At 42.8% G+C, this 144,179-nt stretch overlaps 4 long non-coding RNA genes across 4 annotated transcripts; 3 read left to right on the top strand and 1 right to left on the bottom strand.

Annotated features, from left to right (window-relative positions):
• Positions 1-354: 354 nt before the first annotated feature.
• LOC123606190 lies at positions 355-8,076 on the bottom strand. The gene is made up of 3 exons (XR_006716148.1): positions 7,890-8,076; positions 7,318-7,435; positions 355-1,623 (listed from the first exon to the last, which is right to left on the bottom strand). It is a non-coding gene; the product is annotated as an uncharacterized LOC123606190 (long non-coding RNA).
• Positions 8,077-8,171: 95 nt separating this feature from the next.
• Positions 8,172-38,507, top strand: LOC123606195. The gene is made up of 3 exons (XR_006716150.1): positions 8,172-8,310; positions 10,227-10,352; positions 37,958-38,507. It is a non-coding gene; the product is annotated as an uncharacterized LOC123606195 (long non-coding RNA).
• Positions 38,508-53,984: 15,477 nt separating this feature from the next.
• On the top strand, positions 53,985-109,470 carry LOC123606199. Its single transcript, XR_006716156.1, has 3 exons — positions 53,985-54,091; positions 101,705-101,865; positions 109,387-109,470. It is a non-coding gene; the product is annotated as an uncharacterized LOC123606199 (long non-coding RNA).
• Positions 109,471-126,937: 17,467 nt separating this feature from the next.
• Positions 126,938-135,685, top strand: LOC123602137. Its single transcript, XR_006714389.1, has 4 exons — positions 126,938-127,169; positions 127,762-127,880; positions 133,589-133,637; positions 135,346-135,685. It is a non-coding gene; the product is annotated as an uncharacterized LOC123602137 (long non-coding RNA).
• Positions 135,686-144,179: the final 8,494 nt, after the last annotated feature.

Here is a 144,179-nt window from a genome sequence, read left to right on the forward strand (position 1 = left end):
CCCTTCCTTCCTTCCTTCCTTCCTTCCTTCCTTCCTTCCTTCCTTCTCTTCCTTCTTTTCCTTCCTTCCCTCCCACCCTCCCTTCCTCTTCCCTCCCTTCCTTCCTCCCTTCCTTCCTTCCTTTCCTTCCTTCCATTCCCTCTTTCTCTTTCCCTCTTTCTTTCTTTCTTTCTTTCTTTCTTTCTTTCTTTCTTTCTTTCTTTCTTTCTTTCTTTCTTTCTTTCTTTCTTTCCAGGAGAAATTGTTTTGTTTTGGTTTCTGATCAGCAACAACTGTTTGGTTTTTAAGATCTAAGTCTACATGTGTGCACAAAATCCCAGCCCAGTAGGAAAAGGAAGGAATTTAAAGTCCTGCTTGGTGTGTAAATTATTTAATGCACAAGGACCTCAAGTGTTCAACCAGAAAACCAAAGTTCAGCATTCAGAATTCAACCTCAAAATGGCATGAACAATCCAATAGGTAAGCACAGATTTCTTCTTTATAGCCATAATCTCAGGATATTATGAAGCTTTTAGCCTTAAGAAAATTTCAGTCAGGATTTGTATTTAACATCAAGTTTATCTTTCCCTTGATTTTAAATGTATAGTAGGGATGGGGTAAGCTGCATAATAACAGATTCTGAATTCTAATATAAGGTTTGTCACTTTATCTCTTCTTCTCTGTCAATACATCGTTTGGCTAGTTCCCTACTGCATACTGTAACAGCTGTTTTTGGGCATCTTGAGCCAAAGCATACTGTTTAGAGTATCCATCCATCTCCATCTCTGGACTTCACTCAGGCCCTCCCCAAACTCTCTTTCAATTTCTCGGGCTATACACTCCAGTGAAGTGCAAACAAACAGATCATTTTCTTGATGGTGATAAGGCAGTAATAGACTTTACCTCATTGCCTAGTGCCCTTCAGATATGCTTTCTACAAAACTCCTCAGCAGAACAAATATAGTTACTGAATCTGGTTACTGGTACACAATGAAATAATAGCTAAATAACATAGTCACATGGTTATAATATAGTTAAATCATGCGGCAAGTTGCACACGATAAAAAATGTGGTTGGGCAGGGGAATGAAATTAAGGGTTAGAGGTAAAAGAGAGTGTGTATCTTTAGATGTGATCTGAAATGAAAAGCAGACACCCTGGAAAGGACATAGAAAGATGTCACCAGATGATGCCTGAGGAAGTGACTCCTCTTGTTAAGTAAGGCAAGACTTGGTAAGGATGTTGAGAAGGGCATGTTCAACTGGCTATATATATTATCTTATGTATCCTTTCCTTTCCCCTTCCAGAGCAGGTGTCCTATTTTAGTCCTTATTACCTCTTTCCTGGTCTTTACAGTTGTTAAATAGCTGATCTTCCAGTTCCCTTCTGATTTATCCCACAAAGCATTGCCGAGTCAATTGTCTTTTAACACCACTCTGGTTATATCATTCTTCGGTCTCACGTCCTCCAGAGCTGCTTATTACTCGCTGAAGTAGAGTGGGTACCAATTTCTTAGCCTGGTATTCAAAGCTTTGACATATTCTTTCTTCTAGGCCTGCTATCCAAAGTGTGTACCAGCATGTTAGCATCCTCTGGGAACTTAGAGAGGCAGCATCTCAGGTCCTACCTCAGAGTTAGTAGGAATCTGCATTTTAAAAAGATTCTTAGGTGATTCACACACACAGAACATTTGAGGAGCATTGCCCTACCTAGCCAAAACAAAATACCCACAAATATACTCCCTACTTTCCTATTTTGGGTTTTTGCATATGGAATTACCTCCATGTTTACTCCACCTTTGCCTGTCCTTTTACAGGATCCTTTTATGATCATCTCAAATGTAACCTCTTCCATGGAACCTTTCCCAGTTATCCCATGGACTGGGCAGATCAGCCTTTAGAATGCTTGCCAAGCCTTTTATTAATTAAACTGTCCTTGCTGAAGGGGAAGCTTTATTTGTACCCCCTCCCTGGGTGCTTTTGGCCATAGAGAATTGGCCTATGGTTGGGTAATGAGCATAGATTGGTGCATCTAGTGGCTGGCCAATAAACCCAGAGTGTGGCCACATGAAATCTGAGTAGAGGCAACTAAGTTCCCTCTCTGCTTTTTAGAAATTCAAATAAGACAGTTAGCAGTGCTTGCTAAAACTAAACACCAGGAGATAGAGTCAAGGTCGTGAGCAGTCATGTGCAAACCATAGTTATGGGGAAATAAAAACTTTGAGTAAGCCAAGTCAGTAGAGATAGGAGGACAGACCAGACCAGCAGACATGGTAGAGATGCCCTCAGACAAAGAGATAGAATAATGAGTACCCAGGCCTGTCCAAGTTCTTGATGACTTTTCCATGCAAGGTCTTGGGTTTTTAAAATAACACCTAACCCTCATGACTTGAGAAAACCTGCATAAATCTCTGTTCCTTGCAAATGAAATAGGCACTTTGAATCCCCCCAAATGGAGCTGTTGGCTCCATCCTTTGACTGCTCTTTAAGACTGTATATCTCACTCTTGTTGGCTCTTTCCCAGCCTTGCATTATAACACCCATGGTTCTTTATAAACATCAGCTATTATCAACTTGAAGATTGTGTCCTTCTCATTTTTGAGCATCTAGCAAGATGCATGCTAATAGTAGTGGTAGGATTGCCTCAAACTGAATTCCATGGAAGCAAAAACATTACAGTGAAGAGATCAGGGAAAGAAGGTGATAGGATCTGTTATTAATAAGGGCAACTGAACTAAAGAGTGGCCAGCGTTTACTTGAGGCCTTTGGTGCATTGTACCAACCAAGCCAAAGAGCCACGAGCCGATGTGTATTTTTAATACAAGCTGTTCAGTGTCATGGTAGCAAAATTAGTAATTCCCATCTCTTAGGAACCTGATCTCAGCTAACACTATTTTATCAGTAAAATAATTTCTTGTAGTGAGTTGAATGTAACAAACACATGTTTCCAGCTGGTCAGCAATCTTCCTTCTTAACCTTTCATCTACTCCAGGCTGTTCCTACAGATTACAGGACAAATGATATTTGGGGAATGATGGGTCCCAGCAAATTGAAGGAGGCAGCTTCATTGCTTATATTTAGACGGTTGTCTTCCACTGAGGGTCAGTGTGGGTCTGTTATGTTTGTGCATTATGGTATATGCAAGAGAGCTGTGCACACAGAGAAATGGTTCTGTGTGTGAGTGTATGTGTATGTGTGTGTGTGTGTGTGTGTGTGTGTGTGTGTGCACGCGCGTGCGCACACGTGTTTCTGTTAGTGTGGAAGCTCAAGTTGAATTTGAAAAGCGTCATTATCATTGTTTGGAAGGAAGGCAGAGAGGGGGCCCTAATTTTACAAGTAGATGGGGATTTCTTTTCCCTTTCTCAGCTCCCTCTAGGAGAACATCATGCTCCAAATCCGGAGGTTTCATCTGCTTTTAACCTGGAAGCTTCTTCTTTTATGGCTTCGTGACTCACAGGGCCCGGGTGGTGGTTGCTTTTTCTGTGTATAGAACTATAATCCTTCTCAATTATCAAAGACATAAATTACTATTATTTCCTTACCAGATCGAACATCTCCCTTAAATATGTGAAAGAAAAATTGTTGGTTGTCTGGTGAATTTTCCTCTTGGAAAAACTGCCTATTCTTAATCTACAAGTTCAATGAAAGTTCAAAAGTTTATCAGTGCAAACTCTATATTCTAATAATTCATCACCCAGCTTCTACATCCACATTAAAAGACTCTAGGCTGAGGTGTTTTGTCTTCTCTCCCATGTAAAAGTAATCAAACAGCACATTTCCCGGGCATATCGTGAATACCTATTGATCATAATCAGAGCACAGATGGTTTGAGAGAGCTTGGCTGCCATACAGGCCCTCGTGTCAATCACAGGGACAAATTGATTTTGACTACCCAGCCACAATTCTCCTACCCTAGCAGAATTCCATTCAGGGCTTCTGTTTGGAGAATTTTGAGCAGACAGCATTTCCGAAGGAGTGTCATAGTCCAACGTTATCGTAGAGGTAAACTTGACTACTGAGACAATGGTTACTTTAATGTACTTCATACTTACCTTTACCACAGGAAGGTCAATACCTTTCTCCAGTGTTGAAAGAGCTCTTATCAACTTAAACTTTATCCTGGATTTTGTCTGCTAATTAGGGAAAAGGAATATCCTGATTTGCATTTTTTTATGACAGTATGAAGTACCATTAATACTTTTCTGCAACTGGGATTTGTTTTCCTACTCACTTTTTTAATTAATAATTTCTATTGACAAAATTAAAGAGCCACTGCTTATACTATCAATCTTTCCCTTATGGTGTAGGTATGTGTACTGGAGAATAATCTGGGAGGAGAGGGCTGATACTCCCAATACTATTATAAGCATTAACATCCTCTATGAGAGCCAGGGAAGAAAGGCCCTTCTTTGATACTATCCATTACTGTCCATTACTTTGCTGCTTCATACATCAAGGCTGCCAGGGCAAGTTCAATAGGAAATGGGTCTGCCTCCATCAGGGAAGGGTTTGGGATATGCATGAATGGCTTGGGGACCAAGCTCTTCTGTCCTTATCCCAGTTCCCAGCTCTGGGCTGGCCTCTTTTCCACATGATCCTCCTTACTTGTTACTTAGCCTTCTTACACTTTTTCTCTTCACTGGCTCCCCACCTGTGCCCTTACTGATCGTAGGGGCAGGCTTCATAGGTGACTGTGCTTTTATGTTACTTTCTTATTAAACATCTGAACTGTTCTCCAGCCATACTCGATTGAACGAAGAGTAGCTATTTAACTCAAAGGGAGCCAATCCATAGACTAGTCTAAACTAACCAGAGACCCCTCCAAATTCAATTTCATAGATTAAACAGTCTGTAATCAGATATTGTTGGTTGGTTGGAATCAAAGGCCATGCAGGCCTCGAGCAGCCATTTTTGGTTTTGTGTTCTCTGTTGAGTCAGCAGGGAAAGCTCGACTGTGAAGACAAGCAAGAGATCAAAGCTGGCACAGAGATGAGAGACCTCAGACCACCACCAGGGACAGATAGGGTAATCCAGGCTCTCAGGTTTGTAGTGACCGACCTAGAAAATTTCTTGTGGCCCACCATCACTATCTCTTGTCCTGGGATGCTCTTATGCTTGCCTGAGGTGCTGAATAGTCCTTAAAGTGGCTTGAATGAGTTTCTCTTCTTCACAACCAAATATGCCCTGACCAGAAAGTATCCTGTTGGAGAGATTCAAGTGGGGAATATCAATTTCCTTTGCTCATCTAGTCCCAATGCCTGGGAACTCTAGAAAATCATGGTGCCCTCTTTTGTTTAGATGCATGTCATTCCACAAGAGAGGATATGCCAGGACGAAAAGGTGATATTATTTGAATGTTCAAATCTCTTACCTATAAAGCCCTCTGTACTCATTCTCCGCCTCTTGCTCTGACAATTGCTCCTGCTCTCTGGCATTGACCATTTACTTAAATCATTCTGCTTTATTATTACTTTCTGTTGTAAAGTTGGCTACAGATTTGTTGTAATTCTTGCCATTGAAAGATGAAGTCTAGGGGCTTCTGGGTGGCTCAGTCGGTTGAGTGTCTGACTTGGGCTCAGGTCATGATCTTGCGGTTGACGAGTTCGAGCACCGCGTCCGGCTCTGTGCTGACAGCTCAGAGCCTGGAGCCTGCTTCCGATTCTGTGTCTCCTTCTCTTTCTGCCTCTCCCCTACTCATGCCCTGTCTTTCTTTGTCTCAAAAATAATAAAGATAAACATTAAAAAAAGAATAGAAAGGTGAAGTCCAATCCCATTCTCTTCAATATGAACTGCTTTTGTGACCTGCTTGATCAATAGAATGTGGTAGAAGTGATGTCTGGATGTTCCAAGGTTAGGCCATAAGAAACCTTGGAACTTCTGGCTGTGCCCCTGGGAACACTCTCTTGGAACCCTGAGCTGCTGTTGTAAGAAATCCTATTACCCTAAGGATTGTCATGCTGTGAGGAGCCCAAGTTGAGGTGAGGGAGATGGTAGGGAGAGAGGCAGGCCAAGGACTCCAAGTACCAAACCTAAGAGTGCAGAAGCCATCTTGAAGATGGACCATCTAGCCCCAGTGGACACCATGTAGATCAGAGATAAACCAGGCAGCAGAGCTCTTCATGAATTATTGAGACACAACTATTATAAGTAAAATAGAAGGTTTGTTTTAGACTACTAAATTTTGGGATAGTTTGTTGCACAGCAACGGATAACCAGAATATTCTAAGTCATCTCAGGGCTACTTCAGCCTCCTCATCTTTCCTTGCATGATTCCCTAGCCCAAGGACACCTTCTTCCATCCCCTCCACCTCTGTTTTAGATATCAGGACAAGTATCTCCCTCTCTGAGGGAGTATATTTAGCCAAGGCCACTCTTGGAACCTTTTGCTTATGCAGTCCTGTGTGCCTCTTTGGTACGATTTTGCTGTCATGTCCTAACTTCCCAAGGGTGGAGTCTATTCCTTTTTTTCTTTTTTCTTTTTTTCTTGTCCTGCCCCTTAATAGAGTCCTGGGCAGCAGGGATTCAGCATATGTTGAGGCTCCTAAATGTTCTCATCTTGAGACGCAGTAGCCCTACTCACCTTAAACCAAATTTATATTGGTACTAATCAAAGGTTTGTCTTCAATTACACATTTCTGATTAGGCATTTCAATTTAGAGGTGCTTCCTATTTTTTATTCTCAAATTATGTGTAGAATGTAACTTTTGGGGTGGTTGGGAGAAAACCACAAGGAGCACAGAAGGAAGTCCCATGTAGCATAAATAATGAACAGAATCAAGTGACACCCTCTGAGTTTGTCTGCTTGTCAACAATGCCTGGATCATTTATGGGAGGTCAGGGTCAAATTCTGTTTATAGTTGTGTTCTAGCCAGGGTGAGTGAGTGGTTTTTAACCACATCACCTCTTTCTAAAACCCGTTTTGTTTGGACTTCTCCCAGCCCACCTCAATGAACTTTCACATGTTCCCAGGGCATTTATTTTTCATTTCCATGTACCTTTTGGTTTCCCCTTCACATGCAACATTCTTTTCTGCAGTGTTCAGAAAACTCATTAGCGTCCAACCTCCTCAATTAGGCAGAGTAAACACTTATTACTCCGAACTGGCCCCCTACTGCAGGAGAGATGGATAGAATTCAAGCAAAATGTTGGCCTAGTACCCAAGGATTTGACCACGACGTTTACTTCTCTTCAATCAAATTCAGGTCACATCTTCCTGTAGTTTTCTATATAAGTAATTAAGCTCTTATCTCCAATTTTCAAAGGATCACTGTTTCCTTTGCTACATGTATCCATTTCCTCTTTAATTCATGGTGTGTACTTATCTATTATTGTATGCATACCATTCATTTGTGGCATTATCTGCTGTTAGATTTTCCCATTTTTCTTAATCTGACAATCACAGAATCAGCAACATGATAGCAGGCGAACCAAATTGAGAGGCAGAGATCTTTTTTAATGCTGCAAAAGAAAAAGAAAGGGCACATTTTAAATGTTCTGCTTCTTAAAGAATTCTATTTAAAAAAAAAAAAACTGTGAAGTTATTGCACTTCTCCCTGGGAATCGCGACTGTATAAATTCTAACTTTTCCCAGTGTTCAGGCACATGGGATCCAGGGAAACATTAGCCACGTTCTATTCATGTTCATAGGTCGTGACTAAGATAAATAGATTTTGAAGAAACACTGATGTGGGTGTACTTCAAGTGGGAGGAATTTCATGTTCCAGTCTCCCTGCTGAACACCTAGAATATTAGAGACTTGGGAAGTTTGTGCTTGACTCCTTTTCAGAGAGAACGTGACTGAGGTCACAGCGTGATAAATCTCTGACACGACAGTGCGAGGGAACAGGCATCGGAACAGAGGGGAGCAAAACAAGCCGAAGTGAAAAGTTCAAATGCATGATGGTATTCTTACAAGCGAGGCAGCTGAGGGTTATTAAAGAGCAGCTTTCATAGAGGAGGTGGCTGATCATCCTCGTTTCAGACAGGAACGCTCTTGTGCTTTCTCTTCTCTCCGTTGTCAGTTATAATCCTGCACGTACGCGTGCACTCACACACACGCGCGCGCACACTGTGTATTTATACTCAATGTTCAATCTGTTGAAAAGTGTTTACTCTTCTTCATCAGAATGCTGAATTGTGACATGTATCTTCAGTTCCTTAGCAACAAACTGTCATGTCACCCTTGTGAAATCCTGGTCAGCTGAGAGGGAGGGGAACGCTGAATTGTGATGGAGAAAATCCTTATTTTAATCACAAATGTGTATAAGAACTGGAAAGACAATATGAAAAGGCAGGTCAAGGAAGCTGCGTTTGAACAAGTGTTTTTGATTAAGGTTTGTGTCGGCCCAGAAGTTCCTTTTTATTGAATAATTTCCCTTTGATCCTTGAGTAACTAAAAGAAAACCCAGTGCTTGACATTAACGTGGGACCAGAACCCTGTTGTAGGATTCCTTTGCCTGACTGCTGTCAGGGGCTCCACCGGACAGGAGCCTCAGCCAGCAGGGTGTGAGCACACTCCTTTCTACAGCAGGCACTCCCCATCCCATCTCCCCCTCGCAGCTTTTCCTTTCCCCTCTCCCCTGGGGGGCGGGGTGTGCAGGACACTGGGCTGCAGCCATCATTCTGTGTGTGCCTATTTCTTTGCTTGTCTTTGACTTCAAAGAGGCTTGACAGTAGGCACTGATGACGATGTAAGAAGCTGTTGATTAGCTCAGGAAATGGACCCTGGCAAAAGGGCAGAGGGACCAGACATTGGGAATGTTGATAATTCAATCTCATCTTCTTTCTTGTTCCATCTGTTAGGAGTGATGTAAAAATAATTTCTAGAGGCAAACAAATCATTGAGCGACACTAAAATTGGAGCAAATGGGAGCAAAATTAGAAGGAAACACTGCAGAATTCTTGAGAGAAAGAGGGAGAGAGAGAGAGGGAGAGAGAGAGAGAGAGAGAGACCCAAGAAAGCAAAGATTATTTAAACAACTCTGAGCAGGTTTTAAAAAACCGTATCTCTGCAATTTACCCCAATTCCCAGTTTCCATATTTAAATGTCTGATCAGTCATTCAGTTCCAATACAGACATGATGTTTGAAGGCCACTTTGTGATGGTTTTACCCTGGTTCAGATTATTTGCAATCCGGAGGGAAAATGTGCATTCTGTGCGAAAGCAAATAGAAAACATATCTGAGCACAAATCAAAAGAATGATTACCACACTCTACGCTCTGTACCCATTACTGGGTCCCCAAGGCTCTCGTTCTGTTTGTCTTGGCACTTTTTCTTTAGCTGCCTTTGGTTGGACAGGGTGGGAACAACAGCCACCAGCACCACCCACAAAACCCTGAGCAGAGAATGAGGGCAGCGGAAATGGACAGCCTGGAAAGATGTGACATCTTTCAGGGGCTTGTGCTCCACACTTCGCTGTTGGGGGAGCCGCCTGGGGAGAACTCCCAGGGCTCCCATGGAGGTCTTTGCTGACTATGTGTCAGGAAGCGCCTGACCATTGGCAGGAAGGGCAGCCCTGCTCTCATTTTGATCTCTAGCGAGCTCTTTCTCAGTGGATAATGAAAAATGACATTTGCACAAAGTGGAGAGAAAGAGCATTGTTTCTATAACACATTACGCTTTGCACTGCTCAGGAGACAACATTTCATATCCTATAAAAAGAATTATCTATATAACTTACTGTGCGTGGCAGAAAAGTTGCAGTGTGTCTTTAAAAGAGCTGTCTTCGCACGACAAGAAACACTTTGTCTCTCCCACTCCCCTGGCCCCGACAGAATAGCCTGTGTTTATAAGCAAATCCACTCAACCCCTTAATGATGACCTAGAGTAAACATCTGACATACACTAGCTTTCAAGCTCTCCTGTGTTTAGGCATGAATTGTTCATTTCTATGCCTTTTGTATTCAGTCTGAAGGAAAGACAAATGATACAAGGGATGATTTACATTATCAATGGAGGCAGAGGTTATGCCTGTGTTTATCTGATCCTCTCTTATCGTATAACAACCGGTGGGATAACCAGCCTGGTACACAATGACCGTTAAGCTTCAGCCACCCACCCACCTACCTCATTTCCAGGTTGACTTTAATTTTACAATATATTAAAAGGACGGGCCCTGGAATTGCTAGGCTCCTTTGGTTCAGGCGGGCCTGTAGGAAAAGGATGGGGCTCTCATTTAGTGTCAAGCTTCCTCTCCATCAAGCCTGCCAGGGTATTGCAACTGGGATGTTTCTCTGTAATTACCCTAGGAAGATTGGTACTCAACTTTGTAAGGATGCCATGGGTGCCCTTCTCAGCACAGCACTAGAGATTTGAAACAAATCACCTGAACAGGGGAAAGGACTACAAGGAGTGTGCATGAGCCTGAGGAAAAGGTAAGCTCATTTTTATTCTGAATAAGTTTATAAGAACAATTAAGTCATCTTATGAACCATCAGTCTGACCAGGAAGAGAACTTCATGAAATCAACCATAGGCAACCAGGACAACCTGAATGTGATGTTTGAATATGATGCCCCAAGATTTATAAGTCACTGAGGATCCCCTGTGGAATGAACTACTAATTCTCATGTAGTAGGAATTCATCTCTGAAGGAAGAAACGCTTCTTGGCTGCCCAGGGTGCGTCTGGTCCTGGATGTGTCAGTCATCCAAGTTGCCTTAACCTCCACTGCAGACAATCCCTGTGGAACCCAGAGAGACAGATGGTGGTCAAGGCAGTAATGCTACAAGAGAAGCCAGTGGAGTTGGAGCAGGGATGGGGGTAGAAGATATGATGGCCCCATATATGAGGTCCCGAATTCTCTCTGAATGAGCTCAAAGAACGTGGGAAAAGTTTCAGTCTGGATCAGATGGAAGAAACACACTCTACCTGCTCGTTCTGACCAACCACAACTGTAACCTGGACAGAATAGATGAAGACTCTGAAAACTAAATAGTAGCAAGTAGATTGGGGAAGAAGACCAGAAATTGGAGTACCATGGAAATCGTGGTGAGTTTACCATTTTTTCCCTCTGATTGCCCCCATCCTGAAGTCAATGCAGCCGGAAAACCAGAAGTGGCCTCCAGGGAACTGGCTGGGGAGAGCTCCAGGACAGCTCAAGGACTGGGGAAAGAGAGTCCTAATTCTCAGAGTGCAAAAAACCATCATTTCTTTTTTCTTTTCTCTGTTCCTCACACCCCAGTCCCCAAGCAATCCCTTAATGGCAGCAATGGGAGCAAAGGAAGCAATAAAGAGCAGAAATCAATGAAACTGAAAACAGAAAAACAATGGAGAAAATTGTAAAAAGCTAAAAGTTGGTTCTTTGCAAATATCATTAAATTTGATAGGCTTCTAGCAAGATCAAAGAGAGAGAGAGAGAGAGAGAGAGGAGAGGGAGAGAGAAGACATGAATTGTCAGTACGAAGAATGAAGGAAGATATTGTATAAATCCTACAGACGATAAAAAAAGATCATGAGGGAATACTACAAACAACTCTATGCACATAAATTCAACAACTTTGAAGAACTGTGTCATTTTCCTTGAAAAGCCCAAACCACCAAAACTCACCAAGATAAAATAGATAACCTGAATAGTTCTAGAGCTATTAAAGACACAGGATTTTGTGGTTTAAAATCTTCTGAAGAAGAAATCTCCAGGCTCACTGGTTATTTCTCTCCAACATTTAAAGAAATTAGACCAGTTCTATACAGTCTCTTCCAGAAAATGAAAGAGGATAGAATCCTTTCCAACTTAACTTAGGAGGCCAACATTAACCTGATACCAAACAGATCCTATCATTTCATTGATTTCTGTTCTCATTTTTATTACTCTCTTTTTTCTGCTTGCTTTAGGTGTATTTTGGTTCCCTTTTTCTTCTTCTTTAAGATGGAAGTTCAGATTATTGATTTGAATACGTTCTTCTTTTGTAGTATTATTCTAAGCATTTAATAATGCCACAAATTTCTCTCTAAACACTGCTTTAATCCGTATCTCACAAAGATGATACAAAAAAAGAAGGCTGCAGATCAATGTCCCTCATGAAGAGACACAAAAACTCTTAGCAAGTCCAATCCAACAATATATATTATAAAAGAATATTTTACCACGATCAAGTGCAATTCACCATATTAACAGTCTAAAGTTAAACACACTCTTACCACCATCCAGCAATCCCTGGGTATTTACCCTAGAGAGATGTAAATTATGTTCCTGCAAAAACCTATTCATGAATGTTTGTAGCATCGTTCTTCATACGTGGAAATAATCCAGATGTCCTTCAACAGGTGAATGGATAAACAAACTGGGGTGTGTCTATACAATGAAATACTTAGCAATAAAAAGCAACAACTTGGATGAACCTCAAAGGCATTTGAAAGGCATTCTGAGTGGAAGAATTAATTCTGAAAAGATTATATACTATATTATTCAATTTATGTGACAGTTTCAAAGAGACAAAACTATAGTAATGGAGAATAGAACTAATGGGTACGACGAGGGAATTTTTGGGGGCAAAAGAATTGTTCAGAGTTCTTATGGTAGTGTTTGTTATATGTATCATACAAGGGCCAAATTCCATAGGTTTATACACACATGCGCGCGCGCGCACACACACACACACACACACACACACACACACACACACACACACAGAGTCATTTTTACACACAGTAAAAACGTAGGGAGCAAAACTCTGAGGCGGTCCACCACAGATCTTTCCCAACCCCATCTCTTTAGGGTGCCCAAGGCCGCCTCTTCCTTTCCTTGCTCTCTGTTCCCAGTCTCATGGTGCCTGTCTGTCCTCCTCCATATCTCTGCTGTCCTTAGGCTGTGGCCCCTCACCCAGGCCTACCCCTGCCTGAGGCTACAGCTTCTATCTATGCTCTTCTTCTTCAAGGGCAAAATCCATTGGGTTTTGATTCACTTCATTCAACAAACCAAGAGAAAACAAAAGCAAGAGCTGTCTTGATTTCTTTTGTCCCCCCACCCCTGTGTCTAAGGCATTAGTGAGTGCTGCTTTTGAACTCAATCCAGAACCTAATCACAGCCATTGCTGTCCTAGGCTGAAACTACTGCAGCCATCTCTCATCCCACATCCTCACTTCTACCTTGTCCTTGCTATCATCTGTTCTCAACACAGCAGTCAAAGGAATCTTACTAAAACAAATATCATGCCATCTCTCTATTTGAAATCGTCAAAGTCTTTCCAGTGCATTTCGAATAGAAGGCCTTACTCTGGCCTCCAAGGGCCTCTGGAACTGGCCCTTGCCTGCTTCCCCAGCCTAATCTCACTCCATCCTTCCTCCCACACCAAGCCCCAGCCATGGTGACCCTCTTGCTCTTTCCAGAAGGTATCAAGCTTATTCCCACTTCGGTGCTATTTTCTCTGCCTGGAACCGGTTTCTCCCAGCAATCTGTATGGTTGCTGCTTCACATAGTTCAAGACTCAGTCCGAAAGTCACTTCCTCAGAGAGAACTTCTCTGACAAATTGTTTTAAATAGCTTCCCCAGCCTTCCAGTCTCTATCTCCTTAACCTGGTTTGTTTTTTCTCAGCACTTAACCACTCTGTGCAAGGCTTTATTATAGATGCAGACTTTCCACTGCAATACTGAATCCAAACTCCTTCCCGTGGCCTGGAAGACTCTGTGACCTGGTTCCTGCCTCCCTGTCTGACACCAGAACCCTCTACTCCCTAGGGACAATCTCCCCTTGCTGCCCCACTCACTGCTTGCTCACCTCTAGTTACACTGACTTCCCTATGTTCCTTGAACATGCTAAACATAATTCTACCTCAGGATCTTTGCCTTTGCCATACCATCTCCCTGGAGTGCTATTTCCTCATAAAACTTCCTAGTGTGCTGCCTGCTGAAATGTGACTTAATGAGAAGCCTTCTTTGGCCATTGTATACAAAGTGTCAAACCCCTCATCGTTTGGTATCTCCCTTATCTTATTTATTTTTCATAGCAATTATAACTACCTGGTTTGTGTATGTATATGCATTTCTTTTTGTATTAACTGTCTCTTATCACTAGACTGATTAAAGAGGGACTTTGTCTTGTTTATTGTTGTATTTGGGAATCTCAACTTTGTACCAATGCTACTTCGAGGATGTTGGGTGCGGGGAAGCAGTGGGAATATCAGGAGCCCCAGGATGGCTCCTGGCAGCTTGGCTGTTGTTTCTTGTCTGTCTCTCTCCCCTGGGTGTAAGCTCTATATGGACATTGGCCAGGGGGCACTTCCCAGTGCATTTGAGGTGCCTGGGAATAGCTGTAGAATGAATAATGGTAGAGGCCTTTGGTTACGTAAAAAGGATTTTCCATTTTCTCAGAGGAGAAACCCATATTCTAAGACCCAAATGCAGAGTAGTGGTATAAATTGAGGGTAGAAGAGTAACTACTTTAGAGGCTCTTTCTGACATCTTTGCATTTGCCCTTGACTGATAAACACATTTTGATGGGCTTCTGTTGTTCTTGTGATAATGATAATATGTCTTAACATGGCTCCTACCCTTTCCTCAGCCACACTCCCTCCTGAGCTCCCTCCCACTTGTCCTTAGCCACACAGCAATATTTTCAGTTCCTCTTCTATATATATTCCTTCCCTCCCCAGGACCTTTGCCCATGCTTCTTCCCCATGTCTGAACCACTCTTCGAGTTCTCCACCTTTCCCACAACTGCCTCCTCCACACCCTTCCACCCATCTTAACTCCAGCCTCACCTTCCCTCACACCCACACCAAGTCTGGCCCCAGGATGTGCTTTCCTGCATACCACTGATCACAGTTGTGACCTGTGTGTATGATTATATAGTGAGGACTCCCATGAAGGCAGAACAGTGGCTGCTTTTGCCCCACCACAGTATCTCTGGGAACCTGGCATGGAATTGACTTTTAATAAAGATTTGTTGGGATGCCTGGGTGGCTCAGTCGGTTGAGCATCAGACTTTGGCTCAGGTCACTATCTCACAGTTCATGAGTCCAAGCCCCACATCGGGCTCCGTGCTGACAGCCTGGAACCTGGAGCCTGCTTTGGATTCTGTGTTTTCCCCTCTCTCTGCCCTTCTCTCTGTCTCAAAAATAAAGAAACATTAAAAAGAACATTAAAAATTAATGAGTGAAAACAATTAATTAATGAAACAAAAGCTACTAACTTTTCTGCAGAGGTCCAACTTCAGGACAAGGCAGTGAAGGCACTTGTTAAAAGGCATAGTAACCCATTAAGCTCTTGTCAGAATAAGAAAGATGCCATTGTGTACAGGGGATGGGAGGTAGGACAGGTGAGTTTCTAGGGGTAGAGAGAGGAGAGATGAACTTCGGAACTACTAAGAACTGCCCCTCCGACCTGAACAGGTTTCCTCGTCGTTTGACAGTATGACAGGACCAAACTTTCAATCCAGTAATATGGTTGGTTCTCATATTTTTTTTTATAACATTATGTGGAATTCTCTTTTTGCCTTTCTACTGAAACTCAAAGGATAGGAATAAGAACATATCAATGAAATCAGTTCAACACAAGGTGACCTTCAAGCAGGCAGCTGTGTCCCACTGTGTGCTACCTGGCCTTGTGTATGGAGTGGGGGAGAAGACGTTTCCAGAGGCCAAGGCACCTCTCCTTGTCAGGGATGGTATGGAGTTGACTCAACCCTCAGGTAGGGGATGAGGGGTCCTCTTTTGGTGACCTTTAATGGGCCTTTCCACCTGGAAATGCTCAGAACCTATGCCCATGCTCTCTGTTCAGTCTTGTCCCTACCTGACCTTTGCAGGAAAGACTAAATCAGTGTTTGCCAATCCTGCAGTTCATTGGAATCACATGAGGAAGTTTAAACGTTCTGAGGTCTAGGTCCTGCCTGTGGCTAATTAAATTAGAATAGCTGGGGGTAGGGTCCAGGTGTCAGTAGTTTTTAGATGCTCCCTAGATAATTCTGGAGTGCAGCCAAGGTTCACGACCACTGTGAGACCTGTAACACAGTCGGCTGATTTCCTCCTTTCTTTCCTGTGGTTCATTCTGCTTCTCAGCAGATGGGCTAAATGATAATGGTGTGCATGGTAGCAGACTTCTGTGATGGCTACCGATGATCCTGCCTCCTGGTTGTCCTGCTTCTGTGTAACCCCTGCCCCTTGACTGTGGGCTGCACTTGAACTTGGATCAACCTAACCATGCAGAGGAACATAGCCACCACAGTCAGAAGGGTGGGGAAGGTGAAATGAAGAACGCTGCATTCAGGTGCTCCATCTGTGGTAATCAGTGACCTCTGCCACCTTGGGTCTCCCTCCTCTCTCTCCCTCTGTCTCTCCCCTCAGCCCAGTGGAGAGAGGGGCTCTCTGCCCCGTGGTGCTCCACGCATCTTGATAGAACCTTTCTTCAAGGCTTCTGGTTCTGCCCCCCTCCTCCTTTTCATTTTCTCCTTATCTCGGCCGTCTGCTCTGAACTGGAAGCTGGCATCACGGCCCTTCTCTCTCTCAGCTAGAGAAGCATCCTCCTCCCAGAGTGGAGCCAGTCGGAACAACACTCTGCACAGTGCAGCCGTGAGAAGCTGCTTATCTAGATCATTATTACACTCATTACTATGGTGTGAACTCAAGCACCAGGGCCAAGGTCTCGTGGATGCCTTGGCTCTGGCTGTGGGCTGCTCTGGCAGAGCCAGTGTGTGGTCTCTGAGAGGGGAGGTCAAATCAAGGTTTCCTGACCACTGGGGATCTTGGAATTTTGTTAGGGAAATTTGGATTGCCTGGCCAGTCGGTTCCTGCTCCCTTAAAATTTCCCCAAGCGTCGGAGGAGCTGCCGTGGGGACTCTATTTCCATGTCCCCAGTTCCCCCCACCTCAGAGGTGCCAGCAGTCCTTTTGTCGGTTTGGCTCTCCACTTAGATCATTGAAGTGATTTCAGGTCCAACTGGGCAACACTCAGCATTTCATTTATGTCTTGGCAAGGTTACCATGTTATTACTTAACTGTGCTGCTGCTACTCAATAAGTGGGAACTGATTGAAATAACCACAGGAGTTGCTGGATTCCCCTAATTTTAGCACAGAGTTAAAGCTCACTCCCACAGTTGGAAGTTAAAATAGGCTCCCAGCCCACAGAAATGCCCACCCACCACACTTAATTGTCACACCACTGATGCCTGTCATGGAAGGAGACATGGAAGGCTGCAGAACATTCTTAGAAGCAAGATTCTTTTCCTCGGCAGACGCCTGAGGTCATTTTGGCCAGGCCCAATTTCTTTCAGACCCTATGCCTGTGGAAATTTGCATGACTGCTTTAAATACTTCTGTTTTCTTCCCTGATTTGTTTAACAGGCGGTCCAAGTACACAGCACGCAATAGAGCAAGGGGAGAGAACAGAAACTTCTGTTTGGGGGTGCCTCTTTAAATGACTCATTCCTGGAGTCCAGATGTGTGGAGGGCTATGACCCTGAGCAATCAAGGCAATTTGGAAAGCAGAATAATGATATTTAATCCAAGCCAATGTGCTTTCTCTTGGTGTCACAGCAATCAGCCACAACCCAAATGCCACAACTTGAAGAGAAATTTGGAGTAAATGGCTTCTTGTGTAACTCCTTGCAACCCTGTCCAATTTTTTTTGTTTTCTTACTTTTCGAAACTGTGTTTTACTAGAATTTTGAAGAAATTCTCTGACAAGTTATTTCTTACAGTGTGCTCACTGCTCAATATTTCTCATCACTGTGCAATTTTGTTATCTTGCTCTTATTTTAAGTCATAATCTGCCCTTAACATTTTAAAGGTGTTCTCTTTCTTTCTTTCTTTCTTTCTTCCTTTCTTTCTTCTTTCGAGGGAGTGAACAGAGGAGGGGCAGAGAAAGAGGAGAGAGAGAATCCCAAGCAGGCTTCATTTGCACCTGCAGCGGCAGCAAGGCTCGAACCATGAACCGCGAGTTCATGACTTGAGCTGAAACCAAGAGTTGGACGCTTAACCAACTAAGCCACCCAGGCACCCCTACCCTTAACGTTTTAGCACAGCATAGCTGATCAGACCATTAAGGGCAAAGCAAAGGAATAGAATGGGGAGATTTTAGAGAAAGAGAAAGGCTTTTCTCATAACATATATACTGAGAGGACTGTGGGAAGCTCTGAGTTCTGTCAAGTCTTCTTGGCCAACCTTGATCATTCACTTCTACCCTCTCCATTGCCATGGCCACTGAATCCTCAGCCTCATGGCCCCTCAGCTGGAGTGCGTAGGAGCCTCTCGACCCCCATTTTGGTCATTAGTGTCACATGAATAGTCCTTAAAGATATCTGTCCCAATGCCATTCTCCTTTCTGTTGCCTGTAGAATCAGGTAGAACTCTCTTGGGCTTTCATTGAACCAACTGGTTCCTAAAGACATGCTGCCTTTAGGGGTGGGTGCCCCTTGGTGAAAACTTTTTCTGATCAGACTCACCACTTCCTTAGCACACCTGTTCAAACTTACCTTTTCAGCTCTGTCAAACTATGCTCCACAAATGCCATGTCTTCCCTTCTTTTGCCCACATCGCTTAGTCCCACATGACCTTCCTACCTGTCCAAGGCTCAGCTTGCCTCTGCTCTTCTAGGAGCCTTTCCTAATGGTTCCCAGAATGCAGTGGTCTTCCCACTTTTGGATTTCTCCAAGTACTTTGTGTGCTTTTATCATGCTAGGCTCCTAGAATGCCCTAACCATTGTAACTATTCGCTAACTGATTATTATTTCAGAATCAGTATATTGGGCACTGAAAATGGGTAGGAGGATATGCATCCCAGAAAAGACAAGGGAGACACAAACGAAGGAATGGATAATTTTATCTCCAACCTGATGCTTTCAGTGTTAGCTGAGTGCTCTCTAAAATCTTTCAGAGTTCCCACTTTGGGAATTGCTGTGTGACAGAGGTCTGCTGCTGTGGTGTTGGGGCCACATGCACATGGCATCAGCCCTTGCCTTTCAGGAACCGATCATGGTAAGAAAGAGACTTGGGCTAGTTCATTTTTTTTCCCCAAAGCTGCAAGGAAATCAACTCCATGACCATACTTATTCACACATTTAGTGAATCAGGCCAAGCTTAGAACTAAATGATGAAAATGAAAATTAATCAGGGACTCCCATGGGTCTCACATATGGCAGTTTTGAATCTTTTTTTTTTTTCACTATCATAATTGTTTTCTTACTCATTTTCTTTGGTTGAATACACAACCACAAAAAAAAAACAAAACAAAACAAAAAAAAAACAACCATGAGGCAGTAGTGGTGATGGAAATGAATAAACCCATGGAAACAGTGGAATATCTACAGAGATAAGATTAGGAAGGAAGGAAACAAAGGCAATTTCAGCGTCTCTGGAAGGCATGCACACCTTTCTTTGCCAAGACCCCTAGATCAGGTTGTGGGACCAGGTGGCAGGTGTTTCCTTGACTCACACAGAAAGCAAGCCATGAGCCTCTGCTACTGTTGAGGTGAGTTATATCTGGCACATTAAACACCATATCCTGATCCTCCTTTCTGCCCTTCCCAGAAGAGATAAAAATGAACAAGTAGTTGAGAAAACAGTCAGAGGGAAGGCTTTGTGCCCCCTCTTAATTCATGGGGATTTAAAATAAAAGCAGTTGATGGCATTATAAAATAGGGTTATGTCCCCTTTATTGGACTTTTGTGGAAAATGAAACCACAATAGAAAACAAGCAATCATATAGAATATCATGCCTGAGAACATCATTTACCTTCATAGAACATAACTGCTTTCATGAACTGAAACCTTTTCTTTTCACACTAGTTAACAAACAGCATTAAGCATGACGCAAGTCAGATTTTGAAAACTTGTCTGGTGCCTTTCATTAAGAATTGAAATCTGTGTAGGTCTCTTGCTCCAGGAAACTATGTTTGACATTTTAATAGTATTGCTTCAGCAAGAGCAGAGAACATCCACGAACTTAGATTTGTAGAAGGTAAATCAAGAATTCATCCAAAGTGGAATGCCTTCTTCTGAGTGACAGGGTGGTTTTTATGTGAGATGTCAATGTAGCTTCTCTACCTGACATAAAAGTTTCAATTAAAAAAAAAAAAAGCCAAACTACTGCTGATTTTTTTTTTTAATCATGCAGTTATCTAAAGTGGTTTTTTGGAAGAGACTATCAAGGAAGGACTGGAAAGTAGTTCTTATGACTAGTCAGCTCTAGGGGTTGGGGTAGCCAACATTTGCGGTGAGGGACCTCAGAGCCCCAGGGACCTCTCAGATGATTCACACTCCTTCGATTGTTTGACACGGTCCTCTGGAAGGGACACAGTGAGTTAACATGCACCAGAACAGATTGAATGTACAACCAGCTGGTAGTTTACTCTTGTACTGGAAGGCTGCTTTTTCTTATGCATGATTCTTTGTTGTGCTAAAGAGACATAAATGTATAAAAGCCTAAAAGTAAGCCTTCAGTTCTTTATGTCTGGCAAAACTTTCAGGACAATGTGCCTGGAGGATATCTCCACCATGCTTGCCTTGCAGGGCTGTTGTGATAGAATTAGATCATACTGTAATAGTCACCCCATACACGTTACAGCATATCAAGAACTTACTTATACATTTTCTCAGTTGAACCTCACAACATCAGTGGGAGGCAGTGAAGGCAGATATTATTATCTCTTGAGAGGTGGTGACCCTGCTGCTACAGCATAAGCGAGGCTTTTGCTGTAGGAAGACTGTTTATCGGTTGTATTTTCAAGTATTTTATATTGTATAAGGATGTTTATTGCAGCAGTGTTTATAATCAGGAAAAATTGGAACCTACCTGAATCTTTGTTAGCAGAGGGCTGATTAAACTATAGTAGTGGCCTACACGGGATACAGTACAGCCATTAGGGATTTTGCGTTAGAGGTTTTAGAAGTAAATTCATTAATGTTGAGGTATATTTATTGATGAAGAAAATTATTCATCGTATATTTAAGCCAGTAACCAATGCAAGATGATCTGTTTGCAATTAGGAGAAATGCACATGGTAAAACAGTGATTATCTTTGGGGGCTGAGAATACATGTGGTATTTGTTTTCTTTCTTATGCTCATCTATCATTTCTAAATTTTAATGTTAGTCAACATTAATGTTGCACTAGTCAACATTTACAATCAGATTAACTTTTAGAATAATAATTAATGGAACAGTACAGCCTCTGAGCTTCATGGGTAAAATGATCCCTTGACTTGTAAGTGTATCAGCCATGGTCCTAGCAGGGCCCTGAGTTCAACCAGACGGGGAAATGCAGAGCATGAATTAAGGCACAGTTTACAGTGGTGTGAAATGGGTAAGGGGTGTAAACAGAGGTGGGAGCACCCAGATACCAGAAACAGTGGGAAGCCACAGGCGCCCCAGGGCAAAGGGACAAGAGGAGGAAACAGTCACCAGAGCCCAGGGGCTGGTGCTGTGCAGGAGGGATACCCTCAGCGGAAGCTGGAGTGGAGAAGGGTCACGGGTCTTGTCAGACACCAGTGAAGCAGGGAGGAAATACTCTGATCCCTTTCCTCCTGCCTTTTTCTTTCCTGCTGGTGACTCCCATTGCTGACCAAGCCCAACAGGAAGCCCACCGGCAAGGGAATCAAGAACAGTTCACAGCACTTAGCCTGCTAGTGCACAGAACAGAGCAGAGAAGGCAGGAAATAGGTCTGACAATGGGGGACACACAGCAAACACAGGGAGCAGAACCCTGATGTCAGTCCCCTGGAGAAAAGGGTGTCTTCTAGTCAGAAAAACTAAAACAGAAAGGAAGAGCCTGTTGGGGCCATACGAGGTGAGTGATCTGGTTTTCCTGCTTGTGCTGGGAGCTTCAGAAGCATGGGGATGGGATCACAGGTCACCTGGCCCAAAGTGAGCACAGAGATTCTTTGTGGGCTGTTACACAGAGAGAGTTGTACATTCCTCCTCTTGCCTGGGTGGAAGGGGGAACTGCTAGGGAAAGGTAGACCCACATCACCCTGGCTCTCCCAGGCTGGTTACTGCTGTCCCATCTCTATGCCCATTCCCTCTTCGACTCCAGCATCCTCACCAGCAGCCCCAAATGAGAGCAGAACACGAGAGTAGAGGGAGCGCACATTTATTGAGCAGATGGCTGGCACTATGTGCTCTAAGCACTCCTCATGATTAACTCACTTCCATCTCTCAACATACCCTGTGAAGGAGGTGATGTTGTTTGCCACTTTATTGAGTGGCTAAGGGCATGAATAATGGAGCCAGATCATTGGGTTTGAATGCTGCCTCTGTCATTCCCCAGCTGTGTCACTCTGTTTTCTCATCTGCAAAATGGGGACAGTAATCCTGTCTAGTTCAGGGGATCATCATGAGGAATAAATGAATGAACTCTGAGTAAAGAGTTCTGAACTGGGGCTTGGCACATAGCAAACAGTCAATAAATGTTAGTTGCTATTGTCCTCAGCTCCCACATAAGGAAGATAAGGGATAGAGATGTTAAAGTAGTTGCTTCGAGTCACAGAGCTGATGAGCAACAGAGTTGGGACTCTGACCAAGAAGCGGGGTTCCAGTATTATACCAAAGAGCCACTCTTTCCCTCCCTGCTACTTTGAAGCAGAGGGAGTAGAATCACCTCCTCGGGTTTGAAGTGGATCCACACTCTGTGCCTGCCTGAGATGCAAAACAAGTTCCTCACATTTTGGGACACTCTTCCCACTGTGCAGGTGACAGTCTGCAGAAATCTCATTCACCCTTCAAACCTCACTTCCTCCTGGGTCACTTCCTGCAGGTGTGTAGACCCCAAGCATTATGCAACCAGCAGACAGGGGCAAGTGAGTGGCTGCTTCTCAGTTTCCTATTCCTTGAGCTAAGACAGAAAAGAAAGCAGGGTGGTGAGAATTTGGGGGCCCAGATCCACCAGGTGGGTCTTAAGTTTCCAAAATGTGCACCATGGAGAGCCATGGCAAATATGTGTTCCAGTTCAGCTGCCTGCTCTGGGGTGAAGGAGAGGATGTGGGCAGACTCCCTCCTTGCATGGAAGATGTCAAGTGCATTGCCATTATCACTGATCTGTTCACTTGAGAAGGATAAGGAATAACCCCTGGGGAAAGGTAATGAGGAAGAGCCAGCACCAAATGTGGAGGTAAATGAAAGAGCTCTAGCTGGAATTTACCAATTCTTTAAACCTGGGCCACAGTACCTTCCTTCCTGCTCCTTAGTTCATTTCTCGGAAACCATCTTACTGTGTCTCTTTCTTGGCTTCTTCTTAGAGGATCTATAACTAGATCTTTCATTAATTTCGTCTTTCATTTTACAGTGAAATATGATCAGTTACCACTTACAACAGAACACTCTCACAGCTGTGCCACCAGTGAGTGAAAAGGCCCCAATGTATTGTCCCTGGCTTGTTGGAAGCACAACAGTCAAATGGCCATTCAATGAATCTCTTTTATCCTGTTTTTGGCCTGGCATTCAATATACATTGAAATAATGAGAATGCACCACATGTACACAGTTTTCCAGACGTATAGTAACCAGAGTCACAAGAGATTGTTTAGTGTTCATAAAACCCAGAAGCTCCTTCAAAACAACACGCACAAGTGAAAAATGTATAATTTTAAGTTTGTGCCGTGTTGACTGGTGTTTCGTTTTCTTCCTTTACTCCTCCTCATTACGTTGCTTTCAGGAAAGGGGTCATTTAGTCAATGGCAGAAGTTCTTTACCAGAACATGAGCTGGCTCACAGACACTACCAAGCCATGCCCTGGCTGGAGCCTGACACCTGGCCTGGCGAGAGTAGCCGGCCATGCAGAAGTGGTTCTGGACTCGGTTTCCTCATCTGTCCATAGGAGGGGCTGGCCTAGCCTTAGATAATTTTGTTTTATTTGCAAAAACATGTTTTTCTCACTACTTCTGGACTGCTGAGCTTTGTTCTGAGTTTTTACTTAATTAAGAAAAATAATGCTCTTAGCTTTGAACCAAATGTGAGGCTCTCAAGAGCTAAACAGCACAGGTGGGAATGGGGTGGATGCTGCACTTTACTGGTCTATAGGATGATCTTCTGGTGTATAGGAAATGTGGCCTCCTTGCGTGGAGGTTCCTCTCAGTTACATGACTTAATGAGCCACCAGTTCCTTTTGGGAATTAGGAGCAGTCCACCCTTCCTCTGGGCAGATGCAGCCTGTGCCAGGACTCTGCCTAGTGAGTGAATACCCACCCACCCCCTAGACAAGGCCCCTGTGCAGTGCATCACCTGCACAGCCTACCTGCAGGCCAATGTGATGGGCGTTGCATCCACAAATAGAGGTTATCTATAATAGGCTTTCTATAATAACCTAAGCAGGAACCTGATATTTTGTGTTCTCCGATTTTTTTTCTTGCCTAAAAATAAGCAGGCAAGCAAACAAGCAAGCAAGAAAACAAACAAAAAAGCACCTTGGTGCCCACGTGAGTAGAGATTGCTTGAATTACAGCACATGGACCCCTCACTTCACAGAAAAATCATGTTTTGTGAAAAGGTCTGAGATAGCGTCTTAGCCTAGGTTCTCTCAGATAGCAAAACCTGAGAAAGGAGCATGATGGAGGTGGTTTATTTGGGAAACACTGGCACCAGGAATGAGGAAGTAAGAGATGTCAAACAAGATGGAGAGAAAGGAACCCAAGGTGCTTTATTGATCTGGTTCCTAGTGTGGTCAAATTGGCTCTGTTCTCCTTGGACCTTTGAGGACCATCCTCTTAAGGAGAGGAAGTGAGGATGGATCATTTCCTGGCTCCTGGTGCCAAGTGGTCAAGGGTTGCCTCTGGGGTAATAACTCCTCAAACATCTAGGTGTGCACATACATCAGAATGGTTAAGTGGATGGCGGTGTTGGCAGAGATGCTGGGTCAGGGAAGGCAAACCCACATCCATTTCCGGTAAGGCTGAGCCAATGCTCCCTCCAGGATAGAGGGTATCTGATGGAAAAGATCTACCTCCAAGTGACTGCTGGTTTCCTTAAGGAGTGTGTGCCATATGGAGGGTTCCTTGTCAGTCTCTCTGGTGACTGGTACAGCAGTTTCAGTGATTCAGTACAGTTGCTAGACCAGTCTTTGTGAGATGGCACACATACTGTTGGGAGCATGCAGACCCTCCATCTCTGCTCCATGTCCCCTCTGTCATGCAAGTCCTGGAGGGGTTAGGGAAAGAGGCTAGCTGGCATCCTCAAGACACCCTGTCCACCTAGTGGTTTGGTGCCACACTTGTAGGGGAGGTGCTCTGGTGCACCTGGATTTGAGACAGAGATCCGAGTGTTGTGTGCCCAGTAGCATAGGTCCATCTATAAGATTTTCTCCATGCTTTCTTTTTTGTCTCCAAACTTCAAGCCTTTGAGGTTTCTGACCTGATCAGGAAGCCATTCACCACCGCCCATGGGTCCAGATATACCTGTAACTCAGACTACTTCTCCCTACCCATAAACTGAAAGGAGCAAGTGGATTGTTCACAGCTCTGCTCATTGGAAGGAGTGACCTTCAGTATCCTTCAGGGCCACCCTGAACAGGGCTATAATTTGGTGGTGGTCCAATTATTGCTAGCACTAACTTGTTAAGACAACCCATCTAAGAACTAGGCCTAAGTTCTTTCTCACTTGTTGGTTTTAGGGAATCATAAGGCCTTGGGTGTGAACTGAGCAAGAGAGGTGGATAACACAGGAATATGAGGCAGATGGAAGTTCCTTCTGTCCTCCCGATCCCTTCTGGCCCAATCTCAAATGAACCATTTCCATTGTATGACGTATTACTGCTGTGCCTGTCCAACTTTGTCTAATACTACCTAGCTCATAATGGGCAGTTCTGGCTGCACAGTCACTTGATGTCCTGTGGTCAGGAGATCCATCTCTATCAGGGTCCAGGAGATGCTTTTCAAATGGTTTTTCATTTTCTGCTGCAGAAGGAAATTCTAGCTCTAGAACTCTAGGATCTGTGCCGCAACTCTTTTTATTGGGCTTGATGGAGACTACACTCATACAACATCTTTATTCACAGTAAATGGCACCACTAGATCTGCTGGTTGTGTGGCCTGAGTGGCAGGGCCATTTGTATTATGGCAAGATCTGCTATAGATTTTGCTCTGACACTCAAAACTGGCAGCCTTCCATGTCACCCAAGAAAGGAATCCAAGTGGTATTCCCAGGAGGAGTATATGCTGCCTCTAATTTCTGAAGATTTTTAGTAGTTTTTAAACACCTCAAAATTCTTTGACATTCCTGCCATCAAGAGACAAGGACCATGTCCCTTCTTCTGGAATGTGGGAAGGGTTTTTACTGCTTCAACTAGTAGAGGACGACAGAAGGTATTCTCTGTGACTTCTGAGGCTGGGTCATAAAAGGCTATGTAGCTTCTCCCTTGTCCATTGGGACACTTGCTCTTCCAACTACCCTGAAGCTGCCATTCTGTGAAGAAATCCAACCCACATGGTGAGGCCATATGTTGATGGTCCAGTTGACAGTCCTTACTGAGCTTAGCCTTCAAGTCTTCCAGCCCAGGCAGTAGAACTATAGGTGAAGACGACCTTGTAAGATTCTGGTCCAGTTTGAGTCACCCCCCCAACCATTTGAGTTCCCCACCTAAAGCTCCAGCCAGCCTTTCTCAACTGAGGTTCCTCATGTGAGCTAGAGAAGACAGAAAGTGATTTGAGTGACTATTTTCTGCCATTCTCCCAAGTACAGTACATAACTGGTACCATTCTAAATGCACAGGAGAGAAATTAGTTCACGACATACAAATGGATGCCTTAGGGCACCAGGGCTTAATTCTACCATGGAACCCCAGTTTAGAAAAGCTGGCAGAAATCCAGAAGTTGAAACAAAACATTCCTGGTGTCTTGTCCAAATTCCTGACCCTCAGAATCCATGAACATAATAACATGGTTGTTATTTTACATCACTAAGTTTTGTTGTGGTTTGTTGTGCTGCAATAGAAAATTGATAAGATACAAAATCTAACATCCTGTCCTTTACCTCAAAGATGGAAGATGATGTAGCAGCATACCTCACATCACTGGACTCCTAAAAATGTCACTGATGGGCCAGGTTGGGGAATCTTTGTGGGGTTTAATTTCCTGACACACAACTTGCTATTTCTATTTACCAGGTTAAATTTGCATGATGTCATCAGTATAGCATTCCACATATTAAAGCAATTAAGATCCCTTCAGACTACTTTGTCATTGCACAAGAGGCTTTACATAGCCTTAAGCAAGACTATGAATGTGTACTGATGTCCTTCTTACTTAATTGAGAACTGCTTTTGATCCTGGTTATTGATGATGGGTTGAAAAGAATATGTTCACCAGATCAATAGCAACATACGGAGTGCCAGAGGCTGTGTTGATCTGTTTCAGTAAAGATATCATTTATAGCTAAGCAGTTTAGATTGGGGCTACCAGTTGGTTAAGTTTATGGTGGTCTACTACCGTCATCAGTCATCAGTCATCATGATCTGTTAGTTTATGTTTTCAAGGGCCGTACAGGTACATTATACATGGACATGATGGAGAGTATCATACCTGTGTAGTTTGTCTTTGATGGTGGTATTAATTCTCCTTTAGGATGTAGTGTTGACTTGGGTTTGTTCTCTTGGCTGGTGGGGCTGGGGAAGGATAATTTCAGAGGCTTCACTTTGCCCTTCCTACCTAATAGCTCTTACGTTGTAGGTCGGGGAACCAGCGGGAGGATACTGACAGCTACTTTGTTTATCTATCCAAATCATGCACTTGTGGAATGGGGAAATAACTACAAGGTGTGTGTGTGGACCTATTGGATCTCCTTTGAGGTGTGCTTATGACAGCTCACAATTTTCTTTTTGCAGTTCTGCAAGTCAGGCACTATCTTAGTTGGCTGTTAATCTGTTTCCTCACTAGGAACACACTGGCCTTTTAGCCACTGCCACAGATGTCAGAGGGCCAAAGCATCTTCCAGCCTTTGTGCCCATATGGTAATCACATATACCTTCTACGTCACTTAAGAATTGCCACCTGACGTCTAACATTCCGGAGTTCTATCATCCTTATTGATGCTAAGGAGTTTAGATTATGGCACCATTTCCTTCTGCCAAGCCCAGTGTGCAGGGACAGCCACTATTGGAGTTACCAGGGCTTTTTTCATCACTGCATCTCTTATTGCTTTAGCCAGAGTAATGTACTTTGGGACTTTCTGGGGAATATAGACAGATGGAGACTTCTCTGATCTCACTAATAAATCCATTTTAACATTTCTAATCCCCCTTGGCTCTTCCTCGATAGTCTGCCAAATTCATTCTAACAACTCTATCTTATTTAATATAATCCATTGTTATATCCAAGCTTCAAAGAGTCATGCCAGCAGTGTGTTATGACTGGATCCTGATGTTTTTGCCAGGCTGTAAAATCCTGAGTCAAGGAAGAATGCTCCCATGTCAATGAATTCTTCCCATTCATCTTTATCTCCAGGTCTCCATTATCCAATCCTCTCAAGATTCACTTCCATGGGTCTCTTGCTGGTTTCTGCCAGTGCCTATTTGTCAGATCTTGCAACTTTTTTGGTGTAGAATGAGCAGACATTCTATTTCTTGACTTGACTTGACTTGACTTGACTTGACTCCAGTTATTGGTAATGAGAGGAGGGCAAGGTCAGACCTTGAGGAGGACAAGCATTGTCTTATGAAGCACCTGTTTCAGATATGGCCTTGGCAGCATTTCCACATAAGGGGGATCTATTTTACTCTGGAAAGGGGATATAGTTTTTTTCTTTGAGTCCAGAGTAAATGGCAAGATCTATTTTTTCCCATCCTTTATTTGTTTCCTATTTCCTCTATTTCTGCCTTCTTTTAGGTTGAGTATTTTTTATGCTACTATTTGATCTCCTTCATTGTCACCTTAGTTAAAACTCGTTGTTCTGTTATATTGTACTTCACACATAGCTTAAGAACATTATAATAGAATACATCTATTTATCCCCTCTAAGGCTTCATGCTAATTTTGTCATACATTTCCTTTATGTATATAATCAACTTTATATTACTTTTTGGTTTGTTTAAACAGCCAATTATCTTTTAGACAGCTTTACCTAATTTTATAAAGTCTTACATACTTACCCTTCCAGAACTCTTCATTCCTTTGTGTAGATCCAGTATTTTTCTTTCTATCTAAAGGACTTCCCTTTAAATTTCTTGTAGTGTGGATCTACTGGTGACAGTCTTTCTTCTTCTGTGTGTTTAAAAGTCTTTGTTTTGTCTTCATTTCTAAAATGTATTTTCACTGGGTACACAATTCTAGGTTGACAGTTTTTCCTCTTTAAAGATATTGTTCACTGTTACCTCACTCGCATTGATTCTGATGAGAAACGGCTGTCATTCTTTTGTTGTTGTTCCTCTGTGCATAATATGTCGTTTTCCTATGACTGCTTTTGAGATCTTCTCTTTATCATTGGTTTGAAGAATTTCTTTATGATGTTTGCTGGTTTAGTTTGCTATATGTTTCCAGATGCTTGGGCTTCAATTCTTTTTCCATTCCCCACCAACTCTCCTTGTAGCCCCCAATGACATGAACATTGGACTACTTGAATGGTTCCAAAGATCAGTGAGTCTCCTTTTATTCATTCTTTTTTTCTCCCTGTGTGTAATTAGACAGAGGGTCTGCTGCTATTTATTAAAGTTCCTTAAAGGTTTCTTTTTTCTCACAATAGCCAATCTGTCATTAAATCCATTCAGTGTAATTTTTATTTCAGAAATTACAGTTTTCAGGGTGCCTGGCTGTCTCGGTTGGTTAAGTGTCTGATTCTTGATTTCAGCTCACGTCATGATCTCGTGGTTTGTGAGTTTGAATCCCACATCAGACTCTGTGCTGATGGTGTGGAGCCTGCTTGGGATTCTATCTCCTTCTCTCTCTGCCCCTCCCCTGCTTTCTTTCTCTCTTAAAATAAATAAATAAACATTGGAAAAAATTTTTTAAATAAAAATAAAAAAATTAAAGAAAGAAATTATAGTTTTCCTCAGTAGCAGTTCAACTTGGGTCTTTTAAATATCTTCCATGTTTGTACTTCACTAGTTGACTACCTGTAAAACAGTTTTAATAGTTGTTTGAATGTCCTTGTCTGCTCATTCTAACATCTGTGTCAGTCCTGGGTTGGTTTTGATTGGTTATTATTTGTCCTAATTATTGGTCATATTTTCCTGCCTCCTTGCATTACTGGCAGTTTTTTTTTTTTTAATGAAATTTATTGTCAAATTGGTTTCCATACAACACCCAGTGCTCATCCCAAAAGGTGCCCTCCTCAACACCCATCACCCACCCGCCCCTCCCTCCCACCCCCATCAACCCTCAGTTTGTTCTCAGTTTCCAAGAGTCTCTTATGCTTTGGCTCTCTCCCACTCTAACCTCTTTTTTTTTTTTTTCCTTCCCCTCCTCCATGGGTTTCTGTTAAGTTTCTCAGGATCCACATAAGAGTGAAAACATATGGTATCTGTCTTTCTCTGTATGGCTTATTTCACTTAGCATCACACTCTCCAGTTCCATCCACGTTGCTACAAAGGGCCATATTTCATTCTTTCTCATTGCCATGTAGTACTCCATTGTGTATATAAACCACAATTTCTTTATCCATTCATCAGTTGATGGACATTTAGGCTCTTTCCATAATTTGGCTATTGTTGAGAGTGCTGCTGTAAACATTGGGGTACAAGTGCCCCTATGCATCAGTTCTCCTGTATCCCTTGGGTAAATTCCTAGCAGTGCTATTGCTGGGTCATAGGATAGGTCTATTTTTAATTTTCTGAGGAACTTCCACACTGCTTTCCAGAGCGGCTGCACCAATTTGCATTCCCACCAACAGTGCAAGAGGGTTCCCGTTTCTCCACATCCTCTCCAGCATCTATAGTCTCCTGATTTGTTCATTTTAGCCACTCTGACTGGCATGAGGTGATATCTGAGTGTGATTTTGATTTGTATTTCCCTGATGAGGAGCGACGTTGAGCATCTTTTCATGTGCCTGTTGGCCATCCGGATGTCTTCTTTAGAGAAGTGTCTATTCATGTTTTCTGCCCATTTCTTCACTGGGTTATTTGTTTTTCAGGTGTGGAGTTTGGTGAGTTCTTTATAGGTTTTGGATACTAGCCCTTTGTCCGATATGTCATTTGCAAATATCTTTTCCCATTCCGTTGGTTGCCTTTTAGTTTTGTTGGTTGTTTCCTTTGCTGTGCAGAAGCTTTTTATCTTCATAAGGTCCCAGTAGTTCATTTTTGCTTTTAATTCCCTTGCCTTTGGGGATGTGTCGAGTAAGAGATTGCTACGGCTGAGGTCAGAGAGGTCTTTTCCTGCTTTCTCCTCTAGGGTTTTGATGGTTTCCTGTCTCACATTCAGGTCCTTTATCCATTTTGAGTTTATTTTTGTGAATGGTGTGAGAAAGTGGTCTAGTTTCAACCTTCTGCATGTTGCTGTCCAGTTCTCCCAGCACCATTTGATAAAGAGACTGTCTTTTTTCCATTGGATATTCTTCCCTGCTTTGTCAAAGATGAGTTGGCCATACGTTTGTGGGTCTAGTTCTGGGGTTTCTATTCTATTCCATTGGTCTATGTGCCTGTTTTTGTGCCAATACCATGCTGTCTTGATGATGACAGCTTTGTAGTAGAGGCTAAAGTCTGGGATTGTGATGCCTCCTGCTTTGGTCTTCTTCTTCAAAATTACTTTGGCTATTCGGGGCCTTTTGTGGTTCCATATGAATTTTAGGATTGCTTGTTCTAGTTTCGAGAAGAATGTTGGTGCAATTTTGATTTGGATTGCATTGAATGTGTAGATAGCTTTGGGTAGTATTGACATTTTGACAATATTTATTCTTCCAATCCATGAGCAGGGAATGTCTTTCCATTTCTTTATATCTTCTTCAATTTCCTTCATAAGCTTTCTATAGTTTTCAGCATACAGATCTTTTACATCTTTGGTTAGATTTATTCCTAGGTATTTTATGCTTCTTGGTGCAATTGTGAATGGGATCAGTTTCTTTATTTGTCTTTCTGTTGCTTCATTGTTAGTGTATAAGAATGCAACTGATTTCTGTACATTGATTTTGTATCCTGCAACTTTGCTGAATTCATGTATCAGTTCTAGCAGACTTTTGGTGGAGTCTATCGGATTTTCCATGTATAATATCATGTCATCTACTGGCAGTTTTTTTTTACTGGATGCCATACTTTGTGAATTTTACTTTGCTGGGTACTGGCTATTTTTGTATTCCTATAAATATTCTTGAGCTTTGTTCTGGGATGCAGTTAAATTGCTTGTAAACAGTTTGCTCCTTTTGGGTCTTGTTTTTAAGATTTGTTAGGTGGAACCAGAACCGTGTTTATTCTAAGGTGGATTATTTTTCAATCCTGAGAAAAGAACCTTCTGAGTACTCTACCCAATGCTCCATGAACTATGGGACTTTTCAGTCTGGCTGGTGGAAACAGGCAGTATTCATGGTTCTGCTTCCTCTAATTTTTCTGGGTGATAACTTCATCATTGGGTAGCTTCTTCATGTGCTTTCTTTGATCAATACTCTGCTGAATATTCAAGGGGCCCTCTGTAGATAAGGGGGCCCTCTGTATATAGAAGGCCCTTTCTTGTTCTGTACAGCTCTCCCTTCTTCAGTAGTCTGTTCTGCAAACTCTAGTTGCCTTGGTCTCTAGGAATCATTTCCATGTTCTCCAGTGAGTCCACTGGACTTCTGTGCTTCGATTCCCCAGTCCTGCACAAGGGCCTGAAAACTCTCTCAAGGCAGCAAACTTTTGTAGGGGCAATTGTTTGTTTCCCATTTCTTGGGAATCACTGGATTTTGTTGCCTAATATCCAGTGTTTTAAAAACTATTGTTGCACAAATTCTGTTCATCATTTTGGTTGTTCCAGATAGAACAGTAAGTCTCTATTATTCCATCTTAGCTAGTAGTGGAGTATCTCTCTTTAAAGTATCCAACTGCATTGGATACTACATTCAACCTTTCATTTGTAGAGCATTTGCAAAGATTTTGAGTGCAGGAACCAAGCTGACTTAATCTTTATAATCCTAGATGACTAACACAGGACTTTGCATATAGGAAGTGCTTGGTAAATGGTTGGTAAGTTGAACTACATTTGGACAAACAATGAAAATCTCCCAAAGTGGTATTTTTTGCCTTATGCAAGAAAGAAATATCTAACTTAGAGTTCAATCACGGAAACTTTTAGAAGTAGTAATGATCTCTCTATTATGAGAAGTATTCAAGCAGAGTGAGGGTGTTCATTTGCTGGCAGTACGCACTTCTGTATTGTCCAGAGAAAGCCTCAATCTGATGCCAGTTTTCCATTAACACTTCTCAACCTTATTATTTTTTTTTGCCAAATATAAGATATGAAAATAATTATTAAGGACGCTTTCTCTAGATTAATTATAAAAATGATAGTGCCCTCTAAACTTTTCTAAAGCTGTGCTCTCTATTATTGACAGATCATCAGCTAATAAGGAAGCTTAGATACTATTATCCACAAATAGCTGATTGAGAATTGGTAATACATTGGGCGATTTGGGACTTGTTTTAAGTTACACAGTCAGCTATAAAACCAATTCAAGAACACAGGTGCCTAAATGCAGAAAAGTATTCTTTCCCTTTGGCTATGTTGCCTCAGAATACCAAAGGAGGTTCGAAAAGTCTAATTCTTATGTTTATAATGTGGGTCTTAAAAAGTAGGCGGAAGCAAAGCTACTGGAACAACTGTGGGATTCAGATAACATTGCACGTGTCTCTACCATTGAAAGTAGCAATTGGAGTTGCTGGCAGCGGACGTTAAACAATAAGAAAATGGAGTGGGGCTCCCCAAGGCCCTGATGATCTGAAGAATCTAGACAAGTACTGAATGAATTTGGACAAGCAAGGGTTCATGTGAGCTAGACAGTTTTCAAAGTAGATAAAACACATCCAGTAGCATACCCTCATTTCAGATAACAGAGTTTCTGGATAAAAGAGTTCTAGATAGTCAGGGACTTCAGAGCATAAACAAACACAAGGGACACAGAGCAGGGGGAAATAATTGAGAAAATTCATGAAACAAGGAAGATGGTATATAACCACATTCTCTTTGGCTTCTGATGGTTAAATTACCAAAATTTGCTAAGGTAGGGTAATGCACAGGATAGAAAATATTGGGCAATTAAATAATCTCTCTAGTCCACGTCATTGAATGCCAAAATAGTATTGCCATTTATGAATGCTTTAGGAATGAAGGACAGAGTGAAGGCTATAAAGAATAAGATGAGAGCATCCTGTTTGCTATGGAAGAGCAGGGTCACAGGGAAGGGGGCCAAAGGGAGAAAGGGGCAGAAGGGATTCATCAGGGTGTCAGAGTTAGCACTGAGGCTCAGTTGCGCTTATGTGGCACAATGGAAATGTGGACGCAAACTAAACAAGCCTGGAATATTGAGCAGGAATATCAAATCTGGTTAAGAACAGTGCCTCTTTCCACCACTACCAGCAGTTCTCTGCCTCTACCACTCTCTCTTTTTCTGTCTCCAAAACACATAGCCCCCTCACCAGCCAGCTGGGAACTCCATGGCTTTGAGACCTAGCAGAGTAGACATAGGACCCTGGAAGAGGGGAGCAAATGAGCCCTGGAGAAGAAAATATAGAGATGGTTCATTCGAGAGAAAAAAGGGGTGACTCTGATCATACTGGAAAGGGGAAGACAGTGGATGGGGGCAGGGGCTCCATTTCTGATTTCTTTTACCTCTTTAATATGGTATTTCTCCCATAGAGTGAAAACAATAGGAACATAAAATAGTTTTTTTTTTTAATGTTTATTTATTTTTGAAAGAGAACGAGTGTGTGTGTAAGCAGGGAGGGGCAGAAAGAGAGGGAGACAGAGAATCCAAAGCACGTGCTGTCACTGCAGAGCCCAACATGGAGCTCGAACTCACAAACTGTGAGATCATGACCTAAGCCAAAATCATATGCTTTACTGATTGAGCCACTCAGGCACCCTGGAACATGAAATAGTTTTTGTGGGAAAAATATTCCCTTTTTAATTCTGTTTGTGTATTCTGAAGAAGTCTAGAGAAAGCCACAGTTAGAGCCACTTTTTCCTTAACTGCTCCAGTATTGCCTCATCTTTCCCACCCCCTCCTTGATAATGAGTGAGTAGACATCATGTTAAGAGCCCTGGTAAGCAACTCTAGTTAGCTGGAATTCAGTCACAGTGCTTTGTTTCCACAGTATTTATTTCTATTGATGGTAAATGATCTGATTTTCAATTTACAGTAGCTTAAATTTCCTTTAAAATGAAATTTGACAAAAAAGTATTGTATTAAAATTCAAACTGCGTGATTTGAAACTAATTATCAAACAAAAATTCATCACTGACCTAAATGTCAAGAAAATGTCAGTTTGGTATGGTGGAACTAAACCCTGGTCTGGGAAGCAGGACTCTACCATGAACTCCCAAGTAGACTTTTGGATCAGAGTGATTTCATTTTCATTTTTATCAATGGAAGTCATCGCTGCTAGCCAGAACTTAGCATGAGATGTCCACAGTTTTAAATATTAAGTTACTAAAGTTCTAGCCAAAGGCAAAGAAATAAAATGTTTTAGTGAGTCCGTGTTAACTTACCACACATATAAGCTCAGAAATATTGAAAGGTCAGGTGAAGACCCCCGTTCTTAAGGGGCTCTTGGGTGCCAACCATTGGAGTAGATTATTTTTAAGGGATATTCTGGTTCCAAAATGCTGTGCCAAGAATTTAATCCAAGGTCCAGCAAAGGCAATGATCTGATAAGGAAGAATAGTGACAGATTATCGCATTAAAATCTCATTTTCTTTATCTCTACACCTCACCTATCAAGTAGGTAGCCTGGAATGAGTCTACTTGAAACAGAGGTCAGATGCCAAGCATAACCACTTCTCTTGTCCCCTAAATTCCCTTCTCCTAAGAAAAATGTTTTCATCCAAAGTTTTACAACTTTTTTTTGAAGGTCAAAGGAAGTGAAGACTTAACTAAGTGAGATGGGCAAGGAGAACAAGGTGGTTGGCTCTGGTTGACCTACTTTTGGCCTTAATAGGAGAGACTGCACCTCCCACCTCTGTGAAGCTTCTCCCAAAAAGCCTGCCACCCAAAGAATTTTCTATCTGTAGACTCCCTGTGAGAGCATCCCTTCTCTGTATTCCAGGGAACAACAGAGGTTAGGATAGTAGCTTTAGAGTGACAGCCAGGGTTCAAATTTCAACTCCCGTAGGGAACCTCCATTTTATTTAAATTTTCACATTTGTCTAGCATAATAACTCAGTGAAGTAGGTTCAACTTGAGGGCAGTGGCTGTTACTACAAAACCTTGGTGTGCATTAGAAAATCACATGCCCCTCTCCCTAAGCCGAGCCATTCTGTCTCTCACACATACCTCTGGGTGCATGAATCACAAAAAGCACCCTGGTATCAGGGCCAATGCAGTTTCCAGTTGGCGGGGAGGGGGTTGGCAAGGAGAACAGGGAGAAGATTCAGCACTCAGCTTCCCCTCCCCTGGGCACTTTTATAAAGGGCTCAGTCTACCAATCCTTACACAGTGGCCTGACAGTTATCACCATTTTACAGCCAGGAAAGGTTAAATATTTGTCTTTTAAAAAGATCACCCTGATGTTTTGTAGAAAATGGATTGGAGGAGGACGAGCTTGGATGCAAGTAGCTATTTGAACCTGCTATAGCTTTCCAGGTGAAAGATGATGGGCATTCAGGATAAGGGGTGGTGGTAGGGTGGTGAGATGCAGACAGATTCCCAGGATGTTTAGGGGACAGAGTGGACAGGTCTGGAGGCTGCTGTGAGGATTCAAGAGATGATGATGATGATTGTAATGGTGATGATGGTGATAGTGATGATGATGGTGTTAACAGTTCTATTTATTGAGGGCTTGTTTGTGCCAGGTATGAACTTACTTACTACATAAGTTCTGTGAACCAGGAAAATTGAAGACATTTCATTCCTGCATGGTTGCTCTGAGGACCAAAGATAACCTAAAGTGCTCATGCTATAGTAGACCCTTTGGAAGTGGTAAATATTAGTCTAATTATTAGGGAGCAGACAGCATTTAAAATTCCTCTCTTACTCAAGAAGTCTTAGATTGTGGGCATGGCCAGTGGTAGGTCAGATAGGTGGTGGAACATAAGAAGACAGTGGTTTCACTGCTCACTGACCATCAGATTAGATTCCTTGTGTAACTTTTAAAGGTTGGTCTGGGGTAGGACGTCTGTGTGTCAGTGTTTTATAGGCTCTCCAGATTGCCACGGGTGAGAACCACTAAGTTATGAGTCTTTGGAATCAGACAAATCAGGTGAAATCCTGGCTCTGGTCTTCAAGGTATGGTTTCGAGAAGAATGGCATACAGCCTCTTCCGGGTTATGTGACGATTAAATGAGGGGTGGTACATACTCCATGGTACCTCTGGGGACATCTCTGTTGATGCCTACCTTAGCATGGTGCCTAGCTCCTAATGTAGGTTCAACACATGTGACTGCCATGACTGTGGGGTCAGGAAGGAAAAGGACCCAAAGACACCATGGACCAGCCCCGGAGCCGAGAGCTTTACATCCATCACCTTGTTTAATCTTGGCCCAAAGTGTGGCTGTCTCTCACAGATGCAGAAACCCAGGCCCACGGAGTAGGTCATCTTCCAAGGGTGCCAAGAGAAAGAGCTGGGATTGGAGTCCTGTTCTATGTCTTTCTGCTCTACCCCACAAATCAAATTCAAGCCATGCTTGTTATTCTGGAGAAGGACTTGTTACAGAATAGTACCAGGGAGAAGCGCCCTTGCCTATCCTGGTTTGAACTGCTAGACTGAGCCACACAGTGAATGAAGGACAGGGAGAAACCCATAGCTAGCCGGGGCAGCTCAGAGCCTCTCAGACAACAGTGGCGTGGTGGGTGATAAGCAAGGAAGGAAGTGTGGGGAGAGGAGGCGGGCAAGAAACCAGGAGCAGAGAATCACGTATCTGGTATATGGCCAGGGTAATGAGATGACAAGTCAGCCAATACAGTAGCCGGTAGACAGTAAGTATTTAGTAATCATTAGTTGCTTTTTTCTTCTTTCAGAGCTGCCTTCTGCCCCGAAGAGCAGGAGTCCATCTTCAGTGGGACACATCTGTTGGCTTGTCTGCCCACGCTTCCCCTCTCTGGGATTTGCTCGCCCGGCTACATGTTTATGAGGACAGCCGTGGTCATGCAATGTCCCTTTGGTTTTGGGGGGATTTGGAAGGGGTATCTGTTAGAGGCAAACAGCCACTCTGTCCTGGGAGATTTTGACTTTCTCTTTTTCATGCGTTTTTGCTTTTATCAAAGTAGGTAATCTGCTACTGGCCAGATACACAACTGCATTTGGATACTGTAGTGGGGTCCAAGGACTACCCAAACCACTGCCTGGGAATGCCAGTTTCTCATAACGAGTTAGAAATCAATGCTAGCAGCTTCCCTGCTAAGTGAAAAAATTACATAATTCCTTCTGCACCACTGCATTAGGCAGATTTTTTTTCTCTTTCTGAACATACAGTAAATCCCAAGTGTTTTAAGCCATGGTACCTCTCTTTAAACACAATATGAAATCACTACCAAATTTAAATAAAAAATAAATTCGATGTAGCGCTAAGAGATTCTCCTGCCAAAAACTCTCACACAATTAACACACTAGCAGAATGTGTTGCTAATTTCATGCCACTGGAGTCTTTTCTACTTCAGAATATAGAAACAAAATCGGGTCAGAGCTCCAATAATAACAGGATTTTGTTAAAATATACAGCCCTGTGGTGCAGGTATGTTGGAGGCATGGGCGAAAAGTAGAATCACAGTGATGCATGAAATAGCTTACCCCTGCAAATACAACAGCAAGAATTTGTCTCCAGCTTCTCTGCCGCAGGAGAGAGAGAGAGAGAGAGAGAGAGAGACTGAGAGAGTCCAGAACTGCCCTGTTCTGTGGGGCAAAAGTGTCATTATCAGTGTTTGTCCATCCACACACTTCTACAAGTGAGGCAAGCACCAGTTAAATTAGACTTGGGGACCCACAGCCCGTAAATCCTAGAGCTCTGATTCTCCTAGTATCTCTCAGGCTCCCTCTCTCCATCCTCACCTCCCACCTCTTCGCCTCCTAACACAGGCCTGGTCTTTTCCATAACAAAAACGGCGATAATGAAAATATTTTGGCAGCATTCAGGGCCTTTCACATCGTGACCCTGACCTCCAAATCAATTTTCTTTATTCTTAACCCGACCTTGGCATCCATTCTTGCTGGTGTTCAATATTAGTTACAAAATCCTGAACTCCCCAAGACCTTTCCTCCTCCCCCAGATAGCCAAGGCAGGCCACACTGCTGAAGCAGGCTCTTGACAAAGAAAAATACGAAGGAGATCAACAAGCACTATGAGTTCTATAGGAGTCTCATTTGCACCAAATGCCATTAGCCCCATTATTTACTCAGACAACAGTGGAGGCAGCCGCAGTCCCCCGCTTGTGTAGGGCACCCTGGATGACACCATGCATCACCGGCCGCACAAACTTCACTTAAATAGTGATATGTAAGGTAGAGCCTGTTACATTTAATCCATCACCCGTGGGTTCGCCTAGTGCAGAGACTGGAAAAATTGTGCACATTTCTCCTTTGCTGCCTGCATTAATCCTAGGAAGGGAGTGAACTGAAAAGAGAAAGTGCCAATTTCAGCACACATGTTAAAAAGAGAAGCAAAGAATAAAAGGAAAAGAAAGCATCTCCCTGACTCAGATGGGGGAGGGAGGTTTTTAAAGGAGAAGACGGCTTTTCAGAACTCTGTGCATTTACTGTGAGAACAAGTACCCACAGAGACCAGAGTTCGGGGTCATCATACATTTAGGAGGAGAAGTTAGCTGGCAGGGGCTATTTTTCTGCAAATTAGTTTTCTCTCAAGGGTAACGGTGGGGGAGGAGCAGAAGAAAATGAATTGGAGCCGTTGAATAATCGTGTATTGTTTGGCTGGTTGCGGGACCTCTGAACTGATGCTCTAAGAAGCCTTTCCAGGCCTTCCTTTTCTATGGGCCAGGATGGGAAGCCTCTCACAGCTGTTGATGAGTGTCCTATAGGGGCAGCGATGGGGACAGCAGTGTGGCCCCACAGACAATGGTCCACAGAGCGTCGGCTCCACTTGGCAAGAAAGGCACGGTCTGCTGGTCATTACTGCCGAACACAGGGCTGGACAGGTGGCCGAGCAGGACAGTGAGAAGGGGCAGGGTCCAAAGTCTGTGCTGGTCACAAAGAAGTGAGGCGAGGGGCAAAGGTAGAAAAACAACAATATAGTAGGAAGCGATAGACCAGCTCTCCTTGGGGGGAGGAATGTTTATAACATGAAAACGGATGAGTTCATCTGGAAGTGTTTGTCTCATTGCTTTCGGGTCCAGGGTCTGGTTGGAATGCTCGGCATCGTGTTTGTCCTGCAGATGTTTTCCCACCCTCACTTTGGCCCTTACAAACACTGCCTTCTCTAAACCAGCGCTTCTCAGCTCCCCCTAAAGTGCCCCCGCCCGCCCCCCCTCCCGTGGCAAAGGAGCTCAAAGTCCACACCCGGGAACTCCGCGGGGAGAGCCTGAAAGCGCCCTCCTAGAAGAAGAGACTGGGCTGAAGTCTGGTATTTGTGTATCTTTCAAAACCTGATATATTGTGAAGTAGCCTAAAATAGCGAACATTCGAAATGACCATTTAAATTCCTTTCTTTCCTCAATTCTAATGTATCATTGTAAGATGAAACTCAATCCATACCTGAGGGGAAAAAAAGAAAGAGGACAACACCCACAGAACACATACTTAGAGTGTCAGAAGCGTCCTTCCAGATTTCCAAGGCTTAAAACGTGAATTTGAAAAAATCTGTCATAAAATCAAGGAAATGTGTAATTATAATCAAGGAAAATGGAAATGTCAGGAGGTAACAACCAGTTTGGCCTGTGGCTCCAGACGTACTGGGGCACACACCAGTTTGCAGAGCATTACAGTGGGGACAGCTATTGTAAAGTGATGAAACACAGACTTACCTGGTTGTAACCACCTTGTAATAAAATGCTGTGTTCTTTCATTCTGGTGTTGTCAGAGCTCAGGGCAGCACCAGGCACACAGCAGGTGCTTAATAAATATTTGCTGAATTGAAAGTTGTTGATAGCAGTCCGCATTCATGCTCCCCTCTAGGTAGCCTGTGACAGGGGGTGAGTGTGGGAGGGGACGTCTGTTTCCAAGCAGTGTGATGGGCTGCCCTTCCAGGGAGGGCAAAGCAGACTGGAACAGCATGGAGTAGGTGTCCTCAGCCTTCTGTCAGAGTGTAGACACTGGGCTCACGCCCCATCTCTGCCACTGACTAGTTGCACAATCTTGAGATCTCCCTTCTCTGGAAAAAGGAAGCATCGAGACCCACTCTCTCGAAGGTGTAGTTTAATAATTCTACGATTCTGCATATTTGGATTTATGTTAAGAGACTGTTCTTTCTCAACAGCCCATGAGGGATGATACTACGCAAGGACCGAAGCAAGGTGCAGGGTGAGGGAGAGAAATCTGCTCTTGTTGTATCCACTGTACCTCCCTTGCTGGAAGGGCCCTGTAGGCTCCCTGCCTGAGAGGCTGCTCACTTCAGTGCCCTTGGCCTTGTTCTGGGAAGAAAACACTCAGAACTGAAGACATACTGTAAGGTAGGGTGAAAAACACTGCCACTGTCTTATGAATTCGCCATAGATGAGGTAATTCACAAAGCAGGTCACTGTAATTCATAGTCTACTTCCCCTCTTCCTCCCTCCTCCTGCCCAGGTGTCATTTTCTAGAACAGAGCTCACTTAGCAGGGGGAACCGAACTCTGGTCAAACTGAGCAGGACCATCTTAAGTCAGTGTCATATATTATTGGCTCAATGTTTTGTTGTTGTTGAAACTGATTATTCATTAAAATTAGCCAGATTTTAGAGTCAAATCAGCAGGAACAGGACATGAAAAGAAAGAAACAATGATTCCAAGTTGAAAACACCAGGCAGAAATATACCCTTTTATTTTGTTCAGTAAAAAGTGAAGTTGGTGATTCTTAAGGTAAAAATACAGTGTTTCCCACCTGAAGAAAAACCAAACTTATACAACTAGATAAGTTCGAGAGTAATGTTTTTAATTATAAAAGGATTTTGCTTTCTACAGTGATTCATCCTATGGCCCCAGCTTCCTAGAAGAATTTAAAGTACTATTTAATCTCCCCCACAAAAATTCATATGCCACTTTTAAAAACAGATGTATGACATTTGACTTTATTTCAACATAAATAAAACACAGAGCACCAGATTCTTGACCTAAAATCCCTTTCCTGAAGTATGGAAGCCTTGAAATTCCATCATATTTACTCACTCATTCAGAAACATACTGTTCAAGCCCTAATGCGTGGCAGGCATTGTGTTAATCCTGAGACTGGATCCTGATCTCTTGATGCTTTTTTCTTCCCCATGGCTTCCATTCTCGCTGTGTCCCATGTACTGGGTGCAACTGTGTGTCTGATGCTCTGGAAAAGGGGGTAATCATATTAGGATGACAAGTAATGCCCTTCAAGAAGAGAATTGAAGTCAAAGTTACAATAAACAGTCAAAATAAACTTTAAGCCTGAGGTTGAGGAACTTTTACTCATGGAGATTGGCCAAGAGCTATGGCTTCTGAAGCACAGTCCTTGGACCAGCAGCACTGGTATCATCTGTGACTTCTCTAGGAAAGCTCACTCCTGGGCTCTGCCCCTGACCTGCTGAGTCATGTCTGGCAATGGGGTTCAAGAAATTGTTTCAGCAATATTCCGGGTGCTTTTTATGCACGTTAAAGTGTGAGAACCACTGCCCTGAAGTTAATCAGGTCTCGTCTGGGCAAAGCCCCTTAAGAGTCTTCTTTCAAATTCTATCACCCATTGCGTTCTTTCACAAGCCCATGATAATCTCTAGTTCCATGTTCAAAATCAAACCAGTATCTTGGTTTAGCAAGTCACTTCTGCAAAGTTCCAAGTCAGGGAGAAAAATAGCAAATTCTCTGTGATAATCAAAAGGGAAAATATTTGGACAGGTAATTTTAGGAGCCAGCTATGGATCGCTATGTACAATAATGGAGTTGAGCAATTAGGTTTGGAAAGCCAAGCACAGAAAATAATTAACCCACAAAGTAATCATCTTGTAAGTCCCAAAGCTAATGATTAAAATAAACCTGAAACAAATGATTGTTTAACTTTTAAGCTGTGCTTGTTTTAGCCACAGTGTACTTCAGGTGTGAGCTCCCGGGAATTCTTCCTGCCTGCCGAGATTGGCTTTGGGACAAGGGCATGTGTCCATTCTCCTGCCTCTCCTTCCCTGGGGAAGGTTGCTTGAGTATCACAAAATACCACTGCAGCGTGGGTGGAGGAGGTTGTCTGGGCTGTTCAGCCCTGCTCGGCACCGGGGTGCCTCAAGCCCCCGAATTTAGTCTGCAGCTGTGGTGGGCTTCAGCCATATTGAATCCTATATAACCTTGGAGGCTGGGTTGCAAGCTTCGTCTTTATGCAGCTTGCTTTGCACTTTCATTGGTGGTTTATTATTGCAAAGCATGATGCTCCCCTCCCCCCACTCTCTTCTCCACCCAAAGAAGTGAATTAATAACTAGAAAACAAGACAGAAATGAGATCTAGAAGGGCCTGAGCTTCTGAATGTCACTGTGAGCAAACAGCAGTGGAGAGAAAAGGTTCCTTTCCATCTTTATGTGCAGTGCTGTCTGTGCATTGACTTGTTTCCTGACACATGAGCCATGGCTTGAAAGGAATTCAGGCCCCAGCAAATTTTGCATTGCGCTTCAATGTGGCCTCTGGGATTGAATAAGGGCAAATCTATTATACTGTTGCCATGGAGACCCTGGCACAACTGCTGATAAAGAGTGTCTGATGTTTGGTAGGCCTCGTAGCATGGTACATACCATTTAAAGGATGGTGTGTGTGTGTGTGTGTGTGTGTGTGTGTGTGTGCAGTGACTGGGGGAGGTGGGGTGGAAAGCAGGGTGTAGTGGGGAAGGAAGGAAGGAGAGGCTGGTTTGGCATATCATGAAGGAATGTTCTGTGTTTTTACAAAGAATTTGTAAATACTTTCTTGCCTCTAAAAAATTAATTCTGCCTTCTAAGAATCTACACGTTAAACAGATGGGGGCAGCAGAAGATCCACAGACTTTCCCCTTGGTCTAGCAAAATTAGTCTTTAATTCCTCTGAAAGAGAATTGAGCTAATACAATAAAAGTGAAAATGCGCTCTTTTGCGTCCTTTGATGAATGCTGCCTCCATTCAGCTGTCTGTCTGAGGATCAATAGTAGGTTTGTGAGGCTCGCCAGCGCTTGCTAAGCGGGCTAGCAAGATGATGGATTTTAATCATTAAAATGATTTTATAAGCACGAAACAAAGAAGGCTGACGGCCCTCTCCCGTGCATAATCTCAGTTTTTTGCTGTTATTGATTCTGCCAGCCCTAAATTCCCTTCCTGTCTTGAAGGCAAATCTCACCCTCCCCAAATTCCATCCCACACAACCATTTCTGGCTCCAAGTGATCAGTAATGGGCAACTTGAATTTTTTTTTTTTTTTTTTTTTTTATTGGTGCCCTTTCCCCATGAGCCCCAGACCCAGGGAAGGATGGCACATCCAGGCCCAGCCCAGCCTTCTGGCTGGCGAGGTTGGAGGCGAGGCGTCTCAGGCAGAATCACCTACAGTAAGCAAGCTGTAGAGTGAGCGGCTCTAACAATGGGAGGCCGGGCGATCTGCGACAGTTGATAGGATTATTATTATTACAGAGCGCAAAAAGCTTCTGCTTTCTTTTCTGCTGCTTTGCAGACCTCATAAGGCCTCTCTGTGATTTCTGCATAGTTAATTTGTCAGTTTATAAATTACCACATTATGTTAACGCTGAATGCTTCAAAACACAAATATATGCACAGAGGGCTTGAATATTTGAAGTGTTTTAGTACTATGGGGAAATAATTTTGTTGTCAAGCTGTGGCAGATATAGAACTGCTAGGGGATACATGGCCATTTCATCAGGACTGTGTCGATGATGGCCTGTGAACATCCAAGGGGGAAAATCATCTTTTATCACTATTGTGTACCGTGCTGGTCCAGATGGAGGATAAAACATGCATGAGTTGCCCGCAGCTCTGAAAATAATTATACTCATTTGCCAGAAATGTAGAAAGTGCATCCAACCAAGTTACCACCCATCATAGTGACACTCCGTTTGCATACTGATGAAGTTTAAAGCCAGAGACAATGGCGTTGGTATCAATAGCGAGGGGGGGTTGCTGGGCACCACCAGTGCCGTAGGATTAATAGCGCCATCATTTTATATTATGCAGCATTTCACTTATGCTGCATATCAAAAGACTACTGCCTCTGAGGTTCACCTCACTGTTTATAAGATTACAGTTTGCTTTAAGACTCCAAACATTAGCATGGATTCTTTTCAGCTTCCACAAATGAATGCAAAAATATCTGTTCGATAAAGTGCCTAGAATGTAATTACGGGTAAATATGTTTGGATGCCATTATGAGTGCCTGCATGTGTGTATATGTGTTTGTGAGTGTGGGTGGTGTATACATACCCACATGCACACGCGTGATTTTGGAAGACTGCAATGGAATAGAAGATAATATGCGCATGCTAAGTCCTGGTGCTACTGCAGAGTAATTGATGAATGGGTTTTTAAAATGTAGAAAGAGAATGAATACAAGTAGGACCCAAGAGAATAATTCTTTATATTGCAATCAGCTCAGTTTATATGTACTTGCTTTAATCGTAGAAATCAGCAATAAAAAAAATAGACTTGGTTATTTAATCCTTACTGAGTAAAAGAGAATGTCTTATAATGACCCTCTAAAATATTACAAAATATTAAATTATTTCGGTATGCCTCTCATTTGTAGACAACCGTAAAATAATCAGTGCAGCCAATACCAGAAGATTAACAGATTTCTTTACACTTTTGAATCCTGCAAACGTACATGTATGAACTAGGAAGAGACACTTTTCTCATGGAACTCTGAATTCTCATAGGTGTTTTACGGTTTGAAAATAGCCCAATCATGATGTTGTCACAACGCTTATTTTTAAGTAATGATTTTAATTAAACCCTCTAAAAAGGAAACAATTCTGTACCTCTCTTATATGGGCTGTACTCTGATGATTACACGCGTGCACTTTCCCATTTTACTGTGGTGTCATGGGGGCAAGGATAACAATTTCCATCTCATCACAGGAGAGAGAGACTATACTTTACTCTGCCCAAGACTTCAGTGAAATCAGAGGAAGAATTTTACACTATAAAATTACAATAAAATAGCTGAGGAAAAAGCATGGTTTCAACCGAAGTGGACCAAAGACAACAGCGTAATGCAAGATACCACAGAATATTTTTATATAGCAACAAATAGAGATTTTTTTCCCAGCTAACTGGGGCAGACTGGACCAATAAATTTTTTTTTACAGGTTTTCCAGTTCTCTTTCCCTCAGAATGGCCTTTGAAACATGAAGGGAACAGGTCATTCACACAGCTCAACAATGAGGGGTTGAGCGAGAATGAGGCATGTGAGCCTGGACCTGGAAGGACGTGAGTAGGTGGCAGGATATATTCGTGGTAAATTGAGCACAGAAAGAAGCAGATTTACAGAATGCTGCTTCTCCCTTCCCTCTCCTAGGATAGCACATTGGCTATGATGAGAATGCCATTGGGATAATACCATTGTGAGTCCAAAACTTCTGAGAAAAACAGGGGATGCATTTATTTAAAGTTCACTGAGACATTAGTTCAGTCTTCTGGTTTTCAGAACTGTTGTTACTGATCAGTTTTTACATGCCTGAAGTTCTTCTCATGGTCTCAGGTCTCAAAGGAAACCCAATGAACAAAGAGACAGACAGACACATGCACAAACATGAGACTTTGTCAAGAAGGTATGCATGATAGGAATGGGCATTTAGAGAATGCCTTGCCATGTGGCAGATGTGAATGAGTGAATGAGTATATGTGTGTGTGTGTGTGTGTGTGTGTGTGTGCATATATACACCTTATTTTAAAGGTGTATGTATCTTTACTTGTTATAAAATTCAAACTATCAGTAAATTAGAGTGATTTGGACACAAATCTGACTCCTAAGGCTGCACTAATTGTATCCATCAATGTATACCAGGCTTTCAAGTGTCTATCAGAAATACGTAAAGAACTAAGTGCCATGACATGGAGCAGGTAATGCCTCTCTGTTGATGAAAGAATGAAGTCAAAAAGGAAAAAATATCAATAAATGATCTTGATAATGACAACAATCAAATATTTGAATGCTAATAGCCCTGTCAGCAAAGAAGCAATCAGTATCTTTTGGTGACAACACACTTTGGGGGATAAATAAATCTGGGAATAAATTTCCCTACACACTACAGGTCAAGATGTGAAGCTCCAAACTGTCTTGTTGAATTCAAACAGTGCCTTCTGTTTCTTTACCCTATTGACAGTCTTCACTGTGTCACAGAAGGTATTAAAAATAAAAAAGGAGCTCTTCCTCTGCCTCTTCCCCTATTATTTCTAAACAAATCAGTCTTTTTTTTTAATGTTTACTTATTTTGAAAGAGAGAGAGAGCAAGAACAAGGTGGGAAGGGACAGAGAGAAAGGGAAAGAGAGAATCCCAAGCAGGCTCTGCACTGTCAGCACAGAGTCTGATGAGGGGCTAGATCTCATGAACTGTGAGATCATGACCTGAGCGGAAATCAAGGTTGGGTGCTTACCCAACTGAGCCATGCAGGCGCCCCCTGAATAATTCAGTCCTAAACTCAGTCGATACAGAGCAAAGTTGGCATCTACTCCAAAAGAAGGAGGGAAGCCACAGTAGTCCAGAGTGGGTGGCAGAGCCTGAGTGGACTAAGGCTGGTAGAGAGTAGAAGACTAGCTTGGCATAGGGTATCGGAGCCTGAGCAAGGTAATGTGTGCTCATGCAGGGAACTGGCCCAGTGTTAGGGTTGCAGGCTGTCTGTGCAGAGAGTGGACTAGGTATGTGACAGAGTCCACCTGAGGAGAGGAAGGTAATGGAAAGAAATTCTGCTTGGTTATATACGGGAGTATTGATCAGATAAGTAAGTATATTAAGGGTAATGAGAGCCAAATTATTCTTTGTTGGAGAAGAGAGTTATAAACATGGAAAGGGAGAAAATTAGAACAAACTTTGTGGTCTTGGTTTGGAACTGGACCTATCAGTGTGATGCATGGTTTTCAGTATATATAAAGAGATACAGAAATATATATATAGTCATTAGCTCTGTCTGCTGTGATCACCTGGCAACAGCAACAATCCAATAGTGATGAGCACACTTACTGCCCAGATAATCGTTTCTTCCCCCCTCCCCCCAGACCATCGTTTCTAATACCATTCTCCACTAAAAGGCAACAGGACTCCTTGGAGAAATGGCCAATTCCAGAGTTAGGGCCTAGAAAATGCAAAATGATCCTGGAGTGTCTTCTTTTTCAGGAAAGTCAACTGAGGCACAAAGAGGTTTAGGAACTTGCCAAGTCACACATCTAATAAAATTGCTATTGAATTATATGTGGTTGAGACAACTCCAAAAGGGAAAAAATTAACATCTAGAATAGTTCTGCACTCAAATGTCTTTATATTCTATCTCCTTCCTTAAAGAAAACACAAAGTGGAAGTCAGAGGTGATGGATTCTGACTTAAGTATATGCAATAAAAACACGTGGAACTCTAATTGGGAGATCAAGTTGCGAAGAAAAACTGTCAAATGAAATGTTTTAAGTATTTACGTAACATTTTTTAGGGCTTTCACATTTTGACAAACTTTAGTAACTAACCAAACAACTCCCAGCCCTAATCACCTGGAATAAAGCAGGCTTCCATTGCCACTTGGTAACGTCTGTTGCTACATACAACAAAGTCAATGAGCACACAAGGCAATTTTGGCAGGCCGTCAATGATGTGGATGGGAACCCAAGAGTTTTCTGAGTCCTGCCACCCCATAGTTGTGAAACCTTGTCAGAATCCTTAACCACTTTGTGTTTGGGTTTCTCTGTCTATTAAGTAAGAGACTTGGACCAGAGAAGAGATTCCAGTGACTTGTCACATGTTTCTGTTTTTCTCACACTTAGGAGGCTGAATAAGCCTTAAGAAATGTATCCAGTGGTCACTTTTAGGCTAATATGCCCTGTCACATTGATAGGTTGTGTCCCAGCCAAGATGGCTGATTAGCTAATCAGGCTCCTCCAGCTCTTGAGTGGACCTCAGGCCTGGATGGCTGTCAAATGGCCATATGTAAGTGATGAATGAAATGACACTCTGAAGATTACAACTCTGACCCACCAGCCTAGGTTGTTAAGATAAGTCAGTGTGGGTCACCTTTCCCCCCTCCCACCCTTCTTAAATTAAAATCCTGTCCTGTCCTTTCTCTCTTTCTCTCTTCTCCTCCCCCAATTTGGAAAATGTATTAATGCTTTCATCTCACTGAGATGGCCGGGAATACTATGAACGCTATTGTATCTCATAGTCTATTGATTTATAGAGGTTTGTGTTTTTTGTTTTTGGTGGTTTTTCTTTTAGCATTAACTTTTTAAAAATCTGAAACAATTACAGACTTACAGGAAAGTTGCAAGTGCAGCATATAGAACTTTTTTCTCGAACCATTTGAAATACACAGTATAGTGTTTGGATGATCAGGCTGGCAATTATATTTTCTAAATCACAAGATTGTTTTGAGGATTAAGTGACTTAATATATGTAGGCCAAATAATGATTCACCCCTTAATCCAATATAGAAAGGTAGAAAACTAGAAAGAACTTGTGGGGTTGGTTTGGAAGTGGAAATATCAGTGTGGCTGGTGGTTTTCAATATATTAGATATAGAAATATAGGTGTAACATATATTCCTTAGCTCTGTCCACTATGGGAAACAAAAGTGGTAAGTATACTACCAGTGCCAGGATCTTGGTTTCTAATGCCATGCCTCACTGAAAGGACTTTAGGACTCCTTGGAAAAATGGCCGATTCCTGGGTTGGGTCAGGGAAAGTACAAGAGGAGTTCGAAACATCATGTGCTTCAAAAGCAAGGAAGTGCTCAAAGACTGATAGGGATATATCAAGCCAGTTTGAGGGAGATGTCATTGGCAGAATTGATGGCATTGAAGTAATTATATCAATAGATTATAACCCATGAATAAAACTATGCGTCCTTATGGAGACAAAGAAGGAATGAATGGATTGAAAGTTGGATGAGGGCCAGGGTATTTACCTAGTTTCAAAGTATCTCCTTATAAAATACTTAACTACAAAGGACAAAAAGAGCAGCCTTACAGTGTAAAAGTCTTTCAGATTCCCCCTTAATCAAGTGATTCAAGTGAATGCCATCAGTAGTGGGACAAATAAAAATCGCAATATCTGATAAAATGCATTCAAAGGAACACAGCATCACTTTGTCACTTGTATGATACTCCTGAATAAAAGAATGAGGAAACATTGGATAAATTCATAATGAGGAACATTCTACAAAAGAACTGGGCTGTAATCTTAAAAATTGTCAAGGTCATGAAAGTCAAGAAAATATTACAGACTTATTCCAGATTAAAGACAACCGAAGAGATATGGCAGTTAATTGCAATGTATGGTTTAAAACTGGATTCTTCTACTATAAAGGACATTATTGGAACAACTGTCAAAACTTGAATGGGATCTGAGGATTCGGTGGTGGTAACGTACCAATGTGAATTTTCTGATTTTGATGGTTACCTTGCGGTTATATAGCAGAATGTCCTTGTTTGTAAGCAATGAATGTCCTAATTCCTGAACTTGTGAGTATGTCACCTTACCTGAAAATGAGATTTTGCAGATCTGATTAAGTTAGTAGTTTGAGATGGGAGATCATAAGGAATTATGCAGGTGGAACCTTATAAGGGAAAGAAGGAAGCGGGAGAGTCACAATCACAGAAGGAGATGTGTCTATTGAAGCAGAGGTTGTAGTGGTATGACTCATGGAAGGAGGAATGAGCCAAGGAATGTGGGCAGCCTCCAGAAGCTAGAAAAAAACAAAGAATGGATTCTCCCCTAGAGCCTCCAGGAGGAATGCAGCCCTGCTGACACCTGGATTTTAGTCCATTAAGACCCATTTTAGAATTACTGTTCTTATTCCACAACAGTGAGAGAATACATCTGTGTTCTTTTAAGCCACTAAATTTGTAATCGTTTGTTACAGCAGCAATAGGGAACTAATACAGTACCTATGGAATACTTGGAACAGTACCTGGCACATAATCAGCATAGTCACTTGTTTCTTTTTGTTGTTGTCATTCAGTCTTTTCAAAGCATTTGATTTAGTTTTCATAGGATTAAGAACTCTGTGTTTTGTACTCAGGTTTGTTGGTTTACACCATATTTGATACCATCACACATCAATAACCTGTATAGGTTGGCGAAAAAAGAGAATGGACTCTTTGTTCAGTCTGCTGCCTGGTCTCCACTTGCCCCTCCAGTTATGTCCTGTGGTGGTCTCTGGAGGCTGATCAAATGGACTGTATCATGGGCTTTCTTGCCTTTGGCTTCCATTGTTATCTACAGATACAGTGGGCAGAAGATCAAGGGGAGGAGGAAGAGCAAAGTCAGGGTGATGTCTCCTCACCTCCTGCCCTGCTGGCCCTTGGCCAGCAGTGGCTGCCTTCCTCTTCTGAAGGCCATTGTTCCTGTTGGATGGGCCCTTCTATGATTGTTTTGGTCTCTGGTACTTCTTGCTCTTGCTCTTTCAGGACTAGGTTGGTAATGGCTGCCCACTGTTGGTAGCCCAGGTACTTCATCTTCTGTTTTTGACAATGCCAATGTAAGTTCATTGAACTTTCCTCAGTCATCCACTTTATGTGCACCATACTGTGTGTGTCGTGGCTGACACAGAAAATACCCATATGTTTCCACAGCAGAGAACACAAGTGCCCAGGAATGCTGTCAGGAAGGTCCTTGAGTGGCTTAGTAGCCATAAGTAGTCAGCACTCCATGGGCACACAGAAAGAATGGAAAGCATTGGTCTAGCTAGGACCCTTGTCAATAGCCTCCAGCCAAGGGCCACCAGGAACACGCATGTAGTAGAACAAGTTGATTTTAGTACTTGTTGCAGTGAAGGAGAAAGCACACGATGGGACCTATGGTGGCATCTTGGCAAGGAGGTGCTGGAAAGGACTGACAGGATGTTGGGTTGTCTTGGGTGATTTGGGGGAGGATTTAAGGAAGCAGGGATTTGCTCTGGCTTGGATGCTATGACGAAGCAGGAGTAATTCTATGATTGTGTATCTCAATAAATTTTATCTGTAAGGAGGCCAGAATATACTGAGGATAAAGCTATAATTGGTAAAGTAGCATCAGGCACTCATATTAACTAGGAGTGGTGGGGGCGGGGGATCTTTGGTATTTTGTAGTTTGAGCATTATTCTTGGTTTTGTCTGTGTTAGATATGATGACAGAGTGATCTTGTTTTAGTCTTGATACATCTTGGTCACAGAATGGCCTTGTCTGATGTTGATTTTCTGTGAAATTATTTTTGTTCACTAGGAGAACACCAGGGCCTAGCAATCAGTGCCAGGACAGCTTCTAGCAACATCCATATGGGAGTCAGGGAATACTTTTCTCTTTCTCACCTTGTGTCATGAAGACCGAAGTCTGATCTGCATTGAATCACCCATGCAGCTTATTAAAATATAGATCTTAGGACTCTGCCCTCAGATCTATTGAATTAATGTCTAGGGGTAGGGCTTGGAAGTCTGTATTTCTAATTAGCATGATGCATCATTCTTATGTACACCAGAATCTAAAGCCTACTGGTCTAAAAGAGAGGTATCACAAACCAAGTTTATAAGCTGAGATTTGTGGTAACAGTTCTCAGTGTGAGACATCAAGAGCCAAACAAAGTGTATGTTTAAATTTTCATTAGCATCAAGTTCCAGCACTTTGGAATTACAGGATTTTCACTCAGTGGAACCAGCCTTTGAATTTACAAGGTTATCTGTTCTTATACCTTGTGTGCCAGTTTTAGAAAAACCTCAACTAAGGAGGTCAACCTGTAAGTGACAGAAGAGAAGGGGCTGATCATCTATTACCATAAATCAATAAAAGGTAGACACCAGTAGAAAGGCGGCTGCCAAACAGAGAAAAAAATCCAACAACATTGAGGAATTGCTTCCAAAGTCAGTGAGAACATTCACAAGGATAAAGCACAATTCCAGAGGCAGAGCTTTTCAAGATGCGTAACTGAAATCCCATTTAACAAGGCAAACTATAGATCAGAAATGAGATGCCTTAAGTGTAAAACGTCTAGTAAAATTACTGCAGATAGAAACACAAAAATCTTCTTCAAAGGAAAATTCTCAAGAAAGAATACAAAGAAAGCAGAAATGAATAAGTTAATTTATTCTAAAACCACAACTAGGAAGATATTTGGCCTTCTCAAGAGTCAGAGAAGGACTACCAAAGTCTAACTAAGAAAGAGCCTAACGAACTTTCAATCCGGTTTTGAGGCATTAGCAAGATTTCCCTATTAAGATGACAGGGGCAAGGAGACTTGAGGCTCAGACATGGCCACCAAGTCTAGATCAGAACATTTTATGTTCCCATTGAATTTTCCTGCTCTTCGGATGTAGAAGAACTGAGCTCAACCACAATCAAATAACCCCACCAAAGCTTTCCTAATAGGAAGTTAGGAAATGAGTCTTCTTAGCCTGAATAATGTGTTTTGTCTTAAAGTCTATTTTGTCTGTAATCTCCACAGGCAGAGAGTCTGCATCTATAGCTCATTACCATTATTCTGATGATAATGTTACGTCTCATCAATTACTTGGGAGGAAGGTCAAATTTAGCAGCCAAATCTCCCCTTTGGTGAGACCATCAAGAATATATCTATCACCTCCCTTCCCAAGATCTACGTGCCCTGCAAAAGCGTCTATGCCCATATTCTCTTTCCCCTCCCTCCTCCCTCCCTCTCCTCCCTCTCCACCTCCTGTTTCTGTCACAGTATTACCAGTTACAAAATCTTGCCGGATTTAAGCCCTGATTCATTTATTCCTTTTCACTTTCGTTTCAGAAAGGTCAAGCAAGGATGGTTGAGAAAATCATGGAGACATAAAAAAGGGGAAGAACCTGCATGTAAGAGAGAAGATACTGTGTGACTTTGTAAATAGATATTGGAAATTAGAGGTAGGTGGTTCTCTTAGAATTTTAGTCCACGTGGAGGAACTTTTTGATTGAGACTATGATTATATAAGCCATACCACTGAGATTTATTTTAATTAAAGGAAAGAAAAATTTCTCAGCCAAGCAAACAAACCAAAAAAAAAAAAAGACAAAACAGTGAATATGTGTGTGTGTGTGCTCATATATATATATATATATCTCAAAAATTGTTTCACTTTCATAGTAAACTCACCTGGAAAATCTACCTTGATGCATGCATCTTTGACAATTGGCTCAGGCTTTAGATTTTTTTAAAATGAAAGTTCAGCTCAATCCCACAATTCATTTACTCAACTTACTTCCTAGAAGTAAGCAAGAGTTCAACCTCACAAACACAGCTATACTTGGCAAACAAACGTAAAGAGATTAAAAGGACTTGTTTAATCACTTTTCAGAGCATTTATCAGCACCATGCTCTAACCAACTGAGCCAATCGGCTTCAGAGCATTTATAAATTAAGCTTGCTTCTGAATAGTTAGGGTTAAATTGGTTCAAAAAGCACTCTCTTAAATTTGACTTTTTCTTCTTGAGGTACTAAGCCTTGTGAAAATGCAAAACTCCTAGGAGATGTAGCATTTTTGGTAGACTGCCACCAACCCCTGAATTTCTTTATCTACTTGGAATCTATACTGTTAAGTGCATGTATATAGATTCAGAACCATCTATATTCCTGGTGATTTTTAAAATAATGACCCTCTTTATCCATAAAAGTGTGTTTGTCCTTAAAGATTAATTTGTTTGATATAATATAGCCACAATGGTATTTTTAAAATAAGAATTTGTTTCATAAATCTTTTCTCATCCCTTACTTTTTGTCTTTCTGTGCCATTATGTTTAGGTCTTTTATACAACTGAATTTTAATTTCATTCTGAGAATCTCTGTATTTTAGACATTACGTTCAATCCATTTATATTTATTGTGATTATAGACATTTGGTTTTATTTCCACCGTATTATTTTCTGCTTTCAACCAGTCATACTTTTACTTTGCTTGTTTTCCATTCTACACTTTTTTTTACAAAGAACTCACATTATATTTATTCATATTATATAAACATTGGAGCTTCACATTCTATCCACCATGTTTCTTAATTACTCTTTCTATTTTATGTCCCTTTATCTTACTATCACTCACAATGACTCACTTTTGGAATGTATTTTTCTTATGTTTACAACTTTAGGTTCTATGGTAGATGTCCTGATTCCTAGAAGGTGACTGCTTCCACCAGGGAACACAGTAGTTGTCCTATTTAAATGTTAAACTAGGATTCAAACTAGGCTGCCACTGGGTCACTTAGAGTTCCTCATGCCAAGAGACCAGTAGTCAAAGAAAGGACACACCAACCTTGCAAGAGTAATTCACACTGATCAGGATACAACTGCTATTATCTAATGAAAAAGAGGAAGAATATGTTTCATATTCATTGAGCAATTGGGACATGTCTTGATACTGTGCTGCCAAACTGGGGTGCTTAATGGAGAAGTGCAATAGACACAACCTCAAAAGGACATGCTGATTAGAAATTTGGGCCTTCATAGCTTCCACCAGTTAAGTTACAAAGAGCATAAGAGATACTAGCCAAGGGTGAGGAGACTTTAGAATAGGTAGTAAAGAAAGGAGATAATGAAAACTGGTTGTACTTTTAAAACTACTTGCACCAGCAAGGACTGGCATTTATTTCCCTTGTATGATTCCTTAGAAATTGAGACCAATTAGGATCTTGAGGATGCTCTTCCCAGATGGGACACACTTACCACAAAATGCAAGTGGAAATGGATCTTAGCAGCTCAAGTGGAGTAGAGTGGGTGCTGTTGTGTGCTGCTCAGAATCCCCACCTCCCATCTCATTTCAGGAATGAGACATTCATTTGGTGCATGGTGCATTGGCTGCTGCTGGCTCACTCCTGGGTCCCTCTGGGAATCATCTTTGGCCAAAGGGAGCCATCTTTCCCAGGTTTATGACCTTTTCTCAGGGGCAACTTGTGTCCAATGGCTGATTGATGTTGAAATATAAAGGCCCAGTTTTATTCTCTCAGTTTGGGATATTCTTGAAGATCATCCTAACTCCAAAAATCCTCGTGAGATCAGCTGGCTGCTCTGTTGCAACTATATCACTGTATCTCCTTCTGCCTAATCCTTTCACTTCCTGAAATGTGTTTCTTAGATTATTCTCCAGTAAACCTTCTGCATGCAAATCTCTATCTAAAAATCTGTTTCTAGGAGATTCTACCCAAGACATCATCTTTTTTCATATAATACTTCTATTATTGTAGGTTTCTGAGTACCTATTCTGTTTTTGTACCTGTATCTTGAACCATAAACTCACCTTCAGTGGAAACTTTCCTTTGAAAACCCTCTGTGGCCTAAAGTGTAGAAATGACATTCCACAGAGATTTTCTGTTCACTTCTGCCAGGTACTCTAGAGATATCATTGTCCCAGGACTAATTTTTATGTAAATTTCTAATCTTGACAATTCCCAAACCATTATAGAAGTGTACATTCTAACTTTGATACAACATGAGGCAGAGGCCTGAAATTTTATTTTTCTGGGAATGATATTTTTTCCTTATCCATAGCCCAGAACAGTAAACTTTATCTTTTCTCTGTTAAGGTGGGGAAATCTTTTTTCTAGGCCCCTCATTACAGAGGCTACATCCCTTTGAGTATCTCAGCTTCTTCATGAAGGGGTATTAGCTCCCATTCAGTGTCTCATTGAACCCATAACCTCATATCCTGGCTTGACTGTGTATTAAAACCTAAACTAGCATTTGATAACCATCCATGAGGAAGCTTCAGGATCATATCTTGAGCTTCTAGCCCTTAATTTCAGGCACCTTGAAATTTTCATTTAGTTTTTGGAATCTGATATGCATGAATATGATTTTTAATATATTTCCAGAATCTGAAACTATTGCAAAGTAGCTAAATGTTTCTTGGAGATAGGTGTTAGTAAGAAATGGAAATCATGAAAGTACTGACCTTGGAACTGACATGGAAGAAATAACACAACTGAGAAGGAAATGAAAAAAATCAGATTGTCTCTTTCATGCTCAGGTCAGGCTCTGAGAGCCTAGGCATTAACATGGTAAAAAATTGATCTAGAAACCCAGGGAACTTCAAGTGTCTCCCTAATGGCACTCTGAGTTCTTTGAGGGAAGGAACTGTGTCTTATTTGCTATGGTATTCCTCGCATCTAGTTCATACCTGGCATATAGTAGATTTTCAGGAGATACCTTTTGGCCAGATGAATGAGCCAGAAATAAAGCAGTGCTGTGCAAAATGGTGAGATATTTTCAAACACACAAGAATAAAACATAATGTTATATCAACACTGGTCTAAGAAGAATATAAAAAAATAATAGAAAAGGAAAATGTGAACCAAGTTATACTCATTCTTTCCAGTGTTCTTCCAATAAGTATTTATTGAGTGTCCCTGGTTGAATCTGGACTGTGCTAGGCATGGAGAATGTGATAGTGGGAACAGAAGGTCATGGTCTCTTCCCATGTAGAGATCTGGGACATGCAGACTTAAATGAAACCACTAAAAACAAAAAAATAAGTATAAAGACTTGGGTGGCCAAATGGTATATTAGTCCAGGAAAATCTCTCTCCATTCCTGTTGTCTCAGTGTACTTATTAATAGTACCCCCATTCAGTATCAGAAGTGTCTCAGGTTGTACAGTCATCTTGAGTATGACTGAAAGGTATGTGGTGTGAGCAAAGTGCACAACAGAGAGTCATCTACTCAGAGAGCAGAAGAAAGACAAGACTGACCCGAAAAATGGTAGATGGAATACACGGCATATGTGACTGTGTAGGAGTGCAAGTGGGGAGACCCTGCCAGGCAGATAGAATGCCATGTGCAAAGCAGGGTACATTGGGGGAATCAAACAGAGGCTTGTCTGGCTAGAATATCAAGGGCAAGAGGTAACATTGAAGGATAGATGGCATCAGACCATGTGGGCCTATGGAATTTTATGTATTTTGGAATTTTGTTAAGGGGTAACTTTAATCAAGGATGGAGTTGGGGGAAGTAGGGAATTTAGCATTTTGAAAGATTCCCTTTGGCTGCAGTGTGGAGAATAGATTTATGAAATTTCAGGAAGCTAGTTGGAAAGCTACTGCACTAGTCCAGTTAAGACATGATAGTAGCTTGAAATAGAATGGTGGTAGAAATGAAAAGAATTAAATGGATTTGAGATGAATCTAGAAGGCAAAATTAACAGAACTTAAAGATGAATTGGCTATGGAGAGAGGGGAATAGGGACGCATATAGAATAGATTTCTGGCTTATGCACCTGCGATTTACTAAGCTAGGGAATATAGCTAGTATTAAGACTGGCATATGTATCCATCCATGTAGTTACCTCTTCAAGAAACCGGCATTCATTGACACTGGTATATGTCAGGCATTGTGGGTAATAATAAAGGTGTTTATTATGAAATCTAACCCACAGAGTATAAATACACACATATATGTTTTACCAATTATTGTACTTTCAGCTGTAAGTAATAGAAAACTAGAAAATTCAAGTCAAAATGTGTAAGCAGTGAGAACATTTGTAAGTCCTCAAATGGGGAGCTCCAGGTTGGCTGATTCGGTTGCCTTCATGACATCAAGGATGTTAGTTCTTTGTATCTTTCTACTCTGCTGTTGTTAGTTGACTTTTCCTTGACTAGTACCCTATATGGTTGCATAACTCTTATCCCAGTTCCAAGCACATGTAGCTATGTCAGCGTTCAGCAGCAGCATGATGATTTTGCCCATGTGTCTTTTTTTTTAAGCTGAGAAACCTTTCCTAGAATCCCTCCAGTAGATTCCTCCTCACATCTTAGTCATCACAGAATGATCTCTCTGCTTATTCCTAAGCAAGGACTGGTGAGAGAAATAGGATTGCCATGATTTGTCCAGTAAGGCACACAGCCAAGTAGAAGAGGATGCCTAGTCAAACAAATTTGGGGTTTTGTTTACACGGAGAAAGAACGATGGGGCACCTGGATGGCTCAGTCAGGTAAGTGTCTGACTTTGGCTCAGGTCATGATCTCCTGGTCCATGAGTTTGAGCCTTCCCCCCCCCCCCCCCCCCCCCCCCCCCCCCCCCCCGCCTTCAGGCTCTGTGCTGACAGCTCAGATCCTGGAACCTGCTTTGGATTCTGTGTCTCCCTCTCTCTCTGCCCCTTCCCTGCTCACACTCTGTCTGTCTCTCTCTTTCAAAAATAAACATTAAAAAAAGAAAAAAAAGAGAAAGGGCAAAATGACTATTGAGTAAGCAATTGAGGGTATCTGCCCTACCTATAAAGCAAGGCAGTATTTGTATGGTCTTAGGAATGGTTCACAGTGGTTCAACAGATTGAAGCAGAAGAAATCACCTTGGATATTGGAGAATAAGAAATGTTTCCAAGGCTGGTGAAGGTTATTAGGTTTATGTCACTCTGAAGGCAGAACCTGAGGTCTGAGATTATAGCACCACTTAAAAGAATACAACATAAATCCATCTTTACCCATTGATCCTCCCAATTCCAGGCATCCTCGTGGCTTTCCTAAGTTCCTCCACAGTCATATAAATACTGTTTCTTATTGTTTCTCAGCTTCACTGACCTGAAAGAAGAAGGGTTGAATGATATTTTGCATAAAATTCTGAAATATTTGTTACTTAGCTCTGGCTCAGTCCAAGCCTGACCTGTTTCTGTCATTACTGCTGGAATAGTTCTCCAGCTCTTGCCAGATTTTGAGTTGTCAGGATAATAATTTATCCATCTTGTTGTCAGATTCACAGCTAGTTTGCCTGACTCTAGGGGAATCTAGATGACTATCACTACACACATTGTGCAACTCATATATTAAATGCATTTAATTCCAGATATCCTCCCCTGCCATACCCCATATGCAGAGACTTAACCAAACTACTGTCGGAATAGCGTATTCCCGTATGATGGAAACCTCTATGGCCCACCAAAGATCAGTTTTCCTCTAGTTTCCTTTAAATGCTTACTATCAAACTGGCATTATTTACTGACCACAGTTAGTAAGTCAGTCTCACGGGTCTCTGGGCCCAGAGCTCTCTTGTGTTTCTGTGTTCCTTCCATCCTCACTGCCCCAGTCAACTACTCTCAAATCAGGCCTATTTGTCAAGAGTCTCAATTTCCTGGTATGGTCTGTAACCTTTTTTTTTTTTTTTAAGTTTATTTATTTCGAAAGAGAGTTTATTATTTCAGAGAGAGAGAGGGAGAGAGAGAATCCCAAGCAGATTCTGCACTGTCAGTACAGAGCTCAGTGTGGGGCTCGAATTCACAACCCATGACATCATGACCTGAGCCAAAGTCAAGAGCCAGATGCTTAACAGACTGAGCCACCCAGGTGCTCCCCCCACTCTCATGGGTCTGTAACCTATTTATTTTATAAATGGCCAATTGCAGTTTAAAGAGAACTCTCTGAATTTGCTTTTACAGGGCCAACCAGAAGTTATTTTGCAAGTTTATGAATTTGTCCCCTTCTGCTTCTCTCCCTTACAATGGGTCCTTTTCAAGGTTTTAACTACAAGCATTATATTACCCTTCTGACTATCCCTTTCCTCCTCCTCTAAGGAATGCTTGGAAAGGAATTCAATTGTGGGAAGATGTTAGGTCTTTCTCAAAAGCATTCCGTGTCAAATAACAAGCATCCAGTTGTAGTTTAAATAAAACCCTAAAAGTGATTTAAGTGTTAAGTCAGAGTGGTAATTACTGGTTTTGAAAGCAAATCATAACGACTTTTTACAGTTGTACTCTGTTATTCTTCCTTTCTCATTCTCTAGTCAGTGTTCTTCATTACATCACCCCAGGAAAATACACAGGGAGAAAATATAGTAAGGCACGTGAGATGGTCCAACACCCCGGTTACCACAAGCAGCCTGATAAAATTTGGTAGGTCACAGGGCAGTAGCACAACATCTGGGCCTCCTTCTCTTACTTTCCTTTTTCCACCCTCAAAACTATACGTGTAAGTACCAGTGAATCAGTTAACCAAAATATATCAAGTATCTACTACTGGTTGAGGAGGGACTTGTTAAGCAAGTCACAATTTAATAATACCTCTAGATGCTCTCTCATTTGTTATTAGGTACAACCAGACCAACAGAGAACTAACTCGACCGCAAAATTTTGTGCTATTCCCCCATAGAACTGATTTTACTGGATTTGACCATGGCATTTTATCCCTTTTATCCTTCATTGAAGGACATGGTAAGAAATGGAGTGATGAATCTTGTGCCTCTACTGGCTGCTAAGATATGGTTGAAGATGTTTATCAGGCGGTGCCTTTTTTATGCACACTCGGAAAAATTCCATTTACTTTTATTATTCAAAGTGGTCACACTTTTTCTGAGAGACTTTCTTTTGTTCTTCTTTTTATAAACCTCTTGGTCTCTGTGAATCGTGTCACTGATCATGTTTCTCTTTTTGCTCTGGTTGCTAGAAAGCTCAGATCATAATGTTGTGCCTCATCTCTAACAAGCATCGAGCCAGAAGCTTAAGGGGCGTGTGTGTGTGTGTGTGTGTGTGTGTGTGTGTGTGCATGCGCATGTGTGTGTACTTGGCTCATTCTTCATTCTACATTTTTTCCTGTGCTCACTTTACACTTCACTTATTATTTTTTTCACACAACAGAAATTGATTTCAGGCTCACAAAGTTGTTGAATACAGGTATTTGGCAGCTGGCCTTCTGTGAGGTAATTTGGGGCCCATGATCCGTATTGATCTACCATCCTCTAGGGTCTCCCATCCTCTGCATGGAGTCAACACCTGTGTGAAGAGAGAATAAAGGAGCAGCAGGAGGTCTCCTGGTCTAGGCCTGGAAGTTCTGTACATTATTGTCACTGATGTTCCAGAATGTAGTCGCATGGCCACACCAGATAGTAAGGCAAACTGAGAAATGTGGTATAATATTGTCTGGGAAGGAAGGAAAATGAGTGTAGTGGATGACTTGCCAATGTTTGTCATACGACATGAGAAGTATGGTATAAAGGAAACAGCTTGCTTGTGTTCCTTGCATTGAGGAGGGCACCTGTTAGGATGATCACTGGGTGTTGTATGGAAACCAATTTGACAATAAATTTGATATTTAAAAAAAAAAGGAAAAAAGAGAAAAAAAATGTTGGTTTTTTTTTTTTTTTTTGGATATCAAGATGCTTTAACTTACCAGTGGATTTTATCATTCCATGTATCAGGGTATTTTCTAGGGCATGGACACAATAAATAATTTTAGTGAGTAAAAAAAAAAAAAAAAAAAGGTATTTCTGGTAAGAGCATTAGAATAGTTGATGTCAGCAAAAGTAACCATTAACTAATTGTTCAGTACAGATACCCCAGGGTGACTGGGGAATTTTCTCTTTGTGACACCTTGCCTTTCTGTCCCTTCTTCTCAATTCTTCCTGTCATGGCCTTTGTTCAGTTCATTTCTATGTTGGTTGTGTCCACATGGAACCTCTACCTGCCTGGCTTCTGGGAGAGGACTATCTTCTGAACATGTCTTGTGTTTTTCTTTCTTCTGCAGGCTTGCTCACATATTTTACTCTTACCTAATGCTGTGTAAAAAAACAAAAACAAAAACAAAAACAAATTATCACCCCAAAGCTCAGTGGCCTAAAGTAACTATAATTATTTATATCTCTTATGGTTTCTGTGGGTCAGAAATTTAGGGAGCAGCTTAGCTTGCTGGTTTTGACTTGGGGTTTCTCATGAGGTTTCACTGAGATATCTACTGGGGCTCTTAGTCATCTAAAAAATTTGATTGTGGCTTGACGATCCCATGGTGGTGGCTCATTCACATGGATGGTGAGTTGGTGCTGGCTGTTGACAAGATGACTCAGTTTCTCTCCATGTGGGCTGTCGCCAGGGCTGCTTGAGCAGCCTCCTGACGTGGCAGCTGTTGTCTCCCAGAATGAGCATTTAAGAGATCACATACATTCCACTATGCCCTGTATGACCTGGCCTCAGAAGTCCTGCACTATTGCCTCTGCCGTACTCTGTTGTTTATCCAGAACAGCCCTGATTCAGTGTGAGAAGAAACTACACAAGAGCATGGGTATCAGGAGACAAAAACCACTGGAGGCTGTCTGGGAGGCTGGCCACCACCCATACTTTGCATTTGGAATATATCCTCGCCTCAATCGCAGTTTTGCAAAATTCTCTCCCACTTTTAACACCCAGTTCAAAGCCTGTTCTTTCCATGAAGTCTGTTCTGATCACTCAACAACTAGGTCTCCTATCGTAAGTCTTACTGTTCTTACCATACATATGGCCTTTATCATTTCATACCTTGTTTTGAAGATGTACACATCTGTCTTTGCTTTCAGTTGGGATTTAAGCATTTGGAGACATGCCCTCTGTCGTATAGTTCTCATTCAAGAAATATTTTTTAGGTGGATGAATGAAGGGCTGAATGAGGACTCCAAGCCAAAAGCCCTGGTTCTCTTCCTGGGCACTTTGCCCTGCTGCTTGGCCTCAGCCCACTCTCTTCCCCTCAGTCATAGTTTCTTTATATAATATAAATATAATAATACTTACCCACCTTTTCTCACAGAGGTATGGTTTTTAATGTTTTTTTTAAATTTATTTTTGAGGGGGGGAGGTGCTGAGTGGGGGGGAGGGGCAGAGAGAGGGGGGATACAGAGGATCTGAAGCAGGCTCTGTGCTGACAGTAGAGAGCTCCATGAGGGGCTCAAACCCACAAATTGTGAGATCATGACCTGAGCTGAAGTCAGGGCTCAAACTCATGAACCTTGAGATCATGACCTGAGCCAAAGTCAGATGCTTAAACAACGGAGCTACCCAGGCACCCTATAGGGGTACTTTGAGATTTGAAAAAGGTAGCCTCAGGAAAGAGTTTTCAGGTATATAAACAACAAGGGCAAGGTGAGGTTAGTTACCTGGGTCACCAGCGTTGGCTGAAAGGAAGCCTGTTGTCACAGGTGGAGGTCAGTCAATACCGTGATTTCATCCTCAAGGAATAGTTAACACCTGTATCAAGCTGTCAGCATATTAAATGCCCTTCATTCCAGCAGCTGCTGTCAGCATAGTTCATGGCTTAGCCTCCCTCAGCAAAGAGGACTGCCTGAACCCGGGCTGAGCCCCTTCACAGTTGCACTCTGGAAATGTTGAAGCTCAAAGGTAAGGTCTTTTTTTTCTAGTAGAATTCTCTGGTGTCCTCTTCCTTCGTGTAGTACGGGTTTTCAGTTTTTCTGTTATAGACAGTTGACCAGGTGCAATTTTTTCCAGCCCACCCTTTAAAAGATATTATTCTAAAAATTAATGTAAATTCATCTGTCTTTTTGGGGTACAGTTGAGGCATTTTCATACGTGTGTAGAATGACATAGCCACTACCACCACAATAGGGATGCAGAGTGGCTCTTTCACCCCAGGCAACTGCTTGCTGCTTTCTCTTTGTAGTTGCAACCATTCCCCCCGCCGGCCCCCAAACCAGGGGAAACCACTGTTGCGTTCTCTATCACTACAGTTTTGTCTTTTTGAGAATGTCCTGTAAATGGCATCCAATAGTATGTAACCCTTAGGGGTTGGTTCTTTTTACTTTACATGTTTTCGGGATTCATTACCTTTGTTTCTTTTTCTTAATGGGTAATATTACTTTGTAAGGATGATGTATTCCGTTTGTTACCCATTCACCTGTTGAAGTGCTTTTGGAATGGGATTGCTGGTTCACCTGGTAAATGTCCATTTAGCTTTGTGTTTAGCTACCAGACTGTTTTCCAGAGTGGCTGCACCATTCCAGATGCATTTGCACCAGCAATATATGAGAGACCCATGGTTCCTTGTTCTCAGCAACGCTTAGTTGTGTATTGTTTAAAAACAATTCTCATAGATAAGTATTGGGATTTCATGACTTTAATTTGTATTTCCCTCGAAGGTGAAAGGCCTGTTCAAGCCTTTGCCCACTTTCTAATTATGTCGTTTTCCTCCTGTTGAATTTTGAGAATTACCAAGGTATTCTGGATATAAGAGTGCATATAGATTCTGCATTATACATGCATAAATTCATGAGATAGCAGAGATTTAAAAAAAATGGTCCTTCAGATCTTGGCATACTTTGCCAAAATTCTCGCTAATACTTACTTTTCAGTTTCCTTGGTGCATTCTGTCCAGATTCTATTCCTGAGAGACACACAGTGGAGTGTGCTTACTCCATTTTATCCAGAACTGGAAGCGTTCGATGTAAATCCTACTCTTCTTAGTTCTTCAGATTTCTAGTTTCTGTGTTCCATGAAGGTCAGAAGCAAGGTTTATCATCTTTGCATTGCCCTCTGAGCCTGGCAGAGTACCTTGAATGAGATTTTGTAAGTCACGTATTCGACCGGGGAACACTGGGATGGTTGTGTCTGCTACACCATGTGGAGTCTCAGCAAGAGTGGCTGAAATGGCTGGATACGTTTGTGACCGTTTGATTGTGGTCCTATATCTGGGTCCTAAGTTCTGGCCATCAGCTGGATTCTTCTGCTCTGTGCGACTTCCGCCTGGGCTATAGTATCTGAAATGGCTTCTTGACTCCTGTGTCTGGTGCCTAAACTACGACAGCTAGAGCCGCTAGGGATGGCTGGCAGCTTGTTCTCCATATGATTTCATTTGTGCTTCCTCACAGCATGGCAGTTTCAGAGTAGTCAGACTTCTTACATAGTAACTGGATTCCCCAAAGAAGTTTACCTACTTATTTCTAATGTTATTCCACTTTGTGGTACCAGTGCATTTTTGTAAACTACCTTCGATTCATTTTAGAACAAGGTGGAATATAAATATGTAAATCAAGGGAAATATAAATTAGGTATCGAGGGAAGATAAAGATGTGTGAAGTTGTTTCCCTAAAGGAGTTTAGAGTCACGCTGGATGGAAGAACTGTAGTCATTAAAAGTTGGCAAGCAGTAGGAAGTGGAGAACATTTGTTTCCTAAAGAGTTGTGTATACAGTGCTATAATTTTTTTTAGGAAGCAGTGAACACTTCAGGCATCATAAAGGAAGTGGATTTGAGCTGTTTTTCCTTAATTTTTAAAGAGAGAGAGTATTTGGACCAGCTGAGGGAGCTGGAACAATCCAAAAGAGCAGGTGGTTTATGAAAATGTAGACAATGTCAGAAAAGTATAAGGCATATTTTGGGTCCTGGCAATCAGCCAGTTTGGTGCAGTCTGTCCATTGAAATTCTGGGAACGCTGTTTTCCTTGCTTATGTGTCCATTCACCCATTATCTGGTAACTGTGCCTAGGTTTCTTTTTGGGTAACCATCCTCACACTACTCCAAGCCCAGTAGGGAACCATGGGTTTAAGGCTAACCAGAGGAGTACATTCCATGGGATAAAATAATGATTCATGAAGTCAGCAAGATGGAAGGGTAAGAGGTCACAAAACTCACCTCCCTTCTCCTCCCCAGCCCTGCCAGCCACCCACCTCAAAAAAAAAAAAAAAAAACAAAACAAAAAAAAAACAGTAAATAAGTACAAACTGGAGAAAAAAGCTCAGGAAAGGATGCATAAGCCACTCTAAGCCAATAATGCATCCTTATTTCAGAATGGTCAGAGATAAGACTCTGTTACACATATAGGAAATGAACATTTGAACCAAGTATCGGAGAAGAGTGAGGTGGTGAACACAGCATGTAATTAAAGAAAAGGCTTATGGGTAAAAACCAAAAATACTGTGCAGGCTTACAAGGCCTTCTGTAATGTAGTGCTACATTTGTCACTGTCTTTCCACCTTTGCCTTCCCTGTATCTCCCTCCTCACCCTAAACTTGACCTGCTGTGTGTACCAGATGCCATTCTCTGAACATTCCTTGCTCTCTGAACTTCATGTCTTTGCTGATGTTCTTCTCTCTCTCAAGTGGCCCTTTCTTTTTAATTTGGAAAGCTCTTTAATCATCCCTGTGGGCCCACCTAAGTGAACTTTTCCTGTACAGAATTCTGCCCCCCCACCATCACCACCACCGAGGTTATTGTGATTCTTCATCTACTTCTCCATTATAGTATTTACTTCATTGTTGGTCATTGTTTTCATCTGTCTCTCCCATGATTGTGTGAGCTCCTTGAAGGAACAAAATCTTAAAACACCCCAAATCCCTTCAAAGCATTTAGCACAGTACTTAGCATCTCCTCGACAGTAAGTACTTAATAAATGCTTGAGGAATAGGTAGTGAGTACATTAATTGGAAATGGCGGGTAACAAATGAAGAGAGACCTTGCTGGAGCTCCCCGGCTTCTGTCATGACTGTTCCTGGAAGCTCTTCCATCTGTGCCTGTGGATTACTAGGCATTTCTTACTTGATTACCATAACTTGTTTCTCCTGGGTTTTCCAGTCTCCTTTTAGCTAGGTGTGGCCATGAACGGATTTTTTTTTCAGTAGGGTGTACCACTTCCAGGCCTGGACTTCCATGCTCCATGGAAATTTTCCCCTATTTCGCATTTCACTGCCTGGGGAATGCCCAGAGTGACCTTGGAAGCCAAAGATTAAAAGCAGCCTAGGCTCTGTCAGCCTGAATCCTTAGTTGACTGCATGAAACAGAACCCTTCCCCTATCCCCCTTTTTGCCAATCGAGAACACCTGCGCTGAACTACTACACAGAGAGAAACTGCCCTGTGTCAACCACTGTACATTGGGGGTCTTTTTGCTTGTTTCCAAACAAACTTTGCTCTGACTCATATAAGACTCAATAGAATTTTCTCAGTTAAACTAGATTCTGAATATGGTGAATATTGTATACAAGGCAGGACTTTGTTCTGGAAAGCCTTCCTGTTGTCTCTGGCCTTTACTTTTTTAGAAAAAGGTCACTCATGGTATGAGGCACCTGGGCACAGTTTTAGAGCAGTAGGCTGAAGGTGAGCAGGTTAGTTCTATTCCTGGGTCTGCCCCCCACTGGCTTTGGGTTCCCAGCCAAGGAAAATGACGGCATGGATGCTAAAACAGCCACCCAAGGGGAAAACCCATAAAACCAACAACAATCGCCCCAGCAGAAACGCAGGTGATGGTGATTTCTGCTGCAAGAGAGAATAATGTTCTTAAGCCTCCTCTCTTCCAGGCTTCGCTAGTCTTAATGCATGATGCCTTCCAACCCTACAGACTCTGCTTACTGATTCCAGGTCTGGCCAGCTGCGAGGAGCATTTGACCTTTCTCTAGTGCCGGCAGACTGCAGATGCACCAATCAAAATGTCTCTGTCCTTGTCAGTGTCCACTTTCTAAGCCATGGGATGAATATTGAGTTTATTTAGTTAAAGACGAACAAATAAAAAATGCCACGAGGAAGAGCACTATTGCTGGAACCCGCCAGTCAGTGTTTCCAAACCGCAGACCCTACTGGCCTGAAGTATAATCTGTTTTCACAGAGCCTGTCCCCAGCACATCCACATCCTGGGAACAGGCTCCTTGAGTGTCCATTGCTCACCCAGAGGAGGGATAGCTATTTCTTATCTTCTTCTACCAGACTTTTCTGTGTTTGCTTATGTGGGGAAGGAATTAAAGCAATTGTTTCTCAGGGCCAAAGTTCTCAAAGAGTCAGAGATCGTGAATTCTTCATGCAAGGGATTGACACTTCGCTCAGTCTCCTCACTGGAACCTTTCATGTCTCTAGGACTGGATGCCCCATGATCTGGCCCTGGGCCCTAACAGAATTGCTACCACTGACCTTTAAGAAGGCATCAGAATCTCTTGGAGAATGTCTTCTAAATGAGTATTGGCTTGCATGGTTCACTCCCTAGGATTCTGGCTCCATACATAGCAGGTGGGGTCCAAGATTCTGCAGTTTTAGTTGGCACCCCAGGTGAATTTGATGCTGGTGGATCTGAGATCACACATTTAGGAACATCCCTTCCTATTGGCTGTTGAGTAATCTTTTAAAAACACAAATAGGTTCATAAATAGCACTAAATTTTTTTTGATGACTTGCAGTTGCCATCAGGATCTGGTCCAGACTTCTTAGATGGCTAACGAGGGCTCATTGATTGGGAAGTAGCCTTTGCTTCTCTAGCTTCACCTCTTAGCACCTGTCCCCCTTGTCCTCTTCATTGCCGTCATTTTTCAAATCTGTTTGTACTGCTTTCCCTGCTTTGTGAATGTTACTTTCTGCCTGGAACACTGTTGCCCCTCCGCCCAGTCTTTACCTGGCTAATGAATAGGCAAACCAGACCTCCTTTCTCCTTGGGAAATCTTTTTCTTCTTTTCTAAGGAGGTGCCTCATGTCTTGCTTAGGGCTCCCTGCCTGCCCCTCTGGGGAGAGCACTTAGCACTGTGTGTGTGTTCGCCCTTCACTGGTCTTTGTCTCTGACCATAGCCAGGGCTTTTGTGGCAGGAATCATGGACTTGTCTTCTGGTCCCCAGGAAGTTTAGTTAAGGGGCAGGACTGTGGTGGGCAGAAGTGAGCCTGAGGTCTCAGCCTATAAAGGATCAGCAAACATTGCTAGAATAACGTGGGAACTGCTTCTGCATCCACCAAAATGGGCAGTCTGAAGGAGAAGTAATAAAACATTTTTCCTGGTGTATATCTATCACTGTTAAGTATTTTTGCAACCTCATCTCACTTGTGCAGTCAATACGAGTTGGAAAACGGAACAAGAACTGGCCTAGTACTGTTGATATGCATGCTGGAATGTTTCAAGACTGTTATAGGGGCGCCTGGGTGGCTCAGTCGGTTAGGCGGCCGACTTCGGCTCAGGTCATGATCTCACGGTCTGTGAGTTCGAGCCCCGCGTTGGGCTCTGTGCTGACAGCTCAGAGCCTGGAGCCTGTTTCCGATTCTGTGTCTCCCCCTCTCTGACCCTCCCCAACTCATGCTCTGTCTCTGTCTCAAAAATAAATAAACATTAAAAAAAAAAAAAAAAAGACTGTTATAACCCAGGTGCTTTTAATTCGGACGCCCCACCCAAATGTCCCAACACAGGAAAATAACCCATATTCTGATAGAACCTATGTTCTATCTCACTGTATGATTTAAGTAGAATTGCTGAAGGTCAAAGGAACCCAGGTCACAGCATGAGTGGAGAAGAGCCGTGCCTTCTTGACCTGCTCCCATCAGGACTTCTTCCTGTGAAAGAATATTCTCAGCAAGTCACTGTATGATTGGGTCTCCTTATTGGAGAAATTTAGCCTTCACCTTAATGAATGTGATGGCCTCATGCCTCCTTGGCAAAATTGTCAGCATGAAGAACCTGGCTCGGGAATTAGTTCGTCATTTTTTGCTCAAAAAGTTTGCTGAAGGGAAAGTAACATGGAGAAAGCAAGCAGGTAGAGTTCAGCCTGACTGTTCCATGCATGCACCTCATAATCCACACAATTAACCCCAAAAGCCAAGCTCCCTCTTTCTTACTCCCCTGGGGAAACAAAGTAAATAAAAAAAGAAACTAAGCAATGTTAAGAATAGGAAGCACTTGCTCCCTTTGAGAATTCAGAATGTGGGTGCCCACCATCAATTAATACCAGGGAAATAACAGGAAATTCTCTGGAGGGAAATGTGAAAAAGGGAGGCACTTGCTTTTGAGCTGTCTGAATAATGAGCCTACGGAAAGCCAGTATCTTTATTTTTCAGGCTGTTGCTACCTTCTCGTGAATACCACTAGTGTATTTCCTTCCAATAGCTTTTAGCCTTCCAGGGAACAACAGAGCCTTGCCATTCCCCTGGCTTCCCAAGAGCCTGCAAAGCAGACATCCCTGATCCCATTCTCGAAATGGGAAAACAGAGGCTCAGAGGTTGAGTGATTTATTTAAAGTGCAGCATAAGCAAGCAAAGAAGCCAGCAGGAGATAAGAGCTTGTCTAACTCCCCAGTCAATTTTCAGTTCCCCAGATAACAAAGAACCTAAATAAACCTACATCAACACCATATGGTATCAGCAAAGCAGGGGGATGTTGGGCACTTGTATTAAAATGTGCTATGAAGGAAAGATAGTTTGTATGTGTGAATAGTCAGGGAGCAAACCATTGTTTTGATAATTCTCATCATTTTTAGTTCAGTAACCCAGTATGACATAAGTTTTGATGGACTAGACGACTTGACTAATACCTATCCAGTCCTTATTTTTAACAGAAAATATAATAAGTCACAATTGTTATGAATACTCAATAGGTAACAACTTAATTATGCATGCTTAGAACTCTGGCTTATAAGTGTGCTTCTTGGTGGGAAATCTTGAGGACCCTTTCAAGAACTTGCCTTGAGTTTTGAAATGAAAATACATTTTATTGTGTTCTTGTGTGATAAGCTGTTAAAGAATTTTCTTCAGTGCCAGTAGGAAATGTAGATTTGGTTAAGCTACACTGCAAACCTGTTAACCTATAACAGTCACCAACTAATCCAATGTACGGCCCCCTGGACACAGTGATGCATCCCACTAGGCTGCCATAAGGGCAAATACGATTTGTCTATAGAATTAGGCTTCGCAGTTAGAGTCCCTGCTTTGGGTGTAATATCCTGTGGACTGCACGCAGATTTAGTGTCCCCAAACAGATGGGCTTTCCTTTTATGGGCCACTCTTAAGTTTTCCAGGCAAACTGCAGCTGCGCTAATGTCCCTTTGTGTAAAGGAGTGTTTAAGTTGAACCACTTCCCTTTACCTGATGGGTATTCAGAGTTTTGAGCCAGGGACAACTGGGATATGCCAACATCTGCAGAAAAGGAAGATTTCCTTCTTCGTGCTCTTTAGGATTGAGTGTGAGAGGCAGGAAAAGCTTCTCTGGGTAGCAGTGAAGGTCTTTAGTTGCAAACAACAAACACGCTGTAGCTAATAGAAGCAGGAAGGGGAGTTTGGCCAAGGATTGGTGGTGGATCATGGAGTTTCTAGGAGCTACATTGGCAAGTTAGGAGGGTTTGCAGATAGGAGCAGTGCCCATGCCATATTGCCAGAGTGTTCCACAGGAGTCCTGCTGCTTCCAAAAGCTGGATGAGTCTCTGCCTTCCTCCCAGAATGTTTCCCTCATGGCATTGTCTCCTTTATTCTTTCAATCTGAAATATTGTCAGTTATTAGTAGATTGGTGACAACTGGGTCACATTTTTGAAAACCTATCTCTAGCTACAAAGAAACCTGGGAAAGCAAGTGTCTCACCTCTACTTTGGGCAGGCAAAAGATTTCCCAAACAGTGAAAGGATGTTCAAAATATAGATGGTGACCCACAACATAAATTATGTCTACTGTTTGACTGTTTAACAGTCCTATAAACTTTGTTCCATACTAAAATTCTAAAGCCCTCCAATCTCAACAGCAAAATGCTCCCGCCCAACATCATGCAGTAATTCGCTGTAATGGAAAAATGTGCCCACCTTCTCCTCAAAAAGGGGGTCAAGTCTTCTCACTTGTCTCACCAACCTCTTAGTTCAAGTCACCAGGAGATGTTCACCTTCTCCAACTCTGTTGCAATTTCATCTTGATATTCTGTGACCCAGAGACTAAAATGTAAAGTTAATTACCATTTGATGTTATCCACATACCCTATAGAAATGGGAAGGGAAACAAGAAGGGAAAGAAGGAAGAATACTCAGTACATATACATAGAAAGGAAGAGAAATAAGTGGCTGCTGTTATCATTGTCTCCGCAAGTGGTCTCATGCATGTGGATGGTTTAAATGACCTCATCCTCCACAGCCATGCCATGTTCTTTTTGTCTCCAGAACCCGTGTGTCAGCACGTTACAATTCTTTACCTGACAAGGTGACTCCAACTTTCATTTCTCAACAATTGGAACCTCCTCTTAGCAGTCCTTCGTATGTGTGGTTGCCGTGGAATTTTACCAGTGGACATGGCAATACACAGAGGGACCCAAAAGGATCTCCTGGGTTCCCAAAATAGCCTTTCTACAAAATGGCATAAACTACCCTATGTTGCCTTGTTAATCAGAGTCAATCTTCCCAGTCAACACTGAAAACCCCTTTGTTGCCTTTTTTTCCAGTGCCATGAAAGTCTAAAATATCCTCCTGATGAGTTTCATTTTCTAATTCTATGAAACATTCCATGCTCCTGATAGAACTCTTCTTCCCTTGACCACCCAGACTTTAACATTGGCAGTGTCCATAATTGCAGGGATTGAAAACAAAACTTTTTCAATAAGATCATTAGATGTAACATTGAGAGCTGCCCTTTTGTTTGTACCTTTTGGTTTTAAATTCTGTGTACTTTGGTTATAGAATTGAAAATAGTGTCATAAATTTATCATAATTCAGAGAATGTGCTACGTCTTATACACACCACCCCAAACTCCTAAGGTGGTGTTAGTCGGCTGGCACCAGCTGGCATCATACGGAAGAATTCAGTAGATCTTTTCCACCATTCTGCAAATCCAGTTGCTTTTTGGTGATAGACCATGGGAATTCCAAATTTCCTGTATCATTGAAGGATTCTTAAATATGCTCAAGTAAAATTTTCTAGGACTCATTCTTCCTACTAAGGCGTTAACTCTGGTAGAAGACACTTGGATAAGCTATGATTTCAAAATTTGTTGACCCCATCAGGGTTTAACTCTGACTTTAGCCTGAAAAGTACTAGAAGATACTGTACTTGAAGGACCCTGTTGCTCTGACTATGCCCTGAGCAGAGTTTAAGCTCCCAGTGCTGATGGAAGTAACCCTTGAATGATTCATGCCATTCACATTGTTTTCATGCCAACCCTTGTTTTCATGAGATATGAATTCCAGGTACTGCAGGCAAATAATTTAAAATAATTTACCAATGTCCCATCTGCTAATGCTGTCTGGGGTTTTTACTGCCTTACCCTCACTAGATGGCCCATTCTTGTTGTGTTTGTGACCCAAAATCACTCCTCAAATCATTTTCTGTATTGATTAAGGGGTTCTTAGCTGCAAACTACAGAATCCACTTAAGCTAACATGTGCACAGGTGTAATGTATTAAGCCATAATAAGCAGTTCACAGAGGCCAGAAGATCAAATATAGAGGTGTGAAACCATAAACAGGGTCCACATGAGCCCGAGCCTGCTGCAGTGGAAGCCCTCCTCCTGCTGCTGCCAGCATAGCCCTATGGCTCACTTGGCTGATGATGGGCATGGGATGCCTCCACTACGACTTGGGATAGGGCTCCTTCTGAAAGATGGCCCACTCTCTCTCCAGCACAGTCTATTCAACATTTCCTTCTACATGTCACTCTCTTCTAAGCTTAAATCTCACAAAGAAACATTTGATCCTAGGTCCTTGTCATGTAACTGTGCCCTAGCCTGCAGAAGAAACTGGGAGATGTAGGGCACTGCAGGATTCAAAAGGTGGGAAATTTCCTTGATAGATCACAGATATTCCAAGCATAAATAATGTCCATTACCACATAAAGCTAGTTCCCATTTTAATTAGAGTAAGATTGTTTGATTCTGAATAATATATTACATCAATCCACTGGTACATAGGAAATCCTGAATGGAATCTAGGAAGGGACTTCCAGAAGTGATCTGATTGAGCCTCAAATTTTTACCTCCTATAAATGAAGTGTACAGAATTATTTATTCCCATTGCACTGGTGAGGCAAGTGAGTCCTAAGGAAGTCAAGTGCCCTGCACACTGCTATTCAAATTCCCACCGAGATGTTATCTTTCTTAAAATTTGATGTTAATGCTAGGCATAAGTTGATACATAGAACAAGCCTGAACAAGTAGATTGACAGGAATGCTCAAAGACTTCATATGTTTTTTGAAAGGAGCCATGGGAATTTTATACAATGTAGTAAAAAAAAAAAAAACAACAACAAAAAACCAACGCAGCAACTGTAGTGGGCATCTTTTGTTGTGTGTTTAACATCTGTTCCCCTTTCTTTGGGTAGTAGAATTTACTGCTAGAAATTCCACTCCCCTACATTTTAGCCCTTGTGGCTGGCTAACCTTCTGTCCTGCCATCCCCCAGCCCTGGGTGAATATATAACACAGCTGTGAACAATCAGAATATTCCATCTCCCTGCATTGTGGATAGCCATGCCACCCAAGTCTGTGTGCTAAAACTCTGTCTTTGGTGGGAATACTGGGTGAGGAACTCCCTTTCTCCCAGTCTTCAAGAGGCAGGTATATTCCTAGAGCTCCTGGGGTCCCCATGCAGATAGCCGCCTGAGAATAAGATCAACACTGAGAAAGCCAGAACTGAGGGGTAGGGAGAGTCTGGATACTAATGATCTGTGTAAGCCTTTGGATCCAATCAATCAGTCCACCCCCAAGAATTTCAACTATTTAAGCCACCAAATTTTTTCTGTTTTGATTTTTGGCTCACATGACTTTTTATCAAGTTTTTTACACTTGCACCCAAAGGAGTCTTACCTGATCACCCATAAGGAGGCTTCTACATTGTTGTGGCTTCTGTGGTAACCTCTGGGTGAGGCATGCAGCCTCTTGGAGTGCAGGATATCAGAGTGCCTTCGAGGCCACTTAGTCCAGCGCCCTCCACTTGGCAGTTCTAGTTCCTTCAAAGGCAGTTAGGACACCAAGCACCAAGTCAGCCATCCTCACTCCCAGGTACCTCTGTTCAGTTTATATCCCACACAATAAGTCCATATACCGCTTTATGGAAGTCATAAAATGAAGTCAGGATGTTCCACACCCAGGTGTACAGACTGTTTTGAAGAAGGTTCCCTTAAGGCCTTGGAATTCCTATTATAGGACAAGACCAAATTGTAAGAATTAGTTCATCTTCCAAAAAAGAAGATTATATTCCTATTTACCAGTGAGGTGGAGTGATAATTCCTTGAGCATTTCACAAAAAGATTATACCAAAACCACTGTTGATGTTGTCTGTAATATATGTATCATGTCCTATCACCACCATCTTAGTGCATGAGGTTATTTCTTGTGTGGGAGGGGAATCTCTCTAGTGCATTGCCAAGGAATACGGTGCCCCTGAATGAAAGAAGGCTGACTAAAAAGAGTACCTACTTAATGATTCTATTTACATAAAACTCCAGAAAATGCACATCAACCTACAGCGACAGAAAACAGATCAGTGGTTGTTGGGGATGGGGATGAAGGGGTTGTGGGGCATGGATTGTAAAGGCACACAAGGAAACTTTGGAAGTGATAGGAATGTTGGGTATCTTGATATAATGTAATATATCAAAATATATATATATGTATATATACACACATACATATATATTCTCCAAACACATTGAATTGTATACTTTAAGTATGTATATAAAAAAATAAATAGGTATAGTTTGTTGTATGCAAAAATCAACCTCAAGAAAGTAGTGAAAAGAGAAGCGTATGTACCAAAGTAAGTAAATGAAGCATGAAATGAAGAGCAAATCGAGCTGTAAGGCATATAGGAATTTATTGGAAACCTCCACCATCCTGAGTGAGCCCCTTACGCCTAGAGAAGCTTATCACAAAGTCAGACGAGCTTCCCAAGCACAACCTACCTTAAAAGGCCTGTTTATCCCATGTTTTTCCCAACCTGTGCACATCAGTACCTGAAATTCCTACCAGTATCCTCCTTCCTGCAGAGCCACTGGAAGCAGGGCCTTTTCAACAGAGTGTGTGTTTCATGCTACCTAATTAGCTAATGCCTTTCTTTATTTACACCGGTGGCTCCTAACCTTTCCTCCCAGGAACCCTAAATTATACACCAGGGAGATTCTGTGACTCAAAGGTTCAAAAGTAACTCATATTTTTTCAAGCGATGAGTTTGCATGTCAGGATAATTAGGAGAACCCCCAAAACAGCACTTAAACCTTGGGTGTCACTTACTCCTCGCCCAGTCCTTCTATCTCCAATGCCCTCCTCTGTCCCTTCATCCACTCACTTGGAAGCAAAGACAGACCATTGTGACTGTGACTGCCTCCTTTGACCCTGGCCTCATGTTGCTGTGATCCCACGGCTGAATTTTCCTTCCAGCTCTTTCATGCCTGTCCAACCCCTCCAATCCGTATCATTTATTGTACTGTTTTTTTTTTTTTTTCTAAAAAGTCACTCAAATGGTTCTTTATGATCTACTGTGTAAATCTTTAGAAGTGCTGCTTTCCATGCTGTCCTGGGTAGCTTTGCAGAGTGATTTGTTGAGCATGATCTATCTATATGGGCCCACAGCCACTGTGCCAAGATTGGTGTGTGGGAATAATAGATAGGACTGGTAAATGTAGAGTGTAGGGAGGACATGGGGTTGAAACCAGGAACAGGAGGGTGCCAGGGTCCTGATAGGGGTGCTGATAGGCTGGAGTACAGGCTGTTGGAGGTCATATGGAGACCCTGCCTACTGTTTTGAAGAAGGACTTCAAGTCTGTCTGCAGGACTTCCTCTCTGTCCTCTGTCTCAGCGGTTCAGAAACATGCCGTGAGGCTCTGGACACCCCTCTTCCGGGCAGTCTATCCTCCGAGGAGCCTGGAATCCACACGTGTCTTGTTTCCACACAGAGGAAACAATTCAGATTTAAGTTAAGCTTTTAACTTAATGATGCGCTAATCTGTGCATCTTGAAGGGGACAGCGTGGAGCCTTGCCTTTGCTCTTGTATCTATATCCTGGTGCAGTCACACACACAGGCCTCATTTGTGAAGATGTCTCTGAAATGTATTCACTGAAGATAATTATAGAGGTCTAACACTTCTGCTCTTCAATTAATGCTATAAAATTAATGGTCCTTCATTTTTACATCCTATGCAAATGATGGTGTCATCTCCAACTGTAAGCCTCTCTACTCGCACACTGAATATGATTAGTGTCCCTTTAAGCTGAATTAGAGCATGTGACCTTCTGGGCTATGGCAGGAGTGAAACCTTCGCAGGCTATTTCCAAGGTTTCTTTATGATATGTTCTTAAAAAGCAGAAATTCAGGCTTGACACCAAAACATGTTTCAGTGACTGATCCTTTGGGGCTGTGGCCTTAGGAGAGGGCAGACAGGACCTGGAGAACAGCCCATAAATCTCCTGTTTTCAGCCTGAGGTTTGCCAGGCTCCATAATCAGCACATTTCCAAACAAAGGACCGATAGATTCCTGTAAGATAATGAGACAGGTATAATGGAAATGCAGTGGTACTCAAATATTGTACCCATTAGAATATCCTTTTGCAAATAGACCCAGGGGAATGCTTGGCCAGGGAGTAGATGTATTTTCTTGCCGACAAGTTCTGAGAACTAACAAAAATGGCTGGCACCGTAGCTCAGAAAGGGAACAATTAAGATTATTTTATTTCGAAGACTGGAGCAACAAAAACTTAGGACTTGGTGGCTGCTAACAAGGATGGTGACATGTTTCAGGAATCACAGTGCATGCATATCCATTCCATGAGATGTGTTCCTGCACTGCAGGCAGTTCGCAGGAGCTGAAGATATTGGAGAGCTCGAGTGCCCTCACGCCCAGAGTCTGTATCCTCACTCTGCTTTGGAGAGTTTTGTCAAATAATGGGATTCCAGCTAGTAGTTGAATGCTAGGGAGATGGAGCATTGAAGAGGACTGGGGACTGAGGAAAGAGATACAAGGGACATGGGAAAAGGAGAACATAAAGAACCTTGACCAGAGGAATTGAATCATAGGTTGATGAATTTTGAGGTCTCTGGCAGCCAGGATCGCTTGGATTGATAGATGCACTCCTGAAGCCAAGTTCAAAGTCATTCATCCTTTGTGATCTGCTGAATTGCATGAGAGACAAATATTCAGAGAATTTTTGTCTCTGAGGCAAGAGAGAATTCCTTGGTCACAGGAACCCTGACTGTGAGTTGAGAAAACTCAGAAGCCTGCAAGAAGCAGGTTTAAATAGTGTACCTGTAGCCGCAGGTTTGCCTGGTGGGTAATGGGAGTTGAGTGTAGGGAAACTGCTGAGTTTTGCAGGAGGGATGTTGCATCTCAGTGAAATAAAAAGTTGGCAGTGTGGGTGGCATCACTTTGCACAACCATGTTGCTGGTTTGTGCACAGCTGTGGCTGCACCAGGTAAGCAGTCTTCCTGGTGTCCTCCTCCTTCAGAGTAAGCCTTTCAGGGAGATGCCCCAACACATGGTTATGGATCTGTAGGATGAACATGGGGGCTGTATCAGAAATAGGAACTGACTTTTGTGTGTATAATGAGGGAGAGAAAATCGTATTCACCAGAATTCCTCTTAGAACTCTGAATATATTCGAATGAAGAAATATTTTAATAAGCCACTTGGGGTGGAGGGTGAGACCCAAGAGTATCGTCAAGCTAGAGGAGTTATTATTAAACTGCTCTGCATGTGATAAGGAGAGGAATTTGTCATATTCATAAGAGGGAAGAGGAGAGAAAAGAAAAGTGAGGGGAAATGGGGGGGTGTTGGTGAGAGGTGGTGCCCTATGTGAGGAGAACCCCTCTTCATGGCTCTGACTCCAGCCCCAACTCTTAAATAAAGTGAGGAAGCTCTTCATGGGTTTTTTTTTTTTTTTTTTTGAAGATCCCTGAAGGAGCTGAGTTTTGGGTCTGGTTAAAGTGGGTGAAATAGAGGCAGTACCCATGAGTGTGAGCCTCAGTGGGGAGGAGCCCACTAGAGTGTTAATTCTGGGCAATCCCAGGATCACAGCACGAACATTGGATTTTAATGGGTGGTAGAATTGGTTTTGAATCAGGTTCCTCTTGTCCAAAGGCAGGGCAAGTGGGAGTGTGGGTAGCTGAAATCTACGTTATGATATATACATATACACACACACACACACATATGTATACATATACGTATATACATATACATACATATATGACCATAAAGCAACTGGAATATCTGAAGATGCCAGTTATTAGTATATTTCGTATGAGACATGCTGTTTAAAATAAAAGGAAATATTATAGAATCTAATGAACTTGGAGATAGGGTCTTTACAGAGGAAATTAAGGTAAAATGAGGTCATATGGGCAGACTATAATCCATGTAATTTACTTGGGAGATAGGGCTTTCAAAGAGGTAATTCAGTTAATCTAAGGCCATTAGCGTGGCTCCTTGATCCTGTATCACTGGTGTCCTTATAGGAAGAAATATCAGTGTCAGGCAGCCAGGCACAGAGGAAAGACCTTGTGAAGAGGCAGTAAGAGGGGGCTTTCTGTAAGATTAGGAGAGAGTCCTCACAGGAAACCAACCCTGCTGGCATCTTGGTCTTGAATGTCCAGCTTCCAGAACTATGGGAAAATAAATGTCTGTTGTTGATGGCACCCACTCTGTGGTATTTTGTTTTGGGAGCCCAAGCAGACTAATCACAGAAGGGAATGAACCAATACTTGATTAACCTCCTCAAATGAATCCCCAGCTCTTCTCCCCAGCAAGCATCTCACTCTGCTTGCAGACCCCGCCTTCTTTCTCCCCTTGCTTTCATTGCTTCTGGAACAGTCTGCTTCACATTGTGAGACTCGGGTCCCGGTGATTGTACATCGGCCAAAAGATGGGGAGAAGCACCCCCTAACTTGTGGAGGGTGGGCATTCTGTGAGGCCACTCTGGGTCTTCCACCTGTCCACTTCTCAGCCTGCCTTTGTCTTCTGTGGGCGCGAATAATGAAACTCTGAGGATTGACAATAAACTTCATATATTGAAAAAAATATATCAAATACCTTTCACAAAAAAAAAAAAAGAAACTCTGAGGAGGGAGGGGCATTTTTTTTTAAATGATAATAACGAGTAAACTACTCAAGAAAGTACACAATACATAGGAGGCTGTAATTCTGCTTTTCATCTCTCCTAAAAGAGAAACTTTGTCCCAATACTTAAAGCATTTATTATATCTTAAAAGCACACTCTTATTTCTGGTTCAGAGACTTACTGTGGCATTTATAATTATATCCTGGAGACAACATTGTTAAAAATTTGGGTTTTTTTAAAAAGTGATTTTTTAAAAAAAAATATGTAATTACCTATTAATTCTCCCCAAATGGTGTGATTTGCCTTTTTTTTTTTTTTGTCATAACTCATCCTGAACAACCCATTTTTAAAGAAAAACTCCGAAGTAACACATGGGTGCCTTGGCCTTGGCGTAGTTAAACTGCAACACATGGTGATTTCTGCAGGAACATTAAACTGAAGTCATAACAATGGGTAATATTTTAATATAATGGGAAATGATCATTAACTTTTCTCGACAGGAAGGAAATGAATTTTCCTCCTTGTACACATTCTGAGGAAAGTAGGTATGAGAACATTTCAAAGGCTGTTCTAGCCAACCGGAATAGGCCACAAGAATCCTACTGACAATAGCTTTACAGAGTCTGGTGTCAGCAAACTTAACCGATAGAGCTAGAGAGGAAAAGAACGTGGTTCAATAGGTGTAAAGAAATAGGTGTAAATGAACTTCAGATTTTAGAGTATGATTATTCTTGCACAGAGTCAAGTACCTTTCCCAGGAGTCTTTCTCAAATCTCAGGTGAATCACTATTTTTATCATGTTTTCTCCCCCACCCACTCATAGCAGATAGACTATTAAACTTCCATAGGCCCATTTCAACTTAAAATGGTGCCCAGTAATATGCTAAGTATGCCTTTATTGAATGTTCTGTGTAAGTCACCAGTGCTTCAAGGTATTTTTGTGAGATATCTCAGACTAAGGTATAAATTGTGTTTTCAGAAGTCGTGGGTCTCAAAAGTTGTCTTGGCTACAATTTTGATTTTGTCCCGGTCCCTTAGGCCACCACCCCTCAGTGATTCTCACCTTGTCCCACCTCTTGTAACCTCTGTGTCTTTTTCATTTTTGTCTGTCGCCATAGTCCTTAGCTGCCCAAATACAAACTGTCGAGAATAGATAAACGCTCGAGAATTCTCCTCCCAACATTTACATCCAAGTCAAAACAAAAGGGAACAGAAGCCAGATTCATGAATTCATTGATGAAACATCAATGAGGGAAATACAAAGAAAGCAGACTGATTCTTAACCCATCAAGACAGAGTAACCAATTGATTCAGTCTTGCCATTTCAGTGTTTTTGGAGATCATGGACACACACCTCTGAGGGTTTCCCCTTGCATCCCACATTGCTTGTCTTACTGGTTTGTGGGTGGGTGTGTACCTTCTGGCTGTTCACTATTACAGAAATGGCGATCTGGCACTTGATCCCCTCCCCCACCATCACAAAGCAGCTGGTTGTTACACAGACTGGGATCCGCTCACCACCCACCTCACCCACTATAACAACTGTTGGCACGGGAGTCTGCAGCGACTGTCGCAGATGTACACTCCTTCCCCACGATGCCGCCCCCCACAGCAGTTCCCTTGCATGCTGACCCCTGTTTGTAGCTGGCAGGACTTGTCTGCAACTTGCATCATTAAGAAAAACCTTTTCACGCCTCTCCAGGTTGTCATAACAGATCAAATTTTTGCCTACTACATTACTCCCCTCCCCATCCTCCTGACGCCCATTGAGGCCCTGGGAAAGGAATTTCTGCTGGAAGTACTCCTACTCTGGGTGCTTGTGAATCTTTGGCAAACTCTGCGATGGTCCTGTCCTTCCTCTCCCCAGTCCCTTCCTCCTCGTGGGCATAAAGAACTGGCAGAGAACCGCATTCCTGCCCTCCTGTCACCGGGCTGGGCTGTTCCTAGCTGTGCTGTGCTCCCGTCAGGCTTAGTGATCAACAGAGGAATGACAACATTTTTAAAAATCCCATCTCGAAATCGGCAAAATCAACCAAACAGCAAACAGAAACAAAACAGAAACAGGTTTTTAAAAATGAAAGTCTGACTTGAGTCTCGACTCTCAGGATTCTGATGGATTCAGTACCCAGTGATAGTCCATGAAATAATTTTGTCTGCTCTACTTCTCACCCTCTATATCCTTGCATTCTTCCTCCCCATACCCTTTTCGTCAGGGTCTTAAGCCCTTATAATGAAAAGTAAAATCAGGATGGAGTTGGAGAGGTCTGGGAAAGGACGGAGAAGCCAGTAAACATCAAAATCAAAATGTCTTTCCATCTTTTCCTCTTACTTGCTACTTTGCCCAAATGAAGGAGATCTTCCTTCAGTCCCTCCCTCACTAGCCAGGGCCACCACGAGACACTGGGTCTTAATTTTTCCCTCTATTTGAAGCTTAGTTTTTTTTTTTAATTAATATACTAATACAGGGAGATGTCTAGAAATAGAAAATACTAGAAAGAAGGTTGGGGCATGACAGTGCTGTTCTTGGGACAGTGAGATAAACTAGAAAACCTGAAGTCAGTAACCGCATCCAGGTAGGTCCTTGTAATAAAGGACTGTCCCCTATGCCCACTATAGATGCTTAGTGGTAAGGACAACAAGGACAAACCCAATGTGTTGGCTGCTGATGTTCATTCAGTCCTCACTTCTGCTCACAGTGCTTCCTGGCAGTCATCCGTGGCGCCATATGCTTTGGGGAGGTGGGAATGCTGAATGTTGAATGCTGTGGTAATGGGGAATTGAGGCTTACTGCTTCATAAGATTCTGGGTAGCAGAATTGTTCTGAAAAAGAACATGTCCCTGTAGGTGTGTGATGGGAGTCTCAGGACAGGATGGAACTTCAGGGAGTCTCTCCTCTATACTGTTAGTTATATGGGCGAGGAAATGAAGATCCAGAGAGGCAAAGCAACTTGCCCAAAATCACATCGGTGGTTAGTGCTTAGGTACAGCATTAGAATTCACATCTGGAACTCCTGATTTCTCATGTCCTCGAGACCAATGCACCACTCGTGAACCTCAGGCTTCAGGCCACACCCTGTGACTTTAAGGGTGACCCTAAAGGTACTAATGCTTCCCATATTTTTAGCCAGTAAGGCATCAAGAATGTTTTTTGCTGTATTATACCAAGCAATTAATATGAAAACACGAAGAAGTAATATAAAGAAAGAAATGTGGCTTTCTAGTCAAAATCAATAGCAGCTCTGCATAGACCATGGCTTATGCTCTTGGAACCTTGGTGTCCTAGTCTGGAGATCATTGTCATAGCTTAGGATACCACCTCTTGTGAACATGCACGGTAACAGATGCAGAGCATCAAGCAGAGAGACTGGCATATAGTAAATACCTAATGACAGTTATTTTAGCAGGAAGTAAGTGTCCTCTAAAATCCCACAGTAAGCCCTGAGCCCAAGAAGTTAGGTCACTGGGACAGAAGCCTGGAGTATTTGTGGCACAGGAAGAAGTCTTGTCACATCAAGGTCCCTTCAACTGCTGTTAAAGCCCAGGCAATTAAAATTCCTAGACCAAGGGCACTTGTGTATGGACATATGTATTGGAATAACTTTTTTCTGATGAGATGATTTCCCAAAAAAAGTATCTAAGAAAATCAGTCTCTGAAGTGGTATCTAAAGGAGGAAAAAGTGGTTTTAGAACATTCCAGTGATGTATGGATGCCTGGTGAAATAAAAAGAGAGAAACAGGCTTGAATGAGAAAAGAATTAACAGGAAAAAATGTTTTAGAGAGAACTCGAAGTCAGAAGAGGGAGTATCAAATCTTAACTTTGCCCTAATTGCTGTGTGACTTCAGAAAAGTCCTTTAACTCCTCTGTGTTTCAGTCTCCTCATCCGTTAAGTGAAAATAAAATTAAAGGCCTCATAGTGTTACAGAGATAATGTATAAGGAACTCTTTTAACGAAATAAAATGTATACACTTATTCATTTTAAGTATATAACAAAGATAGTTATTCAGATTTTTTTTAATTAAAATAATTTTTTTAAATGTTCATTTATTTTTGAAAGAGAGCCAGTGCATGAGCAAGGGAGGGGCAAAGAGAAAGGGAGACATAGAATCCAAAGCAGACTCCAGGTTCTCTACACTGTTAGCACCGAGACTGACGCTGGGCTCAAACCCAAGAACCCTGAGATCATGAGCCAAGCCAAAGTCCGATGCTTAATCAGCTGAGCCACCCAGGTGCCCTAAAAGTTACTCATATTTGATTAGGTTTCAGAATTGACTTTTTTTTTTCCTTATAGAGCAAGGTAGGAATTAAAAAGAAATAAGACTTGTGGTTCTGATTGATGCGAGCTTAGTTTCTTCTAATGCAATCCTGCCCTTGAGCAGTGCACTGTTTCACACATGCCTGTCTGAACCATCTGACTTGCGTTTGCCTCATGCTTGAGACCCAGCCCCAGAGAGAGGAAGATTGGCAGGAGGTGGAGGGAAGGTCAGTTCAAGTGGCAATTCCTAGAGCATGGAGAGGGCACAGCCTACTTTTCTCCATAGACTCCTCCTCGGAGCTACAGTAAAGATTGGGCACCCCACAGAATGGGGAAGGAAGGTGAAAGGGGAGGAAGAATGTTTTCTGAAAATATAGCCGCTCTTTTGGAATATAGATAGCAGGTGATCTTTATTTTGAATTGTCCTTCCCATCCTGGAATGTGCCCCCGTTGCCCTGGATAAAAGTAGGCAACCTTGTTCCTATCTCTGTGTGCATATGAGCACACATGCAAGTAAACACACACACACACACACACACACACAGGCAACACAGCTCACGGGTCCTGCAACATATCTTTGCCCGGTGTGTGCATCCTAGAGCAAGTCCCACTCACACATCTGAAGCCCAGCCAGGATGTGAGCTCTGCTTCCACTGGCAGCATCCCTAAAGAGTGATTTTCATTTTGGGGTGCCTGGGTGGCTCAGTCGGTTAAACATTTGACTTTGGCTCAGATCATGATCTCACAGTTCATAGGTTGGAGCCCCACATCAGGCTCTTTGCTGTCAGCAAGGAGCCTGATTTCTGTCTGCCTCTCCTCTCTCTCTTTCTCAAAAATAAACATTAAAAAAAGTGATTTTTATTTTGCAGCTGGTCTAATAAAGAGGGTCAAATTGCCAACATCATAACAGACTCATTCCTTGATTAGAATTATTTGAAGTTGTACTCTTGATGATCCAGGCATCCAGATACTCAAAGCCAGGGAAGACAAGGCAAGTAATTAAAATACATAAAGCAGAGGAGGCAATTACTGGCATACATCATGACCGATAAAACAACAATTTGAAAAGGCAAACTTCTCTACACCCTGAGGCTAGAAAACTCTGAGTCTCTGTCACATTTGGGAGACGCAAAAAATTCCTTAGGCAAGTGCACGGAGACCCGCCAGGCTGCCACGTCCTTGCCACACAGTTTGGACACTTTTAACAAGGCCCTGAAATTGTTGTCCACAACAACAACACTGTGTGTTCTTTGGGTAGTAGCTCGTCGCAAAGACCTAATTCTCAAACTTTTCTTTCCCAAACATATATAAACATGGTGCTTATAAGCCTGATAGACTCCCAAGGAAATACACAGATTTCTATTTTAAGAAGTTAAGAATTAGGAAAGGTTAATCTCTGTGATTATTAATAGCTGCCAGAGATTAAGGGTACATTACTAATGGTTGCTCTCCTAGTGGCTTGTGCCACAGTGGGAGGACTGAAGGCTGCCCACCACCATTCAGGATTCCTGATGCTGTACCACAGAAGAAAGAATATTCCAGCGCCAGCCAGAAAGAGGGTAGTTATTACAGGGACAAACTTGAATCTGTCTCGAGTTGTAAAAATAAAGTTGATCCTTTAAGAAAGTATACTTAAGCTACTAGAAACAAATTTCTTGCCACAGACTTCAAAACTGGTTGAAAGCTCCCTGTGTGACAAACAGTAGAGGTTAAGGACCACTTTTCCAAGGTAGTTCCTAAGGGCTTCTTGGCCCACACCCAGTGTTATGAGTCCTTGTGGAAGTAGAGGGAGCCTTGGCCTGAGGGTACAACCCAGGACCATCAGCCCTCTGGCCCTTATTGAAAAAAAAATTTTTTTAAGGTTTATTTTTGAGAGAGAGGGAGACACAGAGCCTGCACAGGAGAGGGGCGGCAAGAGAGGGAGACACAGAATCCGAAGCAGGCTCCAGGCTCTGAGCTGTTAGCACAGAGCCCAATGCAGGACTCAAACCCACAAACTGTGAGATCAGGACCTGAGCCAAAGTCAGATGCTTAACTGACTGAGCCACCCAGGCGCCGCTGACCCTCTGGCTCTTAATACTGAGTGTCCACTGTGGGCAGGGTCTTGTGCTCTTTGGTGTGAGGAAAGAGACCTACAAATGGAAATAAGAGGCTTACTTTTTGTTGTGAAAGTACTGATGATTAAGATGGGCAGGACAAACACAAAAGACCATTCCCAGTTAGTGTAAGGACTGTTGTCAATGCTGCCTCCTCTTGTGTGATATTGTCTACTTCTGTGTCCCAGGACTTAGCAGAATCCCCAGCATTTCAGCATGGTTGCGTTTAAGGCAAAATGAGAAGAAAACCAAACACTAGAAATGAAGTGCACCTAGTGTTTAGGAGACAAAGGAGTCAGTTATGTGGCTGCTGGTAGCTTGAGTGAGGTTAATTTGGCAAAGGACACAGGAGGATAGGGGATGGCCTTCTTTAGTGGAAGATAGGCATAGAGGCACAAATGGAGGAATTTTGAAGGGGAAAAACACAAAGATGGCTTTAGCAAATGGCCCTTGGCTGAGAGTACAGAGGTCTCCAATTTTAGATATGTCATATTTCTGGAAACCCTACGAGAAAGCAGATCACCTTCCAGCTAGTTCCTGATGGACAGCGTGCCCTCTACACCCTTTGCCCATGTGTACATTGGCCAGAGAGAGGGAGGGCAGGAAGGAATGAAGGAAGGAAGGTAGGTAGGTAGGTAGGTAGATAGGTAGGTAGGTAGGGAGAGCTCTTTGTGGGGAGAAACAAGGCTTGGGATGTTGCGACCGTTCATGGGGGAAAGAAAGGTGTTGCCTGAAATGAGAACCGGGAGTCCTTAGAAGGGGACTCAGGTGACGCGCAAGCCCAATAAGGCCTTCTGGAACATTCTCACTGGAGGAGGGGCTGCCATCTGCAGGCTTAGGAGCGTTCCTGTGGCTGAACACCTGGCCTAACCCTAACGCGTCCCTTTAGGGCCTTTAGGCAGAAATAAGCAGGAAAAGATTAAGAAATGTGTGTTTTCACAAAAGGAAAAGCAGAGGCTTGACTTGGGGAAATGTCTAAATGCTGTGTGGTGCCCACGTCTCCACCACTAGCCCAGAAATTGACATCGTCTGAAGCCCTTACCTTTATGTTGATTACTCCCTTTCCTAGGGAAGATTCTGGATTTCGAGTGGGGTGCTCGGCTGCCAGGTATGCTTTTGCTCTGTAAACTCGCCAGATGCTGACCAGAGAATGGAGTAGGAATCCCCCAGGGCCTAGAAGGGAAGCCTGAGAGCAGAGTACAGATACATTTTCTACAATTTAAATGAGACCCATTTCTCAGCCAGCTCACCCTCATGAATCCTGCAAGTTTGTTCTTTCTGATTTTAAGATGCCTGAACCTGTGACTAAAAGAAAATGGGTCAAATCCCATCCTAACAAATCTCAGGGGATATTCTAATTCTTTGGTAGCCCTTCACGTTGCTTACATTGGGTATTTGCCTAAAGGAAGTAGGGCTTGGAAAACATCTGGTTCTACAGATTTTTGGAGGAGATTCGATGCAATTTGTTGGTAATAGGATTTGATCTGTACTAAATCTGAATATCTGTGTTATTTCAGTGGATTTAATGAAGTTTTGTTTGTTGTTGAGATAGATGCAGTATCACCTCTCATCCTGTTTTCTGTGGACTCCAGGTGGAAACCATCAGGCAGGCTGATAATAATAGTATGCTTCATAAGGACGCATTACTTTGTCAAGGAGTTCAAATATGATCTCATTAATATCTTACCTTGGGGAAAGCTGAAGGGAGAGGAGATGAGTTGTTCTAAAATAAAAACACATGTGAAAGCAGCCACGAAATAAGGACCGGCCTCCCTAATGCTACTTGTGGCGGTTAGTTTCCAAAGATGGCTCCCCCTCCATGAATCTCACCTCCCATTATTCATGCTTTGTGTACTCCTCTTTGCTTGAATCTGGCATGTTCTGTGACTTGCTTTTAACCGGTGAAATATGGCTGAAGTGACACTGTGTGACTCCTGAAGTTTGTGCCTAAGAAGCCTTGCCTCTTCTTTCGGGATCTCTTGGAACATTCATTCTTGGGACACTCCCCCTTAGAACCCAGCTGCCATATAGCAAGAAACCCAAGAGGAGAGGATGCACACAGGTGCTCCAGTGGACAACCCCAACTGAACTCCGAGGCAGCATCAGCTGCCAGCCTTGGGAATGAGCTGCCTTGGACGTCGGCCCAAGTGAGCCTTCAGACAACTCCAACCTCAGCTACCCTCTGACTGCAACTGGATGAGATAGTCTAAGTGAATACCCCACCCCCCCCAAGCCTTGTTAACCTACAGAACTCTTAGGCGAGTTAATACCTTTCAACCACTAAGCTTTGGGATGGTTACACAGACACAGCTAACCAGAACATAGCTCTTAATGTTTGATGATATACTACTTGGTGAAAACTGAATCTAGTCCCCTCGGAACAGCTCTTGAAGACCGCCAGTTACCCCTGACCAAGCTTTCGCTAGTGCCTTATGGAAAGGTCCTCCTTGCTGCTGTTCTTAGCTCTGGATTTCTTTCCTCACTGGCTTCAGAGAAAGCAAAACTCCTGTCCTTGGGAAGCAGGCATGGCAGTGGTGGGGCCATTGAAAGTGGGAAAGGAGAGGCACGTTTCTCAGGTCAATTCCTGTGGAGCACGTGTTGCAAATTCATACGGCCGCAGTGCTAGGCAGGCAAGGGTAGAAGACGCCTGGGGTGGCAGAGATGCTACTGAACTGGGCAGCTCATGCCTGTTATGGGGAGCAGATGCTACCGCCCAAGATGGCCCCTCTGGTCCCTGCTGCCAGGTCTTCTAATTTTTGAAGTGAAACTAGAACTCTATTTCTTTACCGTAAACATTTCCACATTTCCTGTTTTTTTTTTCCTCCTTTTTTAACGTTGGCAGTGATTTCCAAATATTTGTAAATGCTGTGTAAATACAACATACCGGGGACTCCAAAGGCTGCTAGTTTGATGTGTCTACCATAGATGGTAGGAGAAAGCCCAGGCCAGCCTCACATAAGCACCCTTGCCCTCCTAACGAGAGTAATTATATTCGTCCTCTATGCGGTGTCTTATGGTTTACAAAATGCTTTCACATTCATATCTCACTTGACAGCAACAGCAGGTAGACTTTTTTTTTTTTTTTTTTTAAAGAAAACAGGCCCAGGGAGGTTTTGTGCCTTGTCTGAATCAACACTGCTCTTGGGGAGGTTGGCTTTCTCTGGACAGGGGGACAGGGGGCCACTTGAGCCCTGAAAATATATTCAACCTAGAATAGTAAAATCAATGCTGGGAAGCTAAGAGGTAGAAAAGAGGAAGGTCAACAGAGTGAGAAGCTGATTTGGGGCCTTCTGGAGTTCCCTGTGTCTTACATTCAGTGGTCAAGATGGACAGCCCTGAGTCTTCTCCAGGGAGTTGAGGTGAATGCCCATGTCACCAAGCTAGGCGAGGGGCTGGGTCCTTGAAAATGCCCCTTCTTCCTGTGTGTGGTCATTGAATCTGAACATCTCTGACCTCAGTTTTGCATTTCTTCAGAGAACCCGGAGAGAGGGAGGAAAGCAGCGTATGAGGCAGCATATGAAGGCATTCCCTCCCTCAGACAGAGGACATGATTCTACCCCATCTGTAGCCAGGGCAAAGCCGGCTGGAGGAGGCCTCTGAAATGCACCCATCTGTTATGGCCAACATATCTGGATGGGTAGGAGAGAACAGGCTTCTTTATTCAAACAAAATGCCCAAGACTTAACCCAGAAGACTCTAGATTCTACATTCTTAATGGAACAAGGAGGCCACCAAGGGGCCAGACTCTGACCTCCCAGTGTCCGCAGCCTTTGGGGAGAGCTGGTCACCTGGTCGCTGCTGCCCTGCGACACAGTGCCCCCTCCGAGGGCAGCCGCTTCCCTGAGCTCTCGTAGGCTCCATTGGACACAGTACTACAAATGAAAGAGAAAGCAGCACAGAAAATACCATGTATATTAAGATAAAGATTTCAAATTCTCATACCTTACTCTCCCATTCCCAACCAATCGTTCTATCCTCCACCTTACTTCCCACCCCATCCCGCCTCCTGTATTGCCCAAGCTTCTCTTCCATCTTCTTCCCTCACTGGGGAAGTGACTTGGCTTTAACATATATAGCAAACATCTGGAGAAAGTTTTCTGACGGTCTCAGGTTGGCTGGAGCTTAGCACATCTGGCCACCACATACACAGACCTCTTGGAGGCCACTGTGCCAGGGCCCGGGTCCCGTGCTACTTTTTTATTCTCCCCCCAGCCTCCATGATCAAAGCAGATGAGGCAGGGACAAATGGTGACCTGTCCGGCCAGTAGGACTGCAGGAAGAGAATGTGGACGACACACCGGGCATTTCCACCTCATCCTCTTCATTTAATCTTTGCTGTGGTCTGTCAGACATTGCTGTGCATGACTCTTGGGGGAGAGGCTATGGACACCGTCCAGCTTTGCACAGGTTATAAGTGGCCAAGCAAGTTTATGAGCCCCGCTTGGTCTGCACCCCAGGGTGTCCTCTTCCCCTGAATTCAGGCCACCTAGGTAGAAATACACCCACCCTGTACTTCCCAGGACTCGCTCCACGGAGAACAAGCAAGTCGTACGTAAACTGCCTGACTCTGCAGGGCGTGTCCTCGCCTGTCTGTGCTAAGGGTGAGTCCTGGAGTAGTGCAGGGCACATCTTGCACGCCCGAGGTGGCCGCCTGCCTCCCACTGCAGGGAAAGTCGGTTTTGGTTAAATAAGAGATTCTCTCGGAGGTGGGCTGAGATAAAGTACTTAATCAACTACCCCAAATTCGGGCCGCTGAGAAATATGACAGTATTTTTAATTTGGTTTAGGAGAGATTGCTGTTTCCAAGGTTGTTGAGTGCTGTGCCTCCAGGAGTTTAAGGCAGTCAACGGAGAACACCTGCCTGGCAACCGGAAGGAGCCAAGCCTTGCCCTCTGGAGGTTGAACTTGCTGCCCAAGAAGACTTTTTCAACTGGGGGAGAAGGAGTTGTTCCCTCCAGCAAAACAAAACAAAACAAAACAATACAAAAGCACCAACCAGCCAGGTCTAGAAAGGCCTGGTTCAGTTCCTTTAAGTGCATCTGAAGCCACAGAGTCCAGTCTCCAGGAGGCAGGAATCTGTTGCCACGTGCCTGACACCCCGCAGGCTCGCCTAGAGAAGGAGAGCTGTTAGCCACCCTGCGTGCAGTCCCAGAGGGAACTGCGTAATCAGAAGAGCAGGGCTCTGGCATCCAACGCGGGGAAAGGGGGCAGCGGGAACGTGTGAGGAAGGTATCATTTCTGAAAAGAGAGTGTGATGTGCCAGGCAGGGTTTTTAATATTCAGGTTGAAAAGGGTTTTAGATGTGACTTGGCATCACCAGCAATAATCTACTTTAATTCAATTTGCCATAAAAAGATGCCACTTTTGCTTTTTACATAACACATGAGAAAATGCAGCATTTGCCTTGCTAAGTACCTTGGCTCTGCTCCTGTGGTAAGAACACACCGCACGGGGAGCCTCCGTGTCAGGCTGCCGTCCGGCTGGGTCCGCTGTGGCTCTCCCTCACCCCGTGGCTCAGGCCACTATACTTAGTTCTCTTTTCCTTGAGAGATGCCCCTACAGGTCCACCACCTTAGGGGGGATAATGATATCCAAACCATGCTCCTAAATTGTCCCTTGTTTCATTTCACTTTGTCCTGAGGACCGTCAAGCCACCAAGATAAAGAGAGCTCCTGCGACACAGTGAGGCGGTTATCGTGAACCCAGCCAGTTCTTGTCAACTGTCCGCATTTCCTCTTCTACGCACACAGCATTAATCTCTACATAGCTCATGTCCCCGCATAATTGACGAGCGCTTTTTCTCAGGATGGTCAATGGGATCAGATAAACAACTGAAACTTGAGCCACTCCATTGCTCTACCCCATGGAGACTAAGAAAAAATTGCACATCTAGGAACAATATGCGCAAGGGTGGTCTCCTGGCAATTTGCAGCCAATTACAAGTGTACATTGCTTTGCACAATGGATGTGCTGCTGAAAAGGTTATATGCAAATCGAATTTTTGTAAATTGAATTATATTTAACACGCACCAAGGGAACTGGCTATTTTAGGGACACCAAAGTTGAATTCATTTTGTGGAGCAGGGAACCCTTTGTAAAGCAAATTACCATCCTCCAATTCGTATATTCTTTGATAAGGTCAGGTTTTATTATTTTGGACCTTTTTGAACTAGAGCATACCTACAGTGTTAAAATGGTAATAATGAGATATTCAGAGCTGTCGCCAAATTCTAGAAGTAAGAGAAGACGAACTCTGATTCTCCTCCTGAAAGAAAAGATGAACTGGAAAAAAGAGACTTTCCCATTTTGATTTGCTACGATACCCAGGGAGCTATTGTTAGTATTTTGGTCTCAGCCCAGCTGACTCCCCTAAGTGACGGCTCTCTGTGCTTCTCTTAGATTAGTTTCTTGTGGACCTTCAGGCTCCTGAGCTGATAAGTTCCCCAAGTGACAGCCAGCCTCACTGTGGGCTTGTTAACCCTTAGGCCCTCTTAGCACCGGGCCTGGGGCCTGTCAGCTGTTTGAGGGCCCAGAAAATGTCTGAGACCTGGAAGAAGACAAAGGAAAACTGCAAATCAGAATTAATAAATGTTTAATTAAAGATCTACAAAATGCAACATTATGTCAACTTCATTAATTGTTAAGGTTGGTATTCATGAAAATTTAATTACCTAAGAATTAGAAAAGAAGAAACAAAAACTCATTATTCATAGCTGCTATAATGGTCCGTATAAAAAAAGTCCAAGGGAATCTAGAGACAAACTGGATTAGTCGATGGAGGCTGGGTTATGCTGTGGTAACCATCCTGAAAGATCAGGGGCTGAACACAGCAGCAGTTTGCTTCCTTCTCTTGCAGCGTGTTGACGTTCTGAGTGACTCTCCACCATGTGGTGTGATTCATCAACACACATGTGGCCCCCTCAACGCTTGGTGTCCACACCTGTTTCAGCAGAAGAGCGAGAGAAAATCACGCAGGAGATTTTCACTTCTTCGGCTTGCCAGTGACCCTTTTGGGAAGACCCACGTGGGACTCCCACCCGCATGTCATTGGTCACAGCTGGTCACGTGTTCCCTAACTGTAAGGGACCTGGGACGTGTAGTTGGTTTTGTTTGGTTGTTTTGTTTTATTTTTGAATGCTCAGGGAGACCTTGTAATGTCTACCATGGAAACTATTAAATAATAAGAGCTCAGCAAGATCAATATACCCAAATCAGTAACATTCTGATAGATCTGTAACAAACAATTAGAAAAAATAATATCTTTAGTGTGCAATATGGGAATATTCAAATATCAAACATCTTGGGGCCTCCAAGCATAAGAATGGCCTACCCACATCACAAACTCTTACTTCTGCAGTTGAATTTTCTCTGTTTGATTGTCACCGAGTTATCAGATACCTCAGGCATGTGAGGGAAAATCATCAGCTTTTCCAGACAGCCCACTTCGTCTTGGCTTGTCTTTGGGTAAGGTGCAAGATGGAGCAGTGGGGGCCTTACGGTGATGGACTATTTACAGCTGCACAGTCATCCCTGTTGGAACAGGTCTGGTGACTGTTGGGTAGGGCCTCTTGATGGTGGTTCACATGAAGGACACAGGCACTCCCTTGAAGGAAGCTACTTTAGGGGAGAGACAGTCAGGGACACCAAACTGATCCAAAGACTAAGTTCTGGGAAGAAGAAGGAAGTGATTTTGAATTTTCCTGAGCACTGCTCAGAGTGACTTTGGTGTCTTACCCGATCTGTCAGAACGATACTGAGTCTTTCCTGCCCCATTCCTTTAATTGACCACTACCAGCACATTAGTCCTCTCTGCTAAGCAGCTTTCTTCGGCTCTGAGAAGAGTTCTGCTACGCTCTCTAACTTCATTATCCTTTTAGGGTTTCTCATGTCCCTTCACTTGCCCCCTGACTGCTATCAACCAGAATTCTAGTGCAGGTAGCCAAGTTGTTCTCTTCTAATAGATTAGAGGTAATCACAGACAGAGGCTTTCTCTGGAAGATGAGAACCTGGAAGAAAGAATTCCAGAAAACAGAACATTTCACTTGCCTCCTGATTTTGCCTAGAAATGCCCTGTATGTTGCAACAGCACATGAAGAAATGCAGGCTGTGAAGAGATCTGCCTCCCCGACTCATGACATAACCTTGTGTCCAACTTAGTGAAGTACCAAGCAACACCCACATGGGAGCTAAGCAATTTGCCTAATGATGGTAACATGGGAAATACTTTATGAACTCCAGGATATCAGAAACAGTGCCCCACCTCCTGCAGCAGTGGTGTAAGGAAGCCAAAGTCCCATGCGGGCCAAGTGAGTGTATGTATTGCAGGGAGGTCTTGGGAGTTAGCTTACATTAGAGTTTCCTAGGATGAAATCAGAAAGGTCAACACTCATGCGTATTGATAAGGCATAACAATAAAATATTCTGATTGATTTTTTTCATTGGCATGACCTAACTTTAAAACAATGACCACAGAATTAGATAAAATGATGAGATTCAAGAACATGTTTTTAAATATCTCTTTGACTTGTGGCTCTAACATGAATAATTTGATATGTCTATCTCTATGTATATATAATGACACAGTAAAGAGAGAAGTTGAATCAATGCAAGTGGTCAAGTAAGATGTAGTGATTGGAGACTCTAAAAGTCAGATATAAGATAATGATATGATGTTGCCATTTGGCAAGGGTGGACAAAGCAACTATAAATTTGATAGACACTTTGTGTGGCCCGTCAATGTCATAGACACAAATCTGGTTGGTGTCCTGGCCGATGGCCTCTTTAATCACTAAGTAATCTAATTCAGTTAAAAATGTAGTCCTAAAAACCGCTTGTGAAATTGTTTGGAACAACATAATTCTTTCCTTAGTGGATATGCATCTCTTAACCCCAGGAACATTTTCAATTAAATACGTATTTTTAAAGAAAATCAATCTCATAATATTAATATTTGGGTGTTTTTGGGTAATATGTGCATATTTAGTATTTGGGGAAACTTGTAATGATTAACAGAATTTAGCTTATTAGAATACTAGGACAGGGTTATAATTCCAATTTAACATGAGTAGTTTTGTGATTTTAAGCTAAAACTTTTCAGAAAAATGGGTTTGCTGCTTGGACAAAGGGTGTACTTAAAAAGAAAATTGAGGGGCGCCTGGGTGGCGCATTCGGTTAAGCGTCCGACTTCAGCCAGGTCACGATCTCGCGGTCCGTGAGTTCGAGCCCCGCGTCAGGCTCTGGGCTGATGGCTCAGAGCCTGGAGCCTGTTTCCGATTCTGTGTCTCCCTCTCTCTCTGCCCCTCCCCCGTTCATGCTCTGTCTCTCTCTGTCCCAAAAATAAATAAACGTTGAAAAAAAAATTATAAAAAAAAAAAGAAAATTGAATATATGAAAAATTTACATACTCTGTTTAAAGTTTCTAAAGGATTTTAATAATTTGTAAATCAGACAAAAAATTAAAGGCCCCCTTAAAATCAAGTATTAAAATTTTCTTGATTTTGAAATAATATTTGGAAGTTGAACTTAAAAACCAAATGTATTTGAAAGTATAACCTTAATAAATTAAGTATTAATTTTGGAAACAAAAGTAACCTCTTTTCTGAGCATGAAAAGTTGCATCAAAGATACCAAAAACTAGGGGCACCTGAGTGGCTCAGTTGGTTGAGCATCTGACTTCGGCTCAGGTCATGACCTTGTGGTTCATGAGTCTGAGCCCCTCACTGGGCTCTCTGCTGTCAGTTCAGAGCCCGCTTTAGATTCCCAGTTCCTCTCTTTCTCTGCCCCTCCCCAACTTGCACGTGTGCATGCTTTCTCTCTCTCTCTCTCTCTCTCTCTCTCAAAAAAAAATAGTAATAAAATAAAAATGTTTTTAAAAAAGACACCAAAAACTTATGTTGATCTTTTTTTTTTAACATATAAAAACTTTCACAGCCAGTAATTATCATTCTTTCAAATAGCCACTTGGGAGGCCCCACTTAGGTGATATTCTATCACTCAAAATTCTTTTCAAACTCACTTTGGAGATTATTTGGAGAACCAGCTTAAATTTTTTCCCCCTTTTTCAAACATATTCAGAGATTGGAAATTGGATGACAGAATTATGTAACACCCAACTTAATATGCCACCAACCCAAGGCATCCGCAATTTAACATAGGTCACCCAAAAGTAAGAGCTCCAGGTGTGGAAGAAGAGCATCTCTTTTCTTCAGGTACTTTGACACCTTTCTAATCACACCTCTTAGGTAACTGACTGTCCTCTCATCATAAGTAGTAAAGAGAAAGCTTTTCTAGCTAGAACTCGACCCAAGCACAAATTAGAACTTCAACTGAAACTAAAATTACCAAAACGTCTTCATTGGAGGGACCTGATCCAGAGCCACTAACAGAAGAGGGGAGGTGTCTTGGTCAAGTCTGGGGATTTCTCAAGTATTCTTGACGCTCCCCTGGAGTGCTATTCAGAGCCACTGCAAGAATCCAAAGCAGGTGGTACTGCAGAACCAGGACGGGCAGAGACAGTAACAAAATGGCCCCAAAGACATCATGACTCAGAGTGCCAATCCACTAGGAGGTAAATGAAGAATACCTTCCGAATGTGCTTGACTGTACGTCCCCTTCTGTTCAAGGAGCCTAAGACCCAGGAGATTAGAGTAAGATTTGGGGAATGGGAAGAGGAGGCTGATTAGGAGAAAAACATTTGAAAAGAAAAATCTTTCAGTTTGACTTCGGGTCTTACCCACTTCCACAGAATTTAGGTACAAAGGATCCACTCTTATTGATGTATATATTTTGAAGTGTTCAGCTTCATACACATTTTGTTTCGTCAAGAGTCTGAACACTTGCAAACCACTAGCTCCATAATTCCTCCCACCTTTATCTAATGTAATTAGTTAAGAAGTGGGTCATAGAATGGAGATTTATCCATCTTCAATAAATAAAGAAAAGTTTCTGTAAAAATGACGTTCACACCCAATTTTCTTTTGATTCCCATTAAATCGATGATAGTGAACAAAGTGACTTTTCAGTATTTGCTCTGAAGTCAATTGCTTTTAATGCCTGTCAGGTAATCCTAAAAATAAATTCCACCAACCTTTGTGGGGAATTTCAGACAAAGGCTACAAAGAAGCATTTCCACAAATGAACTGTGTACTTTGTACCCCAACTGTAGGCTACCTTTAGAGCAGGACAGTGCCACATGGCTTGTGTGGTGTTGATCCACATCCCACACAAGTCTGTGTTGATGCCAGTGACCTGAGGAGGCCAGAGAAGCCATGGGTATGTTTCAGAGTCATTCATTTGTTCCTTCATTCACTTGTTCATTCACATCAAAACCTTATTAAACACGTAACATGTACAAGACACTATGCTAGGCTCTGGGCATCTTCTATTCACAGATCAGCAACGTTTTACAATTTGATTTCTTTGTTTAAAGTACCATCAAGGACACAACACCTCTCGAGAGAGACTTTCTACTTAGCATTGGAAATTGGAGTGTGGCTCTGCAGGCAAAGTAGATTACTAAAGATTAATAAAGATATCAACAGTCTAAGGGGGTTCTAAGTACTCATTTATTCCAGAATGACCCTAGGACCTCAATTTGAATATATGGATAATGGGGGAAAATGCCTTCTCTCCCGGGGATAATAATGGCAAATTTCTAGCAAAAACGATGGCTGAATATATGGGGCAGGGAAAACAGTATGTGTGTGGAAGGGAGCTGGAGAGCCCTGAGTTCACAGGCTGGCTCCAACATCTGTGAGCCTGGATGCGTGGGGAAACCATTCGGCTCCTCTGTGCCTCAGTGAGCTCACTCATAAAGCAGGTAACAGTGCCCTCCTCCCAAGTTATTGTGACAAATACGTACCACAAGAGAAGAGCCCTGCCCTATGTCTAGCATGGTAGGCACCCAGATAAGCACTGAATGAATGAACAAATGAATGAATAGAAAGGGAGCTCATGGATAAGCTGGAGAATAGGAATGAGCATCAAGAACTTCAAAGAGGAAAAAACAGGGTGTCTTTTTTTTCCTTTATACTTGCTTTCTTTTCTCTCTGGCTTGGGAGGGTCTGGAGAGCTGTGTGTGGAGAGACCCAGTGCTATAAAGATAGCTTTTCTGAATTCATGGGGGACACACAAGAGGATGAGAATTCAGTGCTTTCCGAAATTGCTCAAGTAGGATAGTCCTGTTTCTACAGAAATTCCAGAAAGTCAAATATCCTTTATTAAAGATACTTGTATTGAAGCAGTTGCCCTACTTTTAGATAGGAAATGATGCTTGTTGTTCACTTGGGCCTCTTCAGAAAAACAGGCCTCAGATTTCTTCCAGTAGCCCTAGGAGTTTGTCCAGCCATGTTCTCCTCTTAACTCCTCCCCATGGCTTGCTTAGCTTCCCACTCACGGTGAGGCTGGGGTGGGAAAGGGGAGTGCCATAAAGTCACATTCTCCATACTCACCCACACAAAGAGTTTTCAGAGGTCACTGCAGCTGTCTTTAAGGTACCTGATCCTGGTCTCCCTAGCCCCCCAGCCCTGGCACACAGTGATTTTATTTGCTCTGCTCTCCAGGTAGTTTGGGAAGGTGCCGTAGAGGATGATTTGTGTATCTGCAAAAACTTCAAAAGTTATAGCCCTCTTTAAAATGACTTCAGCCTATCTCCTTAATGTGACAGCTTCAGTTTACTGATCTGGAAAATGGAACACAATACCTTTGACACTGGGTGATGAAACAAGATAATGTCAGAAGATCACCGGTCACCAACCGGGTGCCAAGGAAAAGTTAATTTTGATTCTCAGTATATCACACAAGGCTCTGATCCTCACTTCATCATGTAGAATGAATTAATGTTGGGGCACCTGGGTGGCTCGTATGTGAAGCGTCCAACTCTGGATTTTGGCTCAGGTCATGATCTCACAGTTAATGAGTTTGAGCCCCATGGATTCTCTTTCTCTCTCCCCTACAACGCACACACACACTCTCTCTCTCTCAAAATAAATAAAGTTTAAAAAAATAGGATGAATTAACGGCCACTGCTTTTCTTCAGCATAAGGCAAGCTGACAAGAGATGGTGTCACCAGTGTGTGTGAGACACGAGCATCTGTGGCCTTGGGCATAGCATGTGGGGTTTCTGGGGAACTGTATACCCTGGTCTGGGCCAGGCTGTCCTTTGTGGGGCTGCCACTGTGGGTGGCATCCTAAAGGGGGCATTTTTCCTATATTTATCCAGAATATCTGGCTTGAGTCAGCAGGTTAGGCCATGTCCTGCTGCCCTCTTAGCCCTCACTGACAGTGTCCCTTGGGCATGGCACTTCTAGCTGTCTCCTCATCAAAGCCTTGGTGTGTAATCTTACCATGGTCATCCTTTCCCAGCTCTTGGCATGTCCCCAGTCTCAGTGACAGGATACACCCCCAGTCTCAGTGACAGGATACAGAGTCCAGATTTACAATGTAAATGCATTTAGAGTCTAGACTTCTTCCAACAACGCATGGAAGAGTTCAAACCAGTGGGGGAAACCCAAGCTTGCAAATCTGTCCTATAGCCCTTAAATTAGGGAGCCAAGATGCAAGAAGCCAGGGTCAAGTTCAAAAGCTTTAGCCTTGGGCTCCTGGGCTGGGAAGGTGCCTGCTAGGATGTGCATACCCCATTCCCCAGTCTGTTTTGTCCTGAGCTGAATTTTACTCCATCGCATGGACAGGTTCTCATTCCCACCACTCCCCCATGCAGATGAGGACTTGGGAGTTATTAAGAAAAGGAGCTCAATTGTCCCCCTTGGCTTATCGTTACTAACCAGGCAGAGGAAAGCTTCAGCCCACCATTGATTTAGATTAGCCCCTTCGTTTCAATATTATTAATTACCCAAGTTAGCATACAGCATGTCAACATCAAACCCCTACTTTGTTTTTTTGAATTAACTGTTTCATTTGCAACCCCATGGCTGTACCTGCTTTCTTTCATGTCTCTGGGACCAAAGCAGGAATACCTCACAGATTCGGTTTTAACTCTGACCAACCAAGTTACTGTACTGGGGACTAACACAGGTGACTCCTTCCATGGGCGTCCACCGGTTAATCTTTGGAGGTGACATTTCCATAATAACTTAAGGTTTGCCCAAGTTCTCTGTTGCATCCTGTGCAAAGTAAACAGAAGGGTTAATTTAGTTCTCTAATCTCTTGTTATAAGCCTAATTATTTTACATGTCTTCATTTCATTAATGAATTGCTGCTTTTTACATGCAGCTCCTTCCCCATTGCTTTTGTTTAAACCTCCTGGTGGGAAGGGATAGATTAATTTTGTTGTGCCTTAATGAAACTGTATGCTACATTAGATTTAACCATTTGGCATGCACTGCCAACATCACCATTATGCATAATGAATTATTTTTTGTGAGTCCCAAACTACTATAGACCTTCAGTGTTCTCCTTCAGATATTGTGACTGTGCAACGGGCAGGCACAGGACACCAAGCTTGGTCATTGCCCCTCGTGTCTAAGGAAACTGCCTTGTGGCTTTTTACTTTCCGTCACTTTCATGGAAGTGTCTAGATTTCCCCTTGTCATGAAGAACTCAGATGTCCAGTTGAGGTCCAGTGAGCATCTCACATGAAAGCAGCAAGTCAATTTTGAGGTTGTGGGAGCAGAACACCATGCTAGGCACCTTGAGGCAAAATGTTGTTTGGTCCTTGTCTTCAATTTAAAACCACAATCACGCATTGTTGCTCCTGTGTCTGCAGGTCATCTGGGCTCTGCCGGTGTAGACTGGGCTCGACTGGTAGCTGTGCTTCAGTTTGCAGCGGCCAGAGCAGCTCTGTTTCTCTGTCTCCATCCTCCTGGGACCAGCAGACTAGTCAGTGTCTGTTCTTCTTATGCTGATGGCAGAAGTTCAAGGGGGCAGGTAAGAATGTGCAAGGCCTCTTAAGGCCTAGGCTTGGAACCAACACACTTTTACCCACTTATTGTTTGGTCAAAGCAAGTAACATGGCCAAGTTTAAAGACGAGGCCGTGAAGTATTCTCCTTTAAGAGTTAGCTGTGGCAAAACTGGGGTTAAAGGAACTGGCAAATAATTGGAGCCAACAATTAAATTGTTCATATGTTTTTAAGGGTTGGCTGGGTTCTGGGATGTGGCCATCCCAGTTTTCAAAGCTGGAGCCATTTAATCCCACAATTAAGGTTGGCCCCAGCCAAGACTCTGGAACCAGTTTTGTCTCTAGGCAGGGGATTGAAGGATCTCAAGCCAGTGACTCTCTGGCTCATCACTGAGTTAGGCCTGATCCAAGTTCCATTAAGCCAGAACCACGTCCTGTTCCAGGTGCAGTGGGGAATGCATTTCCTGACCCTGAACTTGGGTTTCCCCCATATCTGCTGCTGACCCTACTCTAACACACTGGCCTACCAGCACGTTCCTAAGTCATTTTCTTGGTTACCTAAGTTGCCCTGCTTGCCAACCTTTTCTGAATTGACTTTGTGAATACTTGATCTTAAAACCACCAGTCATTATTCCTTGCCTGGCCTCTCCCACAGGACAGAACCAGTGCTCCAGAATGATTTCCAGATTCAGAACAGGGGACACCTGCCCTTTCCTTTGCTACTGGAATTGGTGTTTCACTATCCTACGGTTCAGCCTATACCTCTGATCCTGGGATTTCCCCATCTGGTGTCATTCATTGTTCCTAAATCCTAGCTCCAGACTGGAAACCCAGCTAGCAATATGGTGTAGACGATACCAAATTGCTACCAAAAAGTTGAAAGAATGTTATGTTCCCTAGGTTCTCTCCATGGGTTTGGAGGAAGGTGGGTCCCACGAATGGGTACACCCTGGAGCAATTGCTTGAGGTCAAGAAGGATGAGGAGCCAAAGAAGAAATAAGCAGTGAAATGGTAGCTCACTTAAAATTGTGTCATAATCGAGGCTAAGTGCTGATTGTCCTGGATACAAAGACAATGAGTTACAAACTCCACCTGGATGGAGTCTTGATGACATGTGTGCTGATTCTTCAGTGTCACCTTGGACACCTTCCGGGGGGGGAGGTCGCTGTGCTGTACCTAACTCAGGGCATTTGGTATCACCATTCCCTCTAGGAAGAACGTATTTTCCCCTGATATTTATATCCCTCCGTCCCTCATCTCCTCCAGATCTGTACACAAATATCGCCTTCTCCATGATGTCTTTCCTGATCTCCCTACTTGTTATTGCTATTCCTACCCCTCACCCAACAAGGCAATCCCTCTCTTCCTTTCCTGCCTTATTTTTTATCAAGAACACTTATCACCATCCTGTGCAGTTCACATTTTACTTTTTGTTTTGTTGATTGCCTCCCTTCACTAGAATACGTGCCCCATGATTTGTCTCTTGGCCCCTGGAACATATTATAGATGCTCAGAAAATATTTGCTGAATGAAGGAGGAAAGGAGGGATAGACAGAAGCAATGGGAGGCTGGCCAGAGTGGGCTGGAAGATAGAGACAGGCCAAGACAAAAGCATGTATAAGTGCTTGAAGACTCAGTCACCCTGAGGACACCAATGAGGTCAACCCAGGGACTCCAAGGCACTGCCGAGCTTTAGCTTCCCCATTGCTTCTGCTGGTTCCTCATCGTCAGCCTGTCAGGCATACTCAAGGTTCTCCACTCCTTGACCCAGAGCTGTCCTTGGTCTACCTTCTCCCCATCTTAACCACACTTGAACAAGTAGCCAGCCAGCACCCTGAATCTCCACTTACTTACCTCCCATGGACTTTGAGTTAGACTTTGGTCCAGATCTGTCTGCTAAAGGGAACTCGAACCAAAGTCCCAAACTAAATTGATCCCATTTACCCTGCCATCAGTCAGAGATCATCTTTCTCACCAACGCCCTTAATCCCAGGTTTTTTGTAAGCACAGCATCTATTTGGATGTCCAGATAGAATCTTGAGCACCTTCTTTTACCTTTCAAAGGTGTACTGACTGCACCTGCTTCTGTCATTTCCTGTGCAACCACTGCTTCCACTCCCATCCTCCTCATCTCTTAATTGGCAAGTGTCCTAACCATCTTCCTTCTTTAAGTCCCCTTGAGCCCCATCCATTAACATTTCCCATCACCTGGGGGGCTTGTTAACATGGCATATAAGGTCCTCCATGTTCTAACTGTTCCCTCTCCAGTCCCGTCTCTCTTCCTTGCTATTATGCTGAATTTTCTCCAGTCCTTTGCACAGACAGTCCCCCTGCTAGGTGTTCCCTCTGCCACTCCTACTTACCCTTTAAGATTCAGCTCAAGTGTCATTATGATTTTGCCCATATTGCATAGCACATGTTCACTTTTTAAAAGCCTTATCTTCAACTGGATCAGCAATGTTCAAAGAATAATGGACTTGATATTTTTTCCCGATACATAGTAAATGCATAGTTATTAAGAATGTCCATCCACACAGCCTCCAAAGATCATCTTGGATACTGCCAAAGTCACCCCACTTTTTTAAAACAGTGGGCTGGGCCGTCTTGCTGTTTAAAGTCATAGAGTTGGAGGGGTGCCCGGGTGTCTCAGTCGGTTAAACATCTGACTTCGGTTCAGGTCATGATCCCACGGTTTGTGAGTTCGAGTGCTGCATTGGGCTCTGTGCTGACAGCTGGGAGCCTGGAGCCTACTTTGGATTCTGTGTCTCCCTCTCTCTCTGCCCCTCCCCTGCTCGTCTTCTGTCTCTCTGTCTCTGAAAAATAAATAAACATCATAGAGTTGGAGAGAGCTGTGAGAAGCCAATCATACTGCCTTTAGTAAGATCTGAAATATTATGCTTTGATGGTACAATATTCAAGTTGTTAACAATTATTGAGTGTCTCTTACATGCTGGGCACTGTTCTGCATGACTTACTTATATTCACTCATTTAATCCTCATAATAACTATGAAATGAGACTAAAATCATCTTTATCTTACAGAAAAGAACATAGAGGCTCAGGGTGGTTAAGTAATTTGCCCAAGGTCACACAGCTGATAAGGGTTGACCCCTCTATTCAAACACAACCATTTGAGTAGAGTGAGATTATCACTTTTAACAGGTGTTAATGCCTCCAATAGTCTATAGATGAGACTGTTCTTGGCACCTAAACTTTGCTGTAGTACAGCCTGTTCTTGCTGGTGGACGGAGGGATGCTTTGCCGGAAGGCTGCCAGGATACTCAGAAAAGTAACCTCTTGAAAGTGGACAACTCAGTAGTCTATGACTCTCTAGTCTTAGTTTAAGAAGTTCTTTGTGGCAGGAGCCAACTTGGTATCACTTTGATAGAATCCCCAGCTGCTGGCCCTTTCTGCTATCCTGTGCATTTTTTTGGTCTCCAGAGATAGCCTGAACTTTCCAGCTCTAAGCAAGAAAGCTTTGGAACCACATCATCCATGTTCTTCGTGAAACTCATAAGCCCAACCCCTGTTGAACATATTAGAGAACTTTGTTCTTCTGCAGAACAGGTTCTCCTACAGAAGAACCTCAAAGCCAGAGGCTGAGCTCCTGCTCCTACATGTCACTTGCCCTATCTTAAAAAAAAATCCTGGCTTGAAATATTTATGCACCTGATTGTTTGGGAGTTTTGTGGAACCTGCACGTGTCAATTAAACAGCTCATTCCTGTCACATGCTTGTCACATTCAGTGGGAGCCTGCGTGTCACAGCTTTTGAAATGACGCGGCCCAGATGCTATGGATCAGCTCAGTGTCTCTTGGAGAAACCCATGCTCAGCTATATCCCTGTGGGTGATAAACAGGATGGATGTCCCCATCCCCTGATAAAGCACTTCTATCTATAAATGCATAACTCAAAAGGAATTACCACCAATATTCTTTTAATTGGAAATATCTTTCTTCCTCCTAAGCAGATACATGCAAGCTCCTTTTCTGCAGAAGCCATCCATAGAAAAGGAACATGTGTGTGAAAGACAGCCTGTTTAATCTTTCCCTGTAATCAGCTCCCCGGAGCCCAAATGCTGAGTCTGTAAAAGTTGCAAGCCCAGGCCACTCTTCTGCTCACTCCTGCTAACGACTTACTCGGCCTGCCCTGCCCCTTCTTCCTGACTTTGGCAATGGGACTCCGGAAAGCCAGCACTTTCCACCCTAAGGGAGATTCTCCATCAAAATCAGACACCCTAGAAAAATAGAGCTTAGGCGAAGCGGCTTTTCTGATCCCATTATTGATAAGCTCTTAGAGCTCATCAATGAAAATTAGAACTTGTTAATCCTGTACATTTCCCCCCTTGATTTTTAATTACAGAAGAAAGAAGTAATGGATAACTTATGGGGCTACAGAGACACTGAGGCTGTCAAGAGAAAATTAAATTTACGGTCAGAGAGTTTTGTTTTCTCAAGTGTCCTTGTAAAATGCAAAAGAGGCTCCTGGCATCACCAAGGCAATTCAACTGGTTTCCTAAACTGGCAGGGTTTTCCTCGAAGAAGCCCTCCTTCATTTGCCAAGAGAGTGTATTAATGACAAGGACTGGACCTAAAGGGAACTCATTCAGAAGAAAACTGCATTAAAAGAACATTAAGGGCGATGTTTTAAAGTCTGATTTAAACTCATGAAAGCAAGGAGATTTATTGTCGAAGCCAAATCGCCAAGCTGACGCGCCCTGCCTGGTAATGCATTCCGATTGGAGCACAGGGGATTGAATCCGTTCAGAACCATCGCTCACCGGGGCCCAGGCGCTCCTGCTGGGGGAGAAGAAGAGAACCAAAGTGGGACACGGGCTGGGGGCAGCCACATTTCTGAAAGCAGATAGGCTGACCTCCCACAGGGGCCGACCCACCAGGGAAGCAGGAGGAGGAGGGCGCTGCCAGCTGAGGTCCGCCTTGACATTAGCACAGAGCTTAGCAGCCTTTGAGCTTCCCAGCACAGGCCCACGGTTGCTGGGGTGCTACTCCCTGGGGAAGCTGGAGGCTCAGCAGGAATGTTCCAACCCCTCTCTTCTGACTCCTCAACCCCTCCTGCGCTATCCTCTTTGGCAGCCCCTCCTGCAAGCGTTTAGACCCACGGCAGAACGGTCACCCCTCCCTGTCCAACCCATTGCTCTGTTTCACGTGACCACACTCTGCTTTGGAGTAATGCAACGCAGGTGTCTCACCTGGGCTGCAGACCTGGACTCCAGCCAGAAGGCCAGCTGCTTGCCACCTTGCAACTCAGGATCTGATTTCTAGCTTCGGAGTGTCAGTACCAGTGTTGGAAAGGCACAGCCAGTCACCCTAGAAAACTCGAAGAACACAGCCTCGAGCCTGTGCTCTCTATCCCCATCTCGGTGCAGGGGTGCTGCCAGGGTACCTCCCACTGCTCCCGATGCCAGCTTTTATGGTTCCCCCCTCCGTAGCCTCATATCTGTTCTCAGTAGCTGTAGCCCTGCAGTTCAGCTTCGTACTTTTTCACGAAGCCTTGGAACTGATTCTATCTCAAGTTTTTCCTGGTGTTTCAGTGCCTGGACAGATACTCACTTCCCGGTATCTGTGCCCCTCTAAACCTTGTGGAATCTTTACCGTGTCTGGATGCAGGTTTGTCTTTTCAAGTGGCTGAATTTGGACAGCCAAGGGGCTGTCCGAATGTGGATGTGAAGTCATCTGCCAAAATTATAGGAGCCAAGAGCATCACAAGAGGAGAGACAGAAAAGCCTTTGGTGAAGGCAAATCCAGGGTCCAAGACCAGGAGAGCCCATCGGAGTCAGGGTGCAAACGTGCCTCAGAGAACTGGGTGGCAGGAGAATGGGGAGTCCAGGCAGTTGGCACATGACCCTTTTATCATGCATCTCCTTACTTGTACATTGAGTGCTTCACAATATCACTGAGCATGAAGCTATGGAAGCAATAAATAATATAACAACTATGTAAATGTTAGGAGAAACAACTGGGGAGAAGGTGGGAGAGGACTTCTCAGAGGCAGTGGCCGCTCAGAGTTGGGTTTTGAAAGGAAAGTAGAAATTTGCCAAGACAGGAAGTGGGTAGGAAGTGGGGGTGGGTTGAGGTTAAGCTCAGAGCATGACTGGGGTGGAGACATGTTGCCAGTTTCCTTTGGGGAGCAGAGAGCTATGGAAGACGAGACTGGAAATGTCCTCAGGAGCACGATCGCAAAAGTTCTCGGTGTTATGCTAAGAAACCTTAACTTTCTCATGCAGCCAATAGGAGGAAGCCATTAAATGTATTTTAGGTAGCTTCCGAGTTAGTACTAGTCCAAGGTGGCTAAACCCCCACAACTGACCAGACTGCTGGCCTACTTGGGTTAGAGAGGGAGATACTGGAGGTGGGGCCCGCTGTGAACTTCCTTTCCAGAAAACGACTCATAGGTTCCACATTTTGCATGTGATCTCATGGAAGTCATGGACCTAAAGCTATTTCTGGGAAATAACTTGTTTCCTAGGGAGAATTTCATTCTTCTTAGGGGTTGTGTGCTGCAGTGTTTAAAGATGATATGTCACAATGCCTGCGACTAATTTTCAAATCATTTGTCAGCACATTTTTGCAAGTATGTGTGTGTGTGGTTGGGGAGGGAGAGAGAGAAATGAAGAAATTGAGGCAAGATGTAAACAGTTGATGAATCTAGGGGAATAGTATATGGATGTTCATCACAATTTCTTTCAACTTTTCTGTACATTTGAAACTTTTAAAAATAAAAGCAAAGCAAAGCAAAGCAAAACTCTCGCTCAAGGCAGAAGTAGCAGGAATGAATGTAAAGTGATGAATTTTATTCATTTATATTCCTTCACCACATACTGTCTGAATACCTACTATAGTTGTTCAATATTTAGTCGGAACAATCAATAGGACTTAGTGCCTGACGGGAGGCGAGTGGGGGAGATGATGGAGGAGGTGCGGTAACGGAGCGCGAAGTAGCCGGCGTGAATGACGGCTGGTTCAATTAACAAAGAGACGAGAAGGCAGAAGGGCAGCAGGCCGGAGGAGGGGAGAATGAGTTCAGTTCCGTGGACAGCATTTTAAAAGGAGTGTTGATGAACTTGAATGAGTTAGGAAGAGCCATCAGAAGCAAGGTATAAGAGAAACAGGGTGGGCCAAGGACAGGGATATATTTGGGAGGAGGTGAGGGTGGGTGTTGTCTGCAGTTGTCTGCAGACAAGAATAATATTAGGAAGTGTTGTGGACTAGATTCACATGACCTGAGAGGGCTATATTTGGAAGATGGGAGACAGTGACAGAGATAGTTTTGGGCTCAGGGTGTACAGGGACTTGACCCCAATCGTACTGTTGGACAGCGTCAGTCTCAGAAGACAAGTCACTAGGTGTCGAATGCTGGGCATCAGTCACAGGTCAGGAAGGCAGGGTCTCTATTCTCAAACAGCTCCCATTTTGCCATCGGATCTTCACAATCAATACCGGCAGAAAACAAAGCCGTATTGCTTGACACAGACCTTCAAATTCTTAGAAAACCTACAGTTGTCTGTTCCTTGTCTTCCCATTTCCATCCAGGCACTTAGAACGACGACGAGTCACGGCAGATGCAAAAATTCACAGGGTGTGTTGTGGCAAATAGAAATCCCAGGAGTCTGAGGTAAGTAGCTATTTCCAAAATGTCATGGTCCCTCCGCAACCTCTCCTAACTCCGTAACAGACAGTGCAGCTAGGGAGGACTGGCCTTCTGGAGGGACAGTTGAACCTGGCCTTGAAAGGGAGATAGGAATGTTCCAGGGAAAAGGAAAGAAGACATTCCAAGATGAACGACGTAGCAGAATGGAAGCTAAACCATCCCAGTCGCCCTCCCCTGGCCTTTCTCAGGAAAATAGGCTTGAGAATTAAAAGAAAACCCAGACAGTAGAACCCTAGTTTCTTCCAGGCTCTTGTCTTCTTTGACCTGAGTCCTGTACCAGGGCTATTTATTTATCTCCCTGGTTTAGGGGCTTTGCTCTAGGTCAGAGGTTGCAGGGTAAATCCCCAGACTCCCATTCTGGAGATGTTTCAACTCGAGTACCTACAAAATTTGGGGCCCCAAGGCTCATTTCGCTTTCAGTTGCTCTCCTCCTCATCCTCCAACTAAGCCCAGAAACAACGATGTGAGCTATGTCCCTCAGTTCCCAAAAAACAGCTCTGGCTGGCTCCCTCGCTCCCCAAGGGGAAATATGAAAATTGCCTTTTAAAATTTCTCAGTAGACAAGTCTTTGTGTCATTGACACCCTCCTCCTCTCTTAACATCTCCTTGGCTAACATTTGTGGAGCACTTTCTATGTGCCAGGCATCTTGTGGGTTTTTTACATACATTTCATTTCCATAGCAGCCCGATGAGGAAGGTGTTATAATTAACCGCATCTACAGACAAGGAAACTAAAGCTTAGAGTGCTTGAGCAATTTGCTCAAGGTCATGCCGCTGAGATGCCAGAGAGTGGATGCCAGAATCGCGGGAGATGGATTCCAGTACACAAGCTCTTAAAAATTCATGCGAGGGGCGCCTGGGTGGCTCAGTCGGTTAAGCATTTGACTTCCGCTCAGGTCATGATCTCACTGGGTTTGTGAGTTTGAGCCCTGCATCAGGCTCTGTGCTGACAGCTCAGAGCCTGGAGCCTCCTTCAGATTCTGTGTCTCCTCTCTCTGCCCCTCTCATGCTCATGCTCTGTCTCTTTCTGTCTCTCAATAATAAATAAACATTAAAAAATTTTTTTTAAATAAAAATTAAAAAATCCATGTGAGAGCTACACTGGCTCATTCTAGAGGGCCCCTCAGTCCACATCTTGAACACAATTAAAAAAAACAAAAACCAAACACTGAGATACTGCTACTGTGTTTTGGGCTTTGTTCTATGGATTTTATATGTATCAATTCCAGTAACTTCAAAGCCACCTTGCGAAGGAAGCGCTGTTATCATCTACTTTTTAAGGATAAACAAATGGAGGCACAGAGAGGTTAAGTGACTTCCCTGAGGTCAGAATTTTAACTCAGGCGGTCCATCCCGTAACTGTATTGCTGTGACATCTTGCCTGGGAGACAAGTGTATAGAGTATGCGTGTATAACTTGCAAGGGGGGACCTTTTCAGGAATGTTGCCCCATGTGGGGTGGACTTCCAGCATCTCCCGTGGCCACTGTCCCTGTTCTGTACCGTACCCTGTACCAATGGTCACGTAGCATCCCTTTGCCGTCATCCTTGTCCCCAGAGCACAACAAGAGAGAGGATTCCTAAGTGTATCCTGAACATCATGGGGGGAGCTTAATTCTCAAGTGTTAGCAATGTGAAACTCTTGGAGAAACAGGTTCATAATGTGAAAATTCTGCGAGATAGTACATTGTTTTAAATTAGCATAGTTACTCTCAAAGTTAGAAAGGAAAAAGTTTCTTGCTACTGGCATTTATTAAATAGTTTGTCTCAGCCTAAATGAAAGCATTTTGGTAAAAAAATTTTCCTGCCATCTATAAAAAAGAGAGAGAGAGAGAGAGAATCACTGATTTGTATATAAAGAAAGGGAAAAGGGGAGAGGCAAGGAGGAAAGACACAAGGAGGGAGGGCATGAAGAAAAGAAAACTTTTTTCTTACTTTGGACTATGCATCATGGTAATGAGAATATAATCTGATCACCTAAAATAGTCTGGCCTTACTTATGCCCTCTGGTTGGTGATTATTTTTGCCTTCATAGGAAATATTTTGATTTAAAATTTTCATTATATTAAATCTTCCTTAAGTCTTAGAGTAGTATGCCCCAGGCTGACATTCACAATTTACAAACCATTTGTAAACCAAAGCTTACAACTGGTTTGGCCAGGGCCCCAACCACTCAGAGCAAGTGCTCCCTGGTATATGGTGTCCATGGGAATCAACTAGATCTCAACCCTCAGATGTCATTGATCTGGGATTTTAAAATGAGATCAGTGGAAAAACAATATAGCGAAAGCTTTCGCTCCTCTCAGCTCATTTTATATAGGATTTAAATAATCTAAAATCTAGCCAGAAACCAGAAGAGCTCAGCAAAAAATGATGGAGCCACTTAGCATATCTAGAAGGAGGTCTGTGTAGCAAGGCTCACACGGTCTGTTCACAGGACAGTTAATAGAAGGGATTCTCTGCCAGTGGTTTTGACTTTGAAACCACCTTAATGTTTGCCATGTTTTCATCAATCTTGAGACAGGAGACTGCAGAGGGAAGAATTACTTCTGGAGACAGTGTACGTTAATAAGAGCAAAAGAGACAAAGAGACAATAGCATAGGGGAAAACCCCAACATCCAGACACAGCAACTCTAAACACACAAGAAGCTGAGGTTATCTAGTACAGGGGCAAATAGCCCTGTACAGAGCAATCAATACTCCCAGAGGGCAAAGCATCATCACAATTATGTATACTGATGACTGGACCACCAGGAAAAGATGAAGTTGTGTTCTGAGTAGAGAAAAAATCAGAAAAGGATGAATTCAATGAATGGAAAATCTTTGCATACAAACATTTAAAATTCTAAAAAGAAAAAAAAATCAAAAACCCTAAGTAATCCTTAAAAGAATAGCTTCTGATATATATCTTAGGGTATGAAATAATGTTACTGTGTTTATATGTATGTTCTTACATGTAAAAGTGTAAGAATAGACTTCCACAGTATAAAGGAAATGACATTATCTAGGAAAATTTAACTACTGAGTTTTATAGTGAATTAATAGCCATAAGGTAAGAAGAAGGAAGAAATTATATTTTCAAGGATTCCAAGGAGGCCGACACAATTCACTTGGTCAGCTGGAACTATTCTCCACCTGAAAAGTGGCTGCAGAGGGTGGGGGAGGACTGGGCTGTGCTTCTAGGGACAGGGCGACATGGGTGTGTGAGTTTCATGTTGTAAGCCTGCACTTTTCAGAAGATAGTGGGCATAAGGGGAGGCCAGAAAATGACAGAAAGCTGAGAGGTACAAGATCCCGTCTCTTATCAAATGTGAATCTCTGATCAACTTACCAGATTGTGTAAAAGGACAGGACTTTTCTCATGTACTAGCTAGCGGGGCACCAAATTAACCTCAGACTTTTGGATTTAGGAGAATTGGAGGAAATCAAGAGGAGGTAAGGTCATGAACTTGTAGGAATTGTGAGGATGACTGATGGGTTCAGAATTTGGGGATTTGAACCAATTTACCTAAATCTCTGAGACTCAGGAAAGCCCAGTAGAAATCTGTGTGTGTGTGTGTGTGTGTGTGTGTGTGTGTGTGTGTGATAGGTATATATGTTTGTATGTGTATGTGTATCTGTTTTTTAATAACCGATAGTTATTGAATACCTGTTGAGTGACAGGTGCTATGTTAAGTGCTTTTATATTCATGATTTCACTTAATCTGTAAGCCAACTTCTGTGAGGTAGGAATTGCGACAGTGAAGAAATTGATCTCAGAGAGGTTAATTCGCTTGCCCAAAGTCAAAGTCACATGGCCAAAGAGTGGTTATTCTAAAGTGCATTCTTTCTGCCCAACCTCAAGCAAATTTTAATGCACCAGGAGAAGCTGTTCTTTATTTACAGACCTACATTCTCTCAAACAGTCAGGGAGTCTGTCTTCCGGTTGTCAAGTTACTAAACCTTGACAACAATGAAGGAGAATTTTAATGTTCCAAGATTTCAATAGATCTGGAGTTTGTGTGGGAAATTGAAGATGCAGGTTTAATGCGGGACAAGGAGGACAGCCGTATCTTGTAGATTTAAGGCATTTGCTGTGTATACATGTTTGGAGCTGTTTTCTTCTGCAACCACCACTGCCAGCGATAAAGAATGAATGATACCGAGTTCACAGGACTGATATCCATCAGCAACAGTATTTATTCCAGCCTCATAGGAATAAATACAAGGATGTGCTGATAATTACGCCTTGATACACGGAAGAGGATAGAAAAACTCTTCCTCAATTTGTCTAGCTCTCTGTGAATAATAATGCTGTCTGTGTGTTTATGGGAGGCAAAGTATTTAAAGCTCTATTGTTATTTTCACAGAAAAACAACTTTGAGAGAGGCATGTTTTCCGTACGCACTGGGAATGTGGGATTTATCTCATGGCCCACGGCCCCCTTTCCTTTTCTAACCAGCACAAATTCCTAGTGTTTTGATGCATGGGAGACGCTCTGCCTTCACTGTGAGATGACAGAGGCTTACAGAATGTCAAACAGAGCCCTGGTTTCCTGACTTCTGACCTAGCTCAGGTTTTTCTGTTTCTTTTCTTTCTTTCTTTCTTTCTTTCTTTCTTTTTTTTTTTTTTTTTTTTTTCCCTTTACATGACTCAGACAGGCTCTCGGAGGCCTAGAGATAAAAGGCCTTATTAGAAGTGCAAAATATGACTATTATTACCTCCTTCAATAAGGCTCCTTGCCAATTTTTCAAATGACTAGATTCCGTGTGCTAATTATTACTCCACAGATTCTGCATTTCATTTTCTTTCCCTGAAGGAGCCCACTTCCTAGGAAGATGAAGACAAGTGCTAAAAAGTGTGTTTACTGCCATCTATGGGAGGGAGCGGGGCCACCATGGCAGCGGCAGTGGGTCCCCTTCCCGTGTAAGTCACAAAGCCACATGGAAATGTGCATGCTGTGTACAGGTTTTGCGGGGGCCTCCGCAGGAAGATACCGCAGGCAATTCATTTGTTTAAAGTTTTCCAGAAATAGAAGTTCACATTCCTGCTTTAGAGAGTGAGAACAAACTGCCAAGTTCAAGGCCATCATATTCATGGGTCTAGAAATATAGAAGCATGTGGGCCTCTCTCCTAACGCAGGGTTCTCCCCTATGAGTACCCTCCAGTGTCCTGGCAGAGAATGCTTGAACTAGAAATTCATTTGCTGGTTGATTCTGAATATTCTGAAGGAGGCCGAGAAGTGGGGCCTGATAAAGACCCTCGAATGGCCAGAATAGGTGTCTAAAGTCCATGTGCTGCGTGGCCTAGGAAATTGACCCACGAATAAGGTTATTATAACAAATTATACTGTTTAAGTATCAGAAACTCAATTACAAGATGGAGCAGAGATTTTGAAAGACAGATGTTTGAGGGAAACAAAAAGTGATGGCACTGATCCTAAAACCTAGGGAGAAAAGAGGAAACTTAAGGAAAAAAACGAAACAAAACAAAACATTGGATACAAGAGCCCAAGAGAGCAAAGCAGCTTGGACAATCACAGTAGTGTAGCAATCCGTGTTCATGCTAATGATCCAATTATCAAATAATGGTTAGATTTTCTTAGGGTGGTTAAGTCAGTAACATGAAAGGAGCAAAGGATACGACAGCACAAGACATGGGAAGAAAAATATAAACAGTCCTTGAAATATGAAAAGGTGTTCGACCTCATTCTGCACGACGAAGCTGCAAATTAAAAGTACGAGTTAAAGACAAGCCTCCGAACAGGAGAAAACATTTGCAAAACAAATATCATTTAAAGGTATAACCATAAGATACCAAAAGCTCTTCAAACTTGACAGTAAAAATAAACAACCCAATTAAAAGGAAGGCAAAAGATCTGAACAGATATGTCACCAAAGAAGATATACAGGTAGCAAATAAATATATGAAAAGATGCTCAATATCATATGTTGTTGGGGAATTACAAACTGAAACAACACCACTGGATACTGGATCCTACTATCCACATATGACAATGGCTAAAATCAGAAACAGTGACGACACTAAATGCTGCCATGGATGCACAGAAACAGGAACTCCCCTTCGGTGCCTGTGGGAAGGCACAGTGGTTTGGCCACTTTGGGAAACAGTACTTACGTGTACTCTTACCGTACAATCCAGGAAACGTGCTTCTTCTAGGTATTTATCCACATGAAACAAAAAATGTCCGTTTCTGCCAAAATCTCCGCATGAATGTTTATAGCAGCGTTAGTCGTAATTACCTTAAATCGGAAGCAACCAAGATGTCCTTCAATAGGTGAGTAGGTTAAGAAACTGTGATACAGCCAGACAATGGAATATTATTCAGGGCCAACAAGAAATGAGCTGTGAAGCCATGAAAAGGTGTGGAGGACCTTTAAATGCCTAATTGTACATGAAAGAAGCCAATCTGAAAAGCCTACATACTGTATGACTCCAACTGTATGACTTTTGGAAAAGGTAAAACTGTGGAGACAATGAAAAGATCAGTGGTTAGCAGGGGTCGGGGATGGTGAGGTGGGATGAACAGGTACAGTACAGAGAATTTTTAAGGCAGGGAAACTATTCTGTATGATACTGTAATGGTGGATATGTGACATTATGCATATATCAAAACCCAAACACAAAGAGTGAACGACTTGGTTAATAATAATGTGTCTGTATTGCTTCATTAATTGTAACAAATAGGCCACACTAAAGTGAGATGTTAATAAGAGGGGAAACTATGTGGTGGGGGGTGGGGCAGAGATGAGATATACGGGAAATCTGTACCTCTGGTTCAATCTTTTTGTAAACCTGATATTTATCTCAAAAAATAATGTCTTGGGGCATCTCAGTGGTTTGTTGATTAAGCGTCCAATTCTTGATTTCAGCTCAAGTCATGATCTCACAGTTCACGAGTTCAAACCCTGCTTTGGCCTCTGCCCTGACAATGCGGAACCTGCTTGGGATACTCTCTCTCTCTGTCTCTCTCTCTCTCTCTCTCTCTCTCTCTCTCTCTGCCCTTCCCTTGCTCATGCTCACTTTCTCTTTTTTAAAATAAATAAACTTAAAAATAAAGTCTCTTAATTTGAAAAAAGAGTGGACAAAGATTATAAAAAAATGGAAACAATAAGAAAGTAGGTGTCGCAATCCTAACGTCAAAGTCAAACCAAACCATATATTTTTTAATGTTTATTTTTGAGAGACAGAGAGAGAGAGGGAGACACAGAATCCAAAGCAAGCTTCAGGCTCTGAGCCATCAGCATGGCACCCCATGCGGGGCTTGAACTCACAAATCACGAGATCATGACCTAAGCCAAAATTGGATGCTTAACCGACCGAACCACCCAGGCACCCCAAGCCAAATATTAGAAGAGACAAAGATGGGTACTTTACAAAAGCCACATTCCACAATATAAATATTTTTTTAACAAATGAGTTAATATTCTTTACTCACTGATTGACAAAACTTCAAAAGGAGAGCTTGGTTGCAGATCATGCCACTGAAAGTGTGGGGAACCAGGTCTGCTCATACAGTGATGGCAAGAGAGAATGACAGATACATACTCTGTGAGGGGCGATGCAACGGTAGTTACCAAAATTACAAATGCACATGGTCTTTCTTAGACCCAGTGCTTCTGAGATTTTAACCCACAGACATACTCAAACATGTACAAAATGAAGTAAATACAGAGATTATGATTACAGTATCTTTGTGGCATATTTTAGAACAGCAGAAGGTTGGATACAGGTAGATGCCTATCGGTAGGGACAGTTTAAATTATGCTGCACCCACACAATAATGCTGCCGTTATAAAGAATGAAGCATCTCTGTATGTACTGATGAAGAGTGATGACTGAGGTATAAGATCTTAAAAGGCAGGGTGCAGTACAGTGTCTTAGCACGTCACCTTATGTGACCAAAAAAACCTGAGGAGAGAGATCCCCCACGTAACCTGGTAATGGCAGTTACGTAGCATCTGTTAGGGATAGGAAGTGGGAGGCTCGGGCACCAGGAGGAGGAAGACATGATGATCACTCTCTACTCTTTTGTTTCTCTGCTGGAAAAAAAAAATGACATGAAATGATTTTAAAATAAATAAGGCAAGAGAGTATATAATGCATTCGGGGATGTTTCCATTTACTCTTTTTAAACGCTGATCTCTAAAATGTTGGTTAGCTCTAGTTATCTGGACAATTTAATTACGTGGAACACCTCATTTCCTGACGATGCTGGATGAATAAGGCATTACTCTGGTTTGCTGACTTATGCACAATTACAAAGTTAACATTATCATCATAGCACAAAAGAGATTGGAATTTAGAACAAAGGATGGGCATACTTTTCAACAAGAAATTAAAGCAGAAGGAGAATGGATGAAGGAGACAGAGTCTGTAACTCTCACCCTGATTGAGGGATGAAGGTCTAATGAACGAAATATATGAGCCTTGTGTGAAGTGCTGTGCTGCTAAGTGTAACAGGCAAGGCTTCTGTTCACAAAACAGCAAAGCCGGTTGCTGCCTTTGTAAGAAACGCTTTGTTAGGCACCAGCGTTGACAGGGAGAATCGTGTTCAGCGCTCACTTAGGTGCTCTGGAGGGATTGCAAAGAAGGCAAAGGCATAACTTCTGCCCTAGGAGAAGCCCGGCCTTGACCACAGGACATGGGAATGTAAGCATGCCCTCCACATAGGAACTCAAGTGGCGGGCACCTTCCCTGGAAGAATAGAGCAGAAGTTGACCATCAGGCTGATAGGAATTGCAGAAATATGCCTCTACATGTTCTAAAAAATCTGGATGCGTCATATGGAAATTCAGATTGTTTAAAGCTTTTTTGAAAAATTGGAAGATCTAACAATGCAGGGCCTGCTTTTCCTGCATATTAACACCCACTAGAGTTGAGCAGGGACTGTCTCTCTTTAGATGGGACATAAGCATGGTCCTAGCTCTCCCTACTGGCCCATCCCTCCCAATTTCTTGCCTGTGTCTGTAGGTGCTTCAGTTTGTAAGTCCTGGACCAGACTCAGGAGGGGGTAGTTTTGAAAAATGTCTTGGAAATAGGAGATTCTGGAACAGATTTTGAAAGGCAAGATATAGTGGCCTGGTGGATTGGGTGTGTGAGGCATTTCAGGGGGAAGGTTTCTAGAATGTCAGAGTGTTTCTTCTTGACCAAAACTTGGAGCAATCATAGGGTGCCTGTGCTTTGGAGAAATCCAGATAATCCTGAGTAACCAAGGTCTTAGCTCCTACCCTGTGCCAGGTGCTTTGTAGGGGTGCATCAGTGAACAAGACAAATGGTTTCAGAGAGCTTACAACCTGCTAGTGGAGGTGGCTACGGTGAGAAAATGAATTCTTACGTGTAGATTTACACAACGTAACTAATACTATGAAAGGAACAGACAGGATTGTCACGGGATTTTTGTGAAGGTGGGCAGAGAAGGGGACACAGAAGCTGAGACCTGAATGATGAAAAGAGTCAGGTGACGAATGTGATCAAGAAGGTATCAGGCAGAGGGAACAGCATGTGCAAAGGCCCTGCAGGGGAATGGTGGTGGGGGGGTGGGGAGGAGAATATTCCTGAGCCTGGAAGAACAATCAGAGGGTCTAGAGCATAGTGAGGAAAGTGGTATGAGGTGACACTAGACAAGGAAGAAGAATCAGACCACAGCCATCAGAGTAAAAGACGCCAGAGCTATATTTGACCGTGAGAAGTTATTGGCAGGGGGCTTAAGGATAGGAGTGTCCTGATTCAGTTTATAGGTCGAAGGGACTGGGCATTCAGAAGGAAGGCAAGGAGGCAGGGAAACACCGTTCAAGCAAGGGTTGGCTTACTTTCCCTTTCAGCCTCCCACAGCCAGCATCTGAACACTGGTTCAAGGTCCTCCTTGCTCGTTAGCCGTCCACTCCACTCTCTCCTTGGTGTTTCATCTTTACCCTTGGTCCTCTTGTTTTACAGCTTTCTCCTCTAACGGAATATTGGGAAGAGTCGGCTTCCCTTGTCTCTTCTTCCCTCCCCTGCAAACTGCCCCCTCACACACGCCCCCCACCACCACTGTGAGTCTGTGCCCCCACACAGTGATCTCAGCCAGCCCCGTGCTTAGGGACAGCAGTGCAGGTGGAAAGAAGCAGGTGGAAGAGTTTTGCCTGGCTAAAGCGGAGCGCACCAACCTGAGCTTAGCAGGAAGGATGGCAGTTAGGCAAAGCAGGGCTAATTGGTAGTGGGCTTTGAAGCCCAAGACAGGAGGAGTTTTAATATGATTTGGGAGGCAGCTGGGAGCCTTTACGGGCATGTGAAGAGGAGAGCGATGTGATCTAAGTGACACTGGAGGAAGATGATTCTAGATGATGTGTGTCCAATAGAAGAGAGGGGACCCCCAGGCTGGAGGAAGGGGAGCTGATTGGGAGCCAGGAGTCCATGTGTGCAGCGATTATGGTTTGGACCCAAGCTGTGGGACAGAGAAAGCAGGCAGAAGAAGAAATAGCAGGATTTCAGGTTGAAATTAGGTGCCTCTGTGTGTGTTGGGGGTAGGAGGCGTGGCTACAGAGATGAGGTGAATAAGAAAGCAAGAACTCATTTGACTAGACAAAGACTTGGTAGAACAGCCAAGAGAAGTGCTTCACAGTCCACTCACGTGTCACCCCTGTGGGAAATCGACCCTTCCTCCACCCCCTACCTTGGATGGGTAACAACTTTCTCTCAGGTGTATGTCCCTTTCTATTCTTGTACCATGATGCCGAGTTGTAATATGTCTTTGTCCATGCCTGCTGCTAATCAGTAAGCCTCACAAGACAGAGCCCCTGTTTTACTCCCTTTCTGTTCCCAGTGCCTAGTTAGCACGGGGCCTGGCCCTTACTAAGTACTCAACATGTTTTGGTGAATGAGCAGATGAATGAATGGAAACTTTCCAGAGGCATGCCATTGAACACCAGCCACTGTACAGCACCATAAAACTTACAAATTGTGTGGCAGCTGCAGCGTCCCTGGAGCAGTTGTGGGGATCAGGTTACAGCTGGGAGTCTCACAAAGCCCCAGCTACTGCGGCAGCTGACAGGTGGTCCTGGAAGTCAGGCTTGCGATGGCAGACAGGAGGCTGGGGGAGTTAGCTCAGTGCCGGCAGAATCTGAGATCAAATTGCAGGGTTGTTTAAACACCTTAGGGTTACAAATGGGCTTTCACCCTTAAAATCCCATCTGTAAATATGTAGCCTTAAACTGTCTAAATAGCCCTCTTAATGTTGTTAAATCCGGGGTTGGTAGAGGCCACTGGAAAGGCTTTTGTGGGCTCTCCAGTTGATTTCACTGAAGTTACGTTTGTGTTACAGCGAAATGTGAAACCTGGAAAATACATAAAAATGAACTTTTCGTACCACGTGCCAGCCCCCCAACTAACGTCAACCAAAATGAGTAAACTTTCTAGATATCTACCTTCTATTCCACTTTTTACTATGTGCCAAACATTTGGTTTTATACCCATTATATCATTAATAGTCACAACAAGTACACGAGACAGGAGCTCTTACTCTCAGCTTCTTTATTTGGTGAGAGCTTTTGCTGATAATGTTAGAGCAGGAGAGATCTTGGGAGACCATTTAGTTCAAGCTCCTAAGTTTGAGGTGCAGAGGGCTGATGCTCTCTAAGGAAAGTGACTTGCCTGTGGTTCCACAACTGGACGACTGACCTACTGGGGCTGGAACCCAAGCCTCCTGTCTTTTCTGCTGGAATATTTCCCTTTCAGAGACATAGGAGAGTTAAGCACCCAGGTAGAAACATTGTCTCAGCCATGATCTTCAGTGTGAGGATATTCTTGTTCCTTGTTTTTCGTTTAAGTCCAGGCAGTTCAGGGAAATGAGTCTTGAATGAGCAAAGTGGGAGCCTCTTGGAAGCCTGTTCCTGGTTGGAAACCCTTGGTCAGTTAGGACCAAGATCAGAACCATCTGCCTGCTCTGGACTCTGCTGTAGTGCTGAGGGAATTGGGTCTTTTATTTGTGTTCATTTGGATGGTTAATTATGTAAATATGTGTCTATTTAGTGCCCTAAGCATTTAAATCAGATCTAATGGTCGTATTGGTTTGCTTCCCGCACTGCCCAGTGAGGAGCAGATCATTGCCAGTAACTTCTGCACGAGGAGAATTACAAATTGTTCATGCAAACATGGTGCTCCCTCTATTTTTAATGCATTTTTTATGCATTTTTCTTCCATTTTTTAAAAATTTAAAACAGGGTATGGGTGGACATGCCCTTGGGACACGTCTCCTGTGGTTTTCATCCCAGGGTATATATTGAGTTTACCTTATGGGATAAATTCACTTGATGTGCTCCGTGTTCCCAGGTTTCACCTTCCCTGCCTGATTCTAGGAGCTGCCAAGCCAACCCTTCAAGCCAACTCTGGGAGCTGGGCCCTGGCAGCCTGGAGGTCTGGTAACCAGGGGTTGCACAATGCCCCAAACCTCGTCAATTATCCCAACCAGTCTGGCACATAGTTTCTGGAACTTTGCCCGAGGCAGAATCCCCACCCCACCTTGGACAGCTCTGCAATTAACTAGACCATTACTTCTTTTCACTAATAGTGACCTGGATCTGGGTGTCTCATCAGTTTCCTGGGGCCACACAGCGATAGATTCTGTGGGAATCGAACAAGACAAGAAGGCAAGTCAGAGTGGAATTTTTCCCAGCCTCTCTTTTCCTTCCAAGTGTGGGTTCCCTGGCTGGGCTCTGCCTGAGCAGCCTGCAGGAATTTGGACCTGAGGGAAAGAGGAAACATTGTATTAGACGGGACTGCATGGATATTCTAGGAGAAGGTGTGCACAATAAACACAAAGCTCTGAATGTAAGGGGCTTGTTAAAGCTTGGTATCCTTTCTGGCAACTCTGGAACTATTCTTCCCCAGCCGTCTGTTCATATTCTCTCCCCTTCCCCTCTGGCAAGTACTTTCTGGCATGGAATGTACTCCGTTTTCCTATAAACAGGTCAGAACTTCTTTTCATTCTGGACATACATTTTCATGGCTAAAAATATAAACTCAAAGCACTACACTGGGATGGACTTTCTGAGGGGCACTCTGGCAACTCATATCAAAAACCAAAAGCCAATGACATTTCGGGGGATTTAGCCTAAGGAACCAGTCAGACTCCTACTTAGAGCTCTAAGTACAAGGTGTTCATAAGAGTGTTGTTTAGGTGAAAGCAGCAGGACTCTAGTTCCTGCTGAGTGGGCTCAGGCAACATCTCTTCTCCCATATGCATTTGCATTCACTGGTTTAAGAAGCTGAGCACAGGCTAAGTCAGGAGTTGAAGGGCCTCTTGAGGACAAAATAACTGAAACGTTACGGTCATTTTTTGTTTTGTTTTGTTTTTGAGGTTGAGACATATACGGGACGGTTTGGTGAATGCGGCCTCAGTGGAAACCGGATGGGGGGAGTGCTAAGATGAATTTTATCATATAGGAGGAGGCAAGTCAGGCAGGACCTCATCATTAGAAGTAACCAGTGGTTTGAAACACAGCATGTCAGCTGATGCCAGCCCTTGAGCCAATCCCTCTGCTAGCGACTGATCTTTTTGGTTTGCCTGGGACTGAGGAGTTTCCTGGGGCCTGGGCCCCCCAGTGCTGAAATCAGGAAAGTCTCAGCAAACTAGAATAGCTGGTCCCTACCTCTACCAGGGAGACGAGGTTCGTGCTCAGAGAAAGAAGTTATGTAAGAATGATAGAGCGTGTCCCTCCACACCGGACACACAGGGCTTGGAGTAGCCTTGCTACGGGACCCTACCTGAGCATGGCAAAGATGTGTTTTCCTTCTCACTTCACAGGGGTAGTGCCAGCAATAAAGATCATCCATTTCGAAGTACAGTAATGGTAGTTTGGTTGTGCCAACATTGGGAATAGCGGATTTTCAGAACATCGTGATGAGTCGGTACAACAAGAGAAACAAAACTCCAGCCTAAAGTGCCCCCCCCCCCCCCCGTGGGACTGTCCTACGCGGGATGTCTCTGTCACCCTGGCCTGGCTGGCTGTGGAAGCAGGCGATGGCAGGAATGATCCACTGACACAGGTACATACCCCTGGAGGCTCCTGGAAACATTTAAGGAGAAAGATTCTGAAAATGATGGGAATTGGGGCCTTAGCATTATTAAATTGGGGAAATTTATGTTACTGGGATTACATTTGTGTTCATTGGCTAGCAAAAAGCCTGAGACTTTCAGGTCACGTTTGTGAATGAGAAATTAAAACATGCAGTCTGATAATAGGAAATTGATGAAGTAAATTATACTATTCATAGTCATTTAGAATAAAAATGTAAACATATATATTATGACAGAGACATGCAAAGAGAGTTATAATATTACTGGGTGGAATAAAATCAGTATGTAAAATATGGCCCTTTTCTATTACAAGATGTCTACATTTTTAATTTAGAGGCACATATATGGACAACCACAAGAGTCTAGAAGATTAACAGTGATGGACTCTGAATTTGGGGTCACTTACATTCATTCTTGTTTCTGTTGGTATCTCTCAATTTTATAATTTTTCTAAAAGAGCATGCATAATGTATGCTACACACACACACACACACACACACACACACACACACTTATTAAAACTATCTGCACAGTCTACACGGTTGCAGCTTCCCAAACCTTTTCATAAAAAACGCATCGTATCAGGGCACCTGGGTGGCTCAGTCAGTTAAGTGTCTGACTCCTGACTTCCGCTCAGGTCATGATCTCAGGGTTCATGAGTTCAAGCCCTGCGACCAGCTCTACGCTAACAGCGCTGAGCCCGGTTGAGATTCTGCCCATCTCTCTGCCCCTCCCCCGCTCGCACTCTCTCTTTCTCAAAAATAAGTAATAAAAACATTGAAAAAAAAGGGGTCATGTCTACAATTTAAGATATGTTTATATTGAACGCTGACACCTTGGCTATATTCATAAAGAACAAATCACCTTTAGGCCTGGGCTAGAAACTCCGTGCAGTTTGAGGCTCAGGAGGTAAAGAGCATAGGTCTCAGTTTTCATGACCATCTGGGTTCAGAAATTGGTGGGGAAGAACTTAGAACTCCACTTTCTTTTTTGCCGGCACAGGCGTCCTCGGTGCCCGCACCTGCATGCAAAACAAGCCCTGGGAGCTGCCCAAGCTGAGGTAGCACGCGAGGAGCCCTCTCATGGGCACGTTTGCCTGAGCAGAGTTTGCCTGAGCAGAGCCTGTGACAGGGCTCTCCGCAGACCTTCCCTGGACGGGAGCCCTCACGTCTGTCATCCCAGAGCCTGGCAAGAAACAGAGGTGAGGGGGTCCCCCCATATGTGTTCACTGCACTCGTTACATGATGTCAACCACCGCAGGAGCCAGAAGCACTTGACTGTGCTCTGTAGCTCTGCATTTCGTGAGACGCTTTATGCAGTACGAACGCAGTGGCATTTCTTATGCTGGATTTGCCGTCTCTGTCTGTTCCCAGCCTAGAGGAGTAACCAAAGGGAGTAGCAAAGTAGCCTCTCTGGGAACGGGCTCTGGCTGGCGCCGCATATTGGAATGCACTGCTGATGGCCCAGACAGTAGAAATTAAAGGGCACAAAAGCTCCTCTGCTTGCGTCTGCAACACGCCTTGACTGGTGATGAGTAGAATTCAGAGGGCTTAAGAATCGCATACTTAACAGAAGCTCATCCAGACCTCTTTGGTCTGGATAATGGGCTGGAAATCAAGCTCTTGCTGAGAGTTTCTGGTTCAATCAAGTCAGAAAAGAACTTGAATCCCAATTTCTTAAATACATACAGTTTTATAATATGATTGAAGGGGTCCTTCGCCCTTCAGTTTTTACCAGCTAACCCACATTTCTTCATTTGTCACCTAGCATCCAAAAATGCACAGGGATCTGTTCTAGAAGATTTCATTGTATCCAAGCTGTCAAGAAAGGAGTACTTATTTAAAGTACTTGGTCTGTCCATCTAAGGGTTTAAAAAATTTGTTTTAATGTTTTATTTATTTTTGAGACAGAGACAGAGCACAAGTGGGGGAGGGACAGAGAGAGAGGGAGACACAGAATCTGAAGCAGGCTCCAGACTCTGAGCTGTCAGCACAGAGCCCAATGCAGAGCTTGAACCCCAAACCGTGAGATCATGTCCTGAGCCAAAGTTAGACATGTAAGTCACTGAACCACCTAGTTGCCCCTGTCTCAAGGTTTCAAAAGAGTTCGGCTGACCTTACAAGGTGGAAATATAGAGCATTTTAAAATTGTGCCCATTGAATTCTTTAAAGTATGATACTGACTAGAGAAGCTACAAATTGGGACATAGTAATTCCTGGAAGCAAAACTCTGCTCAGAAGAAAAAGAAAAGAAGAAAAAAAAGAGGAGGGAGGAGGGAGAACATTGAGAATGTCATCAACCATATAAGTAAGGGCACTTCTCCTCTCGGAGCTTCAGGTCACTTTTCTGTCTATCGAAAGTACTAAATTATGTGAAAAGACATCTTTTATCCTATGTATAAAGGTGGGGGAGAGGGATGTAAGACATTAAGAGAAGGGCATACTAGTAATTTGAATTCTTTAAGTAATAAAAATTTCTGGAAATACCACTAAACGGAATTATGCTCTTCAGAAGGTTGGACCTCACTCAGTAGTACACTGACTTTAGAAGCTTCTTGGATTACCTGGTGAAAGAATGCAACTCGAGTTGGAGTCGGGAGTTCAGAAGTCATATACATTTAAATCTTAGCGTTTCCCTTTTTTTCCCTTCAGATGTCTGAAGCAACTTTAAATGGGAGCTTCAGTTCCTCATATATCCCCAAACTGCAAAATTGCCTCTAGCTGCTGAGCTCTCTCAATCTCCATTAGACTCATGACCATTTACTGAGGCCAAAACTGTCCACCTCTTACTGCTCTCTCTCTCTCTCTCTCTCTCTCTCTCTCTGTATTTTTTTTTCTATTTTTTTTTAAATTAGTACTTCCCTAAAGGAAATACAATGAAGTCTTCTCTTGCCCTGAGGTCAGATTCAAGACTTTCAGAGTGTTAGAACAGGCAGAGATCCTAGCACTGAGCTGGTCCAACCTCTCCTTTTCACAGGCGAGGAAACTGGGGTCGGAGTAGTTAAAGAGACTTATCTACAGTCATAGAATGATTTCCTGCAAAATAAAGAACAGTATGAATTGTGTAGAATGACAGGCCTCTGAAGTTACCCAGACTGCATGTGTGTCCCAGATCTACCTTTTGCCCTATGGCCCGAGGCATAACCACATAACCACAGCTTCTACGTCATATATAGGAAGGGGATAATAAAATATATATGAAGGGTTGCTATGTGGACTAAATGAGAGCTAAAAGAGTGTCTGCCCCAGGATAGACTTTCAATAAACGTCAGTTTCTTTTCTTACAAAGACAAGACACCAGAAGTCTTCAAATATTTAGGGGATTAAGATGGCCAAATGTCTCAAATTTATTTTAGGCCACATGTAAACGAGGTAGAACTTCTATTCTTAACTGACTTCTGTAATCTGTACCATTTCCTAAAACCCCTTATCTCCATAGGAACTCCCTGAAACAAAAATATTTCCACCAATGGCAGAACGCAGTACTCCTGTGCCTTCCTCTTGAAGCCTGAAAAGTGCTTTTTCTTCACATTGGGAGGGGGAAGGGACCTTCCTGACATTGGCCTATATTACTCAGGATGTAGCTCAAGATCCAGAAGATGGGTCTCCTGGTAAGATTCACATAGCAATCATAGAAAATCAGGCTCAGCACTTGGTGTAGAATCAGGAAAATTACAAGATGAATGGACCGTTGTGAATATGAAACATAGCCTGTTCTTCAAAGTGCAAAGGAAGGAAAGAAAGACCCTGGCAATTATCGCCCTGTAAACATCAGTTCCAGCTGTAATAAGTGTGTGTGTGTGTGTGTGTGTGTGTGTGTGTGTATGTATGTGTGCGCGCGCACACGCGCGTGTGGATAAGTAGCAGGAAAGTGATGATATCAGGAACAATAAGTGGCTTAGGCTTCAAAGAAACAAATCATGCCAGCACAATAGCTTTTTTTTTTTTTGACAGAGTTATGAATAGATGGTGGGGAAATGCAAGAGATGTAATATATCTTATGTTAGTAAAGATTTGATATGTCTCAGGAAATTTTATTTGCAAAATTAGCTACAAGATCACAAAGAAAGGTTATTGATAAATTGCAAAGTATCTGGTGGTAGGAAGGTGCAGAGATGGCCGCCAGGGATGGCCTTATTTAACAGTTTCATCATTAATTTGGAAGAGGGAGTGAATCTTTCTCTGTGTTCATAAAAATTGCAGGTTATACGAAATCAGGACATGGTGTGAACACTGATCAGCCAGGGACTGACACAAAGTGGTCCCCAAAGAAGGAAGATTGGACAGAAACAAGAGGCAACTGAGAAGAGCCACATTTTTAGGTCTGTTTTGATTTACCTTTCTTGTAGTGCATAAAATGAGAATGTGATAGCCAAGTGGGGTGACACAGACATGGAGAAGAAGATGGGCAACAGAAAGGAATCTGTTCAACACACACTCGTGGGGACCCTCATTTGCTGGGGCCAGTGTGTGCCAAGTTCTGCACGTGGACTTTGTGCTGTGTGAGCAGGTACTCAGACAAGGCTCAGGGATATTAAGAATCCTGCAATAGGAGAGGAACTTAAAATTTTGCATAATCTGACCATTACTCATCAGGTATAATTTGACATAGATTTGACTTCCTTGACTTCTAGGAATTCTGTAGATTTACATTGTATCTGTAGGTCAGTGGTCCACTTTGAGTTAAGCTTTGTAATAGGTATGGGTCAAGGCAAAATTTTTTTGCATAGGGATATCCAGCACCATTTTTTGAAAAGACTATCATTTCCTCTTGAATTGTCCTTCTTTGTCAAAAATCGGTTCTCATCCATGTGTCAGTCTACTTCTAGAATATTTGTTCTGTTCCACTGGTGTGTGTGTCCATCCTTTTGCCAGTAACTCACTTTCTTGATTACTGTAGCTTTATAGTAATTCTTGAAATCACCTAATGTAAGTCCTGCAACCTTGTTCTTCTTTTTCAAAATTGTTTAGGCTATTCTAGTTCCTTTCTTCTTTCATATAAGTATTATAAACATATTAACATATTGGGTCAATCCATGAACACAGGGTATCTCTCCATTTCTTTAGGTTTCTTTGATTTCTCTCATCAGTAGTTTTTTTAAAGGTATGGATCCTGCACTTGGTGCTATTGTAAATGATATTGTTTTTTTTTTTTTTAATTTCACATTCCGATTTTTTATTGCTTGTATATAAAAATACAAATGATTTTTGCATATTGACCATGTACCTCATGGCCTTGCTGAACTGACCTATTAGTTCTAAGACCTTTTTGTAGATTGTTTGGAATTTCATAACAGGCAATCATGTCATCTGTGACAGAGAATTTTATGTCTTCTTTTTCAATCTGTATGGATTTTATTTGTTTTTATTGCCTTATTGCCCTGACTAGGACTTCTAGTACAATGTTGAAGAAGAATGGTAAGAGAAGAAATTCCTGTCTGTTCCCCATCTTAGGAGACTGTTCCCCCTTAGGAGACTTAGTGAGTCTCCATATATGATGTTAGCTGTAGGCTCCCAGCATATGTCTTTCATCTTAAGAGAGTTCCTCTCTATTCCTAGTTTCCTGGGAGGTTTTAATCATGAATGGATGTTGGATTCTGCCAAGAAAATTTTGCATCCATTTCAAGAATCAAATAATGATTTTTTGCTTTAGATTCTCTGTTATCTTTTAGAGAAGCTAAAAGTGAAATTGTGAATTTATATCATACCACATTTCTTAATTTTATATAGAACTAAGTTTTTGTCTGATATCATATCCCTTCTACTGGAAGACCTTTTTAAAAACATTTCTTGCAGGCTACATATGATGGCAATAAATATTATGTTTTTCTTTGTCTGATAAATTCTTTATTCCTCCTTCATTTTTAGAAGATATTTTTTCCAGGGGTAGAATTCTGAATTGACAGATTTTTTTTCCTTTTGGTCATTTCATTGTTCTTTGGATTGTATAGTTGCTGACAAGAAGTGTATTATAATTCTCATCTTTGTTTATCTATCTGTATTGTGTTCTTTTTCTCTAGCTGTCTTTAATATTTCTTCCCCTCTCCTTTGGCTTTGAGCAGTTTGGATATGATGCTGGTAGAGGGGTGTGTGTGTGTGTGTGTGTGTGTGTGTGTGTGTGTTTAGTATTTACCTTGCTTAGTCTTCTCTGAATTTCTTAAAGTTGATATTTGATACTTGTCATTGATTTTGGAAATTTTGCAGCCATTATTTCTTCTTTTTTCCTCTTTTTTCTTTCTGGGATTCTAAGTATACATACACTAGACCACTTATTTTCTGACAGCCCTGAGATGGAAAGAGGCTGTCTCTGAGGTGCAGCAAAAATGGGTGACCTAATGCTCAGGGTAAGGCAGCCACTGAGAAAAACCCCATATTTGTTTATTTAGCATTAGTGTTACTCCCTGTGTTTCAGTTTTTGTAATTTATGTTGACATATCTTCAAGTTCACGGATTCTTCCTTCAGCTGTGTCGAGCCTACTGATGAGGTCTTTGAAGGCATCACTGAAGGCTCTGCTACTGTACCTTTTTCACTTAAGCATTTTTATGTGACTTTTGCTTATAGTTTTCATTTCTTTGCTGAAATTACCTATCTTATCTTGCATTTTGTCCTCCTTTCCTATTAGAGTCCTTAATATATTAATCATAGTTATATGAACTTCCGGGTCTGAAAGTTCCAACATTTGCACATATCTGGTTTGGTTCTTTTGTTTGCTTTGTCTCTTTGCAGTGTCTTGTTTACCCTTGTTTTTTTTTTTTTTTTCACTTGCTTCATAACTTTTTTGTTGAGAGCTGAACATCTTCTGTAGAACGGTAGAGGCTGAGAGAATTTTATGCTGAAACTGGGCATGGTTTTCTTATGCTAGTCCTTTACTCTGCAGTTTTAAATGAATCCAGTAAGGACTTGAGCTGTGTTTAGGGTTTACTGTTGCCATGGTTACCCACAATGCATCGCATGCTCCAGATGCCTCTAGTTCAGGATGGGGGCTGGTTCACTATGGGTTTTTTCTCAGTGGCTGCCTTACCCTGAGCATTAGGTCATCCATTTTTGCTGCACCTCAGAGACAGTCTCTTTCCACACTATTGCAATACTCCCTACAGAAGCCCATTGTTACTTGACATGTGTTAGCTTGGTGATGTTGACAGGGGCCTCTATTGTTCAGATAATATGTCAGACTTAGATAGTCACTGGGCCCTTGTGTCTTATGGGCTTTCACTGCTTTGTCAGTCCTCCTGCCTCTGCCCTGAGTTTAGAAGATTTCGTTTTTCTTTTTTCTTCCTCAGCTACAATAGGTTTTTGACAGTGCCTCAGAGTGACCATGTTTGTTTCCCTTCTTCCCACTGTATAAGGCTTGTGTTCCATAGGGGAAGTATGCGAAGGATCATGGGGAAGGGAGCCCTCACTTTCCCACAGCCCTGCCATTCACCTTCTACAAGCATATACTCCAAAGGATGCTTTCTCATGACCCTCACCATTATGTTTTGTGAGCACATGGGTAGGTTAGTTAGAAAAGAGTGTACACGTGTGTAAAAACCTAAAGCCCCCGGCAATCCTATATTCTCTCCATTACTCACTTATACCCCGCCTTTGTTGACCTACACTCAATCCTCACCAATTTGTTCACAATTTTAGCTAAATTCTTCTTACCATTGTCCAGGTGCATGTGTCCCAGGTAAGAAAATGGCCTCACCTCCTCTGTCTTTGTAAGCAGCTGTCATTCCTTACCCCTCTGATAGGGTAAAGAGAAGGTGTGGATTTGCCATTTGCCTGCTTTTGTGTGTGTATGTTGTTGCTGTGTTTGCTGCTGTTGTTTTTGTAAGGATGAGTGTGATACTCTTTCCAGCTTTCTGTGTCCCCAGATGGAGCAGAAAGTGTCTTTTTGCTTTTGATAAGACAACTAGAAATCTGCCGTGTGTTTGAGACCAGATCCCATTCTGTGCCCCCCATGCCTCTCCCTTTCTTGTGGCAGTGATTTTAGGGATTTGGAATTAAAGGTCCTAATGGAGAACTGAAAAATACACTCCCCTTGTAGGTAAAATGGTATCCACCTCCTATATTGATTTGAATCATTTGATATTTGCTATAGAGTCCATTTTGGATATTTTTTCATTATTCTCCTGATCAAGTCAATAAAATCTTCAGAAATTCTCATGTATTGAGAGAGCATGTGAATTACGTTATTACACATTATTTACCCTTGATAACACTTCACAGAAGCTTTCCTAAACCACATTTCCCATTTCCTATTTCAAAGGTATAAAGCCAACAGGCTATTCCATTATTTCAAAAAATAAAAGAAATCATTCAATTAGTAGTATGTCAGATGAAAGGGACACTTTGAATTGTGGCATTATTCTGAACGTATGAAAAGCAAAGTCTGCACCTGTCATAACTATGGGATGAGGCATGAATATTCTATACATTTCTGATTAACCAAAATCCACGCAAAAATATCAGTCAGATCAGAAGAGTCAGAATTGATTAAACCATATTTAGCTTATCTGTATTGTCCTGGTATCACACAGATTAGAATAGAAGCCAGTGTGATAGCGTGAGAACAAAAGACTTGTCAACCTGACACTATTTTAAACACAGAAACAAATGGAATCTTGCAAACCAATCCTGATTAACTAAACCTGACTCTACCTTGAAAAACATAATGGTATTTTTATGATTTTAATATGGTTATCAGCACATCCCTTCTATTCTAAGATATCTAGACACATAATCTTCAGGTATTGGGAAATAGCATCTCCAATTTGAGAATAACATGGTCTGCAGTATGCCAGCCACATACAGGAAACTACAGGGCAAACTTGTCTCTGGTGTGATTAAAAGCTCACTTGAAAGGACCTCTTTGCATGTGGAACTTTTCTGGGCAAAGGATAGAGGGCTTCTTTGTCTTCAAAGAGCTTCAAAGGATATACAGAAAAAAGCATGTGCAAACTGGAGAATCAGATGTGTGAGGTAAGGAAAGTATTAACATTTTATGCTCAGATGATGCCTAGTATCTCAAGCCCCCTACGCCTTGGCTTCTTCCCCCAAACAAAATCTGTTCATATATAAACGGGAAGAACAAAGCTCCACCTGATCCCTTCCATTGCTGTTGTGCTGGGCAGGCTGAAGGCTTTGGAATACTGGGTGGCTATGGATGGTGACTGTGGATGCAAAGGTGGACTGTAACAGTGGGGGCCACTGCTGGGGATGATCTTCCCTGCCTGGCCTCAGAGGACCTTGCAGTGGGCAGATGTAGCCCTGGGTCTGTCCTCTACCTGACTAGAATGTATTTTGCGAACGACTTATTCACCATGCCTTTTACTACCATATTACCCACCTGAAGATTAAATCTTACACTCCCTGAGAAGCTGGAAGATAAGTTGAGCATGCTCCTGAAGCTTTTCCTCTCCGCTCTCGGTGTCCTGAAACTCAACCCCATTGGGTCCCTACAGCCCATTTTTTGGACTAGGAGGCCTCCCTCCCTCCCATGATCCACAGCAGCATTTCTGATGGAAGAGGCTGCTGGTCCTTCCACCCTGGTTGGCAGAGGGTGATGTGGTGAGCTCTTTCAAGAGGGCTGTGTGCATTTAAAAAAACAAAACAAAACAAAAAAACTCCATCTCTGCCAAAACCTATAAATACTTTCAATAAAGGCATTTTCTCTTTTGTTTCTAAGAAGAGAATAGCGTGGTGGGGGACAACATAAATTTTAAAGTCCACAATTTGTTCCATTCAAAACCAATTAGCAATCAGAGCGACAGTGGGCTTTTTCTGGGCTTCCCGCAGCATCAATACCACAATAGCTCTTCCCAAGCTAGCTGAGTTGAAATATTCTCACCTGACATACCTTTTTTTTGTTGTTGTTAACCCCCCCCCTTCCCTTTTTTGGTTTACTTTTCTTTAAATCCACAAACTTTATTCATTGGCAAGCAATGGAAAGAAGTGTGACTTGTAACATTTACAAAGGCAGGGCCAAAGCCTCTCATTTAAAACTCACTGACCACTCACAGGAACACTCCTCTATTTAACTTGCAGTGAAATTCCACTTTGATAAACCCTCTGGAAGAAATAGTTTTTTACAAAGGTAAGATATTTATTTATTTATTTATTTATTTATTTATTTATTTACTTACTTACTTACTTAAGAGAGAGCTCATGTGATTGGGGGAGAGGGGCAGAGAGAGAGAGAGAATTTTAAGCAGGCTCCACACTCAGCATGAAGCCCAACACAGGGCTTGATCCCATGACCCTGGGATCATGACCTGAGCTGAAATCAAGAGGCGCTAAGCTTACTGAACCACCCAGGTGCCCCCTCAAAAGTGAGATGTTTTAGACTCAAATTTTCCTCAAATTCTCTAGATAAGAGATCCCTTTTGAAAAAAACTTCTCTAATTCTAGTCCATCCTAGGTATTCATAACCCTGATACTCTAGCCAGATGAAAAGATGTTTTAATAATTTGTTCCTGTAATATCAATCAAATCTGCTCCATTACATATTCTAGAATTCGTGTCCTATTCTGAGGGGAGTATCTATGAATGGGTAGTAATGAAACTTCTACAGATTAAAAGATCAATCATTTTTAATGTTAAAACTTTTTAACGTGGGTATTACTTTTTAAAACTGTCTGATCAGAGAAAGGGGAACTCTCTTCCACTGTTGGTGGGAATGCAAACTGGTGTAGCAACTCTGGAAAACAGTATGAAGTTTCCTCAAAAAGTTAAAAATAGAATTACCTTACTATCCAGCAGGGATAAATACTAGGTATTTACCCAAAGGGTCCAAAAATACTGATTTGAAGGGATAGAGGTACCCTGATGTTTATAGCAGCACTATCAACAATAGCCAAATTATGGAAAGAGCCCAAACATCCAAAGACTGCTGAATTGATAAAGAAGATGTGGTGTATATATGAAATGGAATACTAGTCAGCCATCAAAAAGAATGAAATCTTGCCAATTGCAACAATGAGGGCAGAGCTAGAGAGTATAATGCTAAGTGAAATAAGTCAGTTGGATAAAGACAAATAACATGTGATTTCACTTATATGTGGAATTTAAGAAACAAAATAAATGAACATGGGGGTGTGGGGAAGAGAGACAAACCATAAAACAAACTTTTAACTATAGAGAACAAACTGAGGGTTGATGGACGGGAGGTAGGCAGGGGGTTGGGTTAAATGGGTGATGGTACTACGGAGAGCACTTGTTGAGATGAGCACTGGGTGTTGTATGTAAGTGACGAATCACTCAATTCTACATCTGAACCTAATATTATACTATACGTTAAGTGACTGGAATTTAAATGAAACTTGAAAAAAAATAAATGCCATTGACCAAAGCTAACTAGGCAGAGATGTTTTAGAGTAAGAAATCTAAGTGATTGGCAAAAAAACTGGAGGCAGGTGGGGGCAGGTGAGGAGAAAGAGGGACAAAGTGGGGATGACAATTTTGACACAAGGCATTGGTTTGCAATTTTGTGCTTTCTGCATACCAGAAGTAACGATGAGGGAAGATGGATGAACAGAAAATGTTTGTGCCAGGACTGAGAAAGCATGGATGTTGAGTGACATCATGAACAGAAAGTAGAGTCCAAGGGCTATGTCTTCCTATGGAAAGTTTGTAATGCTGTAGTAAGAAATGCCGTTTGTTTAGTGAGTACAGAGCTGTGCTTCAGAGACCATCAGTTTGGTTCCACACAGAAGTGAAATGTTAGCCTGTGTTTCCTATTAGCTGTTGTGGGCACTGGTGGTGATCTTCTCAGCATCCAACTCTGTTTTGTCCTGTCCCAACAGAACTTGGACTTGTTCGGGTATCCCCCAGGCTTCCACACACCCCAGGAGACGTGGGAAGCTGACCCCCCACTCCACAGTTCCCAGGAGTGAGCCTGATTTAATAAGGATCATCTTGTTCCTGCAGAGGAGAGGTGAGCAAGCCTTTCCTGTGAAGGGCCAGATAGTAAACACTTTAGGCTCTGTGGTCAGACACCCCTGTGGCGACCACTCAGGCCACTGTAGTGCAAAAGCAGCTCAAACAACACATAAATGAATGGGTGTGGCTGAGTTCCAAGAAAACTTTACTTGGGAACACTAAATTGTTAATTCCTTATAGTGTTCACCTCATAAAATGTCGTTCTCTTTTTTGATTCTTTTCAACCACTTGAAAATATAAAAACCGTTTTTCAGCTAGTGGGCGGTACAAAACCAGACACTGGGTTGAATCTGGCCCGTGGGCTCTAGTCTGTTGACACTTGTTCTAGGGACCAGCACTTCTAACAGCATTTTGAGGGATAGTGGAAATGTTCTATAAGTGGCCACATGTGACTTTGAGTACTCGAAATGTGTCTGGGGTGAATTATTGTGTTTTAATTCTATTTAATTTTAAATAATTTAAATGTAAACAATCTCCTTTGGCTAATGTAATAAGGAATCTTCATTTTGCATGTTTGCTGACAGCTTTTAGGCTTCACGCCTCTGTCTTCCCCTTGTGCCTGCATCTATGCAAGCAGATAAGAAAGCCTAGGAGCTCCTCCTTTGCAGCAGTGGGAGATTCTAACCACCCAAGCCCTTGCCTGCACCCAGGAGCTCTCTTACTGGTCCCATCCATGACTATAATGAAGAACCGGGTCAGCCCCCTTTCCCTGCTCTCTTGAACTATTTTGAACCTGCTTGAGAGGGCTGCTGTGCTCTCGAGAGAAACCTGAATTATGTAAGCTATCAAACCTTTCATATCCTCCTGGTGTATATGTGGCATCATCAGCTTTGACATCCAAACCAAGTTTCGGGTGAGGGTTCATTTGCCTCTTGAGGTGACCATAACAGTGAGTCATGATCATGTTGGACAGCACAGGTCACAGAATACTATGGGTACAGGGTAGGTGACTCTGGAGTTGGACTACTGAGAAAACAATGAGAAGTTAGGGATGTCTGGGAAATTTCTTTTTAATTTTTCGGAAATAATCCTCTTTCTTTGACTCCGTGTGAACATGGAATTCTGCAGTCCATTTGCTGCTGGCATCTGTGTTTTGCCTATAAGGGGAAGCAGCCTTAGAGAATGAAATTGATCCTGTGATGGGACAGTGAGTCTTTAATGACAGTATTAAGCTGCTGGATCAGCCCCTTCTTGAAGCTGCCACCTCCTCTCAGCTTCCAGGGATGTGATTTCTGAATCAGATTTCTGTTAGTCTGAAACAGCCTAACATATATAATTGATTCTAAGAACCACACTCCCCAACCCAATTTTAAAAATCTCTAAAACTGTAATCAGTCTTACAGTCTATAGTACAGCATAGTTTATTGGGAGAATCTTCTTTCTTCTTTGCAATACATAGGATAATATTGTGTCTTAAAACGTGGTGTCTTAGATCGGATGAACTACTATAGATTTGATGACTACTTTAAGCTTTGGGATTTCTTTCTTTCTACTTCTGGCTTTTAATGCTTTAAGTAAGCTTTTGTTCTAAGATAATCTTTTCTTTAAGTTTGCAATAACCCCCAATATTATAAAGCTGTATTTTCAGGTTAGCACATCTTCAGAGCATGCCTAGTTGAACTTTAGTGCCAGGGTAAGATTTTATTACCTGAACAATATGTTCTCGTTTGTGAACTAAAGGCAATATGCAAAACATCGTCCAAAAGTGGAGAGATCATTTGGGAATATCAACTAAATTAAAAAATATTGTTAAGGGGCTGACATATTCTAGCGCTATTCAAGCACTGAATGAACTGGCCTTGGATGAAATGAAAAAGAGTGTATCTGCTTAATTGTATGCTTGATGCACTCCATTGTCCCTGCCTACTGGTGGGCAAACTTAACTGTGAATTACATTTCTGTTATTATTCGATTTTTAACATTCTCTTTGTTTTATTGCAAAAATTCAGCCTAATGCAAGCATATTATTATGGGTTTTAAGTCAAGAACCACCAAGCATTGCCATTAATTCAAATATACTGAAATCCAAAATAAATACCCACTTTCAAGAGCCAAAACTCCCAATCATGTTGAATTCTTTTATTACAAAAAGGGCCTTCTTGCCAGCCTTCCCTCTACTCCACCCCAAAACTGTATCCAAATGGGAACAAGAAACTGTAATGGAAAATAAAGTCCTATTTCATAATTTCAACAAAAAGATAAAACACCTAGAAAAGTATGTGACCTATTTGCAGAAGAGTACAAAAGTTTGACATCTATAAAAGAAGTAGAATAAATAGATTAATATAATGGTTTTGTGTTGAAAAAGTAATGTCAGTCTTACACAAAATACTTAGTAGATTTATGAAATCCTCATAAAAACCCAAGATAAATGGGGAGAAGGGAGTGCGATACAGTAATTTTAAAGACGAAGGGCCAAAATAATCAAGAATATATTGAAAGTAAAGACTAATGAAAGAGAATCTGCCTTACCAGATAATGCAACTCCAATAATTAAAGCAGTGCGCTACTGACAACAGAATTGGCAGATGGATCAATGTAATGGATTTGATAGCCCAGAAATCGACCCCAGTATAGATGCGAGCTTAGTATATATTAAAGGTGGCATCACAAATCAGTGAAAAAAGGAACCATTATTGAATAAGTGGTCCTGGAACCGATGGTTAACTATTTGGAAGAACACAGTCAAATTACCACTCTAAAATAAATTGCAGTGGGTGACCTTTGACCTATTAAATGCTAGAGGTAAATATAGAATGAGAAGTACTCTTTCAGCATAAATGAATCAGAAGAAATCGTAAGGAAAGTAAATCACAATAGAAGATGTAGCATATGTGTCTGTCTCCTCTCTTGTCCTCAGTGCCCATGAAATAGATAAGAAAGAATAGACTGAAAGAATCAAATCCTACATAAAACAAACAAATAAAGTAAGTACCGTTACCAGAAAGTGATAAAGTTCTGGAAGATAGAAAGTAGAGAAACTATAGTCCAAAGCAACAAAGGAAAGGTCCTCCGCAGATAAGAACTATTCTCCCCAATAAAGCCCTAAAGCAGGTGTTCTTGAGGATGGTCCCCCGACCAGCAGCAGAAACTCCTGGGAACTTATTAAAAATGCAAATTCCTAAGTCTCAGTGCAGACCTACAGAGTTAGAAATTTGTGGAGTGGGTCCCGACCACCTAGATTTTAACACGCCTTCCAGGTGGTTCTCATACACATAGCATTCAAGAACTCCTTTTCTAGGAGGGCTCCTGGGTGGCTCAGTCAGTTAAGCGTCCAACTTTGGCTCAGGTCGTGATCTCACGGTTCATGAGTTCAAGCCCCACGTTGGGCTATGTGCTGTCAGCTCAGAGCCTGGAGCCTGCTTCAGATTCTGTGTCTCCCTCTCTCTCTGCCCCACCCCTGCTCGCACTGTCTCTCTCTGTCTCTCAAAAACAATAAACATTAAAAAAATTAAAAAAAAAAAAAGAACTGTTCTAGGAAAACTCCATGGACAAATACAGATGTTAAAGGGATAATCAGCAGGATAATTACATAATGGTCTACATTCCTAGCAGCTGGGCCCATAGAACCCCCTCTTTACTGCCCATAACACTGAGGACAACTTTTTGTGTAGGGAAAGTGCCTAATGCCAGCGTGGGGGCAGTAGGGAAAGTGGAGCAGAGACTTAGAATTTCATACCCCCTTAATGCTAGCAGAGAGAGGAGGAAGAGATTTTTCTCCCCAGAATGATTTATATACAACATGGCTCTCTGAAGTGGTTGTTCTGACAAGGGGGACTCTTAAGAGTTGTTGTGGAGCTGAGGAAGCAGGCATGCGCCCCAGACAAGTCACTGCCACCAGGTAGAAACTGAGCCTCCTCATCTGGAAGTCAAAATATCCCTCTCGCCATCTGTCCCCATCTTGTCCACTGCACTCACCTATATTCAGAACTCTTGTTCATCAACAGGAAAACAAGCATGCCATACAGCTTTGGAAAATTTGCCTTCGGCTTAGAGTAGCCATTGTTTTCTGTAGAGAGTCAGAGAGTAAATGCTTTTGGCTTTGCACATCAGTTCTCTGTCCCAGCTACTTAGCTCTGCCACAGTAGCACATCAGCAGCCAGGGAGCACATGCACAGTGTGTGTGTATACAGTAGGAGTCGTTTTCCTGGCACGTATCCCACTGGGTGTTCTCTGAGCTTCCTGGATATGTGCTTTACTTTCTGACATTAATTTGGGAAGTTCTCAGTCATCATGATTTCAAATGTTTCTTCTATCCCTTTCTGTCTTCTCCTTCTGTTCCTCCCATTACTCACATTATACCCTTTGTTGATGTCTAGTTGTCTTACAGTTCCTGGCCACTCTGTTCTGGATTTTGTTGTTGTTGTTGTTCAGTCTTTTTTCTCTTTGGTTTTCAGTTGTGGTCATTTCTGTTGAGCTATCCTAAAGCTCAAAGATTCTTTCCTCAGCCCTGTCCAGTCTCTCATCAAAGGCATTCTTCATTTCTGTTAGTGTTTTTGATCTCTGACATTTCTTTTTGGTTCTTTCTTGGAATTTCCATCTCTCTGCTCACAGTGCCCATCTGTTCTCACATGCTGTCTACTTTGCCCTGCGTATGTTAATCGTAGTGGTTTTAAATTCCTGCCTGGTCTGATGATTCCAACATCCCTGCCATTATCTGCGTCTGGTTCTAATGCTTGCTCTGTCTCCTCAATCTGTGTTTTTCACCTTTCACTATGCCTTGTAATTTTTTTCTGATAGCCAGACACAATGGGCTGGGTGAAAGATACTGCTGTGAGTAAGCCATTAGTAATGCAGTGTAAAGTGTGGGGACAGAGAAGTGTTCTATAGTCCTATTAGCAGATCTCCGTGTTCGAGTGAGCCTATCCTGGACTGTGAACCCCACACATGTGAACCCCAGCCCCCTGCCCCTTAGGTAGGACAGTAGGGCTAGAAGGGGCCAGAGTTGGATATTTCCCTTTCTTTGGGTTAGGTTCTGGAAAAAGCCCAGCACGTGAGGCTGTGGTTAAATAGTTTCTCCTGTGGGCAGATATTGTTAAGACCAGAATGCTCTGACATTGTTCAAAATAGTTCCTTTTCCCCTCTCACTGGGGACGCATGTGGGGGTTTTGCTCTGAGGTGCACCGTGAGGACCTGGTAACACTCCTAGAGGTAAAACTCTCTCAAGGGTGGGGACTCCCCCCCCCCCCCCGCAAAGACTGGATCCTTCTAGAGTTTTTCCCTCTCAGAGTTTGTCCTCGCTTAGTGCCCACCGGTTTGTCAGCTGTAGTTCAAGTTTTCCTCCTGCATGCTCCTTCCCGCAGACGCTGTGCCCTGGTGGATGGTGGTTCTGTTTGCCTGTCAGTCTCGCCACTTTAAAGGGCTGCCATTTGCCCTACAACCATACTTCTCGTAAGCGTTGGAGAAAAGTTGTTGACTTCTCAGTTTGTTCAGCCCTTTACTTGTTAGGACGGAGTGGCAAGCTTCTTCCATGCAGAACTGGAAACCAGAAGTCGAAAGATGAAATCTTAAGGAATGGGCTCTCAACCTGAATTTAATGAATGGGCTTATTAATCACCTGATTTCTATTCCAGCCTCCACTGGCAGTAGAGATAAAGTGGCTTTCATTGGAAACTCTGGCTGGACAACGAAATGAAGAAAACCGGGAAGCAGGGGAATAGACCAGGGCTCTCAGAGCTTACCGGGGAGACATTACAAAAGCCAGAGAAGAGATGGCAGTTTGGGGAGAGGAGGCATCCAGCTAAACGGTTCTCATGGAAACCAAGCGTACCAGTTGCATGAGAAGGAGCTGAAGGGACCAGGATGAGGGCTGCTTGATCCTGACAGGTAGCTGCTAATTAGCAATCAAAACCTAATTGAGATTAACAGCTGTTTTTCTAGTACAGTTACTAACAGGGAGGCAGAAATGGTATGAAGATCATCCAAGCTCTACAAGCTGCATTTTAACATCAGAAACTACGAGAATAGAGCAATGTGCCAAGCGAGCAGGGAGATGAAAGCGGGCCATGAACACAGAGCTGAGCTGACAGGCCGGAGAAGGCTGGATCCATAGGACCAATTAGGATGTCTACAGGGGTGCTGGAGGCAGATTAAAGGGGCAGGATGCAAACAACAATAGAGCGTCTATTCACTGGCTGGTGTGGCCGAGCGACAGCCTGGCACTCCTGGAGAGAAGGGCACATGGGCGGGCGCAGCTCTCTTAGCTATCAGCCGGGCCTCGGGTTAGGCTGGAAATTCTTTCAAATGCACTGCCTGAGCACCGTCCTAGTCCTGCATGTAGGAATATCTATTGTGTGGAGGCCCCAGTCTCCCCAAGGGGCTGAACCTGCTGACACTTCCGACAGGTAAAGCACACTGAATGGTCAGTCTCTCTCTTTGAAATCCTTTCAGTGGGTTTTCTTTTTCCAAGGCACTCTCAGCCTAGTGGCTGTGAAGGGGCTCCCTTAATTACCACTAGGAGAACTGGTGACTGCCAGGAGTGTGGCGCAGGACCTAGGAGGAAGTAAAGCACTGCACACTCAATCAGCGTGGTTTAAAGCCGTTAGGCATCCTGCTGCCTTGGCCATTGGAATCTACTGGAAAGCTAGAGGAATATGACACAGCACCTACTGTATGTCCAGCGCTCATCTAAGTGCTTGACACATAGTAATTCGTGGAATCCTCACAGCACCCCTGTGAGATACGTGTGCACTGCTATCGCCCCCACTTTACAGATGAGAAAACTAAGGCAGAGAGGTTAAGGAATGTGCTCTGATTTACGCGGCTAAAAATTGTACAGGGAGGACTGGAACTTGTGGATTCTGGCTCCAGGGTCTGCACTCATAGCCACTAACCTGCAGTCTGCAGCCCAGCAATAGTGTCCTTACTTACCACCTCTCTAGAATACAGAAGTGCAGGCCCTGCCCAGACCTGCTGAGTTAGAAGCTGCCTTTAACAAGGTCCCCAGGTGATTCCTACGCATATTAAGGTTTAAGAAACGCTGTACTATGCTAGGCACCCTCATACAGATCTATGTCTTGTATGTATAGTAATAGTTAATTAGTATTAAGAACATGAATCTCTCCTCAATAACAAGGACACACTGCAGTTAGAGTAATGCAAAAGACAGGGCGGGTAATGTCCTGAACTGAATGCTTTTCTCTGTCTTCATTCATTAGGTCTTGTTTCCTAAATAAGGCTTGTTTATTTTTCTTGCGACTCTCTCTGCCACAGGCCATTTTCATAGCCAGTGATTGTTTTTGTTTCAACAAATATCCCCTACATTTTGAAGTCATAATTGCCTTTTTATTACCCTTTTTCCTTCTCTTGCCTCAAATATCTCAACTCTAAAGTTTTCGCAGCGATAGGAGCTTAGTTTATTTCTAGAACAACCAATTCCTGTTGGGTTTCTCTCCGTCTGCTCCTCCTCACACTTCCTTCCATGGTTGTCCTGAAATACTGTTTATTAGGAATATACGTAGCGACTAGACCTCTCATACATTGCAGGTGGGAATGTAACATCCTTTAGCCCCTCTGGAAAATAGTTTGGCACCTTCTTATAAACGTACACATAGATTTTCCTAGGAGACCCAGCAGTCCCACTCCTGGGTGCTTAACTTAGAAAAATAAAAACTTGTGCTGTCACAAAAATGGACACCTAAATGTTTACAGCAGCTCTTTTAATAATTGCCAAAAAAAAAAAGGAAGGAAGGAAGGAAGGAAGGAAGGAAGGAAGGAAGGAAGGAAGGAAGGAAGGGAGAAAGAAACTCGGAACAACCTAAATTTCCTTCACCGAGTGAATAGGTAAACAATTGTGGTTCGTCTATATAGTGGAATACTATTCAGCAATAAAATGGAATGAACTACGGAGATACTAAACATTATGGATGGATCTTGAAAGCATTATGCTAAGTGAAAAGCCCAGACATAAAAAAAAAAAAACACATCTTTTGTCGTTCCATTTATATGAACTTTTAGAAAAGGCAAAGCTATAGTGATAGAAAGCATTTCTGTGGTTGCCAGGGGCTGGGGGCTCAGGGACAAGGGCACATGGAAACTTTTGGGGCTGATGAAAATGTTCTGTATTATGATCATTGTGTTGGTTACACTGCCTTATGCACTTGTCAAAACCCACTGAATTGCACATTTAAAACTTGTGAATCTTATGCATAATAAAACTGTGATGGTTAACTTTATGTGTTGACTGGAGTTGACCTCATGGTGCTTCTGTGAGGGTGTTTGTGGAGGAGGTTAACATTTGAATTGGTAGACGGAATAAAGCAGGTTGACTTCCCTAACGTGGGTGGGCTTCATCCTATCAGTTGGAGGCCTGAATAGACCTAAAAGGCTTGACCCTCTTGTGGTGAAGAGGGAAATTTTCTTGCCTAATCACCTTGAGCTGCTGGGACATCTGTGTGTTCTGGCCTCCAGACTTGAATCGAAATATTGGCTCTTCTTGGGTCTCGAGCCTGCTGGCTTCCAGGATGGAACTGCAACATTGGTTCTCAGGGTTCTTGGGTCTTGGGATCGAGACTGAAACTCACGGTATCAGTTCTGGGTCTCCAGCTTGCCGATTGGAGACCTTGGGCTTCTCAGCCTCCATAGTCATGTGAAGCAAGGCCTTATGATGAATGAATGAATGAATGAATGAATGAATGAATGAATGAATGAATGAATTGGTTCTGCTTCTGTGGAGAACCCTGACTAATACAAAAGCCAA

Source organism: Leopardus geoffroyi, chromosome A1 (genome assembly GCF_018350155.1).
Source record: "Leopardus geoffroyi isolate Oge1 chromosome A1, O.geoffroyi_Oge1_pat1.0, whole genome shotgun sequence".
NCBI lineage: Eukaryota > Metazoa > Chordata > Mammalia > Carnivora > Felidae > Leopardus > Leopardus geoffroyi.